Source organism: Eschrichtius robustus, chromosome 7 (genome assembly GCF_028021215.1).
Source record: "Eschrichtius robustus isolate mEscRob2 chromosome 7, mEscRob2.pri, whole genome shotgun sequence".
Lineage (NCBI taxonomy): Eukaryota > Metazoa > Chordata > Mammalia > Artiodactyla > Eschrichtiidae > Eschrichtius > Eschrichtius robustus.
Genome location: NC_090830.1, coordinates 24,336,688 through 24,480,866, shown reverse-complemented (window position 1 = coordinate 24,480,866; position 144,179 = coordinate 24,336,688).

Here is a 144,179-nt window from a genome sequence, read left to right as displayed (position 1 = left end):
GCTTTACTAGCAATCTCCCTCCTTGGAGAATCAGCACCTTTAACCTCCTGTTCCATACAGGTTGCAATTTGTCCTGAGGATGAACGGGAAGAGGGGGAACCAATGAGAGACTAGCTCTAGGTGTTGGGACAGGCACAGGTCACTCTATTTTCCCATCAGGAAGAAGAATTAACCACAAGATCAGTCTGCCGCCCGGAAGCAGAATAGGGCCTAAAGCAATCCAGCGCTTTTGCGGCCAGCTCCCAAGAGAGCGAGTTGAAATATGGAGCTCAGGGGCACTGCAATTCACAAACCTGCAGACTTATAAATGATAACTCTCGTCTACAAATATATTGAGGGAAGGCAACAAAGAGGATTTGAAAGCAAGGCAGAATTGCAGGAAACAGATTTCAGGAGGCAGATTCGAATCGCCTTTAAAGCACAGGAAAAGCGGCAAAACCTCGACAATGATGCCCTTGGCCAAAAAGGGCGTATGCGTTTTTTCCTGAATATATTCAGGAAAAAACGCATCCGCCCTTTTTGGCCAACCAAGCAACCTGGAAAGGCAAATCAGCGCTACAAAGAAGTCTCGCTTCCCATCGGTCAAAAGGGCCATGCTGAATAAAGTGTCAAAACCAGAAATGCAGGACAGGCCACGGAGAAACGGGAGCCTTGCTACGCTGATGGGCGGGATGTAAATTGCCAACAGCCACTCTGGAGAAGTGTACGGTGTGTCCTGAAACATTTACAAAACTCAGCTTAGAGAGCATAGGGCACTTCCACTCATGGGCGTATAAATTGGGAAAACTAAAAATCAGCAAGACACAAGCACCCCAAAGTTTAGGGCTGCTCTGTTGACAAGAACCTCCACTTCGTTACACCTTAAATATCCCAGGAAAGAGAAAAATGGATAAAGAAGTTGTGGTCCTTATGTACAATGGAACATCACTCAGCCATGAAATCAACGTCATAAGGCTAGTAGCAGCATGATGAGTGGATTTAGGTACGACGATTCTAAGTGAAATAAGTCACACAGAAAAAGACACTTATCATAAGATATCACTTATAGAAGGAATGTAAAAACCGCTACCCTTGAACTGAATTACAAAACAGAACAGAGTCACACGGTTAGAAAACACACTATGGCTGCCTAACTGGAAAGGTGAGGTGGTGTGATGCATAAAACAAGGATTTCAAATTAGCTCAGATACCGTTCCATAAACCCAATATGTAATAGACAAGACCTACTCCTTGCTCAGGGAACTGGACTCAACACCCCCTATTCACCGCCCAAGAATATATCTGACTAGTAAGAATCTTAAAACCTATGTATTGATATCTCTCTGTAAGTGAGTCAAGTGGGTGTAAAGCTCCATAAACACAGCAGTGAAAAGCAGCTAAACCCCATTATAAAACTCAATTAATTTTAAAAACCCGTGAAGCAAAGACAGTGAAAGAGAGAGAAATTCTTACAAAATTCGTTCAGGGGCTGTGATGCCACCTGGGTTGACCATATCTAGACCTGCAGCTGATTGAGACATAAGGGTGGACACTCTTGGGGCTGAGAGGTTTGGTGAGGTTGGGTGAGCAAACGCAGACGCTTTAAAGTAATACTGCGTGGTACCCATCCCATGGGTGCCAAATCTCCAGGTTCAAGGGCATCTTCCTACATCGAAAACATGCATGAGAAACCCAGAAGATGGTCCACCGAGTGATCGGGAAAGGTTTCTAAAACGCACCTCATTTCTCATCTCCTTGTGCTCGGGTTCGCCATTCCAGCCGCTTTACTAGCAATCTCCCTCCTTGGAGAATCAGCACCTTTAACCTCCTGTTCCATACAGGTTGCAATTTGTCCTGAGGATGAACGGGAAGAGGGGGAACCAATGAGAGACTAGCTCTAGGTGTTGGGACAGGCACAGGTCACTCTATTTTCCCATCAGGAAGAAGAATTAACCACAAGCTCAGTCTGCCGCCCGGAAGCAGAATAGGGCCTAAAGCAATCCTGCGCTTTTGCGGCCAGCTCCCAAGAGAGCGAGTTGAAATATGGAGCTCAGGGTCACTGCAATTCACAAACCTGCAGACTTATAAATGATAACTCTCGTCTACAAATATATTGAGGGAAGGCAACAAAGAGGATTTGAAAGCAAGGCAGATTTGCAGGAAACAGATTTCAGGCGGCAGATTCGAATCGCCTTTAAAGCACAGGAAAAGCGGCAAAACCTCGACAATGATGCCCTTGGCCAAAAAGGGCGTATGCGTTTTTTCCTGAATATATTCAGGAAAAAACGCATACGCCCTTTTTGGCCAACCAAGCAACCTGGAAAGGCAAATCAGCGCTACAAAGAAGTCTCGCTTCCCATCGGTCAAAAGGGCCATGCTGAATAAAGTGTCAAAACCAGAAATGCAGGACAGGCCACGGAGAAACGGGAGCCTTGCTACGCTGATGGGCGGGATGTAAATTGCCAACAGCCACTCTGGAGAAGTGTACGGTGTGTCCTGAAACATTTACAAAACTCAGCTTAGAGAGCATAGGGCACTTCCACTCATGGGCGTATAAATTGGGAAAACTAAAAATCAGCAAGACACAAGCACCCCAAAGTTTAGGGCTGCTCTGTTGACAAGAACCTCCACTTCGTTACACCTTAAATATCCCAGGAAAGAGAAAAATGGATAAAGAAGTTGTGGTCCTTATGTACAATGGAACATCACTCAGCCATGAAATCAACGTCATAAGGCTAGTAGCAGCATGATGAGTGGATTTAGGTACGACGATTCTAAGTGAAATAAGTCACACAGAAAAAGACACTTATCATAAGATATCACTTACAGAGGGAATGTAAAAACCGCTACCCTTGAACGGAATTACAAAACAGAACAGAGTCACACGGTTAGAAAACACACTATGGCTGCCTAACGGGAAAGGTGAGGTGGGGTGATGCATAAAACAAGGGTTTCAAATTAGCTCAGATACCGTTCCATAAACCCAATATGTAATAGACAAGACCTACTCCTTGCTCAGGGAACTGGACTCAACACCCCCTATTCACCGCCCAAGAATATATCTGACTAGTAAGAATCTTAAAACCTATGTATTGATATCTCTCTGTAAGTGAGTCAAGTGGGTGTAAAGCTGCATAAACACAGCAGTGAAAAGCAGCTAAACCCCATTATAAAACTCAATTAATTTTAAAAACCCGTGAAACAAAGACAGTGAAAGAGAGAGAAATTCTTACAAAATTCGTTCAGGGGCTGTGATGCCACCTGGATTGACCATATCTAGACCTGCAGCTGATTGAGACATAAGGGTGGACACTCTTGGGGCTGAGAGGTTTGGTGAGGTTGGGTGAGCAAACGCAGACGCTTTAAAGTAATACTGCGTGGTACCCATCCCATGGGTCCCAAATCTCCAGGTTCAAGGGCATCTTCCTACATCGAAAACATGCATGAGAAACCCAGAAGATGGTCCACCGAGTGATCGGGAAAGATTTCTAAAACGCACCTCATTTCTCATCTCCTTGTGCTCGGGTTCGCCATTCCAGCCGCTTTACTAGCAATCTCCCTCCTTGGAGAATCAGCACCTTTAACCTCCTGTTCCATACAGGTTGCAATTTGTCCTGAGGATGAACGGGAAGAGGGGGAACCAATGAGAGACTAGCTCTAGGTGTTGGGACAGGCACAGGTCACTCTATTTTCCCATCAGGAAGAAGAATTAACCACAAGCTCAGTCTGCCGCCCGGAAGCAGAATAGGGCCTAAAGCAATCCTGCGCTTTTGCGGCCAGCTCCCAAGAGAGCGAGTTGAAATATGGAGCTCAGGGTCACTGCAATTCACAAACCTGCAGACTTATAAATGATAACTCTCGTCTACAAATATATTGAGGGAAGGCAACAAAGAGGATTTGAAAGCAAGGCAGATTTGCAGGAAACAGATTTCAGGAGGCAGATTCGAATCGCCTTTAAAGCACAGGAAAAGCGGCAAAACCTCGACAATGATGCCCTTGGCCAAAAAGGGCGTATGCGTTTTTTCCTGAATATATTCAGGAAAAAACGCATACGCCCTTTTTGGCCAACCAAGCAACCTGGAAAGGCAAATCAGCGCTACAAAGAAGTCTCGCTTCCCATCGGTCAAAAGGGCCATGCTGAATAAAGTGTCAAAACCAGAAATGCAGGACAGGCCACGGAGAAACGGGAGCCTTGCTACGCTGATGGGCGGGATGTAAATTGCCAACAGCCACTCTGGAGAAGTGTACGGTGTGTCCTGAAACATTTACAAAACTCAGCTTAGAGAGCATAGGGCACTTCCACTCATGGGCGTATAAATTGGGAAAACTAAAAATCAGCAAGATACAAGCACCCCAAAGTTTAGGGCTGCTCTCTTGACAAGAACCTCCACTTCGTTACACCTTAAATATCCCAGGAAAGAGAAAAATGGATAAAGAAGTTGTGGTCCTTATGTACAATGGAACATCACTCAGCCAAGAAATCAACGTCATAAGGCTAGTAGCAGCATGATGAGTGGATTTAGGTACGACGATTCTAAGTGAAATAAGTCACACAGAAAAAGACACTTATCATAATATATCACTTACAGAGAGAATGTAAAAACCGCTACCCTTGAACTGAATTACAAAACAGAACAGAGTCACACGGTTAGAAAACACACTATGGCTGCCTAACGGGAAAGGTGAGGTGGGGTGATGCATAAAACAAGGATTTCAAATTAGCTCAGATACCGTTCCATAAACCCAATATTTAATAGACAAGACCTACTCCTTGCTCAGGGAACTGGACTCAACACCCCCTATTCACCTCCCAAGAATATATCTGACTAGTAAGAATCTTAAAACCTATGTATTGATATCTCTCTGTAAGTGAGTCAAGTGGGTGTAAAGCTGCATAAACACAGCAGTGAAAAGCAGCTAAACCCCATTATAAAACTCAATTAATTTTAAAAACCCTTGAAACAAAGACAGTGAAAGAGAGAGAAATTCTTACAAAACTCGTTCAGGGGCTGTGATGCCACCTGGATTGACCATATCTAGACCTGCAGCTGATTGAGACATAAGGGTGGACACTCTTGGGGCTGAGAGGTTTGGTGAGGTTGGGTGAGCAAACGCAGACGCTTTAAAGTAATACTGCGTGGTACCCATCCCATGGGTCCCAAATCTCCAGGTTCAAGGGCATCTTCCTACATCGAAAACATGCATGAGAAACCCAGAAGATGGTCCACCGAGTGATCGGGAAAGGTTTCTAAAACGCACCTCATTTCTCCTCTCCTTGTGCTCGGGTTCGCCATTCCAGCCGCTTTACTAGCAATCTCCCTCCTTGGAGAATCAGCACCTTTAACCTCCTGTTCCATACAGGTTGCAATTTGTCCTGAGGATGAACGGGAAGAGGGGGAACCAATGAGAGACTAGCTCTAGGTGTTGGGACAGGCACAGGTCACTCTATTTTCCCATCAGGAAGAAGAATTAACCACAAGCTCAGTCTGCCGCCCGGAAGCAGAATAGGGCCTAAAGCAATCCTGCTCTTTTGCGGCCAGCTCCCAAGAGAGCGAGTTGAAATATGGAGCTCAGGGTCACTGCAATTCACAAACCTGCAGACTTATAAATGATAACTCTCGTCTACAAATATATTGAGGGAAGGCAACAAAGAGGATTTGAAAGCAAGGCAGATTTGCAGGAAACAGATTTCAGGAGGCAGATTCGAATCGCCTTTAAAGCACAGGAAAAGCGGCAAAACCTCGACAATGATGCCCTTGGCCAAAAAGGGCGTATGCGTTTTTTCCTGAATATATTCAGGAAAAAACGCATACGTCCTTTTTGGCCAACCAAGCAACCTGGAAAGGCAAATCAGCGCTACAAAGAAGTCTCGCTTCCCATCGGTCAAAAGGGCCATGCTGAATAAAGTGTCAAAACCAGAAATGCAGGACAGGCCACGGAGAAACGGGAGCCTTGCTACGCTGATGGGCGGGATGTAAATTGCCAACAGCCACTCTGGAGAAGTGTACGGTGTGTCCTGAAACATTTACAAAACTCAGCTTAGAGAGCATAGGGCACTTCCACTCATGGGCGTATAAATTGGGAAAACTAAAAATCAGCAAGACACAAGCACCCCAAAGTTTAGGGCTGCTCTGTTGACAAGAACCTCCACTTCGTTACACCTTAAATATCCCAGGAAAGAGAAAAATGGATAAAGAAGTTGTGGTCCTTATGTACAATGGAACATCACTCAGCCATGAAATCAACGTCATAAGGCTAGTAGCAGCATGATGAGTGGATTTAGGTACGACGATTCTAAGTGAAATAAGTCACACAGAAAAAGACACTTATCATAAGATATCACTTACAGAGGGAATGTAAAAACCGCTACCCTTGAACGGAATTACAAAACAGAACAGAGTCACACGGTTAGAAAACACACTATGGCTGCCTAACGGGAAAGGTGAGGTGGGGTGATGCATAAAACAAGGGTTTCAAATTAGCTCAGATACCGTTCCATAAACCCAATATTTAATAGACAAGACCTACTCCTTGCTCAGGGAACTGGACTCAACACCCCCTATTCACCGCCCAAGAATATATCTGACTAGTAAGAATCTTAAAACCTATGTATTGATATCTCTCTGTAAGTGAGTCAAGTGGGTGTAAAGCTGCATAAACACAGCAGTGAAAAGCAGCTAAACCCCATTATAAAACTCAATTAATTTTAAAAACCCTTGAAACAAAGACAGTGAAAGAGAGAGAAATTCTTACAAAATTCGTTCAGGGGCTGTGATGCCACCTGGGTTGACCATATCTAGACCTGCAGCTGATTGAGACATAAGGGTGGACACTCTTGGGGCTGAGAGGTTTGGTGAGGTTGGGTGAGCAAACGCAGACGCTTTAAAGTAATACTGCGTGGTACCCATCCCATGGGTCCCAAATCTCCAGGTTCAAGGGCATCTTCCTACATCGAAAACATGCATGAGAAACCCAGAAGATGGTCCACCGAGTGATCGGGAAAGGTTTCTAAAACGCACCTCAATTCTCATCTCCTTGTGCTCGGGTTCGCCATTCCAGCCGCTTTACTAGCAATCTCCCTCCTTGGAGAATCAGCACCTTTAACCTCCTGTTCCATACAGGTTGCAATTTGTCCTGAGGATGAACGGGAAGAGGGGGAACCAATGAGAGACTAGCTCTAGGTTTTGGGACAGGCACAGGTCACTCTATTTTCCCATCAGGAAGAAGAATTAACCACAAGCTCAGTCTGCCGCCCGGAAGCAGAATAGGGCCTAAAGCAATCCTGCTCTTTTGCGGCCAGCTCCCAAGAGAGCGAGTTGAAATATGGAGCTCAGGGTCACTGCAATTCACAAACCTGCAGACTTATAAATGATAACTCTCGTCTACAAATATATTGAGGGAAGGCAACAAAGAGGATTTGAAAGCAAGGCAGATTTGCAGGAAACAGATTTCAGGCGGCAGATTCGAATCGCCTTTAAAGCACAGGAAAAGCGGCAAAACCTCGACAATGATGCCCTTGGCCAAAAAGGGCGTATGCGTTTTTTCCTGAATATATTCAGGAAAAAACGCATACGCCCTTTTTGGCCAACCAAGCAACCTGGAAAGGCAAATCAGCGCTACAAAGAAGTCTCGCTTCCCATCGGTCAAAAGGGCCATGCTGAATAAAGTGTCAAAACCAGAAATGCAGGACAGGCCACGGAGAAACGGGAGCCTTGCTACGCTGATGGGCGGGATGTAAATTGCCAACAGCCACTCTGGAGAAGTGTACGGTGTGTCCTGAAACATTTACAAAACTCAGCTTAGAGAGCATAGGGCACTTCCACTCATGGGCGTATAAATTGGGAAAACTAAAAATCAGCAAGACACAAGCACCCCAAAGTTTAGGGCTGCTCTGTTGACAAGAACCTCCACTTCGTTACACCTTAAATATCCCAGGAAAGAGAAAAATGGATAAAGAAGTTGTGGTCCTTATGTACAATGGAACATCACTCAGCCATGAAATCAACGTCATAAGGCTAGTAGCAGCATGATGAGTGGATTTAGGTACGACGATTCTAAGTGAAATAAGTCACACAGAAAAAGACACTTATCATAAGATATCACTTACAGAGGGAATGTAAAAACCGCTACCCTTGAACGGAATTACAAAACAGAACAGAGTCACACGGTTAGAAAACACACTATGGCTGCCTAACGGGAAAGGTGAGGTGGGGTGATGCATAAAACAAGGGTTTCAAATTAGCTCAGATACCGTTCCATGAACCCAATATTTAATAGACAAGACCTACTCCTTGCTCAGGGAACTGGACTCAACACCCCCTATTCACCGCCCAAGAATATATCTGACTAGTAAGAATCTTAAAACCTATGTATTGATATCTCTCTGTAAGTGAGTCAAGTGGGTGTAAAGCTGCATAAACACAGCAGTGAAAAGCAGCTAAACCCCATTATAAAACTCAATTAATTTTAAAAACCCGTGAAACAAAGACAGTGAAAGAGAGAGAAATTCTTACAAAATTCGTTCAGGGGCTGTGATGCCACCTGGATTGACCATATCTAGACCTGCAGCTGATTGAGACATAAGGGTGGACACTCTTGGGGCTGAGAGGTTTGGTGAGGTTGGGTGAGCAAACGCAGACGCTTTAAAGTAATACTGCGTGGTACCCATCCCATGGGTCCCAAATCTCCAGGTTCAAGGGCATCTTCCTACATCGAAAACATGCATGAGAAACCCAGAAGATGGTCCACCGAGTGATCGGGAAAGATTTCTAAAACGCACCTCATTTCTCATCTCCTTGTGCTCGGGTTCGCCATTCCAGCCGCTTTACTAGCAATCTCCCTCCTTGGAGAATCAGCACCTTTAACCTCCTGTTCCATACAGGTTGCAATTTGTCCTGAGGATGAACGGGAAGAGGGGGAACCAATGAGAGACTAGCTCTAGGTGTTGGGACAGGCACAGGTCACTCTATTTTCCCATCAGGAAGAAGAATTAACCACAAGCTCAGTCTGCCGCCCGGAAGCAGAATAGGGCCTAAAGCAATCCTGCGCTTTTGCGGCCAGCTCCCAAGAGAGCGAGTTGAAATATGGAGCTCAGGGTCACTGCAATTCACAAACCTGCAGACTTATAAATGATAACTCTCGTCTACAAATATATTGAGGGAAGGCAACAAAGAGGATTTGAAAGCAAGGCAGATTTGCAGGAAACAGATTTCAGGCGGCAGATTCGAATCGCCTTTAAAGCACAGGAAAAGCGGCAAAACCTCGACAATGATGCCCTTGGCCAAAAAGGGCGTATGCGTTTTTTCCTGAATATATTCAGGAAAAAACGCATACGCCCTTTTTGGCCAACCAAGCAACCTGGAAAGGCAAATCAGCGCTACAAAGAAGTCTCGCTTCCCATCGGTCAAAAGGGCCATGCTGAATAAAGTGTCAAAACCAGAAATGCAGGACAGGCCACGGAGAAACGGGAGCCTTGCTACGCTGATGGGCGGGATGTAAATTGCCAACAGCCACTCTGGAGAAGTGTACGGTGTGTCCTGAAACATTTACAAAACTCAGCTTAGAGAGCATAGGGCACTTCCACTCATGGGCGTATAAATTGGGAAAACTAAAAATCAGCAAGACACAAGCACCCCAAAGTTTAGGGCTGCTCTGTTGACAAGAACCTCCACTTCGTTACACCTTAAATATCCCAGGAAAGAGAAAAATGGATAAAGAAGTTGTGGTCCTTATGTACAATGGAACATCACTCAGCCATGAAATCAACGTCATAAGGCTAGTAGCAGCATGATGAGTGGATTTAGGTACGACGATTCTAAGTGAAATAAGTCACACAGAAAAAGACACTTATCATAAGATATCACTTACAGAGGGAATGTAAAAACCGCTACCCTTGAACGGAATTACAAAACAGAACAGAGTCACACGGTTAGAAAACACACTATGGCTGCCTAACGGGAAAGGTGAGGTGGGGTGATGCATAAAACAAGGGTTTCAAATTAGCTCAGATACCGTTCCATAAACACAATATTTAATAGACAAGACCTACTCCTTGCTCAGGGAACTGGACTCAACACCCCCTATTCACCGCCCAAGAATATATCTGACTAGTAAGAATCTTAAAACCTATGTATTGATATCTCTCTGTAAGTGAGTCAAGTGGGTGTAAAGCTGCATAAACACAGCAGTGAAAAGCAGCTAAACCCCATTATAAAACTCAATTAATTTTAAAAACCCGTGAAACAAAGACAGTGAAAGAGAGAGAAATTCTTACAAAATTCGTTCAGGGGCTGTGATGCCACCTGGATTGACCATATCTAGACCCGCAGCTGATTGAGACATAAGGGTGGACACTCTTGGGGCTGAGAGGTTTGGTGAGGTTGGGTGAGCAAACGCAGACGCTTTAAAGTAATACTGCGTGGTACCCATCCCATGGGTCCCAAATCTCCAGGTTCAAGGGCATCTTCCTACATCGAAAACATGCATGAGAAACCCAGAAGATGGTCCACCGAGTGATCGGGAAAGGTTTCTAAAACGCACCTCATTTCTCATCTCCTTGTGCTCGGGTTCGCCATTCCAGCCGCTTTACTAGCAATCTCCCTCCTTGGAGAATCAGCACCTTTAACCTCCTGTTCCATACAGGTTGCAATTTGTCCTGAGGATGAACGGGAAGAGGGGGAACCAATGAGAGACTAGCTCTAGGTGTTGGGACAGGCACAGGTCACTCTATTTTCCCATCAGGAAGAAGAATTAACCACAAGCTCAGTCTGCCGCCCGGAAGCAGAATAGGGCCTAAAGCAATCCTGCGCTTTTGCGGCCAGCTACCAAGAGAGCGAGTTGAAATATGGAGCTCAGGGGCACTGCAATTCACAAACATGCAGACTTATAAATGATAACTCTCGTCTACAAATATATTGAGGGAAGGCAACAAAGAGGATTTGAAAGCAAGGCAGATTTGCAGGAAACAGATTTCAGGAGGCAGATTCGAATCGCCTTTCAAGCACAGGAACAGCGGCAAAACCTCGACAATGATGCCCTTGGCCAAAAAGTGCGTATGCGTTTTTTCCTGAATATATTCAGGAAAAAACGCATACGCCCTTTTTGGCCAACCAAGCAACCTGGAAAGGCAAATCAGCGCTACAAAGAAGTCTCGCTTCGCATCGGTCAAAAGGGCCATGCTGAATAAAGTGTCAAAACCAGAAATGCAGGACAGGCCACGGAGAAACGGGAGCCTTGCTACGCTGATGGGCGGGATGTAAATTGCCAACAGCCACTCTGGAGAAGTGTACGGTGTGTCCTGAAACATTTACAAAACTCAGCTTAGAGAGCATAGGGCACTTCCACTCATGGGCGTATAAATTGGGAAAACTAAAAATCAGCAAGACACAAGCACCCCAAAGTTTAGGGCTGCTCTGTTGACAAGAACCTCCACTTCGTTACACCTTAAATATCCCAGGAAAGAGAAAAATGGATAAAGAAGTTGTGGTCCTTATGTACAATGGAATATCACTCAGCCATGAAATCAACGTCATAAGGCTAGTAGCAGCATGATGAGTGGATTTAGGTACGACGATTCTAAGTGAAATAAGTCACACAGAAAAAGACACTTATCATAAGATATCACTTACAGAGGGAATGTAAAAACCGCTACCCTTGAACTGAATTACAAAACAGAACAGAGTCACACGGTTAGAAAACACACTATGGCTGCCTAACGGGAAAGGTGAGGTGGGGTGATGCATAAAACAAGGGTTTCAAATTAGCTCAGATACCGTTCCATGAACCCAATATGTAATAGACAAGACCTACTCCTTGCTCAGGGAACTGGACTCAACACCCCCTATTCACCGCCCAAGAATATATCTGACTAGTAAGAATCTTAAAACCTATGTATTGATATCTCTCTGTAAGTGAGTCAAGTGGGTGTAAAGCTCCATAAACACAGCAGTGAAAAGCAGCTAAACCCCATTATAAAACTCAATTAATTTTAAAAACCCGTGAAGCAAAGACAGTGAAAGAGAGAGAAATTCTTACAAAATTCGTTCAGGTGCTGTGATGCCACCTGGGTTGACCATATCTAGACCTGAAGCTGATTGAGACATAAGGGTGGACACTCTTGGGGCTGAGATGTTTGGTGAGGTTGGGTGAGCAAACGCAGACGCTTTAAAGTAATACTGCGTGGTACCCATCCCATGGGTGCCAAATCTCCAGGTTCAAGGGCATCTTCCTACATCGAAAACATGCATGAGAAACCCAGAAGATGGTCCACCGAGTGATCGGGAAAGGTTTCTAAAACGCACCTCATTTCTCATCTCCTTGTGCTCGGGTTCGCCATTCCAGCCGCTTTACTAGCAATCTCCCTCCTTGGAGAATCAGCACCTTTAACCTCCTGTTCCATACAGGTGGCAATTTGTCCTGAGGATGAACGGGAAGAGGGGGAACCAATGAGAGACTAGCTCTAGGTGTTGGGACAGGCACAGGTCACTCTATTTTCCCATCAGGAAGAAGAATTAACCACAAGCTCAGTCTGCCGCCCGGAAGCAGAATAGGGCCTAAAGCAATCCTGCGCTTTTGCGGCCAGCTCCCAAGAGAGCGAGTTGAAAAATGGAGCTCAGGGTCACTGCAATTCACAAACCTGCAGACTTATAAATGATAACTCTCGTCTACAAATATATTGAGGGAAGGCAACAAAGCGGATTTGAAAGCAAGGCAGAATTGCAGGAAACAGATTTCAGGAGGCAGATTCGAATCGCCTTTAAAGCACAGGAAAAGCGGCAAAACCTCGACAATGATGCCCTTGGCCAAAAAGGGCGTATGCGTTTTTTCCTGAATATATTCAGGAAAAAACGCATACGCCCTTTTTGGCCAACCAAGCAACCTGGAAAGGCAAATCAGCGCTACAAAGAAGTCTCGCTTCCCATCGGTCAAAAGGGCCATGCTGAATAAAGTGTCAAAACCAGAAATGCAGGACAGGCCACGGAGAAACGGGAGCCTTGCTACGCTGATGGGCGGGATGTAAATTGCCAACAGCCACTCTGGAGAAGTGTACGGTGTGTCCTGAAACATTTACAAAACTCAGCTTAGAGAGCATAGGGCACTTCCACTCATGGGCGCATACATTGGGAAAACTAAAAATCAGCAAGACACAAGCACCCCAAAGTTTAGGGCTGCTCTGTTGACAAGAACCTCCACTTCGTTACACCTTAAATATCCCAGGAAAGAGAAAAATGGATAAAGAAGTTGTGGTCCTTATGTACAATGGAATATCACTCAGCCATGAAATCAACGTCATAAGGCTAGTAGCAGCATGATGAGTGTATTTAGGTACGACGATTCTAAGTCAAATGAGTCACACAGAAAAAGACACTTATCATAAGATATCACTTATAGAGGGAATGTAAAAACCGCTACCCTTGAACTGAATTACAAAACAGAACAGAGTCACACGGTTAGAAAACACACTATGGCTGCCTAACGGGAAAGGTGAGGTGGGGTGATGCATAAAACAAGGGTTTCAAATTAGCTCAGATACCGTTCCATAAACCCAATACGTAATAGACAAGACCTACTCCTTGCTCAGGGAACTGGACTCAACACCCCCTATTCACCGCCCAAGAATATATCTGACTAGTAAGAATCTTAAAACCTATGTATTGATATCTCTCTGTAAGTGAGTCAAGTGGGTGTAAAGCTGCATAAACACAGCAGTGAAAAGCAGCTAAACCCCATTATAAAACTCAATTAATTTTAAAAACCCGTGAAACAAAGACAGTGAAAGAGAGAGAAATTGTTACAAAATTCGTTCAGGGGCTGTGATGCCACCTGGATTGACCATATCTAGACCCGCAGCTGATTGAGACATAAGGGTGGACACTCTTGGGGCTGAGAGGTTTGGTGAGGTTGGGTGAGCAAACGCAGACGCTTTAAAGTAATACTGCGTGGTACCCATCCCATGGGTCCCAAATCTCCAGGTTCAAGGGCATCTTCCTACATCGAAAACATGCATGAGAAACCCAGAAGATGGTCCACCGAGTGATCGGGAAAGGTTTCTAAAACACACCTCATTTCTCATCTCCTTGTGCTCGGGTTCGCCATTCCAGCCGCTTTACTAGCAATCTCCCTCCTTGGAGAATCAGCACTTTTAACCTCCTGTTCCATACAGGTTGCAATTTGTCCTGAGGATGAACGGGAAGAGGGGGAACCAATGAGAGACTAGCTCTAGGTGTTGGGACAGGCACAGGTCACTCTTCTTTCCCATCAGGAAGAAGAATTAACCAAAAGCTCAGTCTGCCGCCCGGAAGCAGAATAGGGCCTAAAGCAATCCTGCGCTTTTGCGGCCAGCTCCCAAGAGAGCGAGTTGAAAAATGGAGCTCAGGGGCACTGCAATTCACAAACCTGCAGACTTATAAATGATAACTCTCGTCTACAAATTTATTGAGGGAAGGCAACAAAGAGGATTTGAAAGCAAGGCAGAATGGCAGGAAACAGATTTCAGGAGGCAGATTCGAATCGCCTTTAAAGCACAGGAAAAGCGGCAAAACCTCGACAATGATGCCCTTGGCCAAAAAGGGCGTATGCGTTTTTTCCTGAATATATTCAGGAAAAAACGCATACGCCCTTTTTGGCCAACCAAGCAACCTGGAAAGGCAAATCAGCGCTACAAAGAAGTCTCGCTTCCCATCGGTCAAAAGGGCCATGCTGAATAAAGGGTCAAAACCAGAAATGCAGGACAGGCCACGGAGAAACGGGAGCCTTGCTACGCTGATGGGCGGGATGTAAATTGCCAACAGCCACTCTGGAGAAGTGTACGGTGTGTCCTGAAACATTTACAAAACTCAGCTTAGAGAGCATAGGGCACTTCCACTCATGGGCGTATACATTGGGAAAACTAAAAATCAGCAAGACACAAGCACCCCAAAGTTTAGGGCTGCTCTGTTGACAAGAACCTCCACTTCATTACACCTTAAATATCCCAGGAAAGAGAAAAATGGATAAAGATGTTGTGCTCCTTATGTACAATGGAATATCACTCAGCCATGAAATCAACGTCATAAGGCTAGTAGCAGCATGATGAGTGGATTTAGGTACGACGATTCTAAGTGAAATAAGTCACACAGAAAAAGACACTTATCATGAGATATCACTTATAGAGGGAATGTAAAAACCGCTACCCTTGAACTGAATTACAAAACAGAACAGAGTCACACGGTTAGAAAACACACTATGGCTGCCTAACGGGAAAGGTGAGGTGGGGTGATGCATAAAACAAGGGTTTCAAATTAGCTCAGATACCGTTCCATAAACCCAATATGTAATAGACAAGACCTACTCCTTGCTCAGGGAACTGGACTCAACACCCCCTATTCACCGCCCAAGAATATATCTGACTAGTAAGAATCTTAAAACTTATGTATTGATATCTCTCTGTAAGTGAGTCAAGTGGGTGTAAAGCTGCATAAACACAGCAGTGAAAAGCAGCTAAACCCCATTATAAAACTCAATTAATTTTAAAAACCCGTGAAACAAAGACAGTGAAAGAGAGAGAAATTCTTACAAAATTCGTTCAGGGGCTGTGATGCCACCTGGATTGACCATATCTAGACCTGCAGCTGATTGAGACATAAGGGTGGACACTCTTGGGGCTGAGAGGTTTGGTGAGGTTGGGTGAGCAAACACAGACGCTTTAAAGTAATACTGCGTGGTACCCATCCCATGGGTCCCAAATCTCCAGGTTCAAGGGCATCTTCCTACATCGAAAACATGCATGAGAAACCCAGAAGATGGTCCACCGAGTGATCGGGAAAGGTTTCTAAAACGCACCTCATTTCTCATCTCCTTCTGCTCGGGTTCGCCATTCCAGCCGCTTTACTAGCAATCTCCCTCCTTGGAGAATCAGCACCTTTAACCTCCTGTTCCATACAGGTTGCAATTTGTCCTGAGGATGAACGGGAAGAGGGGGAACCAATGAGAGACTAGCTCTAGGTGTTGGGACAGGCACAGGTCACTCTATTTTCCCATCAGGAAGAAGAATTAACCACAGGCTCAGTCTGCCGCCCGGAAGCAGAATAGGGCCTAAAGGAATCCTGCGCTTTTGCGGCCAGCTCCCAAGAGAGTGAGTTGAAAAATGGAGCTCAGGGGCACTGCAATTCACAAACCTGCAGACTTATAAATGATAACTCTCGTCTACAAATATATTGAGGGAAGGAAACGAAGAGGATTTGAAAGCAAGGCAGAATTGCAGGAAACAGATTTCAGGAGGCAGATTCGAATCGCCTTTAAAGCACAGGAAAAGCGGCAAAACCTCGACAATGATGCCCTTGGCCAAAAAGGGCGTATGCGTTTTTTCCTGAATATATTCAGGAAAAAACGCATACGCCCTTTTTGGCCAACCAAGCAACCTGGAAAGGCAAATCAGCGCTACAAAGAAGTCTCGCTTCCCATCGGTCAAAAGGGCCATGCTGATTAAAGTGTCAAAACTAGAAATGCAGGACAGGCCACGGAGAAACGGGAGCCTTGCTACGCTGATGGGCGGGATTTAAATTGCCAACAGCCACTCTGGAGAAGTGTACGGTGTGTCCTGAAACATTTACAAAACTCAGCTTACAGAGCATAGGGCACTTCCACTCATGGGCGCATACATTGGGAAAACTAAAAATCAGCAAGACACAAGCACCCCAAAGTTTAGGGCTGCTCTGTTGACAAGAATCTCCACATCGTTACACCTTAAATATCCCAGGAAAGAGAAAAATGGATAAAGAAGTTGTGGTCCTTATGTACAATGGAACATCACTCAGCCATGAAATCAACGTCATAAGGCAAGTAGCAGCATGATGAGTGGATTTAGGTACGACGATTCTAAGTGAAATAAGTCACACAGAAAAAGACACTTATCATAAGATATCACTTATAGAGGGAATGTAAAAACCGCTACCCTTGAACTGAATTACAAAACAGAACAGAGTCACACGGTTAGAAAACACACTATGGCTGCCTAACGGGAAAGGTGAGGTGGCGTGATGCATAAAACAAGGGTTTCAAATTAGCTCAGATACCGTTCCATAAACCCAATACGTAATAGACAAGACCTACTCCTTGCTCAGGGAACTGGACTCAACACCCCCTATTCACCGGCCAAGAATATATCTGACTAGTAAGAATCTTAAAACCTATGTATTGATATCTCTCTGTAAGTGAGTCAAGTGGGTGTAAAGCTGCATAAACACAGCAGTGAAAAGCAGCTAAACCCCATTATAAAACTCAATTAATTTTTAAAACCCGTGAAACAAAGACAGTGAAAGAGAGAGAAATTCTTACAAAATTCGTTCAGGGGCTGTGATGCCACCTGGATTGACCATATCTAGACCTGCAGCTGATTGAGACATAAGGGTGGACACTCTTGGGGCTGAGAGGTTTGGTGAGGTTGGGTGAGCAAACGCCGACGCTTTAAAGTAATACTGCGTGGTACCCATCCCATGGGTCCCAAATCTCCAGGTTCAAGGGCATCTTCCTACATCGAAAACATGCATGAGAAACCCAGAAGATGGTCCACCGAGTGATCGGGAAAGGTTTCTAAAACACACCTCATTTCTCATCTCCTTGTGCTCGGGTTCGCTATTCCAGCCGCTTTACTAGCAATCTCCCTCCTTGGAGAATCAGCACCTTTAACCTCCTGTTCCATACAGGTTGCAATTTGTCCTGAGGATGAACGGGAAGAGGGGGAACCAATGAGAGACTAGCTCTAGGTGTTGGGACAGGCACAGGTCAGTCTTTTTTCCCATCAGGAATAAGATTTAACCACAAGCTCAGTCTGCCGCCCGGAAGCAGAATAGGGCCTAAAGCAATCCGGCGCTTTTGCGGCCAGCTCCCAAGAGAGCGAGTTGAAAAATGGAGGTCAGGGGCACTGCAATTCACAAACCTGCAGACTTATAAATGATAACTCTCGTCTACAAATATATTGAGGGAAGGCAACGAAGAGGATTTGAAAGCAAGGCAGAATTGCAGGAAACAGATTTCAGGAGGCAGATTCGAATCGCCTTTAAAGCACAGGAAAAGCGGCAAAACCTCGACAATGATGCCCTTAGCCAAAAAGGGCGTATGCGTTTTTTCCTGAATATATTCAGGAAAAAACGCATACGCCCTTTTTGGCCAACCAAGCAACCTGGAAAGGCAAATCAGCGGTACAAAGAAGTTTCGCTTCCCATCGGTCAATAGGGACATGCTGAATAAAGTGTCAAAACCAAAAACGCAGGACAGGCCATGGAGAAACGGAAGCCTTGCTACGCTGATGGGCGGGATGTAAATTGCCAACAGCCACTCTGGAGAATTGTACGGTGTGTCCTGAAACATCTACAAAACTCAGCCTAGAGAGCATAGGGCACTACCACTCATGGGCGTATAAATTGGGAAAACCAAAAATCAGCAAGACACAAGCACCCCAAAGTTTAGGGCTGCTCTGTTAACAAGAACCTCCACTTCGTTGCACCTTAAATATCCCAGGAAAGAGAAAAATGGATAAAGAAGTTGTGGTCCTTATGTACAATGGAATATCACTCAGCCATGAAATCAACGTCATAAGGCTAGTAGCAGCATGATGAGTGGATTTAGGTACGACGATTCTAAGTGAAATAAGTCACACAGAAAAAGACACTTATCATAAGATATCACTTATAGAGGGAATGTAAAAACCGCTACGCTTGAACTGAATTACAAAACAGAACAGAGTCACACGGTTAGAAAACACACTATGGCTGCTTAACGGGAAAGGTGAGGTGGGGTGATGCATAAAACAAGGGTTTCAAATTAGCTCAGATACCGTTCCATAAACCCAATACGTAATAGACAAGACCTACTCCTTGCTCAGTGAACTGGACTCAACACCCCCTATTCACCGCCCAAGAATGTATCTGACTAGTAAGAATCTTAAATCCCATGTATTGATATCTCTCTGTAAGTCAGTCAAGTGGGTGTAAAGCGGCATAAACACAACAGTGAAAAGCAGCTAAACCCCATTATAAAAAATAATTACTTTTAAAAACCCGTGAAGCAAAGACAATGAAAGAGAGAGAAATTCTTATAAAATTCGTTCAGGGGCTGTGATGCCACCTGGATTCACCATATGTAGACCCACACCTGATTGAGACATAAGGGTGGACACTCTTGGGGCTGAGAGGTTTGGAGAGATTGGGTGACCAAACACAGACACTTTAAAGTAATACTGCGTGGTACCCATCCCATGGGTCCCAAATCTCCAGGTTCAAGGGCATCTTCCTACATCGAAACCATGCATGAGAAACCCAGAAGAAGTTACACCGTGTGAACGGGAAAGGTTTCTAAAACGCACCTCATTTCTCATCTCCTTGTGCTCGGGTACGCCATTCCAGCCACTTTACTAGCAATCTCCCACCTTGGAGAATCAGCACCTTTAACCTCCTGTTCCATACAGGTTTCAATTTGTCCTGACTATGTACGGGAAGAGGGAGAACCAATGAGAGACTAGCTCTAGGTGTTGGGACAGGCACAGGTCACTCTATTTTCCCATCAGGAAGAAGAATTAACCGCAAGCTCAGTCTGCTGACTGGAACCAGAATAGGGCCTGAAGGAATCTAGCGCTTTTGCGGCTAGCTCCCAAAAAAGCGAGCTGAAAAATGGAGCTCAGGGTCACTGCAACTCACAAACCTGCAGAGTTATAAATGTTAACTCTCGTCCACAAATAGATTGAGGGAAAGCAACGAAGAGGATTTGAACGCAAGGCAGAATTGCAGGAAACAAATTTCAGGAGGCAGATTCGAATCGCCTTTAAAGCACAGGAAAAGTGAGAAAACCTCGACAATGATGCCCTTGGCCAAAAAGGGCGTATGCGTTTTTTCCTGAATATATTCAGGAAAAAACGCATACGCCCTTTTTGGCCAACCAAGCAACCTGGAAAGACAAATCAGGGCTACAAAGAAGTCTCGCTTCCCATCGGTCAAAAGGGCCATGCTGAATAAAGTGTCAAAACCAGAAATGCAGGAAAGGCCACGGAGAAACGGGAGCCTTGCTACGCTGATGGGCGGGATGTAAATTGCCAACAGCCACTCTGGAGAAGTGTACGGTGTGTCCTGAAACATTTACAAAACTCAGCTTAGAGAGCATAGGGCACTTCCACTCATGGGCGTATAAATTGGGAAAACTAAAAATCAGCAAGACACAAGCACCCCAAAGTTTAGGGCTGCTCTGTTGACAAGAACCCCCACTTTGTTACACCTTAAATATCCCACGAAAGAGAAAAATGGATAAAGAAGTTCTGGTCCTTATGTACAATGGAATATCACTCAGCCATGAAATCAACGTCATAAGGCTAGTAGCAGCATGATGAGTGGATTTAGGTACGACGATTCTAAGTGAAATAAGTCACACAGAAAAAGACACTTATCATAAGATATCACTTATAGAGGGAATGTAAAAACCAATACCCTTGAACTGAATTACAAAACAGAACAGAGTCACACGTTTAGAAAACACACTATGGCTGCCTAACGGGAAAGGTGAGGTGGGGTGATGCATAAAACAAGGGTTTCAAATTAGCTCAGATACCGTTCCATAAACCCAATATGTAATAGAGAAGACCTACTCCTTGCTCAGTGAACTGGACTCAACACCCCCTATTCACCGCCCAAGAATATATCTGACTAGTAAGAATCTTAAAACCTATGTATTGATATCTCTCTGTAAGTCAGTCAAGTGGGTGTAAAGCGGCATAAACACAACAGTGAAAAGCAGCTAAACCCCATTATAAAAAATAATTACTTTTAAAAACCCGTGAAGCAAAGACAATGAAAGAGAGAGAAATTCTTATAAAATTCGTTCAGGGGCTGTGATGCCACCTGGATTCACCATATCTAGACCCACACCTGATTGAGACATAAGGGTGGACACTCTTGGGGCTGAGAGGTTTGGAGAGATTGGGTGACCAAACACAGACACTTTAAAGTAATACTGCGTGGTACCCATCCCATGGGTCCCAAATCTCCAGGTTCAAGGGCATCTTCCTACATCGAAACCATGCATGAGAAACCCAGAAGAAGTTACACCGTGTGAACGGGAAAGGTTTCTAAAACGCACCTCATTTCTCATCTCCTTGTGCTCGGGTACGCCATTCCAGCCACTTTACTAGCAATCTCCCACCTTGGAGAATCAGCACCTTTAACCTCCTGTTCCATACAGGTTTCAATTTGTCCTGACTATGTACGGGAAGAGGGAGAACCAATGAGAGACTAGCTCTAGGTGTTGGGACAGGCACAGGTCACTCTATTTTCCCATCAGGAAGAAGAATTAACCGCAAGCTCAGTCTGCTGACTGGAACCAGAATAGGGCCTGAAGGAATCTAGCGCTTTTGCGGCTAGCTCCCAAAAAAGCGAGCTGAAAAATGGAGCTCAGGGTCACTGCAACTCACAAACCTGCAGAGTTATAAATGTTAACTCTCGTCCACAAATAGATTGAGGGAAAGCAACGAAGAGGATTTGAACGCAAGGCAGAATTGCAGGAAACAAATTTCAGGAGGCAGATTCGAATCGCCTTTAAAGCACAGGAAAAGTGAGAAAACCTCGACAATGATGCCCTTGGCCAAAAAGGGCGTATGCGTTTTTTCCTGAATATATTCAGGAAAAAACGCATACGCCCTTTTTGGCCAACCAAGCAACCTGGAAAGACAAATCAGGGCTACAAAGAAGTCTCGCTTCCCATCGGTCAAAAGGGCCATGCTGAATAAAGTGTCAAAACCAGAAATGCAGGAAAGGCCACGGAGAAACGGGAGCCTTGCTACGCTGATGGGCGGGATGTAAATTGCCAACAGCCACTCTGGAGAAGTGTACGGTGTGTCCTGAAACATTTACAAAACTCAGCTTAGAGAGCATAGGGCACTTCCACTCATGGGCGTATAAATTGGGAAAACTAAAAATCAGCAAGACACAAGCACCCCAAAGTTTAGGGCTGCTCTGTTGACAAGAACCCCCACTTTGTTACACCTTAAATATCCCACGAAAGAGAAAAATGGATAAAGAAGTTCTGGTCCTTATGTACAATGGAATATCACTCAGCCATGAAATCAACGTCATAAGGCTAGTAGCAGCATGATGAGTGGATTTAGGTACGACGATTCTAAGTGAAATAAGTCACACAGAAAAAGACACTTATCATAAGATATCACTTATAGAGGGAATGTAAAAACCAATACCCTTGAACTGAATTACAAAACAGAACAGAGTCACACGTTTAGAAAACACACTATGGCTGCCTAACGGGAAAGGTGAGGTGGGGTGATGCATAAAACAAGGGTTTCAAATTAGCTCAGATACCGTTCCATAAACCCAATATGTAATAGAGAAGACCTACTCCTTGCTCAGTGAACTGGACTCAACACCCCCTATTCACCGCCCAAGAATATATCTGACTAGTAAGAATCTTAAAACCTATGTATTGATATCTCTCTGTAAGTGAGTCAAGTGGGTGTAAAGCTGCATAAACACAGCAGTGAAAAGCAGCTAAACCCCATTATAAAACTCAATTAATTTTAAAAACCCGTGAAACAAAGACAGTGAAAGAGAGAGAAATTCTTACAAAATTCGTTCAGGGGCTGTGATGCCACCTGGATTGACCATATCCAGACCTGCATCTGATTGAGACATAAGGGTGGACACTCTTGGGGCTGAGAGGTTTGGTGAGGTTGGGTGAGTAAACGCAGACGCTTCAAAGTAATACTGCGTGGTACCCATCCCATGGGTCCCAAATCTCCAGGTTCAAGGGCATCTTCCTACATCGAAAACATGCATGAGAAACCCAGAAGATGGTCCACCGAGTGATCGGGAAAGGTTTCTAAAACGCACCTCATTTCTCATCTCCTTGTGCTCGGGTTCGCCATTCCAGCCGCTTTACTAGCAATCTCCCTCCTTGGAGAATCAGCACCTTTAACCTCCTGTTCCATACAGGTTGCAATTTGTCCTGAGGATGAACGGGAAGAGGGGGAACCAATGAGAGACTAGCTCTAGGTGTTGGGACAGGCACAGGTCACTATATTTTCCCATCAGGAAGAAGAATTAACCACAGGCTCAGTCTGCTGACCGGAACCAGAATAGGGCCTGAAGCAATCCTGCGCTTTTGCGGCTAGCTCCCAAAACAGCGAGTTGAAAAATGGAGCTCAGGGGCACTGCAATTCACAAACCTGCAGAGTTATAAATGTTAACTCTCGTCCACAAATAGATTGAGGAAAGGCAACGAAGAGGATTTGAAAGCAAGGCAGAATTGCAGGAAACAGATTTCAGGAGGCAGATTCGAATCGCCTTTAAAGCACAGGAAAAGTGGCAAAACCTCGACAATGATGCCCTTGGCCAAAAAGGACGTATGCGTTTTTTCCTGAATATATTCAGGAAAAAACGCATACGTCCTTTTTGGCCAACCAAGCAACCTGGAAAGGCAAATCAGCGCTACAAGGAAGTCTCGCTTCCCATCGCTCAAAAGGGCCATGCTGAATAAAGTGTCAAAACCGGAAATGCAGGACAGGCCATGGAGAAACGGGAGCCTTGCTATGCTGATGGGTGGGATGTAAATTGCCAACAGCCATTCTGGAGAAGTGTACGGTGTGTCCTGAAACATCTACAAAACTCAGCTTAGAGAGCATAGGGCACTTCCACTCATGGGCGTATAAATTGTGAAAACTAAAAATCAGCAAGACACAGGCACCCCAAAGTTTAGGGCTGCTCTGTTGACAAGAACCTCCACTTCGCTACACCTTAAATATCCCAGGAAAGAGAAAAATGGATAAAGAAGTTGTGGTCCTTATGTACAATGGAATATCACTCAGCCATGAAATCAACGTCATAAGGCTAGTAGCAGCATGATGAGTGGATTTAGGTACGACGATTCTAAGTGAAATAAGTCACAAAGAAAAAGACACTTATCATAAGATATCACTTATAGAGGGAATGTAAAAACCGCTACCCTTGAACTGAATTACAAAACAGAACAGAGTCACACGGTTAGAAAACACACTATGGCTGCCTAACGGGAAAGGTGAGGAGGGGTGATGCATATAACAAGGGTTTCAAATTAGCTCAGATACCGTTCCATAAACCCAATATGTAATAGACAAGACCTACTCCTTGCTCAGTGAACTGGACTCAACACCCCCTATTCACCGCCCAAGAATATATCTGACTAGTAAGAATCTTAAAACCTATGCATTGATATCTCTCTGTAAGTGAGTCAAGTGGGTGTAAAGCGGCATAAACACAGCAGTGAAAATCAGCTAAACCCCAATATAAAAATCAATTACTTTTAAAAACCCGTGAAGCAAAGACAGTGAAAGAGAGAGAAATTCTTACAAAATTCGTTCAGGGGCTGTGATGCTACCTGGATTGACCATATCTAGACCCGCAGCTGATTGAGACATAAGGGTGGACACTCTTGGGGCTGAGAGGTTTGGTGAGGTTGGGTGAGCAAACACAGACGCTTTAAAGTAATACTGCGTGGTACCCATCCCATGGGTCCCAAATATCCAGGATCAAGGGCATCTTCCTACATCGAAAACATGCATGAGGAACCCAGAAGACGTTACACCGAGTGATCGTGAAAGGTTTCTAAAACGCACCTCATTTCTCATCTCCTTGTGCTCGGGTTCGCCATTCCAGCCGCTTTACTAGAAATCTCCCTCCTTAGAGAATCAGCACCTTTAACCTCCTGTTCCGTACAGGTTTCAATGTGTTCTGAGGATGAACGGGAAGAGGGGGAACCAATGAGAGACTAGCTCTAGGTGTTGCGACAGGCACAGATCACTCTATTTTCCCATCAGGAAGAAGAATTAACCACAGGCTCAGTCTGCCGCCCGGAAGCAGAATCGGGCCTAAAGCAATCCTGCGCTTTTGCGGCCAGCTACCAAGAGAGCGAGTTGAAAAATGGAGTTCAGGGGCACTGCAATTCACAAACCTGCAGAATTATAAATGATAACTCTCGTCTACAAATATATTGAGGGAAGGCAACAAAGAGGATTTGAAAGCAAGGCAGAATTGCAGGAAACAGATTTCAGGAGGCAGATTCGAATCGCCTTTAAAGCACAGGAAAAGCGGCAAAACCTCGACAATGATGCCCTTGTCCAAGAAGGGCGTATGCGTTTTTTCCTGAATATATTCAGGAAAGAACGCATACGCCCTTCTTGGCCAACCAAGCAACCTGGAAAGGCAAATCAGCGCTACAAAGAAGTCTCGCTTCCCATCGGTCAAAAGGGCCATGCTGAATAAAGTGTCAAAACCAGAAACGCAGGACAGGCCATGGAGAAACGCGATACTTGCTACGCTGATGGGCGGGATGTAAATTGCCAAGAGGCACTCTGGGGAAGTGTACGGTGTGTCCTGAAACATCTGAAAAACTCAGCTTAGAGAGCATAGGGCACTTCCAGTCATGGGCGTATAAATTGGGAAAACTAAAAATCAGCAAGGCACAAGCACCCCAAAGTTTAGGGCTGCTCTGTTGACAAGAACCTCCACTTCGTTACACCTTAAATATCCCAGGAAAGAGAAAAATGGATAAAAAAGTTGTGATCCTTATGTACAATGGAATATCACTCAGCCATGAAATCAACGTCATAAGGCTAGTAGCAGCATGATGAGTGGATTTAGGTACGACTATTCTAAGTGAAATAAGTCACACAGAAAAAGACACTTATCATAAGATATCACTTATAGAGGGAATGTAAAAACCGCTACCCTTGAACTGAATTACAAAACAGAACAGAGTCACACGTTTAGAAAACACACTATGGCTGCCTAACGGGAAAGGTGAGGTGGGGTGACGCATAAAACAAGGGTTTCAAATTAGCTCAGATACCGTTCCATAAACCCAATACGTAATAGACAAGACCTACTCCTTGCTCAGTGAACTGGACTCAACACCCTCTATTCACCGCCCAAGAATATATCTGAGTAGTAAGAATCTTAAAACCTATGTATTGATATCTCTCTGTAAGTGAGTCAAGTGGGTGTAAAGCTGCATAAACACAGCAGTAAAAAAGCAGCTAAACCCCATTATAAAACTCAATTAATTTTAAAAACCCGTGAAGCAAAGACAGTGAAAGAGAGAGAAATTCTTACAAAATTCGTTAAGGGGCTGTGATGCCACCTGGATTCACCATATCTAGACCCGCAGCTGATTGAGACACAAGGGTGGACACTCTTGGGGCTGAGAGGTTTGGTGAGGTTGCGTGAGCAAACGCAGACCCATTAAAGTAATACTGCGTGGTACCCATCCCATGGGTGCCAAATCTCCAGGTTCAAGGGCATCTTCCTACATCGAAAACATGCATGAGAAACCCAGAAGATGGTACACCGAGTGATCGGGAAAGGTTTCTAAAACGCACCTCATTTCTCATCTCCTTGTGCTCGGGTTCGCCATTCCAGCCGCTTTACTAGCAATCTCCTTCCTTGGAGAATCAGCACCTTTAACCTCCTGTTCCATACAGGTGGAAGTTTGTCTTGAGGATGAACGGGAAGAGGGGGAACCAATGAGAGACTAGCTCTAGGTGTTGGGACAGGCACAGGTCACTCTATTTTCCCATCAGGAAGAAGAATTAACCACAGGCTCAGAGTGCCGCCCGGAAGCAGAATAGGGCCTAAAGAAATCCTGCGCTTCTGCGGCCAGCTCCCAAGAAACCGAGTTGAAAAATGGAGCTCTGGGTCACTGCAATTCACAAACCTGCAGACTTATAAATGTTAACTCTCGTCCACAAATAGATTGAGGGAAGGCAACGAAGAGGATTTGAAAGCAAGGCAGAATTGCAGGAAACAGTTTTTCACAGGTAGATTGGACTCGCCTTTAAAGCACATGAAATTCTGCAGATCTTCGACAATGATGCAGTTGGCCAAAAAGGGCGTCTGCGTTCTTTCCTGAATAAATTTTGGAAAAAACGCAGATGCTCTTTTTGGCCAACTAAACAAGCGGGCAATGCAAATCAGCATTACAAAAATGTCTCACTTCGCATTGGTCAAAAGGCCCATGCTGAAAAAGTGTAAAACCCAGAAATGCAGGACAGGCCATGGAGAAAAGGGAGCCTTGTTATGCTGATCGGCGGTATGTAAATGGCCACCGGCCACTCTTGAGAAGTGTATGCTGTATCTTAAAACTTCTAAAACACAGAGGTACAGAGCATACAGCACGTCCCCTCATGGACGTATATCTTGGGAAAACCAAAAAATCGACAAGACACAGGCACCCCAAAGTTTAGGGCTGCTCTGTTTAGAAATGCCTCGATTTGGGTACAACTTACATGTCCTTGGAAGGAAAAAATGGATAAAGAAGATGTGGTACTTATGTACAATGGAATATTACTCAGCAATTAAATCAATGAAATAAGGCCAGTGGCAGCAACTCGTGGAGACTGAGGTACGATCATCCTAAGTGACATAAGTCAGACATAAAAAGAGACTTATCATAAGGTATCACTTATAGATAGTATCTAAAAATGCCTACACATGAACGCAATTACAAAACAGAAACGGAGTCACACATTTAGAAAACACACTTATTGCTGCTAAAGGAGAAAGGTGGGGCAGGGTGATGCATAAACCAGGAGGTTGAAATTAGCACAGATACGGTTCCATAAACAAAATAGGTATTCAACAGCACCTACTCTATAGCTCAAAGTGATGGACTCAGCACACTGTTATCACCAGAAAAGGATATATAAGACTGGTAAGAATCTGTAAAAGAATGTATTGATGTCTCTCTTTAAGTGAATCAAGTGGATAGATGTAGAGCAGGAAGAAACACAGTATTGAAAATCAGCTATACCCCATTATAAAATTAAATAACAAGAACAAAATAAAGACAGTGAGAGAGAGAGAGAAATTCTTACAAAATTTGTTCAAGGGCTGTGATGCAACCTGGACTGACCATATCTAGACACAGAGCTGGATGGGACCTAAGGCTCTACACTCGTTGGTCTGAGAGGCTTCGTGAGGATGGGACAGCAAATGCAGCACTTTTAGAGTAATACTGCCTGGCCCCCATTCCATGGGTCCCATACCTCCAGGTGCAGGGGACCCTTCCTACAGCTAAAACATGCATGGCACATCCAGAGGATGGTACACCGTCTGATCGGGAAGACTTTGGAAAAGTCACCTCATCTCCACGTCTCCTGGTATTCGGGTTCCCCAGCTCCTTTCCTTAGAGTCTCCCCACTTTGGGAAGGCAGCACACTCAACAGCCGGTTCTGCACGGCTTGGAATTTTCCGGTGAAGAAGGGGAATGGCGGGATGGAATGAGACACAAGCCTTAGATGTTTGGACAGGCATATGCTACTCTAGTTTCCTACATGGAAGAAGAATTTCCCTATCCTTCAGGTGCCCCAGTAACTGGAATGGGTCTGTAGAAATCCTGCCCCTTTGTGTCTGCTTCCCTAAACAAGTTGAAAACCGGTGCTCAGGGGCACTGCAATTCACAAACATGCAGGGTTGTAATGGACACCTCTAATGGAGTCATTTCTTGAGCCAAGTATTCGTAAAGGCCTTGTAAGCAAGGCAGAATTGCAGGAAAGGGATTTCAAGGGGTAGTTTGCACTCGTCATTAAAGCACATGCAAAGCTGCTGAACATCCCCAGTGATGCAGTTTGCCAAAAAGGCCGTATGCGTTATTCCTTAATATATTCAGGAAAAACCCTTACTCCATTTTTGACCAACAAAACAGGCGGGCAATGTAAATTAATACTACAAAGAGATATCACTTCACACCAGTCAGAATGGCCAACCTCACAAACTGTAAAACCTGAAATGCAGGGCAGGGCGTGGAGAAAAGGGAACCCTGACAAGCTGATGGTGGGAATGTAAATTGCTAACAGCCACTCTGGAGAAGTGGGTGGTGATTCCTTAAAAATCTAAAAACCAGAGCTTCAGAGCATATGGCGCTTCCACTCCTGGGCCTGTATCTTGGAAAAAACGTAAATTGACAGGACCCAGGCACTCTAAAATTTATGCAGCCCTGTTTACAAGAGCCTCTACTCGGAAGCGACCTAAAAGTCCTTGGAAGGAAGAATGGATAAAGAAATTATGGTAGATATGTACAATGGAATATTACTCAGCCATGAAGTGAATGAAATAAGGCCATTTAGGGCCACTCAGAAGGACCTACATACATTCATACTAAGTGTCATAAATCAGGCAATGAAAAATATCATATGATATTACTTATCGGTGGAATCTAAAAATTGATAGAAAGGTACTATCTTACAACACAGAAACAGAGTCCCAGACTTAGAACACAAACTTCTGGTTACCAAACTGGAAAGGTGTGTTGGAGGTATAAATCATGAGGTTGGAGTTAGTATATACATATTTACAGAGAGAAAACTTGTAATCAACATGGACCTGCTGTAGAGCACTTGGAACTCTTCTCAACACCCTTTAGTAACCTCAATGGGAAAATAATTCTAAAAAGAATACATAGTTATCTCTGTATAAATGAATCATGTTGGTGTATGTCAAAAATGAACACAACATGATAAATCAACTATATACTCCATTATAAATTTAAAATTAAATTAAAGAAAAGAAAAATGATCACTAAATTTGTTTAGTCGCAGTGAATGTACTAGTGTCACATCCCTGGACACAGACACAATTTGGTCCCAAGGCTGGACTGTTGTGGGCCTGAGGACCTCGGGAGGATATGCCAGCTAATTCGCCCCCCTTGAACATGTAGTACCTGGTCCCCTCTGCATGGGATCACTATCTCCAGGTCTAAGTGTGCCCTCATACTACTAAACCAACCCTCTGACACCCAAAGAATGGTGGACTCTCTGGGCTGGATGACATTTGGAAAATCACCTGCTCTCAACATATCCTGGTGTTTGGGTTCCGACCTCCCGACTCCTTCGTAAGGGTCATCCCACTCTACAAGACAGCACCCTCAACAGGTGATTTTGCAGGGGTTTATACTTGTTCGGGGGATGAAGGGTAAGGGGGAAGAAGGAATGGGACAGAAGCCCTTACATGTTTGGTCAGGCACATTCCACTCTAATTTAATACCCAAGAACAGGACTTGCCCTACATCTAAGGTTGTGTCAGTAACCAGAGAGGGACAGTAGAAATCCTGCCGCCTTCTGTTTCCCATAACAACAATTCTAAAACTGGACCTTATACGCACTTCATATTCACAACGCCTGGGGAGCTGTAAATGACAACAGCCCTCAAAAAATGTCTTGGGGTAGGTAATCGAAGTAGACTTCAAAACAAGGCAACCTTTCAATAACCCTTTTTCAAGGGATCAATCTTACTGACACTGTTCAAAAAAAAAAAAAGCACATATGAAGATACTCACCATTGCTTTATGTTAGACAAATGCAAATCAGATGTACAAAGAAGTATCACCTGGAACCACTCAGAATAGCCATCATCACAATGTCTACAAACAAGAAATGCTTCAGAGGGTGTGGAAAAAAGAGAAATCTACTACTTATTATTATTTTTTTTAATCTGCGTTGGGTCTTCGTTGCTGCGCGTGGCATTTCTATAGTTGCAGCAAGCGGGGGCTACTCATCGTTGTGGTACGAAGCCTTCTCTTTGTGGTGGCTTCTCTTGTTGTGGAGCACAAGCTGTAGGCACACAGGCTTCAGTAGTTGTGGCTCGTGGGCTCTAGAGCGCAGACTGAGTAGTTGTGGTGCACGGGCTTACTTGTTCTGTGGCATGTGAGATCTTCCCGGGCCAGGGCTCGAACCTGTGTCCCCTGAACTGGCAGGCAGATTCTTAACCACTGCGCCACCAATTCTATGCTATCGGTGGCAATGCCAATTGGTAACAGCCACTATGGAGCACAGAATGGAGGTTACCAGAGTAAGAGGAGGTGGGAGGGATAAATTGGAAATTGGGATTGACATATACACACCACTATATATAAAAGAGATAACAAATAAGGGCTTACTGTATAGCACAGGGAACTCTACTCAATACTCTGTAATGACCTGTATGGGAAAGGAATCCAAAAAGGATTGGACATATGTATAACTGCTTCACTGTGCTGTGCAGCAGAAAGTAACACAACATTGTAAATCAACTCTATTCTAACAAAATTGAAACTTAAATGAAATGAAGTAAAATAAAATAGAGCTACCAGATGATCCAGCAAGTTCACTCCTGTGTGCATATCTGGAGGAAAGCATAAATCGAAAAGACACATCTTCCCCAATGTTCACTGCAACACTCTTTACAATAGCGAAGACATGGAAGCAACCAAAATGTCCATCAACATATGAATATAGGTAAAGAATATGTGATACATATATAATAGGAATATGACTCAGCCATAAAATAGAAGAAAATAATGCCAGTTGCAGTAACATGGATGGACCTAGAGATGATTGTACTAAGTGAAGTAAGTCAGACAGAGTAAGACAAATATTGGGTGATATCACTTCTAGGTGGAAGCTAAAAATTGATACAAATGAACTAACTTACAAAACAGAGGCAGACTCACAGACTTGGAAAACAAACTTATGGTTACCAAAGGGGAGAGGTGGGGGGTAGGGATAAATCAGGAGCTTGGGGTAAACATACGAATATGACTATATATAACAGATAAGCAACAAGGACCTACTGTATAGCACAGGGAGCTCTACTCAGTATTCTGGGAATACCGTTATCAGAAAAGAATCTGAAAAAGAATGAATATATGCATATGTGTAACTGAATCACTTGCTGTGCAGCTGAAATGAACACAACACTGTAAATCAACTATACTCCAATAAAATTTAAATTTCAAAATAAAGAAAATCACCTATATTTCAAAAGAAAAAAAAAAAAAAAGAATTCCCATCTCTTTATATGGCTTGATAGCTTACTTTTTTAGTGCTCAATATTATCCCATTCCCAGAATATATTAATACTATATCATTTCATTCACCTATTGGAGGACACCTTAGTTTCATTCACATTTTGGCAATATTGAATTAGGTGCTATAAATATCCATATGCAGGTTTTCCTCTGGAAGTATGTTTTTTAAACTACTTTCAGTAAATATCCATGAGAACACTTGACGGATTGTACAGTAAGGGAATGCTCAATATTCTAGCAAGTGTCAATCAGACTACCAAAGTAGCTGTATTATTTTTCATTTCCACCAATGACAAATGACATTTCCTATTGTTCCACATCTCCTACAGAATTTGTTCTTGTCATTGTTCACATTTTAGCCATTCTAAGTGTTACATAGTGGTATGTAATTGTATTTTTAATTTGCTTTTTCATGGCAGCATGTAATCTGGATTATTCTTCTGTATACTTATATGCTTAGTGTCTATTTTCTTTGGTGAGGTGTCCATAAAGTATATTGGTCCACATTTTATTTAGGTTGCTTTCATTTTTTTCTACCCAATCTGTATTTGTTTTATTTATTTTCGTGCCTTATTGCATTAGCAAGGACTTGGAGTAAAATATGGAAAAGGAGTCATGAAAGGGGACATCCTTGCTTTTACCTGAACTTAGTGGAAAAGCTTCATGGTTTTGACCATTAATCATGATGTAAGATAAAAGTTTCCTGTAAATCTTTGTTATCAACTTGAGAAAGCTCCAGTCTATTTCTTTAACTGAGAGTTTTTTATGAAGAATGGGTGTTAGATTTTTTCAAAGTTCTTCTGAATCTATTGATATGCTAATGATTGTCTTTAAGGTGTTGATGTGATGGATATAATTATTTGATTCTAGAATGTTGAGCAAGCCTTTCATACCTGGGATTATTTCCTCTCATTCATGATATAAAATTCTCTCAAAATATTGTTGGATTCGATTTGGTAATATTTTGTTGAGGATTTTTGCATTGATGTTCCTGAGAGATATTGGTCAGTTTTCTTTACTATTCATATGTTCTTCTAAGTTTGGATGTTGTGGATTTAGTGTCAGACATTCATTTGGGGAGATTCTCAGTCATTTTTAAAAAAAATATTTTCTGTTCTTTATTATCTTTATTCTCCTCCTGCTATACCCATTATGTATAGGTCACAGCATTTTTCATTGTTCCACAATTATTGATTACTCTGTTCTGTTGATTTCTTTCCTGCCCATTTTCTCTTTTCTTTTGAGATTTAAAGGTTTCTCCTGATATGTCTTCAAGCTCACAGATATTTCTCCTCAGCCAGCTCTTTGACTGCTAAAACAAAATACGAGAGACTTGGTATTTTATAAACAACAGAATATTTTTGTTTTCTCATAATTGCTGAGGCTGAAAAGTTCAAGAACAAGTAACCAGGGGCTTCCCTGGAGGTGCAGTGGTTAAGTATCTGCCTACCAATAAAGGGGACAAGGGTTCGAGCCCTGGTCCAGGAAGATCCCACATGCCATGGAACAACTAAGCCCGTGCACCACAAATACTGAGCCTGTGCTCTAGAGTCCACAGGCCACAACTACTGAGCCCGTGAGCCACAACTACTGAAACCCACACGCCTAGAGCCCGTGCTCCACAACAAGAGAAGCCACTCAATGAGAAGCCCACGCACCGCACCAAAGACCCAACACAGCCAAAAAATTAATTAATTAATTATCTAATTAATTTTTTTAAAAAAAGAACAAGTTGCCAGCTGACTTAGTGTCTGGCGAGGGACCAATTTCTGGTTCATAATGTGGGTCTTCTCGCTCGGCAATGAAATCATGGAATGGGCATAAGGTCTTCTGTGTGCTACATTTATTAGGTCACTAATCCCATGTTTGAGGTCTCTGGCCTCATAACCTAATCACCTCCCAAAAGCCCCACCTCCTAATACCATCAACATGGGAGCTGGGTTTCAAAAGTTTAAAATTAGAGGTACAAAATATTTACACCATAACAGGGACCACAGAGTTAACTGATTTTTCCTTTCATGTTAAAGGTTTGCACATTTATATTTATTATATAATCCCAAAACCCTTGTTTTTTTTTTTTTTTATAAGATTCTTTTTCCGTATACGCCAGTACAGACCACTGAGTAGAGTTCCCTGTGCTATAAAGCAGGTCTTTATCTATTTTATATATAGTAGTGTGTATAAGTCAGTCCCAATCTCCCAATTTATCCCTTCCCCACTTATCCCCTGGTAACCATAAGTTTGTTTTCTATATCCATGATTCTATTTCTGTTGTGTAAATAAGTTCATTTGTACCTTTTTTTTTTCTTTTTTAGATTCCTCATATAAGCTATATCATATGATATCTGTCTTTCTGTGTCTGACTTGCTTCACTCAGTATAACAATCTCTAGGTCCATCCATGTTGCTACAAAACCCTTAATTGTTAAGGATAACTCTCAATTTTTCCCAGTATCATCAGCAATTCTTTCTGGCAGACACGTGATAACACTTTTTAAACAGGGATATTGAGACCAAGGCTCCTGACCTGCAAACAAACAAAACATCATTCATATAGTGAAAACTTTGCAAATCAAAGGATGAAAGCACTTGGTCTAAATCCCTTTGCACCCACTGCTGACAGAGGGCAGAGGAGTTTGACTCACTAATCTTCCTTACGTGCACTTCTTCCTAATGGGGTATTCCATCTAAAACTTATAAGAAGCGGGGATGTATCATGGAACACACCAATCGCTACTACAGATTCTGAAGCAGCAAAAAACAAACAAACAAACAAACAAAAAAAAACATGATGAATCCATCCAAAGGGTTCTGTCCACACTGTTACAATAGTTTCCCTCACACTGTGAACACTTTTCAAACCCTATCACTTGAACCTATTTTTATTTTTTTCAACAAAAATAATGTTAATCTGCAGTCAGACACTCCAGTAATATTACACTATCCCTTGTGCAAGTATGTAGGGATTTGAGGAGTTATGGGAGGCCACCATGAGAGGTTGCCTAGAGTAATTAGGACATTTCATTTAATGTTGGTTCTTCTCCCTAAGATGTCTGCTATCCTCTTCTTTTTGTAGCTACTAGCATTGAGAAAGTGACCAAGATAAGGCCCTTCTCTTTTACTGCCCATGAATGCAACTGTGATTAACCCCACAGAACTTGGTGCTTCCAGAATCCCCTGAACCTACTGACCCTCCATGCATGGCATGGCATAGATAAGGATGGTGACATGTATCCTTGTATAGAGCATGTTATAAAATGTTTGACTCTTCCCTTCCTCATAATTCCAAAGAATAGATTTCTTTGGATTTCTGCTTAATGCTGCTGGAGTTGGTACATAAGTTGAGGGAGGTATCAGGGCACACCAAAAGAGAGGGTAACTGCACAGAAAATACAAGCAGGTACATTTCTGTGTAGTTTCAAGCAGCTTATTTGCTATATCAACCATGGTGACATGTTGACCCTTCCTCTTTCTACTAGTAGTACAACAAACATAAAGGATATTTAGGCTGCTTGTTTTATCCCCACCTCTCACAATTGATCTGCATTAACATATAGGACAATGAAGGGCCCTTTCTACCATCTTAACCAATATTTGAGAACTAGAAAATGTCCAGATTTTTCTGGGGTTTATTTTCATATTCCCCAATCAGGCCTATGAAGGAATCTTACCTATTGTGTTTAATGAAGTCATATCTCTGACGGCATCCCATCATCAACAAAACTGGAAAGAAATTTGAAGGGTCTTCGATTTTACCATATTTGAAATAACAATATTTTAGCCTGAGAGGTTTTTTGGATTTTAGAAAAAAATATTTTAAATGAGACAAAAAATCATTTTTATGACACAAAAAGACAGCAATAGTTTTATATTTGTATCTGTTCCACTTGCACACAAGTGTCTCATGGTGTTATGTAAAGCTCTCCTGTTGGGTGCTGTGCATGGTGCAAGTATGGATTAAAGCTTAGGAATCTTAAGCTTCAGTCACCTGAAATATTTAAATTAGGATGCAAGCAATCCTGTCCAACATTTGAAAAGAGCAAGACACTCTCTTTATTTTATTTGTTAGGTAATTAATCTGTCTTTTCCCCAAGGAGAGAAACAAGTGGCATCTTCCATCAATGTGTTGCACAAATATCTTTGAACAGAGAGTGCAAGCAGAGGCTGATACAGGATGTGAAAAAAAAAAAATGAGAGACCCTTGTGGCATTTTCTCCTAACTTATTGCAATCCTCCATTTAAAATGTGGGAATAATCAATCTTCTGAGGAAAAAGGCCCAAGGAAGGTTTTTCCTTCTGTGGAATAATGGGATTGCTAAAGATTTCAGGAGGCAAGACGAATTAGTGAGAATGACCATGAGAAATCAGAGAAAAGTCAGATCCATGGATGAAGTGATGTTTACCACTGTGAATCAATGAGAAGTAGGAGCAAATGAAAAGAAAGCTGATACAACATTTTCTGAATAAATGTAACCTTTCAGCTGTCATAGAAAAATTAATGCTCACTATGATACAACATATTTAGTTTAGAAAGTTAACTTAAATTTAAAGCTTAATAATTACATTTATTGAAGAAATGAAAACATATTTGTGGTTTAGAATAAATAATGTGTTCTGCTACAGGTAAGAAGACTACATAAATAAATAGAAATAAGACTAAATAAATAAAGAGGAAAATAACAAATTAGATGTTATTAACATTAAAAACTGACACTCATCTAAAGAAAGAGAAGGAGAGACAGAAAGAGAGAAGAACTCATCTCAAGCATGTATTAAAAACTCCTAAATAAGAAGTCTTCAGATGTTAAAAAAAAGGAAGTCTTCAATAAGAAGATAATGGAATAGCAAAATGGGGGAAATATACCAAAAGATATTTCAAAAAAGAGAGTACAGAATGTTAAGTAATCATATCAAAAGATGCTTGGCTTCTTAGTAGTCAATTAAATGCAAAAGCGTGATACCTGGAATTATCACTCACCAACCAGAAAGTTCAAATGAAAATGACAGGTATTATCAAGTTTGACAAGAATGTGTATAATCCTTGAATCTCATTCACTGCTGCTGAAGATGAAAAATCATACAAATGTTTTGAAAATATTTAGAAATATCTAAAAAGATAAACACAAGAAAGCTATGACTCGAAAATTTTACTACTACGTGTATACTGAACAATAATTTATACACACACCACCAAAGCTCAAGTTCTAGAATTTATATACCAGTGCTGTTCTCAATAGACACAAACTGAAAATCACTCATATTGTAATACACATTGGAATAAATTAATTAATAGTTAAATATTTACATTATGGAATCCTATGCAACAGTGGCAATGCATGATCACAACAACAGGCAACCATATAGGCATATTCACAAACAACATAAAATAAAAAAAGCCCAATCCAAAAGTGATTTTACTGTGCCATAACATTTATATAAAATACAAAATACAGGTAAAGTTATCTTTTTGTTAGATACCAGAACAATATTAAACCTTAAGGGGAGTCACTAGAATGGGACCAGGGGGCCTCTGAGTATCTGGCAATTTTCTGTGTCTTTATCTAGAAGCTATGTTTAGAGTGTATTCAGATGCTGAATTTTCTGAAATTTGTCATTTCCTTACAAACCATGCATGTTTTTCGTTGTTTTTTATACATAACAAAAACTAAAAAAGATAGACGAGGGAAGGTAATTGTATTAGCACCTTAATAGCCATGCTTTTCAAGGTGGAAGTGAAAAGTATTAAATACTTGACATTGTGATTACTTCTTAAAAGTAAGGTGAAAATTTGAGGTTAATAAATAAGACATACTTCTTCATATTTAATCCTCAAAGAGGAGGGGTAGAAAGGAGTATTATTTTTTTTTTCTTTAATACAGAATCGTTAAGATAGAAAATAATGAAAACAGACTAGGTTTAAAAAAGAGCACACTGGACTTCCCTGGTGGCACAGTGGGTAAGAATTTGCCTGCCAATGCAGGGAACAGGGGTTCCATCCCTGGTCTGGGAAGATCCCACATGCCGCAGTGCAACTAAGCCCGTGTGCCACAAGTACTGAGCCTGTGCTCTAGAGCCTGCAAGCAACAACTATTGAGCCTGCATGACACAACTACTGAAGCCCATGCACCTAGAGCCCATACTCCACAACAAGAGAAACCACTGCAAGGAGAAGCCCGTGCACCACAACGAAGAGTAACCCCTGCTTCTCTAGTAACAACTGGAGAAACCCTGTGCAGCAACGAAGACCCAACACAACCAAAAATTTAAAAAATTAAATCTTTTGACTTCTGAGATGACTCACTCACGTGGCTGTAGGTAAGAGGCCTCAGTTCCTTGCCACATGGATCTCTCCTTAGGGCTGCTTGAGTGTCCTCATGACATGGCAGCTGGCTTATCCCAGGATGAGTGATCTAGCAGAAACCAAAGCAGAAGCTGCAATGTCTTTTATAACTTTGGAAGCTGCACTTTGTCATTTCTGCAATTTCTTATTAGTTAAACAGTCAACCCTTTTCAAGTGCGAGGAGCCACACTGGTACATGGAGACTGGGAGATAATTAGGGGATAATTAGGTCCATCTTGGAGGCTGGCTACCAAAGTGGCTGACTAGCCAAAGTCTGAATTTTGTTTTCTTCACTTCTGGAGAGAAAGTGGTCAGTGCACCTCATGGGTGGTCTTTGAGATGTACCAAAGCTACCTCTTGCTCTCACCCCCAGCTGTGTGGCTGACAGGGTCTTGGTGCTCCAGCCGGGTGTCAAGCCTGTGCCTCTGAGGTGGGAGAGCCGAGTTCAGGACATTGGTCTACCAGAGACCTCTGGCACCTTGTAATATCAAATGGCGAAAGCTCTCCCAGAGATATCTGTCTCAACGCTAAGAACCAGCTCCACTCAGAGACCAGCAAGATCCAGTGCTGGACATCCCATGCCAAACAACTAGCAAGACAGGAATGCAGGCCCACCCATTAGCAGAGAGGCTGCCAAAAATCACAATAAGGTCACAGACACCCCAAAACACACCACCAGATGCGGATCTGTCCACCAGAAAGACAAGATCCAGACACACCCACCAGAACACAGGCACCAGTCCCCTCCATCAGAAAGCCTACACAACCCACTGAACCAACCTTAGCCACTGGGGGCAGACACCAAATACAACGCGAACTACGAATCTGCAGCCTCTGAAAAGGAGACCCCAAACACAGTCCCCAAAGCCAAATGAGAAGACACAGAAACACACAGCAGATGAAGGAGCAAGGTAAAAACCCACCAGACCAAACAAATGTGGAGGAAATAGGCAGTCTACCTGAAGAAGAATTCAGAGTAATGATAGTAAAGATGATCCCAAATCTTGGAACTGGAATGGAGAATAGACAAGAAACGTTTAACAAGGACCTACAAGAACTAAAGAGCAAACAAACAATGATGAACAACACAATAAATGGAATTAAAAATTCTCTAGAAGGAAACAATAGCAGAATAACTGAGGCAGAAGAATGGATAAATGACCTGGAAGATAAAATAGTGGAAGTAACTACTGCAAAGCAAAATAAAGAAAAAAGAATGAAAAGAATTGAGGACAATCTGAGACATCTCTGGGAAAACATTAAACGCACCAATATTCGAATATAGGGGTCCCAGAAGCAGAAGAGAAGAAGAAAGACACTGAGAAAATATTTAAAGAGATTATAGTTGAAAACTTCCCTAATATGGGAAAGGATATTGTTAATCAAGTCCAGGAAGCGCAGGGAGTCCCATACAAGATAAACCCAAGGAGAAACATGCCAAAACATATATTAATCAAACTATCAAAAATTAAATACAAAGAAAAAATATTAAAAGCAGCAAGGGAAAAACAACAAATAACATACAAGGCAATCCCCATAAGGTTAACAGCTGAACTTTCAGCAGAAACTCTGCAAGCCAGAAGGGACTGGCAGGACATATTTAAAGTAATGAAAGGGGAAAAGCTACAACCAAGATTACTCGACCCACCAAGGATCTCGTTCAGATTCGACAGAGAAATTAAAACCTTTACAGACAAGCAAAAGCTAAGAGAATTCAGCACCACCAAACCCGCTTTACAACAAATGCTAAAGGAACTTCTCTAGGCAGGAAACACAAGAGAAGGAAAAGACCTACAATAAGAAACCCAAAACAATTAAGAAAATGGTAATAAGAACATACATATCAATAATTACCTTAAATGTAAATGGATTAAATGCTCCAACCAAAAGACATAGACTGGCTGAATGGATCCGAAAACACGACCGGTATGTATGTGGTCTACAAGAGACCCACTTCAGACATAGGGACACATACAGATGGAAAGTGAGGGGATGGAATAAGATATTCCATGCAAATGGAAATCAAAAGAAAGCTAGAGTAGCAATTCTCATATCAGACAAAAAAGACTTTAAAATAAAGACTATTACAGGAGACAAAGAAGGACACTACATAATGATCAAGGGATCAATCCAAGAAGAAGATATAACAATTGTATATATTTATGCACCCAACATAGGAGCACCTCAATACATAAGGCAAATGCTAACAGCCATAAAAGGGGAAATCGACAGTAACAGAATCCTAGTAGGGGACTTTAGCACCCCTCTTTCACCAATGAACAGATCATCCACAATGAAAATAAATAAGGAAACACAAGCTTTAAATGTTACATTAAACAAGATGAACTTAATTGATATTTAGAGGACATTCCATCCAAAAACAACAGAATACACTTTTTCTCAAGTGCTCCTGGAACATTCTCCAGGATAGATCATACCTTGGGTCACAAATCAAGCCTTGGTAAATATAAGAAAATTGAAATCGTATCAAGTATCTTTTCCGACAACAATGCTATCAGACTAGATATCAATTACAGGAAAAAAATCTGTAAAAAATAGAAACACATGGACGCTCAACAATACACTACTTAATAACCAAGACATCACTGAAGAAATCAAAGAGGAAATAAAAAAATACCTAGAAACAAATGACAATGAAAACATGAAGACCCAAAACCTATGGGATGCAGCAAGAGCAGTTCTAAGAGAGAAGTTTATAGCAATACAATCCTACCTCAAGAAACAAGAAATATCTCAAATAAACAAGTTAACCTTACACCTAAAGCAATTAGAGAAAAAAAAAAAAAAAAAAAAAAACAAAGTCAGCAGAGGAAAGACATCATAAAGATCAGACCAGAAATAAATGAAACAGAAATGAAGGAAACAACAGCAAAGATCAAAAAAACTAAAAGCTGGTTCTTTGAGAAGATAAACAAAATTGATAAACCATTAGCCAGACTCATCAAGAAAAAAAGGGAGACGACTCAAATCAATAGAATTACAAATGAAAAAGGAGAAGTAACAACTGACACTGCAGACATACAAAGGATCATGAGAGATTACTGCAAGCAACTATATGCCAATAAAATGGACAACCTGGAAGAAATGGACAAATTCTTAGAAAAGCACAACCTTCCAAGACTGAACCAGGAAGAAATAGAAACTACAAACAAACCAATCCCAAGTACTGAACTTGAGACTGTGATTAAAAATCTTCCAACAAACAAAAGCCCAGGACCAGATGGCTTCACAGGCAAATTCTATCAAACATTTAGAGAAGAGTTAACACCTATCCTTCTCAAACTCTTCCAAAATATAGCAGAGGGAGGAACTCTCCCAAACTTATTCTATGAGACCACCATCTCCCTGACACCAAAACCAGACAAAGATGTCACAAAGAAAGAAAACTACAGGTCAATATCACTGATGAACATAGCTGCAAAAATCCACTGCACAATACTAGCAAACAGAATCCAACAGCGCCTTAAAAGGATCATACACCATGATCAAGTGGGGTTTATCCCAGGGATGCAAGGATTCTTCAATACATGCAAATCAATGTGATACACCATATTAAAAAACTGAAGGATATAAACCATATGGTCATCTCAATAGATGCAGAAAATGCTTTCGACAATATTAAACACCCATTTATCATAAAAACCCTCCAGAAAGTAGGCATAGAGGGAACTTTCCTCAACATAATAAAGGCCATATATGACAAACCCACAGCCAGCATCGTTCTCAATGGTGAAAAAGTGAAATCATTTCCACCAAGATCAGGAACAAGACAAGGTTGCCCATTCTCACCACTATTATTCCACACACTTTTGGAATTTTTAGCTACAGCAATCAGAGAAGAAAAAGAAATAAAAGGAATCCAAATCGGAAAAGAAGAAGTTAAGCTCTCACTGTTTGCAGATGACATAATACTATACATAGAGAATCCTAAAGATGCTACCAGAAACCTACTAGAGTTAATCAACGAACTGGTAAGGTTGCAGGATACAAAATTAACGTACAGATATCTCTTTCATTCCTATACACTAAAGATGAAAATTCTGAAAGAAAAATTAGGGAAACACTCCCATTTACCACTGCAACACAAAGAATAAAATACCTAGGAATAAACCTACCTAAGGAGACAAAAGACGTTTACTCAACAAACTATAAGACACTGATGAAAGAAATCAAAGATGACACAAACAGATAGAGAGATATACCATGTTCTTGGATTGGAAGAATCAACATTGTGAAAATGACTCTACTACCCAACGCAATCTACAGATTCAATGCAATCCCTATCAAACTACCAATGGAATTTTCCAGAGAACTAGAACAAAAATATTTCACAATTTGTATGGAAACACAAAAGACCCCGAACAGCCAAAGCAATCTTGAGAAGAAAAACAGAGCTGGAGGAATCAGGCTCCCTGACTTCAGACAATACTACAAAGCTACAGTAGTCAAGACAGTATGGTACTGGCACAAAAACAGAAATATAGAGCAATGGAACAGGAGAGAAAGCCCAGACGTAAACCCATACACATATGGTCCCCTTATTTTTGATAAAGGAGGCAAGAATATACAATGGAGAAATCACAGCCTCTTCAATAAGTGGTGCTGGGAAAACTGGACAGCTACCGGTAAAAGAATGAAATTAGAATACTCCCTAACACCATACACAAAAATAAACTCAAAATGGATTAGAGACCTAAATATAAGACTGGACACTATAAAACTCTTAGAGGAAAACATAGGAAGAACATTCTTTGACATAAATCACAGCAAGATCTTTTTTGATCCACCTCCTAGAATAATGGAAATAAAAACAAAAATAAACAAGTGGGACCTAATGAAACTTCAAAGCTTTTGCACAGCAAAGGAAACCATAAACAAGACGAAAAGACAACCCTCAGAATGGGAGAAAATATTTGCAAATGAATCAACGGACAAAGGATTAATCTCCAAAATATATAAACAGCTCATTCAGCTCAATATTAAAGAAACAAACACCCCAATCCAAAAATGGGCAGAAGACCTAAATAGACATTTCTCCAAAGAAGACATACAGACGGCCATGAAGCACATGAAAAGATGCTCAACATCACTAATTATTAGAGAAATGCAAATCAAAACTACAATGAGGTATCACCTCACTCCTGTTAGAATGGGCATCATCAGAAAATCTACAAACCACAAATGCTGGAGAGGGTGTGGAGAAAAGGGAAACCTCTTGCACTGTTGGTGGGAATGTAAATTGATACAGCCACTATGGAGAACAATATGGAGGTTCCTTAAAAAACTAAAAATAGAATTACCATATGACCCAGCAATCCCACTACTGGGCATATACCCAGAGAAAACTGTAATTCAAAAAGACACATGCACCCGAATGTTCATTGCAGCACTATTTACAATAGCCAGATCATGGAAGCAACCTAAATGCCCATCAACAGACGAATGGATAAAGAAGATGTGGTACGTATATACAATGGAATATTACTCAGCCATAAAAAGGAACGAAATTGAGTCATTTGTTGAGACGTGGATGGATCTAGAGACTGTCATACAGAGTGAAGTAAGTCAGAAAGAGAAAAACAAATATCGTATATTAATGCATGCATGTGGAACCTAGAAAAATGGTACAGATGAGCCAGTTTGCAGGGCAGAAGTTGAGACACAGATGTAGAGAATGAACATATGGACACCAAGGGGGGAAAAGTGCGGTGGGGTGGGGATGGTGGTGTGCTGAATTGGGCGATTGGGATTGGCATGTATACACTGATGTGTATAAAAGTGATGCCTAATAAGAACCTGCAGTATAAAAAAACAAACAAAACAACTAAAACTAAACTTTCATTGGGTTATTTGTATGGAAATATGTTAATATAAATGTTTCAGACATTACACGAAATTTCTAAAAATCTTATATTTGTATTTGTATGGAAATATGTATGGAAATATGTTAATATAAATGTTTCAGACATTACATGAAATTTCTAAAAATCTTATATGTTCTGGTATAATGTTATAAGTAATAATCCTAGTTATTACTTTAAAATGTATATCTCAGAAATAACTAATTTTCTTGTCAACTGCATTATTATGAACTTTCATCAAATCTTTAACCGTGGTCATTTTTAAGTCTTTTGTCATTTACAGACAGTTCTGGGTGTACTCTGATGATTTTGCAAATATGTTCCTGTAAAAGGTTTACATCTTCAAGAAATTCATGGAAAAGACTCTGACAAGTACAGGTTTCTGGTAACTGACTGTACTGCTGAACTGAATGAATAAGCATTTTCAGAACTCTAATGAAAAACTGATGAACTCATAAAAGTGCTAACAAAAGATGAAGATGAAAAAAAAAATTAATTACATGGGACTGAGTGAACTGATGAGGATGAGTATAATTTTTGTGACTTTCTGTCTGAATTAAAAAAAAAAAAATCCCACAAGGACTCAGAGGCAAAGAATATACAAATCAATTTTCACTGCAAAGTAAAGGAGCTGTTACAGTGTAGGATTACTGGACTGAATGTCAATATTATGACATAGTATGAGTGTGTTTCATGTTTGGTAATTGCAATCACAATTTCACAATTTGTATGGAAACACAAAAGACCCCGAACAGCCAAAGCAATCTTGAGAAGAAAAACAGAGCTGGAGGAATCAGGCTCCCTGACTTCAGACAATACTACAAAGCTACAGTAGTCAAGACAGTACGGTACTGGCACAAAAACAGAAATATAGAGCAATGGAACAGGAGAGAAAGCCCAGACGTAAACCCATACACATATGGTCACCTTATTTTTGATAAAGGAGGCAAGAATATACAATGGAGAAATCACAGCCTCTTCAATAAGTGGTGCTGGGAAAACTGGACAGCTACCGGTAAAAGAATGAAATTAGAAGACTCCCTAACACCATACACAAAAATAAACTCAAAGTGGATTAAAGACCTAAATGTAAGGCCAGACACTATCAAACTCTTAGAGGAAAACATAGGCAGAACACTCTATGACATCAATCACAGCAAGATCCTTTTTGACCCACCTCCTAGAAAACGGAAATTAAAAAGAAACATAAACAAATGAGACCTAAGGAGACTTAAAAGCTTTTGCACAGCAAAGGAAAACGTAAACAAGACGAAAAGGCCACCCTCAGAAGGGGAGAAAATATTTGCCAATGAAGCAGCTGACAAAGGATTAATCTCCAAACTTTACAAGCAGCCCATGCAGCTCAATATCAAAAAAAAAAAAAAACAAACAAACAAACAACCCAATCCATAAATGGGCAGAAGACCTAAATAGACATTTCTTCAAAGAAGGTATACAGATTGCCAACAAACACATGAAAGAATGCTCAACACCACTGATCATTAGAGAAATGCAACTCGAAATTACAATGAGGTATCACCACACACAGGTAAGAATGGCCATCATCAAAAAAATCTACAACCAATAAATGCTGCAGAGGTGTGGAAAAAAGGGAACCCTCTTGCACCGTTGGTGGGAGTGTAAATTGATACAGCCACTATCGAGAACGGTATTGAGGTTCCTTAAAAAACTAAAAATAGAACTACCATATGACACAGCAATCCCACTACTGGGCATATACCTGGAGAAAACCATAATTCAAAAAGAGTCATGTTCCACAATGTTCATTGCAGCTCTATTTGCAATAGCCAGGACATGGAAGCAACCTAAGTGTCCATCAACTGATGAATGGGTAAAAAAGATGTTGCACGTCTTCAATATAAAATGGAATATTCCTCAGCCATAAGAAGAAATGAAATTGAGTTATTTGTAGTGAGATGGATGGACCTAGAGTCTGTCATACACAGTGAAGTAAGTCAGAAAGAGAAAAACAAATACTGTATGCTAACACATATATGTGGAATCTAAAAAGAAAAGGAAAAGAAACCGTTGGGAAGAACCTAGGGACAGGACAGGAATAAAGACGCAGACATAGAGAATGGACTTGAGGACATGGGGAGGGGGAAGGGTAAGCTGGGACGAAGTGAGAGAGTGGCATGGACTTATATATACTACCAAATGTAAAATAGCTAGCTAGTAGGAAACAGCTGCATAGAAGAGGGAGATCAGCTCAGTGCTTTATGACCACTTAGAGGGGTGGGATAGGGAGGGCGGGAGGAAGACGCAACAGGGAGGAGATATGGGGATATATGGATATGTATAGCTGATTCACTTTGTTCTAAAGCAGAGACTAACACACCATTGTAAAGCAATTATAGTCCAATAAAGATGTTAAAATTAAATAAATAAATAAATGAATAATTTATGCCCCCCCCAAATTAAATCTTTTTTAAAAATAAATAAATAAAAAAGAGCACTCAATGACATGGAACGCTAAACCTAAGTATTTTCAGTACTATAGTAAATGTAAATGGATTAATATCTCCTATTAAAGTGTAATTTTTTATATTATGTGCAACTCAATTTTTTTCACAGTATACAGGTAAAATAAAAGAATTACATTAGAAAGGAGAAAACACTCCATGTATTTAAAAACAATAAAACAATAAGCATATAATAAGCATCTTAGATATATGTAGTCTTTAAGTTCAGAACAATTTGTCATTATTGTAATTAGTATTATTATACCAATTTCTTTAAAACATTTCAATACTTGTTGTATTTGAAAAAGTATTTTAATATTTTTTCTTCTCTCTTTTGTGGTCTAATACATGGTAAGTATTTAGCTGCTAACATAACTTAAAAATATATATATTTTTTACAGCCGAACAAAACTGAATCAAGAAGAAATAGATAACTTGAACATACTGATCACTAAAAGCAAAATAGAGGGCTTCCCTGGTGGCACGGTGGTTGAGAATCTGCCTGCCAATGCAGGGGACACGGGTTCGAGCCCTGGTCTAGGAAGATCCCACATGCCGCGGAGCAACTGGGCCCGTGAGCCACAACTACTGAGCCTGAGCGTCTGGAGCCCGTGCTCCACAACAAGAGAGGCCACGATAGTGAGAGGCCCATGCACCGTGATGAAGAGTGGCCCCCGCTCGCTGCAACTAGAGAAAGCCCTCGCACAGAAATGAAGACCCAACACAGCCAAAATAAATAAATAAATAAATAGAATTTTTTAAAAAATAGAATCTGTAATTTAAAAAAACTCCCTACCAACAGAAGTCCAGGATCAGATGGTTTCACAGGCAAATTCTACCAAATATAAAAAGCAGAACTTACACAGATTTTTCTCAAACTCTTCGAAAAGATTGAAGAGTAAGGAATACTTCCAAAGACATTCTATGAAGCCACTATCACGCTGATATCAAAAACAGATGGGGAGGGGGGACTTCCCTGGTGGCACAGTGGTTAAGAATCTGTCTGCCACTGCAGGGGACATAGGTTCGAGACCTGATCTGGAAAGATCCCACATGCCATGGAGCAACTAAGCCTGTGTGCCACAACTACTGAGCCTGCGCTCTACAGCCCACGAGCCACAACTACTGAGCCTGATAGCCACAACTGCTGAAGCCCACGCACCTAGAGCCCATGATGTGCAACAAAAGAAGCCACCACAATGAACAGCCTGCACACCACAACGAAGAGTAGCCCCCACTCACCGCAACTAGAGAGAGCCCGAGCACAGCAACGAATGCCCAATGCATCCAAAAATAAATAAAGAAAGAAATTTACTTAAAAAAAAAAAAAAAAACAAATAAAACAGATGGGGACTTTTCTGGTGGTCCAGCAGTTAAGATTTCGCTTTCCAGTGCAGGGGGTGCGGGTTCAAGCCCTGGTTTTGGAGCTAAGATCCCACATGCCTCACAAACAAGAAACCAAAACATAAAACAGAAGCAATATTGGAACAAATTCAATAAAGACTTTAAAAAAAAAACACAGAAAAAGACACTACCAAAAAAGAAAACTGCAGGCCAATATCGTTGATAAATATAGATGCAAAAATTCTCAACTGAATATTAGAAAACCGAATCCGACAACACATAAGAGGATCATACACCATGACCAAATTTGATTCACCCCAGTTTCACAAAGCTGTTTCAAACATATGCAAATCAATCAACATGATACACCCCATCGACAAAGGAAAAACAAGAAACAAACGATCATCTCAATAGATGGCGAAAAAGCATTTGAAAAGCTGCAACATCCATTCATGGTAAAAACACTTACCAACGTGGGTACAGAGGAAATATATCTCAACATACTAAAAGCTATTTATGACAAACCCACAGCCAATATAATACTCAACGTTCATAAGCTGAAAGCCTTCCCGCTAAAATCTGGAACAAGACAAGGATGCCCACTCTCACGTCTTCTCTTCAACATAGTATTGGAAGTCCTAGCCACAACAATCAGACAAGAAAAAGAAATAAAATCTAACCAAGTTGGAAGGGAAGAGGTAAAGTTGTCATTATATGCAGATGACATGATAATATATATAAAGGAAACCCTAAAAATTCCACACAAACACTACTAGAACTGATAAACAAATTCAGCAAAGTAGCAGGATACAAGATTAACATATATAAATTGGTTGCATTTCCTGGTTTTTCTTTCTTTTTTTTTTAAATTTATTTTGGCTGCATTGGGTCTTCATTGCTGTGCACGGGCTTTCTCTAGTTGTGGCCAGTGGGGACTAGACTTTCTTGTGGTGTGCAGGCTTCTCATTGCAGTGGCTTCTCTTGTTGTGGAGCACGGGCTCTAGGCATGCAGGCTTAAGTAGTTGTGGCACATGGGCTCAGTATTTGTGGCTCACTGGCTCTAGAGTGCAGGCCAAGTAGTTGTGGCACACAGGTTTAGTTGCTCCACGGCATGTGAGATCTTCCTGCATCAGGGCTCAAACCCGTGTGCCCTGTATTGGCAGGCGGATTCTGAACCACGGAGCTACCAGGGAAGTCCCTGGTTGCATTTCTTTACACTAACAATGAAATATCAGAAAGGAAATGTAAACAAGCAATCCTTTTTTTAATGGCATCAAAAAAATTAAATGCTTAGGAATAAACCTCACCAAGGAGGTGAAAGACTTATATACTGAGAACTACAAAACATTAGTAAAGGAAGCTGAAGATGATTCAAAGAAATGGAAAGACATCCCACGCTCTTAGATGGGAGGAATTAATACTGTTAAAATGGCTACACTACCCAAAGCAATCTACAGATTTAATGTGATCCCTATCAAATTACCCATGACATTTTCCCCAGAACTAGAACAAATAATCCTAAAATGTATCTGGAACCATAAAAAGTCAGAAATGTGAACACAATCCCCAGGAAAAAGAACAAAGCAGGAGGCATAACCCTCCTAAACTTCAGAAAATACTACAAAGTTACAGTAATCAAAGCCGCATTGTATTGGCACAGAAAGAGATACATGGATCAATGGAATAGAATAGAGAGCTAAGAAATAAACCCACACACCTATGGGCAATTAACCTTTGACAAAGGAGGCAAGAATATACAATGGGGAAAAGACAGTCTCTTCAGCAAGTGGTGTTTTGAAAGTTGGAGAGCCGTATGCAAATCAGTGAAGTCAGAACATACCCTCACACCATACACAAAAATAAACTCAAAACGGCATATATGCTTAAATATAAGATAGGACACCTTATAACTCCTAGAAGAGAGCATAAGCAAAACATTCTCTGACATAAGTCATACCAAAATTTTCCTAGGTAGTTCTCCCTAGGCAGTACAAATACAGTAAGTCACCTACATACGAACCTTCAAGTTGCATACTTTCAAAGATGCAAACGTCCATTCGCGTGTCCAATCATGTAAGTTAGTTCACGTGTCTGGCATACATTGTCACGTGCGTGCTTCCTCTCTATGTGGTTGTGCTTTTGTGTACTTTACAGTACTGTATGGAGTACAGTAGTACAGTACATTTATTTCAAGCCCAAGATGTCTGGAAGCAAGCGTAAAAGCAGAGGTGATGTAGCTGGTACTGTTAAGAAGCGCCGAGCGATAATGACGGAAACAAAAGTGAAAGTAATTGAGAGAGTGGAGCGAGGCAAAAAGATGTTAGACATCGCTCATTCTTACAACATGAATCATTCAATCATTGGCACGAATCTAAAGAACAAGGACAAGATCATGGAACATGTGAAGTCTGCTGTGCCGACAATGTTGACACAATATCCAAGAAGCATGGAAAAGTGATGGAGGAGATGGAGAAACTTCTCAGTGTGCGGATGCAGGACCAACATCAGCGCTGAGTCCTGCTCAACTTAACGCTGATTCAAGAGAAAGCTAAAAGCCTTTATGAAGACTTGAAGAAGAAACACGGCAAAGAATCAGAGGGCACATCTTTTAATGCCAGCCATGGCTGGTTTCATCGGTTCAAGGCTAGAGCCAGCCTTCACAATGTAAAAGTAAGTGGAGAGACAGCAAGTGCAGATAGGGTAGCTGTCCAGGAACTTCCAGAAACACTTTGAGAAATTATTGATGATGGTGTGTATTTACCCAACCAGGTTTTTAATGTGGATGAGACACAACTGTACTGGAAGAGGATGCCAGACCGAAGTTACGTCAGTGAGGAGGAAAAGTTGACGCCGGGCTGTAAAGCAGCAAAGGATAGGCTAACTGTTGTTTGGTGGCAATGCTTCCGGTGAATTGAAGCTGAAACCTCTCTTAGTTTATCATTCACAGAACCCAAGAACCCTTAAAACCATAGCCAAGGGCTCTCTTCCTGTTGTGTGGAAGCGTAACCCCAAATCCCGGATTACACAGGCCACGTTCCAGGACTGGTTTTGCCACCACTTTATCCCAGATGTAGAGAAATATTGCTTGGAGAAAGACGTTCCAGCAAAACATTCTTTTGCTGCTCGACTATGCTCTGGGCCACCCCCCATTCATGGATGACTTTCATCCCAACGTCAAAGTACTGCATCTGTCACCAAATACTATGTTGCTCATCCAACCTATGGACCAGGGCGTTATAGCGACTTTCAAGAAATATTATTTATGTCACACTATTTGTCAGGCAGTAAAGGTAAGTGACAAATCAGGAACAACCTAGGGACAACTTTGGGAGGACTATAACATCTACAAGACCATAAAAAACATTGACTTTGCATGGTGTGAGGGTATGGCGGTCACGCTGAATGGGGTTTGGAAGAACCTTTGCCCACAGTTTGTTCATGATTTTTGTGGATTTGAGAAGGTAGATCAGAAGTCCGAAGAGGTCTTCAGCAACGTAGTGACCCTCAGCGAGAAGCTGGAGCTAGATCTGCAAGAGGACGATTTCGCTGAACTCCTTGCTGTGCAACATGAGGAGCTTACTGATGGAATTGGAGGCCCAGAGAAAGGATGAAGAGGGACAGGAGGAAGAAAAAGTAACTGAAGAACTGAAGAGATTCACGACACAGAAAATGGCAAGGGAATCTTCGTTACTTGAGGAAGCACTGTTAGTTTTTGAGGCACAGGACCCGAACCTAGAATGGGACCCAAAGGTGGCAGCAGCCATTCAGATTGCAATCCAGTGTTACCTTGTCATCTAAGATGAGAAAAACAGAGCTACTACCCAGACATCAATGGATCATTCTTTCAAGAGGGTAGATAGAATTAAATCCAGCAAGGAACCAGAACCTTTGCCATCAACGTCAGGTAGGAGTGAAATTGCAGCTTGCCCTCTGTCTCCTACTGCTGATAATCCTTCACCCCTACCATCTCCCACCTCCCCTCCCTCCTCCAATCAGTAACTCTGCTCGCCTGTTCCCTCGATGCCAGCCCGAGTATCCCAGCTGTTGTACTGTATTACTGTACTTTTCAAGTTACTGTACTGTAAGATTAAACATGCTTTCTTTGTTTTTGTGCTTGTTTTTTATGTATTGTTTGCGTGAAAAGTATTATAAACCTATTACGGTACAATACCATATAGCCGACTGTGTAAGTTGGGTACCTAGGCGAACTTTGTTGGACTTACAAACAAATTGAACTTACAAACGCACTCTTGGAACAGAACTTGTTCATATGTAGGGGACTTACTGTAAAAGCAAAAAAGAAACAGGAACTAATCAAACTTATAAGCTTTTGCACAGCAAAGGAAACCATAATTAAAATGAAAATACAACCTATGGACTGGGAGAAAATATTAGCAAATGATGAGACTGACAAGGGTTTAATTTCCAAACTATACAAACAGCTCATACAACTCAATAACAAAATAACAAATAACTCAATGGAAAAATGGGTAGAAGACCTAAATAAACATTTCTCCAAAGAAGACATACTGAGAGCCAATAGGCACATGAAAAGATGCTCATCATCACTAATTATTAGATAAATGCAAATCCAAATTACAATGAGGTATCACTTCACACTGATCAGAATGGCCATCATTAAAAAAAATCTACAATTAACAAATGCTGGAGGGGATATGGAGAAAAGGGAACCCTTCTACACTGTCGGTGGCCATGTAAGTTGGTGCAGCCACTATGGAAAACAGTATGGAGGTTCCTCAAAAAAACTATAAAGAGAGTTGCCATATGATCTAGCAATCCCACTTGTGGACATATATCTAGACAAAACTATAATTCAAAAAGATACATGAAACCCTATGTTCATAGCAGCACTATTTATAACAGCCAAGACATGGAAACAACCTAAATGTTCATTGAAAAATGAGTGTATAAAGAAGGTGTGGTATACGTATACAAAAGATATTACTCAGACATAAAAAAGAATGAAATAATGCCATTTGCAGCAACATGGATGGACCTAGAGATAATGATACTAAGTGAAGTAAGTCAGAGAGAGAAAGACAAATACCATATAATATCACTTATATGTGGAATCGAAAACAGGACACAAATGAGCATGTCAGCGAAACAGAAACAAACACACAGATATAGAAAAGAGAGTTGTGGTTGCCAAGGAGAGAGTGAAGGCAAGATTGGGAGTTTTGGAATAGCAGAAGCAAACTATTCTACATAGGATGGACAACCCACCAAGACCTACTGTATAGCACAGGAAACTATATTCAATATCCTGTGATAAACCATAATGGAAAAGAATAGATATATAGATATATAGATATAGATATATAGATATAGATAGATAGATATATAGATAGATATATATAAAACTGAGTCACGTTGCTGCACAGCAGAAATTAATACAACAATGTATAAAGGCTGCAGAGGGTGTGGAGAAAAGTGAACCCTCCTGAACTGTCGGTGGGAATGTAAACTGATACAGCCACTATGGAGAACAGTAGGGAGATTCCTTAAAAGCTAAAAAATAGAAATACCATATGACCCAGCAATCCCACTACTGGGCATATACCCGGAGAAAACCATAATTCAAAAAGATACATGTACCACAATGTTCACTGTAGCACTATTTACAATAGCCAGGACATAGAAGCAACCTAAGTGTCCATCGACAGATTAATATATAAAGAAGATGTGGCACATCTATACAATGGAGTATTACTCAGCCATAAAAAGGAACAAAATTGAGTTATTTGCAGTGAGGTGTTTGGACCTAGAGTCTGTCATACAGAGTGAAGTAAGTCAGAAAGAGAAAAACAAATACCGTACGCTAACACATATATATGGAATCTAGAAAAATGGTACTGACGAACCTAGTGACAGGGCAGGAATAAAGACACAGATGTAGAGAACGGACTTAAGGACACAGGGGGCAAGGGGAGACAGGGACGTAGTGAGAGAGTAGCACTGACATATATAGAGTACGAAATGTAAAACAGCTAGTGGTAAGCTGCCGCATAGCACAGGGAGATCAGCTCGGTGCTTTATGTCCCCCAGAGGGGTGGGATAGGGAGTGTGGGAGGGAGCCTCAAGGGGGGGGGGTATGGGGAATATATGTATACATATAGCTGATTCACTTTGTTGTAAAGCAGAAACTAATACGGTGTTATAAAGTAAGTATACTCCAAAAAACATGTATTTAAAAAACCCACAACATTGTAAATCACCTACACTTGAAAATATTTCTTAAGTGCAAACAATTTTCTGAATGTAAGTTTTACTGTGTGTGTGTGTACCACAGGTTCAATATATATGAATTATGTCAAATTGATTACATTGCTTTTCAAAATAAAGAATTTTTGATATTTTACATCAGCCTCATGTTATAAATGCAGAAAAACTATATTATTTTTTTCTAAAGTTCAGAAATAGCCATTTTGCTCATTCGGTATGCTATAAACCATTAACTATTAAAAAGGGATTCGTGACCTCTTCCTTCCAAAGAAATATTTCTCCACTCACACAAGTTTAATAGAATGTTCCACCATGAACTGACTTCCCACCTTAGAGACACGAGATTTGCATCCTGAAATCTCTTTCTTGCAAAAATGTCCAATTATCATCCTAGCATTACAGAAAAGAAATGCTTTTTTCCAGATCTCAAATTCCATACAACTTTAGTCAAGACATCATGTATGTTTTTTTTTTCACACACACACAGACTGTATTTTATTTTTACAAGAGATAAATCAACTGACACCAAGCACTGCAAATGGATGACCACAACAAAAGCAACAATGATTGCAATTACCAAACACGAAACACACTCATACTATGTCATAGTATTGACATTCAGTCCAGTAATCCTCCACTGTAACGGCTCCTTTACTTTGCAGTGAAAGACATCATGCATTTTTAAATAATCAGCACTCACCTGAGGTCTTTAAAAATCAACATAAACATAATTTTGTGTTCTCTTTCATTTACTCTGGTTCTAAGTGGTCATTTCTAAACGAAAGTATTTAAGTATGTTAACGTCATCTTATAACATCATATTTCAAATGACTACCGTGTCTCCAAAGATGAAATATGAGGAACTCACAACTAGGCTCTCCAAAGTTTTGCTCTCTGAATGCGTATGACCCTTCTGCTGAACTCCACACTGTTCATTATTCTCTGAGAATATTCTTTTTCTTGTATGGCCATCTCACATGCTCTTTCATTTCATGAAGTTTTTTCCTACAATGTTATGCCTAGTTTATTTCTGAGAATATGCATTATTTCAGAATGATATTTATAGACACAAAGACTTCTCTATAATTCCCTGAGAGTTTCAAGAACTCCTTCTTTTTTTTTTTTTTTTTTTTTTTTAATACCTAGATTCTGAAGCTCTCCACAAAGCATTACTAAACTTGCATTTACATAAGTATCTACATATTAATCACATTAATGCATTCACAATTGCATTATGATTTATTGCTAATGTGGAGCTGTCTTATTTACCACCCTCTTGGAAATCACTTTAATATTTGCACTTAGGACTTGAAAGAGAATGGATAAATAAAAACCTGAAAAATATGCAAATACAATTTATATATTTCTCATAAAATTAGGTGATTATCTAACCTTTATCCAGAAAAAAAGAAGAGCCCAGATACTCTGCAGGCATGATCCTCGAGAATGTGTGGTCTTCCAGCAGGAAAACATGCAGTAATCCATGTGGCAGAGTTTACCTGTGACCAGCTGGGTTTAGTGACCTATGCATTCCTTACATGCAACATATCAGGAGTGGAAAAAGGGAATTTGCCCGTTGTGGCAATAAGTATAATGAAGATTTGTAGCAGGTCATGCTCATATGTTCAACACAGGTACAATCAAAAGTTTGCTCAATTCTGGTAGATCTAAGTCTGTATCTGTTACCTTGTCTTTAACGAGGAAATGTCAGAACTGACTTACCAAAAAAAAAAGTGTTTTGTTTGTTTGTTTGTTTTAATTAGAGTCACGGTGAGTAAGGCAAAGTTCAGAACAGCTAATGTGACTTAGTGATTCTCTCATCAGGAAATACAGTTTCTACTTCCCTGTTTATTCTCCACATCCTGTAGTAAGTAAAGTTTCAATGAAAGATAAATCTACAGCGTGAAAAGAAAAGAAAACTTACATGTGTTGATAAGGTCATTTTGACAGGTTTTACCACGTATGTCAGTGTTTCTGGGGATGGACACAAGCCAGAGCTCCCTACTCTGACATTTTCACTGATGTAATTCCCCTTGATCCTCAATTTGAAAGTGGATAAAAATGTTTTCTATGCTTTCTTCTTTAAGAAATTAAATAAAGAATGCTTTCTAGACATGATCCTCTAATGATTTGCAGTCAGTGGTCATCAACAGAGGAAAAGCACAGAATCTCATCCCCACAGAAGGGTGACATTCAGTCAGGTAAGAAAATTCTCCCCGAAATCAGAGCTTCATCTTTAACATGCAATCAAAGGCTTTCACAGGTTCTTCATCACTCTGCACTCAGCCCTACCATATGGGATTGGCTCTGAGAATCTCACATCAGATGACTGACAAACATGTCATAGTACACTGATCTGGTACCAGATCCTGCCTCTCTTAATGATCTCCCACAGGGACACTGGAATATTCTAGGATATTTCCTGGAGCCCTCTATTCTACACAGGTACACTTCCAAGTAGAAACAGAAGCTTGGATTCTCGCTGGGACCCCTGCTCTGTCCAAGCAACCTCTCTAGAAGTATGATGTTCTAATCTCTCCTGATTAGAACATTTCAAGGTCTCTCCCTGTGCTAATTTAGTAAAGGTAAAAGAGAAACAAGAAAGAGCAAACTATGCAGGGAGCAATATATAAGATTCCTTTACTTAACGTATTTATCTGATATACCCAAATACTGAGAAATATAGATTCATTTCATAATGTTCAAGAAAAGAGGAGGAGGAACCTCCATGCCAACAGTATATATAAAATGGAATCAATATTGCATAAGCTCCAGCTTAAGCTTAGCTACGAGGTACTAACCCTTCTCATAAAGAAGCAATAGTTCTCCATCATTTGAAGCACACTGAGGACTCAGACAGCTGGACACTGAAGGTGTAGCCTCCTCACTCGAATTCTGTACCTGCATCACAGAGCAGTGAAATATTCCCAAAGAATTATTAAGGATGAAGGGGGGAGGCAAAATAAAAAAAGATGAATCCATAGTCTGTCCTACCGTCTGTTCTGTTGGATATTACCACCATCTTGGCCCAATATGACCTTCCCACTTTTCTCTGGGTCTCCCTACTTTCCACCTCCATCCTCTCATTATATCTTACCTACACTTGGGAACGACTCTAGTTTTTCCACTTATCTTTATCAACAAGTAATCCAAATAGCAACTGTGTATATAACTCCTTAGAAACCTCAGGTCTGACTCAGTAATAATACATGACCTTTGAAGTCCAAAGTTTTCCTAATTCCCTTTATTATTATTTTTTTCTAATTTCCATGTACTTACACTCTTAAGACCTCCACTGTTCTCAGGTTCGTCTTCCCTGCAAAATCTGTCAACCTAGACATAGACTTAAGTACCACCCTCTAATTATCTCCTAGGGAATCCAGTTTTTAAAAAAGCCTCAGCAAGCCTTATGGACTTTATTAAAGACTCTTTAAGATAACCCATGGGAGATAGCAGCACACCCACAGATATCTATCTAATACACCCTCAGAGTAATTTTTTTTTTTTTCTCTTTTATAAAGTCTCTTCTGGCCAATGAAGACTCTCAGCTCTTCTTCTTCAACATATGCAGTGTCTCACCCTTCTGATTACTCTCTGCTCTATCCCAGGTCCACTCCCTTTCCTGATATTACATTCTTTCCCAATTTTGTATGTTGGTAAAATCAAATAACATAAAATATAACATGTTAGTTATTATAAAGTGCACCGTTCAGTGATACTAAATGCATTCATATTATTGGGCGATCAACATCACCATTTATCTTTCTAATTCTTTTCTACGTTTTAAAACTGTAACTCTATATCCTTTAAATATAACTTTCCTTTTTGTTCCATAACCACCTGAAAAGCGTCATTACCCTCCCAATTTATATGGTTTTGACTACACTAAGTACCCCCATATAATTGAAATAAGTAGTTGTATTGTTATGACTCACTAAAAGTCACAAAAATGGCATTTTTGGTAGCTAAATTTCCTCAAGATTCATCCATGTTGTAACATATTCCTAGATCTTTTCCTTTTTAACACTGAATACTATTGTATTATATGGGTATACCACACTTTGTTTATCCAGGAACTAGTGGATGAACACTGAGGTTGCTTTCATATTTTAGCTACTGTGATTATTACTGCTCTAAACACTGGAGTACAAATATTTCTTTAAGACCCTGATTTCAATACCTTTGGGTATACATCATAGTAAAATTCCTGGATCATGTAGTAATTCTATTTTTCAATATCTGAAAAATTGCCATACTCTTTTGCAAAGCAGCTGTATCATTCTGCATTCCCTCTGACATAGCACAATGGTTCCAACTCCCTCACATCCTCACCAATAGTTGTTTTCTGCTTGTGTATGTGTGTGTGTGCTTGTGTGTATATGCATGCACACAAACATATAAACATGCATTTAGTGATATGGAGCATCTATTCAAGTGCTTAGTCATTTGTACATCTTTTTGAAGAACCATCTATTCAAGTCTTTTATCCATTTTTGAATCAGGGTGTTTGTTTTTGTTCAGTTGCAGGAGTTCTCTGTATGTTCTGAATAGAAATCTCTTGTCAGATAGATGGCTCTGAAATATTTTCTCCCATCTTGTGGGTTGCCATTTTATTCTGTTTACATTTCTTTGATACACATTTTTTTTTTAACTTATGTACTGCAAATTGTTTATTTTTTTGTTAGCTGTACCTTTGTTGTTCCTTCACTTCATATGGAGGAAAACACTGCCAAATCCAATATCATGAAGCTCTTGTCCTGTATCTTCTTCTAAGACGTTTTATATTATTAGGTCTTATATTTAGTTTCTTGATACGTTTTCATTAATTTTTACATATGATGTTAGGTAAGGGTCCATCTTCCTTCTTTTGCATGTTGCCCACAAGATTTCTCAGCACCATGTGTTGAAAATACTATCCTTTCTACTTTGAAAAGTCTTGGCAACTTGTCAAAAATCATTTGGCCATATATCAGGGTTTATTTCTGGGTGTTGTATTCTATTCTATTCTATTGGTCTTGAATAAGGGAGAAAATAGTATAACCTATCCAGGTTGATGAAGAACATAAAGAAAGACCAGGACTGAGAATGAAGAGGGCAATATAAAACAGCAGGGAGTAAAAGACAGTGTGAGAGAAGATCTTGTATTTGCGAGTTCATGGAAATAGGATCATGCTAAAACCACTAAACGCCTGACTTTGAACAATACGTTAAATGTGCCAGCAAGAAACATAACACTTACCCATCTCTGGGAAATATAGTATGGGCATAAAGATAAACTACACACAGATATATTAAAAAGGGAAGGGTTTTCATGGTGTGAGAATATTGTGGCATTTGAAATACAATTTACTTCTGTTCTACCATTGTCTCTAAAATTTATCAAAGTGTATATACAAGCAATTCCAATTCTGGTAATGTGCTTGGCAGGTTTATATATGAACTTCAGTAGAGCAGTAAATGTACATTCATAGTAGGACTGTTCCCTAAACCAAAAAACAAAACACAAAAACTGCAAAGACTAGAGTTCACTTTGTCAACACACATACAGATGCAATGATGGTTAAAGGTCCGAAAACAGAAGGTGAGCATGGGTGCAAGAGGTTAATCCCCAGGCTGGGGTGGGGTGCAGAGTTTGAGGGTAACACAAGTAGAAAAGGCTTTTGTCCTATCCTTGATTTTTGAGGTATGGAAATTCACAGGTCACTACCTTCATTTCAAACTGAATGAATGCACTATTCAATTTTTTTAAACAGGCGAAGTAAACATGAGTGATAATAAATTTCAAACTGTCGCTAATCAAATAAGATACTAAGAAAACTTAAATAATATGATTTCAGAATGAAGTAGAGAGATTGTCCAACATGGTAGCATTCAAAGACCCAGAGCTTGATGCCTCTCATGGGCACACCAAAGTCACAACTGTTTACAGAACAGCAATTGATGAAAAAGGCCGGGACCTACCATAAAAGATGTTTTACAGCTAAAGATATAAGGAAGGCACCTCGACAAGACAGAAAGGAAGGGCAAAATCTCAATAGAGTCAAGACCCATACCACCAAGTGGGTGGCCCACAAATGGGAGAATAATTACAATTTCAGAGGTGCTCCCAGGTAGCAAGGGGTATGAAGCCAACATCAGGCTCCCAAGCCCAGGGATCCTGTTGTGGAAAGAAGAGTTCCTAGAAAGTTGGGCTTTGAAGACCAGTAGTGCTTATTTTCCAGAGAGCCAGAGGGTTGTGGGAAATAGAGATTCCACTCTTAAAAGATGCTCACAAAATCCCACATGATCTGAGAATCAGAACAGAAGCAGTCATTTGAAAGGATCCCGGGTCACACCTACCTCCTGATCTTGGAGAGTCTCCCAGAGAGGCAAGAGGCAACTACAGCACAGCCTCAGGGACAGAGACACTGGCAGCAGCCATTCGTGGGAGCTCCTTCTACCTCGTGGACGCTGGTACCAGCAAGCATAATTTCAGAATCCTCCCTGTAGCTTATCGGCCTCAGGACCGAGCCCCACCCATTTCCACCAGACTACAGACACAAGTACTAGGATGCTGCAGGCCAAGCAACTAACTGAGCAGGGGCATAGCCCCATCCACCAGCAAACAGGCTGCCTTCAGGTCCTGTCAGTGCACAGCTGCCCCTGGACATGGGTCCAGCCACCAAAAGCCCCAGGACCAGCCTCCACACCTCAGTGGACAGGCACCAGCCCCAGAGTCCCTGGCCCCTCTGACAAGTGAGCCTGCTCTGTCCTTGGAGTCAGCCTCACCATCGGCAGGTGGTAACTGCACAGGGACTGGATGGAGCTTGGACCTACCCAACAGCAAACCTGCTTTAGCAGTGGGATCAGCCTCATACACCAACAGGCACACACCAGCTCCAGGAATACCACAGCCCAGCAGCCTGTGTAACCAGGCCACTTAATTGCAGGCCAGAAGCAGCCATGGACTCAGCTGGGTCCTGACCCTGCCCATCAGAATGCCAACACAAGATTAGGGATACCCCCGGCCCTGCAGAGAGCTGTGTCAGGAACAGTGATCCAACACCAACTCTGTGGCTCCTGGGCCCTGCAGCCAGAACGCAGAACCTGTCTCTTCCTCCCAGTAGCCAGCATAGCCCCAAAACCAGTGACTGGGCACTAGCCCTGATATCACCTGGACTGCAATCCTACCCATAAGTGAACCAGCACCAGATTTGGTGTCCCCCAGAGTTGTGCAGCCAGCTGCCTTATGATTTAGTCTCACCAAGCAGCACAGACAGCCTCCATACAAGGCAGAGCCTGGCAAACAAGCAGTCTGGGGGCAGCCAAGCCTACCAGGCTACCCACAGTAGTCAGCCCACCACAGCAGAAGAGCCCAAGCAGCCCACATAGGGGGTACACCTAGAATATATAGCTCTAGTGACCAGGGGAGAGGGGGCTGCTGGGACCCATAGGACAGCTCCTACAAAAGGCCACTTCCCCAAGGTCAGGAAATGTAACGAACCTACTGCACACATAGCAATAAAAACAGGATGTTAAGAAAAATGAGGTGACACAGAAACACAATCCAAATGAAGGACCAAGATAAGAATTCAGAAGAAGATCTAAGTGAAGTGGAGATAGCCAATCTCCTCAACAAAGGGTTCAAGGTAATGACTGTAAAGATGATCAAAGAACTCAGGAGAAGAATGGACGACCAGAGCAAGAAGTTAGAAATTTTTTTAAAAAGAGTTAGACCATTAAAGAACAACAAAACAGAGATGAGGAATACAATAACTGAAATGAAAAATACATTAAAGGAAACTACTGTAGACTAAACGATACAGAGGAATGAATCAGAAAACTGAAGGACAGAGTACTGGCAATCACTGAAGATAAACGGTAAAACAATAGATTAAAATGAAATGAGGAAAGTTGAACAGACTTGTGAAACAACATCAAGTCTACTAATATTTGCATTATACTGGTCCCAGAAGCAAAAAGGAAAGACAAAGCAGTGTAGAACATACCTGAAGACATAAGAGTTGAAAACTTCCCTAACCTGGGAAAGAAAACAGACATCCAAGTCCAGTAAACACAGTAAGGCCAAAACAGGATCAACCCAAAGAGGACCACACCAAGACTCATTGTACTTAAAATGGAAAAAAAAAAATAAAGATAAAAAGACACTATTAAAAGGAGCAAAGGAAAAGCAACAAGTTACAAACATGGGAAATTGCATAAAGTTATCTGCTGACTTTTCAGGATAACCTCTGCATGCCAGAAGGGAGTGGCATGGTATATTTAAAGTCATGAAAGGGAAAAGCCTATAAGCAAAAATACTCTACCCAGCAAGGCTCTCCTTCAGATTTGATGGTGAGATCTAAAGTTTTACAGAGAAGCAAAACTAAAAGAGCTCAGCATCGCCAAACCAGCTTTATGAGAAATCTTAAAGGGGCTTTTCTAAGTGAAAAAGAAAAGGTCACGATTGAAATATAAAAATTAGGAAAGGAAACTTACTAAAGGAAAAACCTCATTGGTTAAGGCAAATATTCAACAAAGGTAGTAAATCAACCATGGACACAGCTAATAGGAAGGATGGGAAAAAAAAAACAGTAATAAAATCATCTATATTCACAATAAGAAGTTACCGGACACACAAAACAAGTAGATGTAAAATATAAGGTCAAATTCAGTAACTGTGGGGGAGCAGAGTAACAATGCAGGGTTTTCAGTGTCCATGTGAAATTAAGAGCTCAGCAACTTAAATAATCACACACACACACACACACTCACACACACACACACACACACATAAACAAAACTGAAAGAAATCCAAACATAATATTAAAGATAGTCCTCACATCACAGATGAAGGGAATAAAAGGGGAAGAAAGGAACACTGAAGAAATTAAAGAGGGATTCTAAAAATACCCAAGACAAATGAAAATGAACACACAATGATCCAAAATCTATGGGACACAGCCAACGCAGTTCACAGGGGGAAGTTATAGTGATACAAGCTTATTCTTAGGAATCAAGAAAAATATCAAATAAACAACCTAACATTACACCTGAAGGAATTAGAAAAAGAAGAAAAAACAAAACTCAAAGCTGTCAGAAAGAAAAATTAAGAAAACTATACCATATGCAATGACATCAAAAAGAATAAGATACCTAGGAATAAACACACCTAAGCAGGTAAAAGACATGTGCTCAGAAATCTATCAGCCATTGGTGAAAGAAGTTGAAGACAACACAAAAAGATGGAAAAATATAGCATGCGCATCGACTGGAAGAATTAATACTGTTAAAATAACCATACTACCAAAGACAATCTACAGATTTAATGCAATCCCTATCAGAATACCAAAGCATTTTCACAGAACTTGAAAAAGTAATTTTAAAATTTGTATAGAAACACAAAGACCCCAAATAGCCAAACAATCTTGAGAAAGAACACAGCTGGAGGCATCACGCACCTTGACTTCAGACTATACTGCAAAGCGACAGTAATCAAAGAGAAAGGTACCAGAGCAAAAACAGACACAAAGATCACTGGAATAGAATAGAGATCCCAGAAATAAGCCCACACACTTATATTTAATTGATTTATGACAAAGCAGGCAATATGGAGAAAAAACTGTCTCTTCAATAAGTGGTACTGGGAAAACTGGTCAGCTACATGGAAAAGAATAAAATTAGATTATTTTAGCACACCATATATAAAATAAATGCAAAACTGAATAAAGACCTAAATGTAGGACCAGAAACCATAAAACCCCTAGAGGAAAATATAGAACATTCTTCAACATAAATGATAGCAACAGTTTTAGGTTCAGTCTACTAAGGCAAATGAAACAAAAGCAAAAATAAACAAATGGGACTTCACTAAACTTAAAAGATTTTGCACAGCAAAGGAAACCAAAGACAAAATGAAAAGACAACCTGCTGAGGGAGAGACAATATTTGCACATGATAAGAGGTTAACATCAAAAAAGATGACCAAGCAAGGGTTCATACCTAAACTACAGAAACAGCACATACAACTCAATATCAAAAAAACACCCAAAATCTTTTTTTAAAAAAATGAGAAGCCCCAAATAGACATTTTTTTCCAAGGAAAAACTACATATAGACAGCCAGAACTCACAAAGATGCTAAACATAACTAATCGGCAGTAAAATGCAAATCAAAACTATGAGATATATCACCTCAGTCTTGTCAGAATGGCTGTCATCCAAAAGATCACAAATAACAAAGGTTAGTGAGGATGTGGAGAAAGGGAAACTCTTGTACACTCTTGATGTGAATGTGAAGTAGTGCAGCTACTGTGGAGAGCAGAATGGAGGTTCCACAAAAAACTAAAAATAGAACTACCATAATATCCAGCAATTTCACTGTTGGGTATATCAGAAGAAAACAAAAACACTATTTCAAAAAAAAAAAATAACTGCACACCAATGTTCATAACAGTGTTATTTGCCATAGCCAAGATATAGAGTCAAACTAAGTGTTCCTCAATAGCTTAGTGGATAAAAAAGATTTTTTATGATGACTTCAGCAAAAAATGAAATTTTGCCATTTGCAAGGACATGGATGGATTTGGAGGGTATTATGCTTAGTAAAATAAGCCGCAGAGAAAACAAGCATGGCATGTTATGAGAAAAAAAGCACGGTATGGTATGAGAAAACAAGCATGGCTATGTTATCACTTACACGTGGCATCTAAAAAATTGAATACAATAACAACAAAAAAACAGACTCACAGATTAAAGAACAGACTAGTGGTTACCAGCAGGGAGAGATAGGGTGGAGGAGCAAAATCGTGGTAGGAGATTTTGAGGTACAATCCACTATGTATAAAATCAATAATCTACAGTGATGTACTGTGTAGCATGGGGAATATAGCCAGTCTTTTATAATAACTATAAATGGAGAAGAACCTAAACATTTATGAATCACTATGCTGTACCTCTGAAACTAATATAATAATGTAAATTAACTATAGATCAATAAAATATAAAGTAAGAAACAATAAAGGCGAGACACAGATTATTAGATAGAAATCAATTAAATAAACACAAGTTTTGGAAATCAAGGAATTAAAAAACAACACGTAAGACACAACATTGGCATTTAAAGTGTACAATCTATTTATTTAAAAGAAATCATTTAAGTGGTAAAAAATGGTACCCATTCTCACAATTTTGTGTATCTAGGATAAATTATTATCTACAAAAATATGTTACAAATATTCACTCAAAAAGAAAGAGAAAATTGGGATAAACCCATTTTAGTATCCAAATTTAATATCAAAGTCTCTATGCAAAATTGATTTGAATAAGTTCTGTTAGCCACTTCTAGTTTCTTTGTGATGTAAAATCTTTTAAAGCATAAAAATCAGCCTTTCTACATTATTCCATTAGACACACATAGAAGTTAAAAGAAATGAGAAGACAGAACAATCAACCAGGAAGGTGAATTTACTGAGAAACAGTCATTCGTTCTCCCTCCTCCTTTTCTTTTCCTCCTTTTCCAGGTCTCTTTCGGTTCCGATCAAGAGAAATCTTGAGAGTTCTGAGAATATTTCTTTGAGGGCTTCAAATCACCATACCTACATCCTCTGCCACAACTACACACACGGGGACAAAAATAAACCTCTGCTATCTACTCACGTAGGAGGGCTTCATGCAAAATAAACTCCTACATGGAGACCAACAGGTGAGTTTTCTACCTGTTCTTTCTAATGTCCTTCCATTATAGTAAATCCCACACATTATGAGGAAGAAATGGTTATGTGAGCTTTTCCTTGAAGTCAAAAAACTTGCCTTCATTTCAAGTACCTGGTGATCATAGGGTACAGCCAGGGAAGGTGCCATCCCCCTTGGGGGGAGGGGCGGTGGATGGGCTCCCGCACCCATGCACCTCCTGATGCACAGATTCTGGAGAAACAAAGGGCGGTCACACCGCAGTTCAGCCTGTCAGGCTGTCGGGCCACTGGGCAACCCGACCAGCCTGGAAGTGCCCCATCAGTTTGCTGAAAGCAAAACCCTGTCCCCCCTGTGAAGCCAGGCAATTTGGGTCAGAGAGTCAGAGGAGACCGGTAATCAACTCCTCCTCTCTGCTCACCTCCTTGGGGTTGCAGCAACCCTATCTCCAAACCCAAATCTGACCCTGGAGTGCCAAACTGGGAGTGGCAGGTGGGCTCTGCCGGTGCTTCAGCGCCCTCTGGAGGTTGTCTGCTCTAATGGCAACTCTCAGCCCTTCCTCCTCCTCCTTCCCTAGTCCTGGGGGCTGCCTTGGCCTCCTGCAGCTGCTGGCCTGAATTCATTCTTCTTTTTTCTCCAATTACAATGAAGTGTCTTACAGAGGTTTGGAATCTCTTGAAGAAGGAAGATCTTTTAGCCAATACACCTTAACCGTGAGAAGTTGGTTTCAAGAATGAACCTGAAATACTGTATTTTTCTCCTGATGATTCCAAGGAGAGACAGCTCAAGTTTTCTAAATCATAAGAAAAACCAAGGTAAATATGATATTCTGAGCCAGAGATGAAAAAGCAGTTTTTAGCACCCCCTCCTCATGTCATATGACCGGGATTTAAATCAATCAACTGCCACTGGTTTTTAAATCAAGTGACCCAACTTTAAATCCATCAGCTGCTTCCCTGTAACTCACGTGACTTGGCTTTGAATAGTAAGAAATGCAGAGGTATAAAAATGATGTTCTGAACAATAAATGGAAAGACAACATTTTAGAAAGTTTTTTCCTTTTCGAATGGACCATTCATTGCCTACAGAATAAAGGATTCCCTTGTGGATTTCTTGAACTGTAAACACATACATTGTCTCCGTTGGCTTGATTGACTTAGATTTTGGGTTTTGTTGTTGTTGTTGTTGTTGTTGTTGTTAACATCTTTATTGGAGTATAATTGCTTTACCTTGTTGTGTTAGCTTCTGCTGTATAACAAAGTGAATCAACTATTCGTATACATATATCCCCATATCCTCTCCCTCTTGTGTCTCCCTCCCACCTTCCCTATCCCACCCCTCTAGGTGGTCACAAAGCACTGAGCTGATCTCCCTGTGCTATATGCAGCTGCTTCCCAATAGCTATCTATTTCACCTTTGGTAGTGTATATATGTCCATGCCACTCTCTCACTTCATCCCAGCTTACCCTTCCCCCTCCCTGTGTCCTCAGGTCCGTTCTCTACATCTACGTCTTTATTCCTCTGCAGCGACTCCTGCTAGGGACGGATACTTCCTTTTATGCTCAGGGAAATCCCCTAGTTTGAATATGATTTGAGTTTGATCCTGTGAAACCATCAGAACTTCCCACCAGAGATAAATGAGGAGATTCTGGCCTTTATTAGTATGCATGATGAACACGGGTGTCCTGGCTGTACTTGCCAACCCTCCTATTTTATCCACCTATTTTTATCCACCTTCCTCCCTGTGAGTACCTTTGACCAACCCTGAGTTCAGACTCCTGACCTATTACAGTGACTTTGTCAGCCTTTCTTTAAAAATGGACAGGTAGGGCTTCCCTGCTTGTGCAGTGGTTAACAATCCGCCTGCCAATTCAGGGGACACGGGTTCAATCCCTGGTCTGGGAGGATCCCACATGCCACGGAGCGGCTGGGCCCGTGAGCCACAGTTGCTGAGCCTGCCTGCGCATCTGGAGTCTGTGCTCCGCAACAAGAGAGGCCGTGATAGTGAGAGGCCCGCACACCGCGATGAAGAGTGGCCCCCGCTTGCCACAACTAGAGAAAGCCCTCGCACAGAAACGAAGACACAACACAGCCATACATAAATAAATAAATAAATAAAAATATTAAAAAAAAAAAAAAAAAGGACAGGTAATAAAACGAATTTAACCTAGAAGCAGCAGCTCAGTAAGGGAAATAAAATCATCAGAAGTTATCTAATCACAGCCACAACCATCCAGGGCTCTGTCTTACCTGCTGGGTCATAAGAATGGGACCTTCCTAAACTTGAAGGGCATCCAATCAAATAAGTAAAGGTCTGCTCACCTCTGGCTCTTGGAGGGATTGCTAGGCACTCTACCCAGTGTATACTAACTGCAAAACACTGTCATGGTTGTGAAACACCTATGTTCCAGGAAAGCTTTTTGGGGTGCATGGGGAAGGTTTCTTTTTGACATCAAGCAAAAAATAAATCACCAAGCTCTTTGAGCACAGGGGTTCTTAAGAGGGCAGTAGAAGGAAGGAATGGGCAGAAAAGACGATCTCCGGTGAAGTGAAGGCCGTTTTTCCAAAAGAGTAGGATTTAGTCTCAGTTTAAGGAGAACACTTTTAAATAGCTGGGACAGCTCCAAACTGCAGTTTAGGGAACGAGTGCTTCAAAAGAACAGTGCTTTAAAAGTCCTGGCATGGCAGCAAGAGGATGAAGAGTTGGTTTTGCATAGTTTTGAACACAGGAGTAAAGAAGCAGAGGCATCTCTGACTAAAAGGCCCTGAGATCCTATGGCATCAATGGGTCAGTTGCAGGGGCAGGGGGTGTGGGGGGGCGATATTTCTCTCTCAACGTCTCCCAGGGCAGCCACCCCTCCCGACCCCACCCCCCCACTCCCTTCACCCTTCCTCCCTCCACTGTTGGGTCCCCAGGGACAGCACTTTTCAAGCTGGAGCCCTCAGGCACCATCTCTGCTGTCTGGATTCTTCCTGGAGCCTGGCAAGTTCTGGGACAGGAAGGCGGGTCTGCAAGGCCGCTGCGGTGCAGTCGGACCTGGAGGCCTGGAGGGGAACTGGAGCCCTGAAGCCCACCCACGTCCTTGAAGCCGAGGGAGGAACACATCCTCCTAACAGTACTTCTCAGGGGTCAGCGTGCTCCCCACCCGACGGTGATCCATACTCACTTGAGGCAGCAAGGACTGCCTCTAACTGGCCCCCTCGATTCCGCCTTAAGGGTCCTCGCACATGTGTGATAGCGCAGGCCCCGGATCTCTTTAGTCAGCTGAGGCCAGTGCTGCCGGCATCCCTCCAGTCCCATCCCCCAGCCCCTCCCTCTGGGACTGTATCTAATAGAAGAAAGAGCACAGAGGAATTGGCTGAATCAAGGGACCTGGGAGCCTGGGGATGAGTTTGAAGACCGAGAACCTAAGGCGCAATTACATATTATTGGAAACTCTTGTGGAGTGTGTGGGGGGGGGAGGTTAGGAGGCTGAGAGGCTGAGTCGACCTGGTGAGTCCAGCCCCAGGACACCACACAGCCCTGTCCCCCTTTCCCTGCCATCAGACAAGCGGTGCCGCAACTCCAGCCGGGACTCTGCACTTCCCCCTCCCTGATTCTCCAGAAGAGCAGGTGGCCCCCCTCTGAGGGCAGGGGCAAGACAACGGACCAAGTCCCCCTGCACTAAGGCGCTACTGGAATCTCTTCCTGAACAGCAGTGCTGGCTTGGAGCAAACCCGTGCACCGCCAAAGTTGGTCTCGTCCTGCAGCTGAGGGACGCAGGCTTTAAGTCAGCTGCCTTGGCTTTAAATCAATCAGTCCCCCCTTTAAGTCAGGTGACCCGACTTTAAATCACTGTGTGCCCCTCAAGCCTGCCACTTCAAAAGTTGGGAACTTCACTTTGATCCCAGCACCTCACACAGCTGAATGCTGTAGTCAGCACTGTAGTCACCCCCAAGCCTGGCTTAGAGGCAGGATATAAGGTAAGGGGATGGGCTGCACACCTGGTGAGGAGGGTGCACTTCATGTACCAGGAGGGTCCAGGTACTCTGGGTACAACAAGCAGTGCACGATACAGCATCTCCCTGGCAAAGCTGGTGATGCACAGGGTGAGCAGGCACACCCAGGCACGCAGAGGTTCCAGGCCGGGAGCTGGGGCACAGCCAGCTGGGAGGGTGTGAAAGCCGAGGATCTGAGCCTTCTTGAGAAAGGCAGACACAGAGGACGGATGAGAAACAAAGACCAGATGAAACGTGGATTTGAAAAGCACACCCTGCTCTTGAAATTGGAGTGGGGTCACCCCAGATTTGAGTCTTCTTACGCCCCAGTACCTAGTGTTCTGGCATTTGCCCAATTACTTATAAAATGTGACTGATAATATCTAAACCATAGAATACTGCATTTGGAGTGGTTTTGCGTGTTTATGTTTCTAGAGTGGAATAATCTTTTCTACAAGAAAAATGTACACAATCTGAAATAAATTCAAACCCCTCTTTATAAAGTACTATATCGGACTTCCCTGGTGGCGCAGTGGTTAAGAATCTGCCTGCCAAGGCAGGGGACATGAGTTCGAGCCCTGGTCAGTGAAGATCCCACATGCCGCGGAGCAGCTAAGCCCATGGGCCACAACTACTGAGCCTGCAGACCACAACTACTGAAGCCCGCGCGCCTAGAACCGGTGCTCCACAACAAGCGCAGTAAGAGAAGCCACCGCAATGAGAAGCCCGCGCACCGCAACAAAGAGTAGCCCCCGCTTGCGGCAACTAGAGAAAGCCTGTGCATAGCAACGAAGACCCAACGCAGCCAAAAACAAATTAATTAATTAATTAGTTAACTATTTTAAAAAGGTACTGTATCCTTCTGTACAGCTTCTCTGGGAAGAACTGAGAGATGGTGTAGGAGAGTGAGAAAGACCAATATTTAGTGCGAATCTCTCATGCAGGTGCTCTGCTGGCTCAGATAGATTTATCCCCACTTTACAAAGGAGGAAATAGTCTCAGAGAGGTTTAGTAATTTTCCCAAAGCCAAACAGCTATGGAGTGGCAGAACCAAGATCTGAACCAAGTCTGTTACCTTCAAACCTTAAGTCCTCATCACAACAAAACTCAATTAATATTTACATTTATCGAATTACATTGCAACCTGGGGAGTTCTTGGCGCAATCCTGAAAAAGAGTGAGAAAGAAAGAAATAGCATTGTTCCTATAGTCAACCCAAATTTTGGAGCAGCTGCTAGATGCCTGGCCCTTTTTGGGGTTCAGCAGTGATCAAGACAGGAAGACTCCTGCTTTCATGAACCACGTAGTGGGGAGGAGAGATGGGTGCAACTTGGGTGAGGGATTTCACCTTGCTGGACCTCTGTTTTCTCATCTGGAAAACGGGATGGGTGTTCCTCATTTTCTGGGACTGTCCAGCCCTCACATTCTCTGATTCCATAAGAAGCATTTGTTTTCCTGTTTCTTTAAAATTCATTCAGGCCGTGAGCTGTGATGAATGTTGTTAGCTGCTCCCCAAAGCACTCTATTCCCACCCTTTTCCTGTGATCAGGTCTTTCCCGAAACATGACTCACAGTCAGTCAAGTCACAGAACCTAAGGGGCACCCAGCAGAAAAATTCCAACACTTGCATCCCAGGAGCTCTGCGGTCTACCTGCCAGGTAAACTTAACTCACCTGGCACAAGGTGGCCATCCCTGGTTTCACATCAACATGATCTCAGGCACAAACCTCCTTGTTTTTCCATTTTGTCTTTAAGTTACTTGTTGAAACAACTGCACAAATATGACACAGATATAAAATCAGGCATCTTCTACCCCCAGTGCCTACTAATAAATGATTTTCTGCCACTTTAATAATAAAGATAGAACATTTCAACATTCTGCTACCCTTATTATTTGTCATTTTTCTTGATATTTCTATTGACTACATCTTTCAATATTTTAACAAAGGAACATTTATTTAGGTTGTTCGACACCCAGCCTTTAGTGGTAAAGGTTTTGTTGTTATATTTCTATTATGTTTCCTTTAAAAATCATTATCCTATTTAAATGGATTAAGTCAATTCTATAGGCATTTATCTTATGATATTGATGAAATTGATACATAGAGGGCAGTAGTACAAGTTGATTGGACTTGAGAACATCTATTAGCACAGTTAAGTATAAATATTATCTATATGTAAACCAAAGTACAAGCCGAGTGAGATTCTCTGACTTTTTTTCACTGTCTGCCCCTCAAGCCTGTGAGAAATGGAATATTTCTTGCCCTATCAGTAAACAAAGGATGTCACAGTCTTCAGCACTTGCAGCCCTCCAATGTGAGCCGGCGGGCCCTGAGGCACTCAGGATATGCAAATACAGAATGCAGGCCCCAGAGAGCGGAGGTGCATATCAAAGGAAGGATTTCAGTGAGCCCAGGCCAAGAAAAGCGCCACATTCCTCACCTTGGGAGAGCTGGTTTTCCTTAGTTAACAATCACCTTTTGATGTTCCCCATTACCTGCGCCAGTCCCCCGCCCTGTCCCCTCCCCCCGGTACTTTAGCTCAGGGAGGAAGGAGCGCAGAGGGACGCGGCTGAATAAGGGGCCTGCGCGCCTCGGGAGGAGTTTTCAGCCGCTTTCCCCGCAGTCGGGAGGAGGGGCGCTGACGCTGCAGCCGGACCCTGCGCCTCCCTTGCCCCGTTTCCCCTCAGGACGCTCAGGCCGACCCCCTCCCCACGCCCACCAGGCCTCGCGAGCCAGGCCGAGGGCAGGGGCGAGAGGAGGGACCGAAGTTCCCGGGGACCAGACGCTGGAGGCCGCTCTTTCTGCACAGCAGCGGCGGGTGGCAGCGAACCCCTGCCCCTCAGAAGCTGGTCTTGTGCTGCCGCCCGGGCACCGGACCAGGCGGAGGGCCGGCGCCCACTTACCCGGCCCGCCGTCCCCGCGACTGTCACGGCTTCGGCCGCCGGGGCACCTCCAGAGCCGGCAGCCTCAGTGAGGTCGCCCTCCCCTCGGGCTCCGGGGCAGTTCCGTGAAGGCGGAGGGAAGAGACCCCGCCCGAGCCGGGAGTTCCAGCTCTGAGGAAACGCGGGCTCTGTTCAGCGCGCAGGGGGTGGGACCGCTCTGCCCCGAGGCCTTCCGGGAGGGAGCGCGGCGGCGGGGGAGGGAGCCGCCAGGAGCTCAGGGCCCCGTCGGGGGCCCTTGAGGGGCGGCCCGGCGTGGGGGCCACGCCCTCTGTGGCCGCAGCCCAGGTCTTTTTCCTGGAATCCTACACGAAAAAGTTAGAAAGATACACAGTCTATAGTAAATATTCACAAATGATTGTTGCTGCTGTGCTCACTATTCTATTAAAGGTGTAAAATCCATACAACACTTTAAGTTCAAAATTAAATATGAATTTTTACCTTTCTAATGATGTCTCTGATATTCACAGTTGTGGTTAATGAATCAGAGACTGTGGCATCACTAGTTAAAAATGAGCTTGTTAAAAAAATAGAACTCAGGCCCACCGGACCTACTGAATCACAATCTGCACTTTTACAATCTCCCCAGTGTACTTGTGTACCCATGAATAGTTGAAAGGTACATTTCTACCTCGACATGTCTTTTCTGTATGAGAAATACACACATTTTATCCAGTTTGATATAAATAAAACACTCAAAAATGCATATGCCTGTGTTGAAACCATCATTTTATCATTTCTTTTCCAGACAAGTATAGTCTCTATACTGGTTTTGTGGATCACATGCCATACTCTTTTCTTGTACTTAGAAATAAGGTAGAGAAAGTTACTTTGTAAATATATATATATATATATATATATATATATATATATATATATATATATATATATATATATGTATATATATTAGTGGATAATTGAAGACACTCTTCTAAATTAAAAGCAGTTCTCTTAACTTGCTCTTTTCTTCTTGGGTCACATTATGAACTCTTCCCGTGGCCACATGGCATGTGTACTTTTAATTTCAGGGACTGCTGACATTCCAGGATGTGGCCATAGATTTCTCTCAAGAGGAGTGAGAATGCCTGGACCAAGATCAATGGGAATTGTACAGGGATGTGATGTTAGAGAAGTATAGGAATCTGCTCTCCTTGGGTGAGGATACCTTCCTTCCAGAATTCCTTATCCAACCACAGGGTTTGGAGTCCTTCATTTGTAGAATGTCTCCTGAAATCTTCTGCTTCCTACAATAGGGTTTCAGATTGCAACGTTTCAGGAAAGATTGGGAGTTTGTGGGTATAAATTTTCTTATTCTTTTAAAATTGCAGCCTCCCTTTTAATATACTTTGTAACTTCTTGGGATGTGTCTATATGAACTGTGTACTATATGCTTCTGTTATAGTCCTTACAATATTTTATTGTCTTATTTTCTGTAACCATTTTCCATGGATTCTTTGGGCTTAAGGTATATTAAAAGGGAGACTGCGATTCTCCCTTTAAAAGGGGACTTATTAAAAGGGGACTTCCCTGGTGATGCAGTGATTAAGAATTCGCCTGCCCATGCAGGGCACCCGGTTCGATCCCCGGCCCGGGAAGATCTCACGTGCCACGGAACAACTAAGCCAGTGGGCCACAACTACTGAGTCTGCACGCCACAACGACTGAAGCCGGTGTGTCTTGAGCCCGTGCGCCATTTATTTTTTGGAGAATAAAACCACTTCTGAGTGATTAAAATTTAGGCCAGCTAGTCAAAATGCTTTATCACCTGTTCTTCTAAAACACTGATCAATGGAACAAGTTTTACCAGGGATAACAGTGTAATTGTATTCTGGAGTTCATATGGGCAATATGGTTTATGACCTTGATGCTGGATCACGACATTTCAATGGTATAACTGCTCTTAATTGTCTGTTTGTTCAACGATTAAAGTCTCACGTGATCTGAGTTCAGACTGGAGTCATCCTGGTTGGTTTCTGTCTATTGCAGATTTATTCCAGTATGAAAGAAAGGACAAGAGCAATACGGCTTACTTTACAAAATGTCTTCAAACTAAATGATGATATAATCTACATTCAATTAATTTATACATACCCTACTGTAGAACAGGGTTCGTTACGCGGGCAGAGCCCGGTAATTATGTAACACAAACTTTTTCTGCACTGGTTCAAGTCCTCTTCCTAAGAATATGTTTATAATCAACATTCTTTCACAAATTACCCAATTTAATTCACCATAACATTCCTCATATTAACTAAATGGAAAATCGTAGGCTATATACAAATCCAGAAAGGGCCAAAAATCATCAGCCCCCATGGATGATTACAATCCATTGCTGAGGCATTCAAATTACTTATTAAAGAACCACTATGTCCATCAATATCATCAATTTATATATTATTGCCCCAATGCTAGCCTTAACCCTGGCTCTCACAACATGAATTCCTCTTCCCATATCTTATCCACTAATTAATATAAATGTCAGCATATTATTTCTATTAGCCATATCACACCTAGCCATTTATTCCATCCTCAGATCTGGATGAACTTCACATTCAGAATACTCACTCACTGGAGCTGTAGGAACAATAGCACAGACAATCATCTCATATGAAGTAATGTAGCAGTTATTCTATTCTCAGTCTTATGGATAAATGGATCATTTACACTTTCAACAGTAATTATTACACAAGAACACCTATGACTAATTTTCTCCTGACCCTTACCCAGAATTTGATTATCTCCGCAGTAGCAGAAATCCAATGAAGCCCCACTTGATTTAACAGAAGTAGCATCAAAACCTGTATATGTCTTCAATGTAGAAAATGTATCAGGCCCATTCACCCCGTCCCTCCTAGAGAATATGTCAATTTCCCTATGATAAACATTTCCACAGCAATCTATTTTTAGTAGCTTCCGACAATCTCTAGATGCCAGAATTATTTACAGCCCAAGTCATCATTAAAACACATCTAACAATCTCCTTTCTATGAATTTGAGCCTCCTACCTATAATTTTGATATGATCAACGCATACATCTCTTATAAAAAGTTTTTTTTTCGACTAAAATTAACCCTATATATATGAGAGTTTTCACTACTTGTCATCATACCAGGCAACCCACCACAAACTTAAGAAATATGTCTGACAAAAGAGTTACTTTGATAGAGTAAATCATAGAGTTTTCAATGCTCTTATTCCTGGAATTGAATTCTTCCTAATAATTTTACATTCTCCATGCTACCTACCACATTACACCACATGCTATATAGTAAAGTTCTCTAAGTAAGCTTCAGGCCCATACCCCCAAAATATTTTTGTATATCCTTCCTGTGCTGATAAACTCTCATTGTTTTTACCATCATTCTACTGACCGTTTTCTCAGGAAATATAATTGTATAACAAGCTCACACTGGTTAATGGTATCCCCATTCTAATAAAAAACATGAACCCATAAGCTACAGAAGCATCCAACAAATATTTCCTAAAACAGTCCACCACATCAATACTACTTATAATGGCTATTATCATTAATCTAATATAATCTGGTCAAAGAGCACCATGAATAACAAAAATCTTTAATCCAGCAGCATCCACCCTCATGACAATCGCCCTTGTCACAAAAGTAGGACTTTCCCCATTTCACTTCTGAGTGCCTGAAGTCACACAAGGCATCCCATGAACAGCAGACCTGATGCTATCAGCATGACAAAATTGCACCCCTATCAGTTTTATACCACATGTCACCATCCATCAACCTAAATATACTATTAATCATAGTGATATTATAAATCATAGCTGGAGGCTGAGGCAGACTTCGCCATACTCACCTGGAAAATATTACACCCTCCTCATCAATTGCCCATATAGGATGGATAACAGCTATTATAATGTATATTCAGATTATAACAATCCTAAACATACTAATTTATATCATAACAACACTATCTTCTTCTTATTTATGCCCAGATCATGTACTACAAGAGTATCATTATCACACACATGAGATAAAACACCTCCCATCACAATCATTTTCCTCACCATTATAGTATCATTAGGACATCGACCATCACTATCAGGGTTTCTACCCAAATGAATAATTATCCAAGAGATAACAAAAACGACAACATCATTCTACCAACACTAATAGCCATCATAGCAGGCCTCAGCATATATTTCTACTTGCAGCTAACATACTCCACATCACTAACTATATTCCTTTCATTAAACAACACAAACACAAACCAATTTGAACATACAAAGAAATAACCTTCCTATCATAACCAATCATAATACCCACACGATTACAACACACAACACCCATTCTATCGGTGCTGGACTAGGAATTTAGGTTAGTTCAGACCAAGAGCTTTCAAAACCCTAAACAAGTGAAATTTACTTAATTCCTAAAAATAAGGATTGCAAGACTTTATCCTACATCAATTGAATGTAAAGCAAACACTGTATTTAATCCAAATCTTTACGAGATTGATGAGTTTTAACCCCAGGAAACTTTAGTTAACAGGCGAATCCTCTAGTCAACTGGCTTCAGTCTACTTCTCCTTCATTTGAGAAAGAAAAAAAGAAAAAAAAAAAAGGCAGGAAAATCACTGGCAGAATTGAAGCTGCTTCTCTGAAGTTACAATTCAATTTGTTGATTCACCACAGGGTTTGCCAGAAAGAGGGCTCAATCTCTGTCTTTAGATTTACAGTCTAATGCTAACTCAGTCATTTTACCTCTGTTCATACACTGCTGATTATTTTCAACAAATCACAAAGATATCGGCATTTTATATTTACTATTTGGTGCTTGAGCTGGAGTAGCAGGCAGCACCTTAATTGTATTAATCCAGGCTGAGCTATGCTGACCTGGACCGCTACTTGGAGATGCCCAAATCTGTAAGGTAGTCATAGCAGTCCCTGCACTTGTAATAATTGTCTTTATAGCTGTACCCGTTATGATTGCAGGCTTTGAAAACTGACTTGGGCCACTAATAACTCAGACACCTGAAGTAGCATTTCCCCCAATAAATCATATAAACTTTTGACTACTTCCCCCATCATTCTTACTCCTACTCATATCACCAATAGTAGAAGCTGGTTCTGGTACCAGTGGAACCGTGTATTCAGCTCTAGCCTGCAATCTGGCCCATGCAGGAGCCTCTGTCGACCTAACTGTTTTCTCCTTACATTTAGCAGGTGTCTCCTCAATTCTTGGTATTATTACTTTTATTACTATAGTCTTTAATACAAAAGCAGCAGTCATATCCCAATACCAAACACCATTATTTGTTTAATCTTCCCCAACTATAGCCATATTACTATAATTACCAATCTCAGTCCAAGCAGCCAGAATTGCCATGCTGTTAAGAGATAGAAATCTAAACACTACTTTCTTTGACCCTGCAGGAGGAGACCGAATCCTATACCAACACCTATTTTGATACTTTGCTCACCCTGAAGTCTGTATTCATGGCCTAACAGGGTTTGTTATAAACTCACATATCACTGCATACTATTTAGGACAAAAATTGCCTTTCAGCTATCTGGGAATAGTATGAGTCATGTCCACTGGTTTTTTAGGAGTTCTCTTGTGGGCCCATCATATGTTTACCATAGGGATAGCTGTGGACTCAGGAGCATACTTTGCATCAGCTACCGTAATTACTTCTATCCCTACAGGAGTAAAAGTATCTAGCTGATTAGCAACTCTTTATTTAATTTTTCTTTTTCTTTTCTTTTTTTTTTTTTTTTTTTTTGGCTGAGTTGGGTCTTGGTTGCTGCGCATGGGCTTTCTCTGGTTGCGCTGAGCGGCAGCTACTCTTCGTTGCAGTGTGCGGCCCTATCATTGCAGTGGCTTCTCTTGTTGCAGAGCACGGCCTCTAGGCGCGTGGGCTTCAGTGGTTGTGGCTTGCGGGCTCTAGAGGACAGGCTCAGTAGTTGTGGCACACGGGCTTTTTGCTCCGCGGCATGCGGAATCTTCCCAGACAAGGGCTCGAACCCGTGTCCCCTGCATTGGCAGGCGAATTCTTAACCACTGTGTCACCAGGGAAGTCCCTGGTTAGCAACTGTTCACGGAGGTAATACTATATGACCTCCCACTATATTATGAGTTTTAGGCTTTAGTTTTTCTTTTTACAGTAGGTGGTTTGACAGGAATCATCTTAGCCAACTCATCCCCAGACATTGTCCTCCAGGATACATACTATGTAGTAGCACACTTCCATGACCTAATGTCCATGGGAGCAGTCTTCACTATTATAGGAGGCTTCCTACACTGATTCCCACTATTCTCAGGTTATACAGTTAACTCAGCATGAGCAAAAATTCACTTCACAAGTATATTTGTAGTAGTAAATATGACTTCCTGCAGCACTTTCGTGGCCTCTCAGGGATGTCACTACGTTAGTCTGAGTACCCTGAGGCACACACAACATGAAATATTTTGTCTTTAGGCTCATTCATCTCAGTAGCAGCAGTAATGCTAATAATCCTCATACTTTGAAAAGCACTTGTGTCTAAACAAGAAGTCTTAGCAGTGGAAATTGCTACTCCTAACCTAGAATGGTTACACGGATGTCCTCCACCATATCCTATGTTTCAAGATCCTACCTATGTAAATGTAAAATAAGGAAGGACTCAAGTCCTTTTCAACCAGTTTCAAGCCAACACCATAACAATTATGTCTTCCTCAATAAATGAGATAAAAGTAAAAGGTGATGTAGCTTTGTCAAAGTTAAATGATAGGCTAAAATCCTGTATATCACTAAGGCATATCAATTTCATCTAGGCTCTCAAGATACAACATCACCGATTATGGAAGAACTTTTACATTTTCTTCATCACACATTAATAGTGATTTTTAAAATAAGTTCTCTAGTCCTCTATATCATTTCACTAATATTGACATCTAAACTCATATGCATACAATAGATGCACAGGTAGAGAAAATGTGAACAATTTACTAGCTATTATTGTAATCTTAATTGCCCTATCATCATTGTGAATCCTTTACATGATACATGAAATCAATAACTCTTCCCAAACCATAAAATACTATGGGTCAGTAATGATACTGAAGCTACAAATACACAGATTATGAAGATTTAAATGTTGACTCCTCTGTAATCCCCACATCAGAGCTAAAACCAGGAGAATAATGACTAATAGAAGTCAACAACCGAGTAGTTAGGGATAGTCATTGAATATTAGTTTCATCTGAAATTGTTGTACACTCCGGAGTTGTTCCTTCTCAGGCCTAAAAAGAGCTGCTATCCCAGGACGCCTAACTTAAAGAATCCTAATATCAACAGGACCAGGCCTATGTTGTGGACAAGAGAGCTCGTTTTCCTGAGTTCAAAGACAGGACAGAGGGATATGGCTGAAGATATGGGGTGAATCTGGAGCCCATGGGGATGCACTCTCCAAGCTCCAGTATAGGAATGGGGCCTCTAGGGTCCCAGGCCACCCACCACGCCCTCTCGAGCAGGATCTGGGCAACATTCCCTGTCAGTGATGAGGCAGCCCTAGCACTTGTCACGCCCCGATGTCGTGTCCTATGTGGGCCCCATGCTCTTGGCACCACACCCCAAACTCTGCAGGTCCATGCTACAGGGTCCTTCATGCCTCAGGAGTAGAGACCACACAGCAAGCAGTTCCCTCCCCAACCAGCAGGAGGAGGGGAGGAGAGCAGGGGCACCAGCGGACTCTCACTCAGACAACACCCCAGCGGTGCCAGCGGGGACAGTGATGATGCAGATGAGGCACAGACCAAGAGATGGGACCAGAGGACCCAAAAGGCAGCTGGTCAGGTCCTGGCTCACCTGCACCCCGGACACCTTTGTCCCGCATACACCCCCTTCCTCATACACCCTCTCGTTAAATGCAGATTCTTCAGATGCAGACAGGCAGAGCTTCAGACTGAAAGTCAGCTCTTCCAAAATGACCCGTCAGCAAACACTGCAGGATTCCACTCCAGTGGGTGCCCTGGAGTCGACAACTCAGGGCCTGAAGTGGATATCGGTGCCAGGGGCAGTGGGAGGGAATGGGGAATGAGACTTTCATGGTTGTGGAATTTTGGTTTTGCAAGATGAAAAGTTCTAGGGATGGTGGTGATGGCTCCACGAGAAAGTGAATATATCTGATGCCTCAGAAACGTGCACTTAAAATGGTGATGATGGTAAAGGGTATGTGACGTGTGTTTTATTTCACTTAAAATAAATTCTTAAAATAATGTCTTGTTAATTGGGCTTCCATTTCGACTCCCCTTCATCACAAATGTCGGAGGCCCAGACACAGTCCCCTACCTTAGGGGCCATCACGGTACCCTCACAGAGCACGTGGGAGACCATTCTTAGGGGGGGCTAGTCTGTGCTCACCTGACCTCTGTCCAGGGGGACCCAGGCAGTGGTGACCCCCATAGATTAGACATATGATATGCTATAGTATTAATATGATACCACCAAGTGTTGTCACTCACCGGAACACAGAGCAGCAACCCACTCAAACATGCCTGACCTCATATGATTGTGACAAGATTAAGAGAAGAAAAGGAGCCACAGGTTCATCAGGACAACACCCTTAATGCAGAGGTTGGAAATCTCAAAGGGGACAGGACACACTGCAGGCAAAGAGCGCATATGCGGTCTCCCCATACATGTGATCCTGACGCATGCAGGTATGGTGAGACCCACACAGTCCCCGCACCCTATACCTGGGGCCACACATCCACACTCACCAGGGTGACCCACCTCCCCAGACCCCTCCACCTGGGTCACATGTCCACAGTCCCAGGGTGACCTCACCTCCCCAGACCCTGCACCTGGGGTCAAACGTCCCCTTGGTCAGGACACCATGGCTCTGCAGGGGGCTCCCCCAATGTGGAAACAAGCTGGGTCCCTGGGACCTCCTGGGATGGGAAAAAGTGTCAGGTGGGTCTCCTTTCCCCACACTTGTCCCAGAGGAGTCCTCCTCTTCTCACTTTGGTTCTGTGTGATTTTAACTGTTTTTAAAGCTTTCATACTAGAGTTGAACACACGACCCTGGTGCTGGCATGCTCAGTCCTTTCTCGTCTCACTTACACGTTGAGAAAACTCACAGGACAGCAGGGCTGAAAGCCGAGGGGCAGCTCTGGACTCTGCTGAGTAGGGACGGTAGACTGGAGGGAGAGCTCCGCAGCAGCCTCAGCTCTCACCCATCGGCCTTTTGCCCGATCTGCGTGCCTGCAATCAATTCACCAGCTAAACCTGCTTCCCTATGCACCATGCACGTGCTGGTAAATTGGAATTATTGCCAGGTAGTCCTCCTGAGGATTCTCCATGAGCCCCAGGGAAGGTGAACCTTGCAGGGATTAAGACTAAGGCCCCGACCATAGCACTGACCCTTGGGAGGACCAGGTCACCACACTCAGAAGAGAGGCTGTTACGTAGACAAGCCCACCTCAGCTCCAGACCCCAGACATCTAAGCACTGACATTCAGATGCAGGCACGGAGCTTCCCAGTACTGAGGCCAGGCCGGGTCTCTACCCAGGTCCCCATAGTCCTAGCGTACACAGAACATGGTCAGGTCTAAATCTTCTTATTATAGACAACGCATGGTCAGCTCTAAACATAATCAGGAGACAGGACATGCAGAGGTCGAAGTCTGCCATGTAGACACAACTTGATCATGTTTAAACTAGCTTAGGGCTGATCTCATAGGAGGTACAGATCACACACATGGGTCTCTCATCTTTGGACACCCACATCAGGAAACTGAACAAAATCTTTGTCATTAAACATTTCAACAGGCAAAACAGAAATGTCCCCAGTTTCTCTGGCCACCTGATGGTCAGGATCCACGGGCGAGCCACGAACTTCTTAGCGTGCAGCCCAGTCTGCTGCCAGGACAGACAAGAAGTGGCCTGACTCCAGCCTCCCAGGCTTCCAGAAGGAGGCGGCCACACTGGAAGCCCAGGCAGGAGAGTCCTGCATGGTCCGGGCCAGGAGATCCGGTCTGTCCATTCGGCTGTCCGATTCCGGGCGGGGCGCTCAGGGCCGCTGAGAGCCCTGCACTCAGGTCCTGCTTCCCTGCAGCGTGTGCGTGTGCGTGTGCGTGTGCGTGTGTGTGTGTGTGTAGAGGGGGCCGTGGCTGACGGCTCCCATGGCTCCCGTCCCGGGCACCGCGCTGTCTTCGAGGGGAGGCACGGGGAGAGGTAGGGGCACAGAAGCCGTTGGAGAGGAGAACCCACCGCGGAACTCCTTGCACACTGGCTCGCCCCACCCGGAGACCCGCCTGCCCATCGTGGGCCGCATGTCGCCCCCCAGCCCCCCACCCCCGAGGGCTGGGTGCCTGCTCTTTCAACAGCACAGGGTCTCACATGAAGGAGACCCAGTGGGGACTGTCACCCCCCCCCCCACTCCTGATGCTGTGTTTGGGGAGAATGAACCCCCTTGACTGGGCGATGGGACCCTGTGTGGAAAGAGGTGGCGGCCCCATCCAAGTCGGGGCCAGGCTGAGAGATGGGAACACAGGAGCCAAGTGCAGGGCCTGGAGGCCAGGCCAACAGGAGGGGCACCCCCAGCCTTGGCCGGGCTCTCCAACGGTGACATTGTTGCTTTAGGGGACCTGGGGCAGGCGACTGAATGTAATGGGAGTCTAAACTGGACCCTGAATGGGGCTTAAAGAAGGTGTGAAGGATGTTACTGAGACAGTGACAGTCACTGGAAGACAAACTCTGTGTCAGGATATCCTGCTCCATCCATTTAAATCCCTGAGATCTGTGACCATTACGTGGCTACGCAGGATTGTTAGAGCAGCTGCGTGCGGATATATCTTGGGCACAATTCAGTCTGCAGCCAACTTGCAAGTGGTTCCAGCAAACACACAGGTGTGCGCACAGGCAGGCACAGCACACACACAAACATATGCACGTGCACAGCACAAATATATTCACACACTAGCATGAGAACACACATGCACGCATATGCCCATGCACACACTAATGTGTGCAAGTGCACATACCTATGCACATGCACAGCATATGTATGCAAACAGGCACATGCACACGCATAGCACACACACAGGGAATAAAGTGAATCCGTAAAGCTTTAATTCCTGAACACAAGTGAAGCTGACATGTATTTTTCCCTTTTCTTAGCCTTGATGTTTTCCACAACAAAAAGTTTAAGAAAAAAGTTAATGGCAAATGACTTTTGATTCATAGGACTTTCTGATGTTATTCCACAAATATTATGACAGGAGAAATGAATGTAGATATTACATGTGTCCACTAATGGATGAATGGAGAAGAAAAACACGGCCCGTCAATACAAGGGGATGCTATTCAGCCTAAAAAGGAAGGCAATTCTGACACAGGCTGCAGCAGGGATGAACCTTGAGGGCATTATGCTCAGTGATGTAAGCTAGACACAAAAAAACAAACAGTGCTTGATCCACTCATACAAGGCCCCTAGAGCAGTCGGAAACATAGAGACATAAAGTAGGATGTTGAGTGCCAGGGGCTGAGGGAGGGACAATGGGGAGTGAGTGTTTAATGGGGACTGTTTCAATTTTGCAAGATGAAAAAGTTCTGGAGGATGATGGTGGTCAGGTTTGCACAACAGTGTGAATTACTTCTCGACCCTGAAATGTGCACTTAAAAATGGTTAAGATAGTAAATTTTGTGTTATGTATATCTGACCACAATTTTTAAAACTTTTTAAAAAAACAACAGGAAATAGTCCATGAATACCACAAGATGCACAACTTCACTAACAACAGAGGGATTAAAGCCATAAGAAAAATACTGTGCATACACCTACCAGAATGGCAGACATGAAAGACATAGTATCAAATATCAGCAGGATGTGGAGCAATGGAAAGCCTGGTACGCAACGGGGGGATGCAACCACTTCTGAAACAATCGGGCCTCAGATAGCGAAGTCCCTGCACAGAGACCCACAGTGCTCCTCCCAGTTGAACACAAACCCACCAGCCCTGCACCAGGACACACGGACATGGACTCGCAGCCACAGGAGCCAAACCTGAAAGAACCTGAAGGCCATCACAGGCGGATGCAGAAATGAACCATGCACGCCCCTATGAAGGAATATTCCACAGCAATGGAGTACATTTTGTTTAAAGGTAGTAAAACTAGGGCTTCCCTGGTGGCGCAGTCGTTGGGAATCTGCCTGCTAATGCAGGGGACACGGGTTCGCGCCCTGGTCTGGGAAGATCCCACATGCCACGGAGCAAGTAGGCCCGTGAGCCACAACTACTGAGCCTGCGCGTCTGGAGCCTGTGCTCCGCAACAAAAGAGGCCACAATAGTGAGAGGTCCGCGCACCGCGATGAAGAGTAGCCCCCGCTTGCCACAACTACAGGAAGCCCTAGCACAGAAAGGAAGACCCAACATAGTAATCAATCAATCAATAAATAAATCTTTAAAAAAAAATAAAGAGGACTATTAAAAAAAAAAAAAAAGGTACTAAAACTATAAAAATTATTTTTTGAAAAAAACTATATTTACAAGATGAAAGAATCTATAATTCTGGCACCTAGGGATTGTCGAATGCTCCTAAAAATAGATTGCTGTGGAAATGTTTATGATAGGGAAATTGACATATTCTCTAGGAGGGACGGGGTGAATGGGCCTGCTACGTTTTCTACACTGAAGACATATACAGGTTTTGATGCTACTTCTGTTAAATCAAGTGGGGCTTCATTGGATTTCTGCTACTGCGGAGATAATCAAATTCTGGGTAGGGGTCAGGAGAAAATTAGTCATAGGTGTTCTTGTGTAATAATTACTGTTGAAAGTGTAAATGATCCATTTATCCATAAGACTGAGAATAGAATAACTGCTACATTACTTCATATGAGATGATTGTCTGTGCTATTGTTCCTAGAGCTCCAGTGAGTGAGTATTTTGAATGTGAAGTTCATCCAGATCTGAGGATGGAATAAATGGCTAGGTGTGATATGGCTAATAGAAATAATATGCCTACATTTATACTAATTAGTGGATAAGATATGGGAAGAGGAATTCATGTTGTGAGAGCCAGGGTTAAGGCTAGCATTGGGGCAATAATATATAAATTGATGATGTTGATGGACATAGTGGTTCTTTAATAAGTAATTTGAATGCCTCAGCAATGGGTTGTAATCATCCATGGGGGCTGATGATTTTTGGCCCTTTCTGGATTTGTATATAGCCTACGATTTTCCATTTAGTTAATATGAGGAATGCTATGGTGAATTAAATTGGGTAATTTGTGAAAGAATGTTGATTATAAACATATTCTTAGGAAGAAGACTTGAACCAGTGCAGAAAAAGTTTCAGTGTTACATAATTACCGGGCTCTGCCCGCGTAACGAACCCTGTTCTACAGTAGGGTATGTATAAATTAATTGAATGTAGATTATATCATCATTTAGTTTGAAGACATTTTGTAAAGTAAGCCGTATTGCTCTTGTCCTTTCTTTCATACTGGAAGAAATCTGCAATAGACAGAAACCAACCAGGATGACTCCAGTCTGAACTCAGATCACGTGAGACTTTAATCGTTGAACAAACAGACAATTAAGAGCAGTTATACCATTGAAATGTCGTGATCCAGCATCAAGGTCATAAACCATATTGCCCATATGAACTCCAGAATACAATTACACTGTTATCCCTAGTAAAACTTGTTCCATTGATCAGTGTTTTAGAAGAACAGGTGATAAAGCATTTTGACTAGCTGGCCTAAATTTTAATCACTCAGAAGTGGTTTTATTCTCCAAAAAATAAATGGCGCACGGGCTCAAGACACACCGGCTTCAGTCGTTGTGGCGTGCAGACTCAGTAGTTGTGGCCCACTGGCTTAGTTGTTCCGTGGCACGTGAGATCTTCCCGGGCCGGGGATCGAACCGGGTGCCCTGCATTGGCAGGCGAATTCTTAATCACTGCATCACCAGGGAAGTCCCCTTTTAATAAGTCCCCTTTTAAAGGGAGAATCGCAGTCTCCCTTTTAATATACCTTAAGCCCAAAGAATCCATGGAAAACGGTTACAGAAAATAAGACAATAAAATATTGTAAGGACTATAACAGAAGCATATAGTACACAGTTCATATAGACACATCCCAAGAAGTTACAAAGTATATTAAAAGGGAGGCTGCAATTTTAAAAGAATAAGAAAAATTATACCCCCAAACTCCCAATCTTTCCTGAAACGTTGCAATCTGAAACCCTATTGTAGGAAGCAGAAGATTTCAGGAGACATTCTACAAATGAAGGACTCCAAACCCTGTGGTTGGATAAGGAATTCTGGAAGGAAGGTATCCTCACCCAAGGAGAGCAGATTCCTATACTTCTCTAACATCACATCCCTGTACAATTCCCATTGATCTTGGTCCAGGCATTCTCACTCCTCTTGAGAGAAATCTATGGCCACATCCTGGAATGTCAGCAGTTCCCTGAAATTATAAGTACACATGCCATGTGGCCACGGGAAGAGTTCATAATGTGACCCAAGAAGAAAAGAGCAAGTTAAGAGAACTGCTTTTAATTTAGAAGAGTGTCTTCAATTATCCACTAATATATATACATGCATACATATATATATATATATATATATATATATATATATATATATATATATATATATATATATATATATTTACAAAGTAACTTTCTCTACCTTATTTCTAAGTACAAGAAAAGAGTATGGCATGTGATCCACAAAACCAGTATAGAGACTATACTTGTCTGGAAAAGAAATGATAAAATGATGGTTTCAACACAGGCATATGCATTTTTGAGTGTTTTATTTATATCAAACTGGATAAAATGTGTGTATTTCTCATACAGAAAAGACATGTCGAGGTAGAAATGTACCTTTCAACTATTCATGGGTACACAAGTACACTGGGGAGATTGTAAAAGTGCAGATTGTGATTCAGTAGGTCCGGTGGGCCTGAGTTCTATTTTTTTAACAAGCTCATTTTTAACTAGTGATGCCACAGTCTCTGATTCATTAACCACAACTGTGAATATCAGAGACATCATTAGAAAGGTAAAAATTCATATTTAATTTTGAACTTAAAGTGTTGTATGGATTTTACACCTTTAATAGAATAGTGAGCACAGCAGCAACAATCATTTGTGAATATTTACTATAGACTGTGTATCTTTCTAACTTTTTCGTGTAGGATTCCAGGAAAAAGACCTGGGCTGCGGCCACAGAGGGCGTGGCCCCCAGGCCGGGCCGCCCCTCAAGGGCCCCCGACGGGGCCCTGCGCTCCTGGCGGCTCCCTCCCCCGCCGCCGCGCTCCCTCCCAGAAGGCCTCGGGGCAGAGCGGTCCCACCCACTGCGCGCTGAACAGAGCCCGCGTTTCCTCAGAGCTGGAACTCCCGGCTCGGGCGGGGTCTCTTCCCTCCGCCTTCACGGAACTGCCCCGGAGCCCGAGGGGAGGGCGACCTCACTGAGGCTGCCGGCTCTGGAGGTGCCCCGGCGGCCGAAGCCGTGACAGTCGCGGGGACGGCGGGCCGGGTAAGTGGGCGCCGGCCCTCCGCCTGGTCCGGTGCCCGGGCGGCAGCACAAGACCAGCTTCTGAGGGGCAGGGGTTCGCTGCCACCCGCCGCTGCTGTGCAGAAAGAGCGGCCTCCAGCGTCTGGTCCCCGGGAACTTCGGTCCCTCCTCTCGCCCCTGCCCTCGGCCTGGCTCGCGAGGCCTGGTGGGCGTGGGGAGGGGGTCGGCCTGAGCGTCCTGAGGGGAAACGGGGCAAGGGAGGCGCAGGGTCCGGCTGCAGCGTCAGCGCCCCTCCTCCCGACTGCGGGGAAAGCGGCTGAAAACTCCTCCCGAGGCGCGCAGGCCCCTTATTCAGCCGCGTCCCTCTGCGCTCCTTCCTCCCTGAGCTAAAGTACCGGGGGGAGGGGACAGGGCGGGGGACTGGCGCAGGTAATGGGGAACATCAAAAGGTGATTGTTAACTAAGGAAAACCAGCTCTCCCAAGGTGAGGAATGTGGCGCTTTTCTTGGCCTGGGCTCACTGAAATCCTTCCTTTGATATGCACCTCCGCTCTCTGGGGCCTGCATTCTGTATTTGCATATCCTGAGTGCCTCAGGGCCCGCCGGCTCACATTGGAGGGCTGCAAGTGCTGAAGACTGTGACATCCTTTGTTTACTGATAGGGCAAGAAATATTCCATTTCTCACAGGCTTGAGGGGCAGACAGTGAAAAAAAGTCAGAGAATCTCACTCGGCTTGTACTTTGGTTTACATATAGATAATATTTATACTTAACTGTGCTAATAGATGTTCTCAAGTCCAATCAACTTGTACTACTGCCCTCTATGTATCAATTTCATCAATATCATAAGATAAATGCCTATAGAATTGACTTAATCCATTTAAATAGGATAATGATTTTTAAAGGAAACATAATAGAAATATAACAACAAAACCTTTACCACTAAAGGCTGGGTCTCGAACAACCTAAATAAATGTTCCATTGTTAAAATATTGAAAGATGTAGTCAATAGAAATATCAACAAAAACGACAAATAATAAGGGTAGCAGAATGTTGAAATGTTCTATCTTTATCATTAAAGTGGCAGAGAATCATTTATTAGTAGGCACTGGGGGCAGAAGATGCCTGATTTTATATCTGTGTCATACTTGTGCAGTTGTTTCAACAAGTAACTTAAAGACAAAATGGAAAAACAAGGAGGTTTGTGCCTGAGATCATGTTGATGTGAAACCAGGGATGGCCACCTTGTGCCAGGTGAGTTAAGTTTACCTGGAAGGTAGACCGCAGAGCTCCTGGGAAGCAAGGGTTGGAATTTTTCTGCTGGGTGCCCCTTAGGTTCTGTGACTTGACTGAGTGACTGACTGTGAGTCATGTTTCGGGAAAGACCTGATCACAGGAAAAGGGTGGGAATAGAGTGCTTTGGGGAGCAGCTAACAACATTCATCACAGCTCACGGCCTGAATGAATTTTAAAGAAACAGGAAAACAAATGCTTCTTATGGAATCAGAGAATGTGAGGGCTGGACAGTCCCAGAAAATGAGGAACACCCATCCCATTTTCCAGATGAGAAAACAGAGGTCCAGCAAGGTGAAATCCCTCACCCAAGTTGCACCCGTCTCTCCTCCCCACTACGTGGTTCATGAAAGCAGGACTCTTCCTGTCTTGATCACTGCTGAACCCCAAAAAGGGCCAGGCATCTAGCAGCTGCTCCAAAAATTTGGGTTGACTGTAGGAACAATGCTATTTCTTTCTTTCTCACTCTTATTCAGGATTGTGCCAAGAACTCCCCAGGTTGCAATGTAATTCGATAAATGTAAATATTAATTGAGTTTTGTTGTGATGAGGACTTAGGCTTTGAAGGTAACAGACTTGGTTCAGATCTTGGTTCTGCCACTCCATAGCTGTTTGGCTTTGGGAAAATTACTAAACCTCTCTGAGATTATTTCCTCCTTTGTAAAGTGGGGATAAATCTATCTGAGCCAGCAGATCACCTGCATGAGAGATGTGCACTAAATATTGGTCTTTCTCACTCTCCTACGCCATCTCTCTGTTCTTCCCAGAGAAGCTGCACAGAAGGATATAGTACTTTTTAAAAATAGTTAACTAATTTATTAATTAATTTGTTTTTGGCTGCGTTGGGTCTTCGTTGCTATGCACAGGCTTTCTCTAGTTGCCGCAAGCGGGGGCTACTCTTTGTTGCGGTGCGCGGGCTTCTCATTGCGGTGGCTTCTCTTACTGCGCTTGTTGTGGAGCACCGGTTCTAGGCGCGCGGGCTTCAGTAGTTGTGGTCTGCAGGCTCAGTAGTTGTGGCCCATGGGCTTAGCTGCTCCGCGGCATGTGGGATCTTCCCTGACCAGGGCTCGAACCCATGTCCCCTGCCTTGGCAGGCAGATTCTTAACCACTGCGCCACCAGGGAAGTCCGATATAGTACTTTATAAAGAGGGGTTTGAATTTATTTCAGATTGTGTACATTTTTCTTGTAGAAAAGATTATTCCACTCTAGAAACATAAACACGCAAAACCACTCCAAATGCAGTATTCTATGGTTTAGATATTATCAGTCACATTTTATAAGTAATTGGGCAAATGCCAAAACACTAGGTACTGGGGCGTAAGAAGACTCAAATCTGGGGTGACCCCACTCCAATTTCAAGAGCAGGGTGTGCTTTTCAAATCCACGTTTCATCTGGTCTTTGTTTCTCATCGGTCCTCTGTGTCTGCCTTTCTCAAGAAGGCTCAGATCCTCGGCTTTCACACCCTCCCAGCTGGCTGTGCCCCAGCTCCCGGCCTGGAACCTCTGCGTGCCTGGGTGTGCCTGCTCACCCTGTGCATCACCAGCTTTGCCAGGGAGATGCTGTATCGTGCACTGCTTGTTGTACCCAGAGTACCTGGACCCTCCTGGTACATGAAGTGCACCCTCCTCACCAGGTGTGCAGCCCATCCCCTTACCTTATATCCTGCCTCTAAGCCAGGCTTGGGGGTGACTACAGTGCTGACTACAGCATTCAGCTGTGTGAGGTGCTGGGATCAAAGTGAAGTTCCCAACTTTTGAAGTGGCAGGCTTGAGGGGCACACAGTGATTTAAAGTCGGGTCACCTGACTTAAAGGGGGGACTGATTGATTTAAAGCCAAGGCAGCTGACTTAAAGCCTGCGTCCCTCAGCTGCAGGACGAGACCAACTTTGGCGGTGCACGGGTTTGCTCCAAGCCAGCACTGCTGTTCAGGAAGAGATTCCAGTAGCGCCTTAGTGCAGGGGGACTTGGTCCGTTGTCTTGCCCCTGCCCTCAGAGGGGGGCCACCTGCTCTTCTGGAGAATCAGGGAGGGGGAAGTGCAGAGTCCCGGCTGGAGTTGCGGCACCGCTTGTCTGATGGCAGGGAAAGGGGGACAGGGCTGTGTGGTGTCCTGGGGCTGGACTCACCAGGTCGACTCAGCCTCTCAGCCTCCTAACCTCCCCCCCCCCACACACTCCACAAGAGTTTCCAATAATATGTAATTGCGCCTTAGGTTCTCGGTCTTCAAACTCATCCCCAGGCTCCCAGGTCCCTTGATTCAGCCAATTCCTCTGTGCTCTTTCTTCTATTAGATACAGTCCCAGAGGGAGGGGCTGGGGGATGGGACTGGAGGGATGCCGGCAGCACTGGCCTCAGCTGACTAAAGAGATCCGGGGCCTGCGCTATCACACATGTGCGAGGACCCTTAAGGCGGAATCGAGGGGGCCAGTTAGAGGCAGTCCTTGCTGCCTCAAGTGAGTATGGATCACCGTCGGGTGGGGAGCACGCTGACCCCTGAGAAGTACTGTTAGGAGGATGTGTTCCTCCCTCGGCTTCAAGGACGTGGGTGGGCTTCAGGGCTCCAGTTCCCCTCCAGGCCTCCAGGTCCGACTGCACCGCAGCGGCCTTGCAGACCCGCCTTCCTGTCCCAGAACTTGCCAGGCTCCAGGAAGAATCCAGACAGCAGAGATGGTGCCTGAGGGCTCCAGCTTGAAAAGTGCTGTCCCTGGGGACCCAACAGTGGAGGGAGGAAGGGTGAAGGGAGTGGGGGGGTGGGGTCGGGAGGGGTGGCTGCCCTGGGAGACGTTGAGAGAGAAATATCGCCCCCCCACACCCCCTGCCCCTGCAACTGACCCATTGATGCCATAGGATCTCAGGGCCTTTTAGTCAGAGATGCCTCTGCTTCTTTACTCCTGTGTTCAAAACTATGCAAAACCAACTCTTCATCCTCTTGCTTCCATGCCAGGACTTTTAAAGCACTGTTCTTTTGAAGCACTCGTTCCCTAAACTGCAGTTTGGAGCTGTCCCAGCTATTTAAAAGTTTTCTCCTTAAACTGAGACTAAATCCTACTCTTTTGGAAAAACGGCCTTCACTTCACCGGAGATCGTCTTTTCTGCCCATTCCTTCCTTCTACTGCCCTCTTAAGAACCCCTGTGCTCAAAGAGCTTGGTGATTTATTTTTTGCTTGATGTCAAAAAGAAACCTTCCCCATGCACCCCAAAAAGCTTTCCTGGAACATAGGTGTTTCACAACCATGACAGTGTTTTGCAGTTAGTATACACTGGGTAGAGTGCCTAGCAATCCCTCCAAGAGCCAGAGGTGAGCAGACCTTTACTTATTTGATTGGATGCCCTTCAAGTTTAGGAAGGTCCCATTCTTATGACCCAGCAGGTAAGACAGAGCCCTGGATGGTTGTGGCTGTGATTAGATAACTTCTGATGATTTTATTTCCCTTACTGAGCTGCTGCTTCTAGGTTAAATTCGTTTTATTACCTGTCCTTTTTTTTTTTTTTTAATATTTTTATTTATTTATTTATTTATGTATGGCTGTGTTGTGTCTTCGTTTCTGTGCGAGGGCTTTCTCTAGTTGTGGCAAGCGGGGGCCACTCTTCATCGCGGTGTGCGGGCCTCTCACTATCACGGCCTCTCTTGTTGCGGAGCACAGACTCCAGATGCGCAGGCAGGCTCAGCAACTGTGGCTCACGGGCCCAGCCGCTCCGCGGCATGTGGGATCCTCCCAGACCAGGGATTGAACCCGTGTCCCCTGAATTGGCAGGCGGATTCTTAACCACTGCACCACCAGGGAAGCCCTACCTGTCCATTTTTAAAGAAAGGCTGACAAAGTCACTGTAATAGGTCAGGAGTCTGAACTCAGGGTTGGTCAAAGGTACTCACAGGGAGGAAGGTGGATAAAAATAGGTGGATAAAATAGGAGGGTTGGCAAGTACAGCCAGGACACCCGTGTTCATCATGCATACTAATAAAGGCCAGAATCTCCTCATTTATCTCTGGTGGGAAGTTCTGATGGTTTCACAGGATCAAACTCAAATCATATTCAAACTAGGGGATTTCCCTGAGCATAAAAGGAAGTATCCGTCCCTAGCAGGAGTCGCTGCAGAGGAATAAAGACGTAGATGTAGAGAACGGACCTGAGGACACAGGGAGGGGGAAGGGTAAGCTGGGATGAAGTGAGAGAGTGGCATGGACATATATACACTACCAAAGGTGAAATAGATAGCTATTGGGAAGCAGCTGCATATAGCACAGGGAGATCAGCTCAGTGCTTTGTGACCACCTAGAGGGGTGGGATAGGGAAGGTGGGAGGGAGACACAAGAGGGAGAGGATATGGGGATATATGTATACGAATAGTTGATTCACTTTGTTATACAGCAGAAGCTAACACAACAAGGTAAAGCAATTATACTCCAATAAAGATGTTAACAACAACAACAACAACAACAACAACAAAACCCAAAATCTAAGTCAATCAAGCCAACGGAGACAATGCATGTGTTTACAGTTCAAGAAATCCACAAGGGAATCCTTTATTCTGTAGGCAATGAATGGTCCATTCGAAAAGGAAAAAACTTTCTAAAATGTTGTCTTTCCATTTATTGTTCAGAACATCATTTTTATACCTCTGCATTTCTTACTATTCAAAGCCAAGTCACGTGAGTTACAGGGAAGCAGCTGATGGATTTAAAGTTGGGTCACTTGATTTAAAAACCAGTGGCAGTTGATTGATTTAAATCCCGGTCATATGACATGAGGAGGGGGTGCTAAAAACTGCTTTTTCATCTCTGGCTCAGAATATCATATTTACCTTGGTTTTTCTTATGATTTAGAAAACTTGAGCTGTCTCTCCTTGGAATCATCAGGAGAAAAATACAGTATTTCAGGTTCATTCTTGAAACCAACTTCTCACGGTTAAGGTGTATTGGCTAAAAGATCTTCCTTCTTTAAGAGATTCCAAACCTCTGTAAGACACTTCATTGTAATTGGAGAAAAAAGAAGAATGAATTCAGGCCAGCAGCTGCAGGAGGCCAAGGCAGCCCCCAGGACTAGGGAAGGAGGAGGAGGAAGGGCTGAGAGTTGCCATTAGAGCAGACAACCTCCAGAGGGCGCTGAAGCACCGGCAGAGCCCACCTGCCACTCCCAGTTTGGCACTCCAGGGTCAGATTTGGGTTTGGAGATAGGGTTGCTGCAACCCCAAGGAGGTGAGCAGAGAGGAGGAGTTGATTACCGGTCTCCTCTGACTCTCTGACCCAAATTGCCTGGCTTCACAGGGGGGACAGGGTTTTGCTTTCAGCAAACTGATGGGGCACTTCCAGGCTGGTCGGGTTGCCCAGTGGCCCGACAGCCTGACAGGCTGAACTGCGGTGTGACCGCCCTTTGTTTCTCCAGAATCTGTGCATCAGGAGGTGCATGGGTGCGGGAGCCCATCCACCGCCCCTCCCCCCAAGGGGGATGGCACCTTCCCTGGCTGTACCCTATGATCACCAGGTACTTGAAATGAAGGCAAGTTTTTTGACTTCAAGGAAAAGCTCACATAACCATTTCTTCCTCATAATGTGTGGGATTTACTATAATGGAAGGACATTAGAAAGAACAGGTAGAAAACTCACCTGTTGGTCTCCATGTAGGAGTTTATTTTGCATGAAGCCCTCCTACGTGAGTAGATAGCAGAGGTTTATTTTTGTCCCCGTGTGTGTAGTTGTGGCAGAGGATGTAGGTATGGTGATTTGAAGCCCTCAAAGAAATATTCTCAGAACTCTCAAGATTTCTCTTGATCGGAACCGAAAGAGACCTGGAAAAGGAGGAAAAGAAAAGGAGGAGGGAGAACGAATGACTGTTTCTCAGTAAATTCACCTTCCTGGTTGATTGTTCTGTCTTCTCATTTCTTTTAACTTCTATGTGTGTCTAATGGAATAATGTAGAAAGGCTGATTTTTATGCTTTAAAAGATTTTACATCACAAAGAAACTAGAAGTGGCTAACAGAACTTATTCAAATCAATTTTGCATAGAGACTTTGATATTAAATTTGGATACTAAAATGGGTTTATCCCAATTTTCTCTTTCTTTTTGAGTGAATATTTGTAACATATTTTTGTAGATAATAATTTATCCTAGATACACAAAATTGTGAGAATGGGTACCATTTTTTACCACTTAAATGATTTCTTTTAAATAAATAGATTGTACACTTTAAATGCCAATGTTGTGTCTTACGTGTTGTTTTTTAATTCCTTGATTTCCAAAACTTGTGTTTATTTAATTGATTTCTATCTAATAATCTGTGTCTCGCCTTTATTGTTTCTTACTTTATATTTTATTGATCTATAGTTAATTTACATTATTATATTAGTTTCAGAGGTACAGCATAGTGATTCATAAATGTTTAGGTTCTTCTCCATTTATAGTTATTATAAAAGACTGGCTATATTCCCCATGCTACACAGTACATCACTGTAGATTATTGATTTTATACATAGTGGATTGTACCTCAAAATCTCCTACCACGATTTTGCTCCTCCACCCTATCTCTCCCTGCTGGTAACCACTAGTCTGTTCTTTAATCTGTGAGTCTGTTTTTTTGTTGTTATTGTATTCAATTTTTTAGATGCCACGTGTAAGTGATAACATAGCCATGCTTGTTTTCTCATACCATACCGTGCTTTTTTTCTCATAACATGCCATGCTTGTTTTCTCTGCGGCTTATTTTACTAAGCATAATACCCTCCAAATCCATCCATGTCCTTGCAAATGGCAAAATTTCATTTTTTGCTGAAGTCATCATAAAAAATCTTTTTTATCCACTAAGCTATTGAGGAACACTTAGTTTGACTCTATATCTTGGCTATGGCAAATAACACTGTTATGAACATTGGTGTGCAGTTATTTTTTTTTTGAAATAGTGTTTTTGTTTTCTTCTGATATACCCAACAGTGAAATTGCTGGATATTATGGTAGTTCTATTTTTAGTTTTTTGTGGAACCTCCATTCTGCTTTCCACAGTAGCTGCACTACTTCACATTCACATCAAGAGTGTACAAGAGTTTCCCTTTCTCCACATCCTCACTAACCTTTGTTATTTGTGATCTTTTGGATGACAGCCATTCTGACAAGACTGAGGTGATATATCTCATAGTTTTGATTTGCATTTTACTGCCGATTAGTTATGTTTAGCATCTTTGTGAGTTCTGGCTGTCTATATGTAGTTTTTCCTTGGAAAAAAAATGTCTATTTAGGGCTTCTCATTTTTTTAAAAAAAGATTTTGGGTGTTTTTTTTGATATTGAGTTGTATGTGCTGTTTCTGTAGTTTAGGTATGAACCCTTGCTTGGTCATCTTTTTTGATGTTAACCTCTTATCATGTGCAAATATTGTCTCTCCCTCAGCAGGTTGTCTTTTCATTTTGTCTTTGGTTTCCTTTGCTGTGCAAAATCTTTTAAGTTTAGTGAAGTCCCATTTGTTTATTTTTGCTTTTGTTTCATTTGCCTTAGTAGACTGAACCTAAAACTGTTGCTATCATTTATGTTGAAGAATGTTCTATATTTTCCTCTAGGGGTTTTATGGTTTCTGGTCCTACATTTAGGTCTTTATTCAGTTTTGCATTTATTTTATATATGGTGTGCTAAAATAATCTAATTTTATTCTTTTCCATGTAGCTGACCAGTTTTCCCAGTACCACTTATTGAAGAGACAGTTTTTTCTCCATATTGCCTGCTTTGTCATAAATCAATTAAATATAAGTGTGTGGGCTTATTTCTGGGATCTCTATTCTATTCCAGTGATCTTTGTGTCTGTTTTTGCTCTGGTACCTTTCTCTTTGATTACTGTCGCTTTGCAGTATAGTCTGAAGTCAAGGTGCGTGATGCCTCCAGCTGTGTTCTTTCTCAAGATTGTTTGGCTATTTGGGGTCTTTGTGTTTCTATACAAATTTTAAAATTACTTTTTCAAGTTCTGTGAAAATGCTTTGGTATTCTGATAGGGATTGCATTAAATCTGTAGATTGTCTTTGGTAGTATGGTTATTTTAACAGTATTAATTCTTCCAGTCGATGCGCATGCTATATTTTTCCATCTTTTTGTGTTGTCTTCAACTTCTTTCACCAATGGCTGATAGATTTCTGAGCACATGTCTTTTACCTGCTTAGGTGTGTTTATTCCTAGGTATCTTATTCTTTTTGATGTCATTGCATATGGTATAGTTTTCTTAATTTTTCTTTCTGACAGCTTTGAGTTTTGTTTTTTCTTCTTTTTCTAATTCCTTCAGGTGTAATGTTAGGTTGTTTATTTGATATTTTTCTTGATTCCTAAGAATAAGCTTGTATCACTATAACTTCCCCCTGTGAACTGCGTTGGCTGTGTCCCATAGATTTTGGATCATTGTGTGTTCATTTTCATTTGTCTTGGGTATTTTTAGAATCCCTCTTTAATTTCTTCAGTGTTCCTTTCTTCCCCTTTTATTCCCTTCATCTGTGATGTGAGGACTATCTTTAATATTATGTTTGGATTTCTTTCAGTTTTGTTTATGTGTGTGTGTGTGTGTGTGAGTGTGTGTGTGTGTGTGATTATTTAAGTTGCTGAGCTCTTAATTTCACATGGACACTGAAAACCCTGCATTGTTACTCTGCTCCCCCACAGTTACTGAATTTGACCTTATATTTTACATCTACTTGTTTTGTGTGTCCCTTAACTTCTTATTGTGAATATAGATGATTTTATTACTGTTTTTTTTTTCCCATCCTTCCTATTAGCTGTGTCCATGGTTGATTTACTACCTTTGTTGAATATTTGCCTTAACCAATGAGGTTTTTCCTTTAGTAAGTTTCCTTTCCTAATTTTTATATTTCAATCGTGACCTTTTCTTTTTCACTTAGAAAAGCCCCTTTAAGATTTCTCATAAAGCTGGTTTGGTGATGCTGAGCTCTTTTAGTTTTGCTTCTCTGTAAAACTTTAGATCTCACCATCAAATCTGAAGGAGAGCCTTGCTGGGTAGAGTATTTTTGCTTATAGGCTTTTCCCTTTCATGACTTTAAATATACCATGCCACTCCCTTCTGGCATGCAGAGGTTATCCTGAAAAGTCAGCAGATAACTTTATGCAATTTCCCATGTTTGTATCTTGTTGCTTTTCCTTTGCTCCTTTTAATAGTGTCTTTTTATCTTTATTTTTTTTTTTTCCATTTTAATTACAATGAGTCTTGGTGTGGTCCTCTTTGGGTTGATCCTGTTTTGGCCTTACTGTGTTTACTGGACTTGGATGTCTGTTTTCTTTCCCAGGTTAGGGAAGTTTTCAACTCTTATGTCTTCAGGTATGTTCTACACTGCTTTGTCTTTCCTTTTTGCTTCTGGGACCAGTATAATGCAAATATTAGTAGACTTGATGTTGTTTCACAAGTCTGTTCAACTTTCCTCATTTCATTTTAATCTATTGTTTTACCGTTCATCTTCAGTGATTGCCAGTACTCTGTCCTTCAGTTTTCTGATTCATTCCTCTGTATCGTTTAGTCTACAGTAGTTTCCTTTAATGTATTTTTCATTTCAGTTATTGTATTCCTCATCTCTGTTTTGTTGTTCTTTAATGGTCTAACTCTTTTTAAAAAAATTTCTAACTTCTTGCTCTGGTCGTCCAGTCTTCTCCTGAGTTCTTTGATCATCTTTACAGTCATTACCTTGAACCCTTTGTTGAGGAGATTGGCTATCTCCACTTCACTTAGATCTTCTTCTGAATTCTTATCTTGGTCCTTCATTTGGATTGTGTTTCTGTGTCACCTCATTTTTCTTAACATCCTGTTTTTATTGCTATGTGTGCAGTAGGTTCGTTACATTTCCTGACCTTGGGGAAGTGGCCTTTTGTAGGAGCTGTCCTATGGGTCCCAGCAGCCCCCTCTCCCCTGGTCACTAGAGCTATATATTCTAGGTGTACCCCCTATGTGGGCTGCTTGGGCTCTTCTGCTGTGGTGGGCTGACTACTGTGGGTAGCCTGGTAGGCTTGGCTGCCCCCAGACTGCTTGTTTGCCAGGCTCTGCCTTGTATGGAGGCTGTCTGTGCTGCTTGGTGAGAGTAAATCATAAGGCAGCTGGCTGCACAACTCTGGGGGACACCAAATCTGGTGCTGGTTCACTTATGGGTAGGATTGCAGTCCAGGTGATATCAGGGCTAGTGCCCAGTCACTGGTTTTGGGGCTATGCTGGCTACTGGGAGGAAGAGACAGGTTCTGCGTTCTGGCTGCAGGGCCCAGGAGCCACAGAGTTGGTGTTGGATCACTGTTCCTGACACAGCTCTCTGCAGGACCGGGGGTATCCCTAATCTTGTGTTGGCATTCTGATGGGCAGGGTCAGGACCCAGCTGAGTCCATGGCTGCTTCTGGCCTGCAATTAAGTGGCCTGGTTACACAGGCTGCTGGGCTGTGGTATTCCTGGAGCTGGTGTGTGCCTGTTGGTGTATGAGGCTGATCCCACTGCTAAAGCAGGTTTGCTGTTGGGTAGGTCCAAGCTCCATCCAGTCCCTGTGCAGTTACCACCTGCCGATGGTGAGGCTGACTCCAAGGACAGAGCAGGCTCACTTGTCAGAGGGGCCAGGGACTCTGGGGCTGGTGCCTGTCCACTGAGGTGTGGAGGCTGGTCCTGGGGCTTTTGGTGGCTGGACCCATGTCCAGGGGCAGCTGTGCACTGACAGGACCTGAAGGCAGCCTGTTTGCTGGTGGATGGGGCTATGCCCCTGCTCAGTTAGTTGCTTGGCCTGCAGCATCCTAGTACTTGTGTCTGTAGTCTGGTGGAAATGGGTGGGGCTCGGTCCTGAGGCCGATAAGCTACAGGGAGGATTCTGAAATTATGCTTGCTGGTACCAGCGTCCACGAGGTAGAAGGATCTCCCACGAATGGCTGCTGCCAGTGTCTCTGTCCCTGAGGCTGTGCTGTAGTTGCCTCTTGCCTCTCTGGGAGACTCTCCAAGATCAGGAGGTAGGTGTGACCCGGGATCCTTTCAAATGACTGCTTCTGTTCTGATTCTCAGATCATGTGGGATTTTGTGAGCATCTTTTAAGAGTGGAATCTCTATTTCCCACAACCCTCTGGCTCTCTGGAAAATAAGCACTACTGGTCTTCAAAGCCCAACTTTCTAGGAACTCTTCTTTCCACAACAGGATCCCTGGGCTTGGGAGCCTGATGTTGGCTTCATACCCCTTGCTACCTGGGAGCACCTCTGAAATTGTAATTATTCTCCCATTTGTGGGCCACCCACTTGGTGGTATGGGTCTTGACTCTATTGAGATTTTGCCCTTCCTTTCTGTCTTGTCGAGGTGCCTTCCTTATATCTTTAGCTGTAAAACATCTTTTATGGTAGGTCCCGGCCTTTTTCATCAATTGCTGTTCTGTAAACAGTTGTGACTTTGGTGTGCCCATGAGAGGCATCAAGCTCTGGGTCTTTGAATGCTACCATGTTGGACAATCTCTCTACTTCATTCTGAAATCATATTATTTAAGTTTTCTTAGTATCTTATTTGATTAGCGACAGTTTGAAATTTATTATCACTCATGTTTACTTCGCCTGTTTAAAAAAATTGAATAGTGCATTCATTCAGTTTGAAATGAAGGTAGTGACCTGTGAATTTCCATACCTCAAAAATCAAGGATAGGACAAAAGCCTTTTCTACTTGTGTTACCCTCAAACTCTGCACCCCACCCCAGCCTGGGGATTAACCTCTTGCACCCATGCTCACCTTCTGTTTTCGGACCTTTAACCATCATTGCATCTGTATGTGTGTTGACAAAGTGAACTCTAGTCTTTGCAGTTTTTGTGTTTTGTTTTTTGGTTTAGGGAACAGTCCTACTATGAATGTACATTTACTGCTCTACTGAAGTTCATATATAAACCTGCCAAGCACATTACCAGAATTGGAATTGCTTGTATATACACTTTGATAAATTTTAGAGACAATGGTAGAACAGAAGTAAATTGTATTTCAAATGCCACAATATTCTCACACCATGAAAACCCTTCCCTTTTTAATATATCTGTGTGTAGTTTATCTTTATGCCCATACTATATTTCCCAGAGATGGGTAAGTGTTATGTTTCTTGCTGGCACATTTAACGTATTGTTCAAAGTCAGGCGTTTAGTGGTTTTAGCATGATCCTATTTCCATGAACTCGCAAATACAAGATCTTCTCTCACACTGTCTTTTACTCCCTGCTGTTTTATATTGCCCTCTTCATTCTCAGTCCTGGTCTTTCTTTATGTTCTTCATCAACCTGGATAGGTTATACTATTTTCTCCCTTATTCAAGACCAATAGAATAGAATAGAATACAACACCCAGAAATAAACCCTGATATATGGCCAAATGATTTTTGACGAGTTGCCAAGACTTTTCAAAGTAGAAAGGATAGTATTTTCAACACATGGTGCTGAGAAGTCTTGTGGGCAACATGCAAAAGAAGGAAGATGGACCCTTACCTAACATCATATGTAAAAATTAATGAAAACGTATCAAGAAACTAAATATAAGACCTAATAATATAAAACGTCTTAGAAGAAGATACAGGACAAGAGCTTCATGATATTGGATTTGGCAGTGTTTTCCTCCATATGAAGTGAAGGAACAACAAAGGTACAGCTAACAAAAAAATAAGCAATTTGCAGTACATAAGTTAAAAAAAAATGTGTATCAAAGAAATGTAAACAGAATAAAATGGCAACCCACAAGATGGGAGAAAATATTTCAGAGCCATCTATCTGACAAGAGATTTCTATTCAGAACATACAGAGAACTCCTGCAACTGAACAAAAACAAACACCCTGATTCAAAAATGGATAAAAGACTTGAATAGATGGTTCTTCAAAAAGATGTACAAATGACTAAGCACTTGAATAGATGCTCCATATCACTAAATGCATGTTTATATGTTTGTGTGCATGCATATACACACAAGCACACACACACATACACAAGCAGAAAACAACTATTGGTGAGGATGTGAGGGAGTTGGAACCATTGTGCTATGTCAGAGGGAATGCAGAATGATACAGCTGCTTTGCAAAAGAGTATGGCCATTTTTCAGATATTGAAAAATAGAATTACTACATGATCCAGGAATTTTACTATGATGTATACCCAAAGGTATTGAAATCAGGGTCTTAAAGAAATATTTGTACTCCAGTGTTTAGAGCAGTAATAATCACAGTAGCTAAAATATGAAAACAACCTCATTGTTCATCCACTAGTTCCTGGATAAACAAAGTGTGGTATACACATATAATACAATAGTATTCAGTGTTAAAAAGGAAAAGATCTAGGAATATGTTACAACATGGATGAATCTTGAGGAAATTTAGCTACCAAAAATGCCATTTTTGTGACTTTTAGTGAGTCATAACAATACAACTACTTATTTCAATTATATGGGGGTACTTAGTGTAGTCAAAACCATAGAAATTGGGAGGGTAATGACGCTTTTCAGGTGGTTATGGAACAAAAAGGAAAGTTATATTTAAAGGATATAGAGTTACAGTTTTAAAACGTAGAAAAGAATTAGAAAGATAAATGGTGATGTTGATCGCCCAATAATATGAATGCATTTAGTATCACTGAACGGTGCACTTTATAATAACTAACATGTTATATTTTATGTTATTTGATTTTACCAACATACAAAATTGGGAAAGAATGTAATATCAGGAAAGGGAGTGGACCTGGGATAGAGCAGAGAGTAATCAGAAGGGTGAGACACTGCATATGTTGAAGAAGAAGAGCTGAGAGTCTTCATTGGCCAGAAGAGACTTTATAAAAGAGAAAAAAAAAAAAATTACTCTGAGGGTGTATTAGATAGATATCTGTGGGTGTGCTGCTATCTCCCATGGGTTATCTTAAAGAGTCTTTAATAAAGTCCATAAGGCTTGCTGAGGCTTTTTTAAAAACTGGATTCCCTAGGAGATAATTAGAGGGTGGTACTTAAGTCTATGTCTAGGTTGACAGATTTTGCAGGGAAGACGAACCTGAGAACAGTGGAGGTCTTAAGAGTGTAAGTACATGGAAATTAGAAAAAAATAATAATAAAGGGAATTAGGAAAACTTTGGACTTCAAAGGTCATGTATTATTACTGAGTCAGACCTGAGGTTTCTAAGGAGTTATATACACAGTTGCTATTTGGATTACTTGTTGATAAAGATAAGTGGAAAAACTAGAGTCGTTCCCAAGTGTAGGTAAGATATAATGAGAGGATGGAGGTGGAAAGTAGGGAGACCCAGAGAAAAGTGGGAAGGTCATATTGGGCCAAGATGGTGGTAATATCCAACAGAACAGACGGTAGGACAGACTATGGATTCATCTTTTTTTATTTTGCCTCCCCCCTTCATCCTTAATAATTCTTTGGGAATATTTCACTGCTCTGTGATGCAGGTACAGAATTCGAGTGAGGAGGCTACACCTTCAGTGTCCAGCTGTCTGAGTCCTCAGTGTGCTTCAAATGATGGAGAACTATTGCTTCTTTATGAGAAGGGTTAGTACCTCGTAGCTAAGCTTAAGCTGGAGCTTATGCAATATTGATTCCATTTTATATATACTGTTGGCATGGAGGTTCCTCCTCCTCTTTTCTTGAACATTATGAAATGAATCTATATTTCTCAGTATTTGGGTATATCAGATAAATACGTTAAGTAAAGGAATCTTATATATTGCTCCCTGCATAGTTTGCTCTTTCTTGTTTCTCTTTTACCTTTACTAAATTAGCACAGGGAGAGACCTTGAAATGTTCTAATCAGGAGAGATTAGAACATCATACTTCTAGAGAGGTTGCTTGGACAGAGCAGGGGTCCCAGCGAGAATCCAAGCTTCTGTTTCTACTTGGAAGTGTACCTGTGTAGAATAGAGGGCTCCAGGAAATATCCTAGAATATTCCAGTGTCCCTGTGGGAGATCATTAAGAGAGGCAGGATCTGGTACCAGATCAGTGTACTATGACATGTTTGTCAGTCATCTGATGTGAGATTCTCAGAGCCAATCCCATATGGTAGGGCTGAGTGCAGAGTGATGAAGAACCTGTGAAAGCCTTTGATTGCATGTTAAAGATGAAGCTCTGATTTCGGGGAGAATTTTCTTACCTGACTGAATGTCACCCTTCTGTGGGGATGAGATTCTGTGCTTTTCCTCTGTTGATGACCACTGACTGCAAATCATTAGAGGATCATGTCTAGAAAGCATTCTTTATTTAATTTCTTAAAGAAGAAAGCATAGAAAACATTTTTATCCACTTTCAAATTGAGGATCAAGGGGAATTACATCAGTGAAAATGTCAGAGTAGGGAGCTCTGGCTTGTGTCCATCCCCAGAAACACTGACATACGTGGTAAAACCTGTCAAAATGACCTTATCAACACATGTAAGTTTTCTTTTCTTTTCACGCTGTAGATTTATCTTTCATTGAAACTTTACTTACTACAGGATGTGGAGAATAAACAGGGAAGTAGAAACTGTATTTCCTGATGAGAGAATCACTAAGTCACATTAGCTGTTCTGAACTCTGCCTTACTCACCGTGACTCTAATTAAAACAAACAAAACACTTTTTTTTTTTGGTAAGTCAGTTCTGACATTTCCTCGTTAAAGACAAGGTAACAGATACAGACTTAGATCTACCAGAATTGAGCAAACTTTTGATTGTACCTGTGTTGAACATATGAGCATGACCTGCTACAAATCTTCATTATACTTATTGCCACAACGGGCAAATTCCCTTTTTCCACTCCTGATATGTTGCATGTAAGGAATGCATAGGTCACTAAACCCAGCTGGTCACAGGTAAACTCTGCCACATGGATTACTGCATGTTTTCCTGCTGGAAGACCACACATTCTCGAGGATCATGCCTGCAGAGTATCTGGGCTCTTCTTTTTTTCTGGATAAAGGTTAGATAATCACCTAATTTTATGAGAAATATATAAATTGTATTTGCATATTTTTCAGGTTTTTATTTATCCATTCTCTTTCAAGTCCTAAGTGCAAATATTAAAGTGATTTCCAAGAGGGTGGTAAATAAGACAGCTCCAAAATTAGCAATAAATCATAATGCAATTGTGAATGCATTAATGTGATTAATATGTAGATACTTATGTAAATGCAAGTTTAGTAATGCTTTGTGGAGAGCTTCAGAATCTAGGTATTAAAAAAAAAAAAAAAAAAAAAAGAAGGAGTTCTTGAAACTCTCAGGGAATTATAGAGAAGTCTTTGTGTCTATAAATATCATTCTGAAATAATGCATATTCTCAGAAATAAACTAGGCATAACATTGTAGGAAAAACTTCATGAAATGAAAGAGCATGTGAGATGGCCATACAAGAAAAAGAATATTCTCAGAGAATAATGAACAGTGTGGAGTTCAGCAGAAGGGTCATACACATTCAGAGAGCAAAACTTTGGAGAGCCTAGTTGTGAGTTCCTCATATTTCATCTTTGGAGACACGGTAGTCATTTGAAATATGATGTTATAAGATGACGTTAACATACTTAAATACTTTCGTTTAGAAATGACCACTTAGAACCAGAGTAAATGAAAGAGAACACAAAATTATGTTTATGTTGATTTTTAAAGACCTCAGGTGAGTGCTGATTATTTAAAAATGCATGATGTCTTTCACTGCAAAGTAAAGGAGCCGTTACAGTGGAGGATTACTGGACTGAATGTCAATATTATGACATAGTATGAGTGTGTTTCGTGTTTGGTAATTGCAATCATTGTTGCTTTTGTTGTGGTCATCCATTTGCAGTGCTTGGTGTCAGTTGATTTATCTCTTGTAAAAATAAAATACAGTCTGTGTGTGTGTGAAAAAAAAAAAACATACATGATGTCTTGACTAAAGTTGTATGGAATTTGAGATCTGGAAAAAAGCATTTCTTTTCTGTAATGCTAGGATGATAATTGGACATTTTTGCAAGAAAGAGATTTCAGGATGCAAATCTCGTGTCTCTAAGGTGGGAAGTCAGTTCATGGTGGAACATTCTATTAAACTTGTGTGAGTGGAGAAATATTTCTTTGGAAGGAAGAGGTCACGAATCCCTTTTTAATAGTTAATGGTTTATAGCATACCGAATGAGCAAAATGGCTATTTCTGAACTTTAGAAAAAAATAATATAGTTTTTCTGCATTTATAACATGAGGCTGATGTAAAATATCAAAAATTCTTTATTTTGAAAAGCAATGTAATCAATTTGACATAATTCATATATATTGAACCTGTGGTACACACACACACAGTAAAACTTACATTCAGAAAATTGTTTGCACTTAAGAAATATTTTCAAGTGTAGGTGATTTACAATGTTGTGGGTTTTTTAAATACATGTTTATTGGAGTATACTTACTTTATAACACCGTATTAGTTTCTGTTTTACAACAAAGTGAATCAGCTATATGTATACATATATTCCCCATACCCCCCCCCCTTGAGGCTCCCTCCCACACTCCCTATCCCACCCCTCTGGGGGACATAAAGCACCGAGCTGATCTCCCTGTGCTATGCGGCAGCTTACCACTAGCTGTTTTACATTTCGTACTGTATATATGTCAGTGCTACTCTCTCACTACGTCCCTGTCTCCCCTTGCCCCCTGTGTCCTTAAGTCCGTTCTCTACATCTGTATCTTTATTCCTGCCCTGTCACTAGGTTCGTCAGTACCATTTTTCTAGATTCCATATATATGTGTTAGCGTACGGTATTTGTTTTTCTCTTTCTGACTTACTTCACTCTGTATGACAGACTCTAGGTCCAACCACCTCACTGCAAATAACTCAATTTTGTTCCTTTTTATGGCTGAGTAATACTCCATTGTATAGATGTGCCACATCTTCTTTATATATTAATCTGTCGATGGACACTTAGGTTGCTTCTATGTCCTGGCTATTGTAAATAGTGCTACAGTGAACATTGTGGTACATGTATCTTTTTGAATTATGGTTTTCTCCGGGTATATGCCCAGTAGTGGGATTGCTGGGTCATATGGTATTTCTATTTTTTAGCTTTTAAGGAATCTCCCTACTGTTCTCCATAGTGGCTGTATCAGTTTACATTCCCACCGACAGTTCAGGAGGGTTCACTTTTCTCCACACCCTCTGCAGCCTTTATACATTGTTGTATTAATTTCTGCTGTGCAGCAACGTGACTCAGTTTTATATATATCTATCTATATATCTATCTATCTATATCTATATATCTATATCTATATATCTATATATCTATTCTTTTCCATTATGGTTTATCACAGGATATTGAATATAGTTTCCTGTGCTATACAGTAGGTCTTGGTGGGTTGTCCATCCTATGTAGAATAGTTTGCTTCTGCTATTCCAAAACTCCCAATCTTGCCTTCACTCTCTCCTTGGCAACCACAACTCTCTTTTCTATATCTGTGTGTTTGTTTCTGTTTCGCTGACATGCTCATTTGTGTCCTGTTTTCGATTCCACATATAAGTGATATTATATGGTATTTGTCTTTCTCTCTCTGACTTACTTCACTTAGTATCATTATCTCTAGGTCCATCCATGTTGCTGCAAATGGCATTATTTCATTCTTTTTTATGTCTGAGTAATATCTTTTGTATACGTATACCACACCTTCTTTATACACTCATTTTTCAATGAACATTTAGGTTGTTTCCATGTCTTGGCTGTTATAAATAGTGCTGCTATGAACATAGGGTTTCATGTATCTTTTTGAATTATAGTTTTGTCTAGATATATGTCCACAAGTGGGATTGCTAGATCATATGGCAACTCTCTTTATAGTTTTTTTGAGGAACCTCCATACTGTTTTCCATAGTGGCTGCACCAACTTACATGGCCACCGACAGTGTAGAAGGGTTCCCTTTTCTCCATACCCCCTCCAGCATTTGTTAATTGTAGATTTTTTTTTAATGATGGCCATTCTGATCAGTGTGAAGTGATACCTCATTGTAATTTGGATTTGCATTTATCTAATAATTAGTGATGATGAGCATCTTTTCATGTGCCTATTGGCTCTCAGTATGTCTTCTTTGGAGAAATGTTTATTTAGGCCTTCTACCCATTTTTCCACTGAGTTATTTGTTATTTTGTTATTGAGTTGTATGAGCTGTTTGTATAGTTTGGAAATTAAACCCTTGTCAGTCTCATCATTTGCTAATATTTTCTCCCAGTCCATAGGTTGTATTTTCATTTTGATTATGGTTTCCTTTGCTGTGCAAAAGCTTATAAGTTTGATTAGTTCCTGTTTCTTTTTTGCTTTTACAGTAAGTCCCCTACATATGAACAAGTTCTGTTCCAAGAGTGCGTTTGTAAGTTCAATTTGTTTGTAAGTCCAACAAAGTTCGCCTAGGTACCCAACTTACACAGTCGGCTATATGGTATTGTACCGTAATAGGTTTATAATACTTTTCACGCAAACAATACATAAAAAACAAGCACAAAAACAAAGAAAGCATGTTTAATCTTACAGTACAGTAACTTGAAAAGTACAGTAATACAGTACAACAGCTGGGATACTCGGGCTGGCATCGAGGGAACAGGCGAGCAGAGTTACTGATTGGAGGAGGGAGGGGAGGTGGGAGATGGTAGGGGTGAAGGATTATCAGCAGTAGGAGACAGAGGGCAAGCTGCAATTTCACTCCTACCTGACGTTGATGGCAAAGGTTCTGGTTCCTTGCTGGATTTAATTCTATCTACCCTCTTGAAAGAATGATCCATTGATGTCTGGGTAGTAGCTCTGTTTTTCTCATCTTAGATGACAAGGTAACACTGGATTGCAATCTGAATGGCTGCTGCCACCTTTGGGTCCCATTCTAGGTTCGGGTCCTGTGCCTCAAAAACTAACAGTGCTTCCTCAAGTAACGAAGATTCCCTTGCCATTTTCTGTGTCGTGAATCTCTTCAGTTCTTCAGTTACTTTTTCTTCCTCCTGTCCCTCTTCATCCTTTCTCTGGGCCTCCAATTCCATCAGTAAGCTCCTCATGTTGCACAGCAAGGAGTTCAGCGAAATCGTCCTCTTGCAGATCTAGCTCCAGCTTCTCGCTGAGGGTCACTACGTTGCTGAAGACCTCTTCGGACTTCTGATCTACCTTCTCAAATCCACAAAAATCATGAACAAACTGTGGGCAAAGGTTCTTCCAAACCCCATTCAGCGTGACCGCCATACCCTCACACCATGCAAAGTCAATGTTTTTTATGGTCTTGTAGATGTTATAGTCCTCCCAAAGTTGTCCCTAGGTTGTTCCTGATTTGTCACTTACCTTTACTGCCTGACAAATAGTGTGACATAAATAATATTTCTTGAAAGTCGCTATAACGCCCTGGTCCATAGGTTGGATGAGCAACATAGTATTTGGTGACAGATGCAGTACTTTGACGTTGGGATGAAAGTCATCCATGAATGGGGGGTGGCCCAGAGCATAGTCGAGCAGCAAAAGAATGTTTTGCTGGAACGTCTTTCTCCAAGCAATATTTCTCTACATCTGGGATAAAGTGGTGGCAAAACCAGTCCTGGAACGTGGCCTGTGTAATCCGGGATTTGGGGTTACGCTTCCACACAACAGGAAGAGAGCCCTTGGCTATGGTTTTAAGGGTTCTTGGGTTCTGTGAATGATAAACTAAGAGAGGTTTCAGCTTCAATTCACCGGAAGCATTGCCACCAAACAACAGTTAGCCTATCCTTTGCTGCTTTACAGCCCGGCGTCAACTTTTCCTCCTCACTGACGTAACTTCGGTCTGGCATCCTCTTCCAGTACAGTTGTGTCTCATCCACATTAAAAACCTGGTTGGGTAAATACACACCATCATCAATAATTTCTCAAAGTGTTTCTGGAAGTTCCTGGACAGCTACCCTATCTGCACTTGCTGTCTCTCCACTTACTTTTACATTGTGAAGGCTGGCTCTAGCCTTGAACCGATGAAACCAGCCATGGCTGGCATTAAAAGATGTGCCCTCTGATTCTTTGCCGTGTTTCTTCTTCAAGTCTTCATAAAGGCTTTTAGCTTTCTCTTGAATCAGCGTTAAGTTGAGCAGGACTCAGCGCTGATGTTGATCCTGCATCCGCACACTGAGAAGTTTCTCCATCTCCTCCATCACTTTTCCATGCTTCTTGGATATTGTGTCAACATTGTCGGCACAGCAGACTTCACATGTTCCATGATCTTGTCCTTGTTCTTTAGATTCGTGCCAATGATTGAATGATTCATGTTGTAAGAATGAGCGATGTCTAACATCTTTTTGCCTCGCTCCACTCTCTCAATTACTTTCACTTTTGTTTCCGTCATTATCGCTCGGCGCTTCTTAACAGTACCAGCTACATCACCTCTGCTTTTACGCTTGCTTCCAGACATCTTGGGCTTGAAATAAATGTACTGTACTACTGTACTCCATACAGTACGGTAAAGTACACAAAAGCACAACCACATAGAGAGGAAGCACGCACGTGACAATGTATGCCAGACACGTGAACTAACTTACATGATTGGACACGCGAATGGACGTTTGCATCTTTGAAAGTTTGCAACTTGAAGGTTCGTATGTAGGTGACTTACTGTATTTGTACTGCCTAGGGAGAACTACCTAGGAAAATTTTGGTATGACTTATGTCAGAGAATGTTTTGCTTATGCTCTCTTCTAGGAGTTATAAGGTGTCCTATCTTATATTTAAGCATATACGCCGTTTTGAGTTTATTTTTGTGTATGGTGTGAGGGTATGTTCTGACTTCACTGATTTGCATACGGCTCTCCAACTTTCAAAACACCACTTGCTGAAGAGACTGTCTTTTCCCCATTGTATATTCTTGCCTCCTTTGTCAAAGGTTAATTGCCCATAGGTGTGTGGGTTTATTTCTTAGCTCTCTATTCTATTCCATTGATCCATGTATCTCTTTCTGTGCCAATACAATGCGGCTTTGATTACTGTAACTTTGTAGTATTTTCTGAAGTTTAGGAGGGTTATGCCTCCTGCTTTGTTCTTTTTCCTGGGGATTGTGTTCACATTTCTGACTTTTTATGGTTCCAGATACATTTTAGGATTATTTGTTCTAGTTCTGGGGAAAATGTCATGGGTAGTTTGATAGGGATCACATTAAATCTGTAGATTGCTTTGGGTAGTGTAGCCATTTTAACAGTATTAATTCCTCCCATCTAAGAGCGTGGGATGTCTTTCCATTTCTTTGAATCATCTTCAGCTTCCTTTACTAATGTTTTGTAGTTCTCAGTATATAAGTCTTTCACCTCCTTGGTGAGGTTTATTCCTAAGCATTTAATTTTTTTGATGCCATTAAAAAAAGGATTGCTTGTTTACATTTCCTTTCTGATATTTCATTGTTAGTGTAAAGAAATGCAACCAGGGACTTCCCTGGTGGCTCCGTGGTTCAGAATCCGCCTGCGAATACAGGGGACACGGGTTTGAGCCCTGATGCAGGAAGATCTCACATGCCGTGGAGCAACTAAACCTGTGTGCCACAACTACTTGGCCTGCACTCTAGAGCCAGTGAGCCACAAATACTGAGCCCATGTGCCACAACTACTTAAGCCTGCATGCCTAGAGCCCGTGCTCCACAACAAGAGAAGCCACTGCAATGAGAAGCCTGCACACCACAAGAAAGTCTAGTCCCCACTGGCCACAACTAGAGAAAGCCCGTGCACAGCAATGAAGACCCAATGCAGCCAAAATAAATTTAAAAAAAAAAGAAAGAAAAACCAGGAAATGCAACCAATTTATATATGTTAATCTTGTATCCTGCTACTTTGCTGAATTTGTTTATCAGTTCTAGTAGTGTTTGTGTGGAATTTTTAGGGTTTCCTTTATATATATTATCATGTCATCTGCATAAAATGACAACTTTACCTCTTCCCTTCCAACTTGGTTAGATTTTATTTCTTTTTCTTGTCTGATTGTTGTGGCTAGGACTTCCAATACTATGTTGAAGAGAAGACGTGAGAGTGGGCATCCTTGTCTTGTTCCAGATTTTAGCGGGAAGGCTTTCAGCTTATGAACGTTGAGTATTATATTGGCTGTGGGTTTGTCATAAATAGCTTTTAGTATGTTGAGATATATTTCCTCTGTACCCACGTTGGTAAGTGTTTTTACCATGAATGGATGTTGAAGCTTTTCAAATGCTTTTTCTCCATCTATTGAGATGATCGTTTGTTTCTTGTTTTTCCTTTGTCGATGGGGTGTATCATGTTGATTGATTTGCATATGTTTGAAACAGCTTTGTGAAACTGGGGTGAATCAAATTTGGTCATGGTGTATGATCCTCTTATGTGTTGTCGGATTCGGTTTTCTAATATTCAGTTGAGAACTTTTGCATCTATATTTATCAACGATATTGGCCTGCAGTTTTCTTTTTTGGTAGTGTCTTTTTCTGTGTTTTTTTTTTAAAGTCTTTATTGAATTTGTTCCAATATTGCTTCTGTTTTATGTTTTGGTTTCTTGTTTGTGAGGCATGTTGGATCTTAGCTCCAAAACCAGGGCTTGAACCCGCACCCCCTGCACTGGAAAGCGAAATCTTAACTGCTGGACCACCAGAAAAGTCCCCATCTGTTTTATTTGTTTTTTTTTTTTTTAAGTAAATTTCTTTATTTATTTTTGGAAGCATTGGGCATTCGTTGCTGTGCTCGGGCTCTCTCTAGTTGCGGTGAGCGGGGGCTACTCTTCGTTGTGGTGTGCAGGCTGTTCATTGTGGTGGCTTCTTTTGTTGCACATCATGGGCTCTAGGTGCGTGGGCTTCAGCAGTTGTGGCTATCAGGCTCAGTAGTTGTGGCTCGTGTGCTGTAGAGCGCAGGCTCAGTAGTTGTGGCACACAGGCTTAGTTGCTCCATGGCATGTGGGATCTTTCCAGATCAGGTCTCCAACCTATGTCCCCTGCAGTGGCAGACAGATTCTTAACCACTGTGCCACCAGGGAAGTCCCCCCTCCCCATCTGTTTTTGATATCAGCGTGATAGTGGCTTCATAGAATGTCTTTGGAAGTATTCCTTACTCTTCAATCTTTTCGAAGAGTTTGAGAAGAATCTGTGTAAGTTCTGCTTTTTATATTTGGAAGAATTTGCCTGTGAAACAATCTGATCCTGGACTTCTGTTGGTAGGGAGTTTTTTTAAATTACAGATTCTATTTTTTAAAAAATTCTATTTATTTATTTATTTATTTTGGCTGTGTTGGGTCTTCATTTCTGTGCGAGGGCTTTCTCTAGTTGCAGCGAGCGTGGGCCACTCTTCATCACGGTGCATGGGCCTCTCACTATCGTGGCCTCTCTTGTTGTGGAGCACGGGCTCCAGACGCTCAGGCTCAGTAGTTGTGGCTCACGGGCCCAGTTGCTCCGCGGCATGTGGGATCTTCCTAGACCAGGGCTCGAACCCGTGTCCCCTGCATTGGCAGGCCGATTCTCAACCACCGTGCCACCAGGGAAGCCCTCTATTTTGCTTTTAGTGATCAGTATGTTCAAGTTATCTATTTCTTCTTGATTCAGTTTTGTTCGGCTGTAAAAAATATATATATTTTTAAGTTATGTTAGCAGCTAAATACTTACCATGTATTAGACCACAAAAGAGAGAAGAAAAAATATTAAAATACTTTTTCAAATACAACAAGTATTGAAATGTTTTAAAGAAATTGGTATAATAATACTAATTACAATAATGACAAATTGTTCTGAACTTAAAGACTACATATATCTAAGATGCTTATTATATGCTTATTGTTTTATTGTTTTTAAATACATGGAATGTTTTCTCCTTTCTAATGTAATTCTTTTATTTTACCTGTATACTGTGAAAAAAATTGAGTTGCACATAATATAAAAAATTACACTTTAATAGGAGATATTAATCCATTTACATTTACTATAGTACTGAAAATACTTAGGTTTAGCGTTCCATGTCATTGAGTGCTCTTTTTTATTTATTTATTTTTAAAAAAGATTTAATTTGGGGGGGGCATAAATTATTCATTTATTTATTTATTTAATTTTAACATCTTTATTGGACTATAATTGCTTTACAATGGTGTGTTAGTCTCTGCTTTAGAACAAAGTGAATCAGCTATACATATCCATATATCCCCATATCTCCTCCCTGTTGCGTCTTCCTCCCGCCCTCCCTATCCCACCCCTCTAAGTGGTCATAAAGCACTGAGCTGATCTCCCTCTTCTATGCAGCTGTTTCCTACTAGCTAGCTATTTTACATTTGGTAGTATATATAAGTCCATGCCACTCTCTCACTTCGTCCCAGCTTACCCTTCCCCCTCCCCATGTCCTCAAGTCCATTCTCTATGTCTGCGTCTTTATTCCTGTCCTGTCCCTAGGTTCTTCCCAACGGTTTCTTTTCCTTTTCTTTTTAGATTCCACATATATGTGTTAGCATACAGTATTTGTTTTTCTCTTTCTGACTTACTTCACTGTGTATGACAGACTCTAGGTCCATCCATCTCACTACAAATAACTCAATTTCATTTCTTTTTATGGCTGAGGAATATTCCATTTTATATTGAAGACGTGCAACATCTTTTTTACCCATTCATCAGTTGATGGACACTTAGGTTGATTCCATGTCCTGGCTATTGCAAATAGAGCTGCAATGAACATTGTGGAACATGACTCTTTTTGAATTATGGTTTTCTCCAGGTATATGCCCAGTAGTGGGATTGCTGTGTCATATGGTAGTTCTATTTTTAGTTTTTTAAGGAACCTCGATACCGTTCTCGATAGTGGCTGTATCAATTTACACTCCCACCAACGGTGCAAGAGGGTTCCCTTTTTTCCACACCTCTGCAGCATTTATTGGTTGTAGATTTTTTTGATGATGGCCATTCTTACCTGTGTGTGGTGATACCTCATTGTAATTTCGAGTTGCATTTCTCTAATGATCAGTGGTGTTGAGCATTCTTTCATGTGTTTGTTGGCAATCTGTATATCTTCTTTGAAGAAATGTTTATTTAGGTCTTCTGCCCATTTATGGATTGGGTTGTTTGTTTTTTGTTTTTTTTTTTTTTTTTTGATATTGAGCTGCATGGGCTGCTTGTAAAGTTTGGAGATTAATCCTTTGTCAGCTGCTTCATTGGCAAATATTTTCTCCCCTTCTGAGGGTGGCCTTCTCGTCTTGTTTACGTTTTCCTTTGCTGTGCAAAAGCTTTTAAGTCTCCTTAGGTCTCATTTGTTTATGTTTCTTTTTAATTTCCGTTTTCTAGGAGGTGGGTCAAAAAGGATCTTGCTGTGATTGATGTCATAGAGTGTTCTGCCTATGTTTTCCTCTAAGAGTTTGATAGTGTCTGGCCTTACATTTAGGTCTTTAATCCACTTTGAGTTTATTTTTGTGTATGGTGTTAGGGAGTCTTCTAATTTCATTCTTTTACCGGTAGCTGTCCAGTTTTCCCAGCACCACTTATTGAAGAGGCTGTGATTTCTCCATTGTATATTCTTGCCTCCTTTATCAAAAATAAGGTGACCATATGTGTATGGGTTTACGTCTGGGCTTTCTCTCCTGTTCCATTGCTCTATATTTCTGTTTTTGTGCCAGTACCGTACTGTCTTGACTACTGTAGCTTTGTAGTATTGTCTGAAGTCAGGGAGCCTGATTCCTCCAGCTCTGTTTTTCTTCTCAAGATTGCTTTGGCTGTTCGGGGTCTTTTGTGTTTCCATACAAATTGTGAAATTGTGATTGCAATTACCAAACATGAAACACACTCATACTATGTCATAATATTGACATTCAGTCCAGTAATCCTCCACTGTAACAGCTCCTTTACTTTGCAGTGAAAATTGATTTGTATATTCTTTGCCTCTGAGTCCTTGTGGGATTTTTTTTTTTTTAATTCAGACAGAAAGTCACAAAAATTATACTCATCCTCATCAGTTCACTCAGTCCCATGTAATTAATTTTTTTTTCATCTTCATCTTTTGTTAGCACTTTTATGAGTTCATCAGTTTTTCATTAGAGTTCTGAAAATGCTTATTCATTCAGTTCAGCAGTACAGTCAGTTACCAGAAACCTGTACTTGTCAGAGTCTTTTCCATGAATTTCTTGAATGTAAACCTTTTACAGGAACATATTTGCAAAATCATCAGAGTACACCCAGAACTGTCTGTAAATGACAAAAGACTTAAAAATGACCACGGTTAAAGATTTGATGAAAGTTCATAATAATGCAGTTGACAAGAAAATTAGTTATTTCTGAGATATACATTTTAAAGTAATAACTAGGATTATTACTTATAACATTATACCAGAACATATAAGATTTTTAGAAATTTCATGTAATGTCTGAAACATTTATATTAACATATTTCCATACATATTTCCATACAAATACAAATATAAGATTTTTAGAAATTTCGTGTAATGTCTGAAACATTTATATTAACATATTTCCATACAAATAACCCAATGAAAGTTTAGTTTTAGTTGTTTTGTTTGTTTTTTTATACTGCAGGTTCTTATTAGGCATCACTTTTATACACATCAGTGTATACATGCCAGTCCCAATCGCCCAATTCAGCACACCACCATCCCCACCCCACCGCACTTTTCCCCCCTTGGTGTCCATATGTTCATTCTCTACATCTGTGTCTCAACTTCTGCCCTGCACACTGGCTCATCTGTAACATTTTTCTAGGTTCCACATGCATGCATTAATATACGATATTTGTTTTTCTCTTTCTGACTTACTTCACTCTGTATGACAGTCTCTAGATCCATCCACGTCTCAACAAATGACTCAATTTCGTTCCTTTTTATGGCTGAGTAATATTCCATTGTATATACGTACCACATCTTCTTTATCCATTCGTCTGTTGATGGGCATTTAGGTTGCTTCCATGACCTGGCTATTGTAAATAGTGCTGCAATGAACATTCGGGTGCATGTGTCTTTTTGAATTACAGTTTTCTCTGGGTATATGCCCAGTAGTGGGATTGCTGGGTCATATGGTAATTCTATTTTTAGTTTTTTAAGGAACCTGCATATTGTTCTCCATAGTGGCTGTATCAATTTACATTCCCACCAACAGTGCAAGAGTTTTCCCTTTTCTCCACACCCTCTCCAGCATTTGTGGTTTGTAGATTTTCTGATGATGCCCATTCTAACAGGAGTGAGGTGATACCTCATTGTAGTTTTGATTTGCATTTCTCTAATAATTAGTGATGTTGAGCATCTTTTCATGTGCTTCATGGCCGTCTGTATGTCTTCTTTGGAGAAATGTCTATTTAGGTCTTCTGCCCATTTTTGGATTGGGGTGTTTGTTTCTTTAATATTGAGCTGAATGAGCTGTTTATATATTTTGGAGATTAATCCTTTGTCCGTTGATTCATTTGCAAATATTTTCTCCCATTCTGAGGGTTGTCTTTTCGTCTTGTTTATGGTTTCCTTTGCTGTGCAAAAGCTTTGAAGTTTCATTAGGTCCCACTTGTTTATTTTTGTTTTTATTTCCATTATTCTAGGAGGTGGATCAAAAAAGATCTTGCTGTGATTTATGTCAAAGAGTGTTCTTCCTATGTTTTCCTCTAAGAGTTTTATAGTGTCCAGTCTTATATTTAGGTCTCTAATCCATTTTGAGTTTATTTTTGTGTATGGTGTTAGGGAGTATTCTAATTTCATTCTTTTACCGGTAGCTGTCCAGTTTTCCCAGCACCACTTATTGAAGAGGCTGTGATTTCTCCATTGTATATTCTTGCCTCCTTTATCAAAAATAAGGGGACCATATGTGTATGGGTTTACGTCTGGGCTTTCTCTCCTGTTCCATTGCTCTATATTTCTGTTTTTGTGCCAGTACCATACTGTCTTGACTACTGTAGCTTTGTAGTATTGTCTGAAGTCAGGGAGCCTGATTCCTCCAGCTCTGTTTTTCTTCTCAAGATTGCTTTGGCTGTTCGGGGTCTTTTGTGTTTCCATACAAATTGTGAAATATTTTTGTTCTAGTTCTCTGGAAAATTCCATTGGTAGTTTGATAGGGATTGCATTGAATCTGTAGATTGCGTTGGGTAGTAGAGTCATTTTCACAATGTTGATTCTTCCAATCCAAGAACATGGTATATCTCTCTATCTGTTTGTGTCATCTTTGATTTCTTTCATCAGTGTCTTATAGTTTGTTGAGTAAACGTCTTTTGTCTCCTTAGGTAGGTTTATTCCTAGGTATTTTATTCTTTGTGTTGCAGTGGTAAATGGGAGTGTTTCCCTAATTTTTCTTTCAGAATTTTCATCTTTAGTGTATAGGAATGAAAGAGATATCTGTACGTTAATTTTGTATCCTGCAACCTTACCAGTTCTTTGATTAACTCTAGTAGGTTTCTGGTAGCATCTTTAGGATTCTCTATGTATAGTATCATGTCATCTGCAAACAGTGAGAGCTTAACTTCTTCTTTTCCGATTTGGATTCCTTTTATTTCTTTTTCTTCTCTGATTGCTGTAGCTAAAAATTCCAAAAGTGTGTGGAATAATAGTGGTGAGAGTGGGCAACCTTGTCTTGTTCCTGATCTTGGTGGAAATGATTTCACTTTTTCACCATTGAGAACGATGCTGGCTGTGGGTTTGTCATATATGGCCTTTATTATGTTGAGGAAAGTTCCCTCTATGCCTACTTTCTGGAGGGTTTTTATGATAAATGGGTGTTTAATATTGTCGAAAGCATTTTCTGCATCTATTGAGATGACCATATGGTTTATATCCTTCAGTTTTTTAATATGGTGTATCACATTGATTTGCATGTATTGAAGAATCCTTGCATCCCTGGGATAAACCCCACTTGATCATGGTGTATGATCCTTTTAAGGCGCTGTTGGATTCTGTTTGCTAGTATTGTGCAGTGGATTTTTGCAGCTATGTTCATCAGTGATATTGACCTGTAGTTTTCTTTCTTTGTGACATCTTTGTCTGGTTTTGGTGTCAGGGAGATGGTGGTCTCATAGAATAAGTTTGGGAGAGTTCCTCCCTCTGCTATATTTTGGAAGAGTTTGAGAAGGATAGGTGTTAACTCTTCTCTAAATGTTTGATAGAATTTGCCTGTGAAGCCATCTGGTCCTGGGCTTTTGTTTGTTGGAAGATTTTTAATCACAGTCTCAAGTTCAGTACTTGGGATTGGTTTGTTTGTAGTTTCTATTTCTTCCTGGTTCAGTCTTGGAAGGTTGTGCTTTTCTAAGAATTTGTCCATTTCTTCCAGGTTGTCCATTTTATTGGCATATAGTTGCTTGCAGTAATCTCTCATGATCCTTTGTATGTCTGCAGTGTCAGTTGTTACTTCTCCTTTTTCATTTGTAATTCTATTGATTTGAGTCGTCTCCCTTTTTTTCTTGATGAGTCTGGCTAATGGTTTATCAATTTTGTTTATCTTCTCAAAGAACCAGCTTTTAGTTTTTTTTGATCTTTGCTGTTGTTTCCTTCATTTCTGTTTCATTTATTTCTGGTCTGATCTTTATGATGTCTTTCCTCTGCTGACTTTGTTTTTTTTTTTTTTTTTTTTCTTTCTTTCTCTAATTGCTTTAGGTGTAAGTTTAACTTGTTTATTTGAGATATTTCTTGTTTCTTGAGGTAGGATTGTATTGCTATAAACTTCTCTCTTAGAACTGCTCTTGCTGCATCCCATAGGTTTTGGGTCTTCATGTTTTCATTGTCATTTGTTTCTAGGTATTTTTTTTATTTCCTCTTTGATTTCTTCAGTGATGTCTTGGTTATTAAGTAGTGTATTGTTGAGCGTCCATGTGTTTCTATTTTTTACAGATTTTTTTCCTGTAATTGATATCTAGTCTGATAGCATTGTTGTCGGAAAAGATACTTGATACGATTTCAATTTTCTTATATTTACCAAGGCTTGATTTGTGACCCAAGGTATGATCTATCCTGGAGAATGTTCCAGGAGCACTTGAGAAAAAGTGTATTCTGTTGTTTTTGGATGGAATGTCCTCTAAATATCAATTAAGTTCATCTTGTTTAATGTAACATTTAAAGCTTGTGTTTCCTTATTTATTTTCATTGTGGATGATCTGTTCATTGGTGAAAGAGGGGTGCTAAAGTCCCCTACTAGGATTCTGTTACTGTCGATTTCCCCTTTTATGGCTGTTAGCATTTGCCTTATGTATTGAGGTGCTCCTATGTTGGGTGCATAAATATATACAATTGTTATATCTTCTTCTTGGATTGATCCCTTGATCATTATGTAGTGTCCTTCTTTGTCTCCTGTAATAGTCTTTATTTTAAAGTCTTTTTTGTCTGATATGAGAATTGCTACTCTAGCTTTCTTTTGATTTCCATTTGCATGGAATATCTTATTCCATCCCCTCACTTTCCATCTGTATGTGTCCCTATGTCTGAAGTGGGTCTCTTGTAGACCACATACATACCGGTCGTGTTTTCGGATCCATTCAGCCAGTCTATGTCTTTTGGTTGGAGCATTTAATCCATTTACATTTAAGGTAATTATTGATATGTATGTTCTTATTACCATTTTCTTAATTGTTTTGGGTTTCTTATTGTAGGTCTTTTCCTTCTCTTGTGTTTCCTGCCTAGAGAAGTTCCTTTAGCATTTGTTGTAAAGCGGGTTTGGTGGTGCTGAATTCTCTTAGCTTTTGCTTGTCTGTAAAGGTTTTAATTTCTCTGTCGAATCTGAACGAGATCCTTGGTGGGTCGAGTAATCTTGGTTGTAGCTTTTCCCCTTTCATTACTTTAAATATGTCCTGCCAGTCCCTTCTGGCTTGCAGAGTTTCTGCTGAAAGTTCAGCTGTTAACCTTATGGGGATTGCCTTGTATGTTATTTGTTGTTTTTCCCTTGCTGCTTTTAATATTTTTTCTTTGTATTTAATATTTGATACTTTGATTAATATATGTTTTGCCATGTTTCTCCTTGGGTTTATCTTGTATGGGACTCCCTGCGCTTCCCGGACTTGATTAACAATATCCTTTCCCATATTAGGGAAGTTTTCAACTAAAATGTCTTTAAATATTTTCTCAGTGTCTTTCTTCTTCTCTTCTGCTTCTGGGACCCCTATATTCGAATGTTGGTGCGTTTAATGTTTTCCCAGAGATGTCTCAGATTGTCCTCAATTCTTTTCATTCTTTTCTCTTTATTTTGCTTTGCAGTAGTTATTTCCACTATTTTATCTTCCAGGTCATTTATCCATTCTTCTGCCTCAGTTATTCTGCTATTGTTTCCTTCTAGAGAATTTTTAATTCCATTTATTGTGTTGTTCATCATTGTTTGTTTGCTCTTTAGTTCTTGTAGGTCCTTGTTAAACGTTTCTTGTCTATTCTCCATTCCAGTTCCAAGATTTGGGATCATCTTTACTATCATTACTCTGAATTCTTCTTCAGGTAGACTGCCTATTTCCTCCACATTTGTTTGGTCTGGTGGGTTTTTACCTTGCTCCTTCATCTGCTGTGTGTTTCTGTGTCTTCTCATTTGGCTTTGGGGACTGTGTTTGGGGTCTCCTTTTCAGAGGCTGCAGATTCGTAGTTCGCGTTGTATTTGGTGTCTGCCCCCAGTGGCTAAGGTTGGTTCAGTGGGTTGTGTAGGCTTTCTGATGGAGGGGACTGGTGCCTGTGTTCTGGTGGGTGTGTCTGGATCTTGTCTTTCTGGTGGACAGATCCGCATCTGGTGGTGTGTTTTGGGGTGTCTGTGACCTTATTGTGATTTTTGGCAGCCTCTCTGCTAATGGGTGGGCCTGCATTCCTGTCTTGCTAGTTGTTTGGCATGGGATGTCCAGCACTGGATCTTGCTGGTCTCTGAGTGGAGCTGGTTCTTAGCGTTGAGACGGATATCTCTGGGAGAGCTTTCGCCATTTGATATTACAAGGTGCCAGAGGTCTCTGGTAGACCAATGTCCTGAACTCGGCTCTCCCACCTCAGAGGCACAGGCTTGACACCCGGCTGGAGCACCAAGACCCTGTCAGCCACACAGCTGGGGGTGAGAGCAAGAGGTAGCTTTGGTACATCTCAAAGACCACCAATGAGGTGCACTGACCATTTTCTCTCCAGAAGTGAAGAAAACAAAATTCAGACTTTGGCTAGTCAGCCACTTTGGTAGCCAGCCTCCAAGATGGACCTAATTATCCCCTAATTATCTCCCAGTCTCCATGTACCAGTGTGGCTCCTCGCACTTGAAAAGGGTTGACTGTTTAACTAATAAGAAATTGCAGAAATGACAAAGTGCAGCTTCCAAAGTTATAAAAGACATTGCAGCTTCTGCTTTGGTTTCTGCTAGATCACTCATCCTGGGGTAAGCCAGCTGCCATGTCATGAGGACACTCAAGCAGCCCTAAGGAGAGATCCATGTGGCAAGGAACTGAGGCCTCTTACCTACAGCCACGTGAGTGAGTCATCTCAGAAGTCAAAAGATTTAATTTTTTAAATTTTTGGTTGTGTTGGGTCTTCGTTGCTGCACAGGGTTTCTCCAGTTGTTACTAGAGAAGCAGGGGTTACTCTTCGTTGTGGTGCACGGGCTTCTCCTTGCAGTGGTTTCTCTTGTTGTGGAGTATGGGCTCTAGGTGCATTGGCTTCAGTAGTAGTGTCATGCAGGCTCAATAGTTGTTGCTTGCAGGCTCTAGAGCACAGGCTCAGTACTTGTGGCACACGGGCTTAGTTGCACTGCGGCATGTGGGATCTTCCCAGACCAGGGATGGAACCCCTGTTCCCTGCATTGGCAGGCAAATTCTTACCCACTGTGCCACCAGGGAAGTCCAGTGTGCTCTTTTTTAAACCTAGTCTGTTTTCATTATTTTCTATCTTAACGATTCTATATTAAAGAAAAAAATAATAATAATACTCCTTTCTACCCCTCCTCTTTGAGGATTATATATGAAGAAGTATGTCTTATTTATTAACCTCAAATTTTCACCTTACTTTTAAGAAGTAATCACAATGTCAAGTATTTAATACTTTTCACTTCCACCTTGAAAAGCATGGCTATTAAAGTGCTAATACAATTACCTTCCCTGGTCTATCTTTTTTAGTTTTTGTTATGTATAAAAAACAACGAAAAGCATGCATGGTTTGTAAGGAAATGACAAATTTCAGAAAATTCAGCATCTGAATACACTCTAAACATAGCTTCTAGATAAAGACACAGAAAATTGCCAGATACTCAGAGGCCCCCTGGTCCCATTCTAGTGACTCCCCTTAAGGTTTAATATTGTTCTGGTATCTAACAAAAAGATAACTTTACCTGTATTTTGTATTTTATATAAATGTTATGGCACAGTAAAATCACTTTTGGATTGGGCTTTTTTTATTTTATGTTGTTTGTGAATATGCCTATATGGTTGCCTGTTGTTGTGATCATGCATTGCCACTGTTGCATAGGATTCCATAATGTAAATATTTAACTATTAATTAATTTATTCCAATGTGTATTACAATATGAGTGATTTTCAGTTTGTGTCTATTGAGAACAGCACTGGTATATAAATTCTAGAACTTGAGCTTTGGTGGTGTGTGTATACATTATTGTTCAGTATACACGTAGTAGTAAAATTTTCGAGTCATAGCTTTCTTGTGTTTATCTTTTTAGATATTTCTAAATATTTTCAAAACATTTGTATGATATTTCATCTTCAGCAGCAGTGAATGAGATTCAAGGATTATACACATTCTTGTCAAACTTGATAATACCTGTCATTTTCATTTGAACTTTCTGGTTGGTGAGTGATAATTCCAGGTATCACGCTTTTGCATTTAATTGACTACTAAGAAGCCAAGCATCTTTTGATATGATTACTTAACATTCTGTACTCTCTTTTTTGAAATATCTTTTGGTATATTTCCCCCATTTTGCTATTCCATTATCTTCTTATTGAAGACTTCCTTTTTTTTAACATCTGAAGACTTCTTATTTAGGAGTTTTTAATACATGCTTGAGATGAGTTCTTCTCTCTTTCTGTCTCTCCTTCTCTTTCTTTAGATGAGTGTCAGTTTTTAATGTTAATAACATCTAATTTGTTATTTTCCTCTTTATTTATTTAGTCTTATTTCTATTTATTTATGTAGTCTTCTTACCTGTAGCAGAACACATTATTTATTCTAAACCACAAATATGTTTTCATTTCTTCAATAAATGTAATTATTAAGCTTTAAATTTAAGTTAACTTTCTAAACTAAATATGTTGTATCATAGTGAGCATTAATTTTTCTATGACAGCTGAAAGGTTACATTTATTCAGAAAATGTTGTATCAGCTTTCTTTTCATTTGCTCCTACTTCTCATTGATTCACAGTGGTAAACATCACTTCATCCATGGATCTGACTTTTCTCTGATTTCTCATGGTCATTCTCACTAATTCGTCTTGCCTCCTGAAATCTTTAGCAATCCCATTATTCCACAGAAGGAAAAACCTTCCTTGGGCCTTTTTCCTCAGAAGATTGATTATTCCCACATTTTAAATGGAGGATTGCAATAAGTTAGGAGAAAATGCCACAAGGGTCTCTCATTTTTTTTTTTTTCACATCCTGTATCAGCCTCTGCTTGCACTCTCTGTTCAAAGATATTTGTGCAACACATTGATGGAAGATGCCACTTGTTTCTCTCCTTGGGGAAAAGACAGATTAATTACCTAACTAATAAAATAAAGAAAGTGTCTTGCTCTTTTCAAATGTTGGACAGGATTGCTTGCATCCTAATTTAAATGTTTCAGGTGACTGAAGCTTAAGATTCCTAAGCTTTAATCCATACTTGCACCATGCACAGCACCCAACAGGAGAGCTTTACATAACACCATGAGACACTTGTGTGCAAGTGGAACAGATACAAATATAAAACTATTGCAGTCTTTTTGTGTCATGAAAATGATTTTTTGTCTCATTTAAAATATTTTTTTCTAAAATCCAAAAAAGTCTCAGGCTAAAATATTGTTATTTCAAATATGGTAAAATCGAAGACCCTTCAAATTTCTTTCCAGTTTTGTTGATGATGGGATGCCGTCAGAGATATGACTTCATTAAACACAATAGGTAAGATTCCTTCATAGGCCTGATTGGGGAATATGAAAATAAACCCCAGAAAAATCTGGACATTTTCTAGTTCTCAAATATTGGTTAAGATGGTAGAAAGGGCCCTTCATTGTCCTATACGTTAATGCAGATCAATTGTGAGAGGTGGGGATAAAACAAGCAGCCTAAATATCCTTTATGTTTGTTGTACTACTAGTAGAAAGAGGAAGGGTCAACATGTCACCATGGTTGATATAGCAAATAAGCTGCTTGAAACTACACAGAAATGTACCTGCTTGTATTTTCTGTGCAGTTACCCTCTCTTTTGGTGTGCCCTGATACCTCCCTCAACTTATGTACCAACTCCAGCAGCATTAAGCAGAAATCCAAAGAAATCTATTCTTTGGAATTATGAGGAAGGGAAGAGTCAAACATTTTATAACATGCTCTATACAAGGATACACGTCACCATCCTTATCTATGCCATGCCATGCATGGAGGGTCAGTAGGTTCAGGGGATTCTGGAAGCACCAAGTTCTGTGGGGTTAATCACAGTTGCATTCATGGGCAGTAAAAGAGAAGGGCCTTATCTTGGTCACTTTCTCAATGCTAGTAGCTACAAAAAGAAGAGGATAGCAGACATCTTAGGGAGAAGAACCAACATTAAATGAAATGTCCTAATTACTCTAGGCAACCTCTCATGGTGGCCTCCCATAACTCCTCAAATCCCTACATACTTGCACAAGGGATAGTGTAATATTACTGGAGTGTCTGACTGCAGATTAACATTATTTTTGTTGAAAAAAATAAAAATAGGTTCAAGTGATAGGGTTTGAAAAGTGTTCACAGTGTGAGGGAAACTATTGTAACAGTGTGGACAGAACCCTTTGGATGGATTCATCATGTTTTTTTTTTGTTTGTTTGTTTGTTTGTTTTTTGCTGCTTCAGAATCTGTAGTAGCGATTGGTGTGTTCCATGATACATCCCCGCTTCTTATAAGTTTTAGATGGAATACCCCATTAGGAAGAAGTGCACGTAAGGAAGATTAGTGAGTCAAACTCCTCTGCCCTCTGTCAGCAGTGGGTGCAAAGGGATTTAGACCAAGTGCTTTCATCCTTTGATTTGCAAAGTTTTCACTATATGAATGATGTTTTGTTTGTTTGCAGGTCAGGAGCCTTGGTCTCAATATCCCTGTTTAAAAAGTGTTATCACGTGTCTGCCAGAAAGAATTGCTGATGATACTGGGAAAAATTGAGAGTTATCCTTAACAATTAAGGGTTTTGTAGCAACATGGATGGACCTAGAGATTGTTATACTGAGTGAAGCAAGTCAGACACAGAAAGACAGATATCATATGATATTGCTTATATGAGGAATCTAAAAAAGAAAAAAAAAAGGTACAAATGAACTTATTTACACAACAGAAATAGAATCATGGATATAGAAAACAAACTTATGGTTACCAGGGGATAAGTGGGGAAGGGATAAATTGGGAGATTGGGACTGACTTATACACACTACTATATATAAAATAGATAAAGACCTGCTTTATAGCACAGGGAACTCTACTCAGTGGTCTGTACTGGCGTATACGGAAAAAGAATCTTATAAAAAAAAAAAAAAACAAGGGTCTTGGGATTATATAATAAATATAAATGTGCAAACCTTTAACATGAAAGGAAAAATCAGTTAACTCTGTGGTCCCTGTTATGGTGTAAATATTTTGTACCTCTAATTTTAAACTTTTGAAACCCAGCTCCCATGTTGATGGTATTAGGAGGTGGGGCTTTTGGGAGGTGATTAGGTTATGAGGCCAGAGACCTCAAACATGGGATTAGTGACCTAATAAATGTAGCACACAGAAGACCTTATGCCCATTCCATGATTTCATTGCCGAGCGAGAAGACCCACATTATGAACCAGAAATTGGTCCCTCGCCAGACACTAAGTCAGCTGGCAACTTGTTCTTTTTTTAAAAAAATTAATTAGATAATTAATTAATTAATTTTTTGGCTGTGTTGGGTCTTTGGTGCGGTGCGTGGGCTTCTCATTGAGTGGCTTCTCTTGTTGTGGAGCACGGGCTCTAGGCGTGTGGGTTTCAGTAGTTGTGGCTCACGGGCTCAGTAGTTGTGGCCTGTGGACTCTAGAGCACAGGCTCAGTATTTGTGGTGCACGGGCTTAGTTGTTCCATGGCATGTGGGATCTTCCTGGACCAGGGCTCGAACCCTTGTCCCCTTTATTGGTAGGCAGATTCTTAACCACTGCACCTCCAGGGAAGCCCCTGGTTACTTGTTCTTGAACTTTTCAGCCTCAGCAATTATGAGAAAACAAAAATATTCTGTTGTTTATAAAATACCAAGTCTCTCGTATTTTGTTTTAGCAGTCAAAGAGCTGGCTGAGGAGAAATATCTGTGAGCTTGAAGACATATCAGGAGAAACCTTTAAATCTCAAAAGAAAAGAGAAAATGGGCAGGAAAGAAATCAACAGAACAGAGTAATCAATAATTGTGGAACAATGAAAAATGCTGTGACCTATACATAATGGGTATAGCAGGAGGAGAATAAAGATAATAAAGAACAGAAAATATTTTTTTTAAAAATGACTGAGAATCTCCCCAAATGAATGTCTGACACTAAATCCACAACATCCAAACTTAGAAGAACATATGAATAGTAAAGAAAACTGACCAATATCTCTCAGGAACATCAATGCAAAAATCCTCAACAAAATATTACCAAATCGAATCCAACAATATTTTGAGAGAATTTTATATCATGAATGAGAGGAAATAATCCCAGGTATGAAAGGCTTGCTCAACATTCTAGAATCAAATAATTATATCCATCACATCAACACCTTAAAGACAATCATTAGCATATCAATAGATTCAGAAGAACTTTGAAAAAATCTAACACCCATTCTTCATAAAAAACTCTCAGTTAAAGAAATAGACTGGAGCTTTCTCAAGTTGATAACAAAGATTTACAGGAAACTTTTATCTTACATCATGATTAATGGTCAAAACCATGAAGCTTTTCCACTAAGTTCAGGTAAAAGCAAGGATGTCCCCTTTCATGACTCCTTTTCCATATTTTACTCCAAGTCCTTGCTAATGCAATAAGGCACGAAAATAAATAAAACAAATACAGATTGGGTAGAAAAAAATGAAAGCAACCTAAATAAAATGTGGACCAATATACTTTATGGACACCTCACCAAAGAAAATAGACACTAAGCATATAAGTATACAGAAGAATAATCCAGATTACATGCTGCCATGAAAAAGCAAATTAAAAATACAATTACATACCACTATGTAACACTTAGAATGGCTAAAATGTGAACAATGACAAGAACAAATTCTGTAGGAGATGTGGAACAATAGGAAATGTCATTTGTCATTGGTGGAAATGAAAAATAATACAGCTACTTTGGTAGTCTGATTGACACTTGCTAGAATATTGAGCATTCCCTTACTGTACAATCCGTCAAGTGTTCTCATGGATATTTACTGAAAGTAGTTTAAAAAACATACTTCCAGAGGAAAACCTGCATATGGATATTTATAGCACCTAATTCAATATTGCCAAAATGTGAATGAAACTAAGGTGTCCTCCAATAGGTGAATGAAATGATATAGTATTAATATATTCTGGGAATGGGATAATATTGAGCACTAAAAAAGTAAGCTATCAAGCCATATAAAGAGATGGGAATTCTTTTTTTTTTTTTTTTCTTTTGAAATATAGGTGATTTTCTTTATTTTGAAATTTAAATTTTATTGGAGTATAGTTGATTTACAGTGTTGTGTTCATTTCAGCTGCACAGCAAGTGATTCAGTTACACATATGCATATATTCATTCTTTTTCAGATTCTTTTCTGATAACGGTATTCCCCGAATACTGAGTAGAGCTCCCTGTGCTATACAGTAGGTCCTTGTTGCTTATCTGTTATATATAGTCATATTCGTATGTTTACCCCAAGCTCCTGATTTATCCCTACCCCCCACCTCTCCCCTTTGGTAACCATAAGTTTGTTTTCCAAGTCTGTGAGTCTGCCTCTGTTTTGTAAGTTAGTTCATTTGTATCAATTTTTAGCTTCCACCTAGAAGTGATATCACCCAATATTTGTCTTACTCTGTCTGACTTACTTCACTTAGTACAATCATCTCTAGGTCCATCCATGTTACTGCAACTGGCATTATTTTCTTCTATTTTATGGCTGAGTCATATTCCTATTATATATGTATCACATATTCTTTACCTATATTCATATGTTGATGGACATTTTGGTTGCTTCCATGTCTTCGCTATTGTAAAGAGTGTTGCAGTGAACATTGGGGAAGATGTGTCTTTTCGATTTATGCTTTCCTCCAGATATGCACACAGGAGTGAACTTGCTGGATCATCTGGTAGCTCTATTTTATTTTACTTCATTTCATTTAAGTTTCAATTTTGTTAGAATAGAGTTGATTTACAATGTTGTGTTACTTTCTGCTGCACAGCACAGTGAAGCAGTTATACATATGTCCAATCCTTTTTGGATTCCTTTCCCATACAGGTCATTACAGAGTATTGAGTAGAGTTCCCTGTGCTATACAGTAAGCCCTTATTTGTTATCTCTTTTATATATAGTGGTGTGTATATGTCAATCCCAATTTCCAATTTATCCCTCCCACCTCCTCTTACTCTGGTAACCTCCATTCTGTGCTCCATAGTGGCTGTTACCAATTGGCATTGCCACCGATAGCATAGAATTGGTGGCGCAGTGGTTAAGAATCTGCCTGCCAGTTCAGGGGACACAGGTTCGAGCCCTGGCCCGGGAAGATCTCACATGCCACAGAACAAGTAAGCCCGTGCACCACAACTACTCAGTCTGCGCTCTAGAGCCCACGAGCCACAACTACTGAAGCCTGTGTGCCTACAGCTTGTGCTCCACAACAAGAGAAGCCACCACAAAGAGAAGGCTTCGTACCACAACGATGAGTAGCCCCCGCTTGCTGCAACTATAGAAATGCCACGCGCAGCAACGAAGACCCAACGCAGATTAAAAAAAAAAATAATAAGTAGTAGATTTCTCTTTTTTCCACACCCTCTGAAGCATTTCTTGTTTGTAGACATTGTGATGATGGCTATTCTGAGTGGTTCCATGTGATACTTCTTTGTACATCTGATTTGCATTTGTCTAACATAAAGCAATGTTGAGTATCTTCATATGTGCTTTTTTTTTTTTTTGAACAGTGTCAGTAAGATTGATCCCTTGAAAAAGGGTTATTGAAAGGTTGCCTTGTTTTGAAGTCTACTTCGATTACCTACCCCAAGACATTTTTTGAGGGCTGTTGTCATTTACAGCTCCCCAGGCGTTGTGAATATGAAGTGCGTATAAGGTCCAGTTTTAGAATTGTTGTTATGGGAAACAGAAGGCGGCAGGATTTCTACTGTCCCTCTCTGGTTACTGACACAACCTTAGATGTAGGGCAAGTCCTGTTCTTGGGTATTAAATTAGAGTGGAATGTGCCTGACCAAACATGTAAGGGCTTCTGTCCCATTCCTTCTTCCCCCTTACCCTTCATCCCCCGAACAAGTATAAACCCCTGCAAAATCACCTGTTGAGGGTGCTGTCTTGTAGAGTGGGATGACCCTTACGAAGGAGTCGGGAGGTCGGAACCCAAACACCAGGATATGTTGAGAGCAGGTGATTTTCCAAATGTCATCCAGCCCAGAGAGTCCACCATTTTTTGGGTGTCAGAGGGTTGGTTTAGTAGTATGAGGGCACACTTAGACCTGGAGATAGTGATCCCATGCAGAGGGGACCAGGTACTACATGTTCAAGGGGGGCGAATTAGCTGGCATATCCTCCCGAGGTCCTCAGGCCCACAACAGTCCAGCCTTGGGACCAAATTGTGTCTGTGTCCAGGGATGTGACACTAGTACATTCACTGCGACTAAACAAATTTAGTGATCATTTTTCTTTTCTTTAATTTAATTTTAAATTTATAATGGAGTATATAGTTGATTTATCATGTTGTGTTCATTTTTGACATACACCAACATGATTCATTTATACAGAGATAACTATGTATTCTTTTTAGAATTATTTTCCCATTGAGGTTACTAAAGGGTGTTGAGAAGAGTTCCAAGTGCTCTACAGCAGGTCCATGTTGATTACAAGTTTTCTCTCTGTAAATATGTATATACTAACTCCAACCTCATGATTTATACCTCCAACACACCTTTCCAGTTTGGTAACCAGAAGTTTGTGTTCTAAGTCTGGGACTCTGTTTCTGTGTTGTAAGATAGTACCTTTCTATCAATTTTTAGATTCCACCGATAAGTAATATCATATGATATTTTTCATTGCCTGATTTATGACACTTAGTATGAATGTATGTAGGTCCTTCTGAGTGGCCCTAAATGGCCTTATTTCATTCACTTCATGGCTGAGTAATATTCCATTGTACATATCTACCATAATTTCTTTATCCATTCTTCCTTCCAAGGACTTTTAGGTCGCTTCCGAGTAGAGGCTCTTGTAAACAGGGCTGCATAAATTTTAGAGTGCCTGGGTCCTGTCAATTTACGTTTTTTCCAAGATACAGGCCCAGGAGTGGAAGCGCCATATGCTCTGAAGCTCTGGTTTTTAGATTTTTAAGGAATCACCACCCACTTCTCCAGAGTGGCTGTTAGCAATTTACATTCCCACCATCAGCTTGTCAGGGTTCCCTTTTCTCCACGCCCTGTCCTGCATTTCAGGTTTTACAGTTTGTGAGGTTGGCCATTCTGACTGGTGTGAAGTGATATCTCTTTGTAGTATTAATTTACATTGCCCGCCTGTTTTGTTGGTCAAAAATGGAGTAAGGGTTTTTCCTGAATATATTAAGGAATAACGCATACGGCCTTTTTGGCAAACTGCATCACTGGGGATGTTCAGCAGCTTTGCATGTGCTTTAATGACGAGTGCAAACTACCCCTTGAAATCCCTTTCCTGCAATTCTGCCTTGCTTACAAGGCCTTTACGAATACTTGGCTCAAGAAATGACTCCATTAGAGGTGTCCATTACAACCCTGCATGTTTGTGAATTGCAGTGCCCCTGAGCACCGGTTTTCAACTTGTTTAGGGAAGCAGACACAAAGGGGCAGGATTTCTACAGACCCATTGCAGTTACTGGGGCACCTGAAGGATAGGGAAATTCTTCTTCCATGTAGGAAACTAGAGTAGCATATGCCTGTCCAAACATCTAAGGCTTGTGTCTCATTCCATCCCGCCATTCCCCTTCTTCACCGGAAAATTCCAAGCCGTGCAGAACCGGCTGTTGAGTGTGCTGCCTTCCCAAAGTGGGGAGACTCTAAGGAAAGGAGCTGGGGAACCCGAATACCAGGAGACGTGGAGATGAGGTGACTTTTCCAAAGTCTTCCCGATCAGACGGTGTACCATCCTCTGGATGTGCCATGCATGTTTTAGCTGTAGGAAGGGTCCCCTGCACCTGGAGGTATGGGACCCATGGAATGGGGGCCAGGCAGTATTACTCTAAAAGTGCTGCATTTGCTGTCCCATCCTCACGAAGCCTCTCAGACCAACGAGTGTAGAGCCTTAGGTCCCATCCAGCTCTGTGTCTAGATATGGTCAGTCCAGGTTGCATCACAGCCCTTGAACAAATTTTGTAAGAATTTCTCTCTCTCTCTCACTGTCTTTATTTTGTTCTTGTTATTTAATTTTATAATGGGGTATAGCTGATTTTCAATACTGTGTTTCTTCCTGCTCTACATCTATCCACTTGATTCACTTAAAGAGAGACATCAATACATTCTTTTACAGATTCTTACCAGTCTTATATATCCTTTTCTGGTGATAACAGTGTGCTGAGTCCATCACTTTGAGCTATAGAGTAGGTGCTGTTGAATACCTATTTTGTTTATGGAACCGTATCTGTGCTAATTTCAACCTCCTGGTTTATGCATCACCCTGCCCCACCTTTCTCCTTTAGCAGCAATAAGTGTGTTTTCTAAATGTGTGACTCCGTTTCTGTTTTGTAATTGCGTTCATGTGTAGGCATTTTTAGATACTATCTATAAGTGATACCTTATGATAAGTCTCTTTTTATGTCTGACTTATGTCACTTAGGATGATCGTACCTCAGTCTCCACGAGTTGCTGCCACTGGCCTTATTTCATTGATTTAATTGCTGAGTAATATTCCATTGTACATAAGTACCACATCTTCTTTATCCATTTTTTCCTTCCAAGGACATGTAAGTTGTACCCAAATCGAGGCATTTCTAAACAGAGCAGCCCTAAACTTTGGGGTGCCTGTGTCTTGTCGATTTTTTGGTTTTCCCAAGATATACGTCCATGAGGGGACGTGCTGTATGCTCTGTACCTCTGTGTTTTAGAAGTTTTAAGATACAGCATACACTTCTCAAGAGTGGCCGGTGGCCATTTACATACCGCCGATCAGCATAACAAGGCTCCCTTTTCTCCATGGCCTGTCCTGCATTTCTGGGTTTTACACTTTTTCAGCATGGGCCTTTTGACCAATGCGAAGTGAGACATTTTTGTAATGCTGATTTGCATTGCCCGCTTGTTTAGTTGGCCAAAAAGAGCATCTGCGTTTTTTCCAAAATTTATTCAGGAAAGAACGCAGACGCCCTTTTTGGCCAACTGCATCATTGTCGAAGATCTGCAGAATTTCATGTGCTTTAAAGGCGAGTCCAATCTACCTGTGAAAAACTGTTTCCTGCAATTCTGCCTTGCTTTCAAATCCTCTTCGTTGCCTTCCCTCAATCTATTTGTGGACGAGAGTTAACATTTATAAGTCTGCAGGTTTGTGAATTGCAGTGACCCAGAGCTCCATTTTTCAACTCGGTTTCTTGGGAGCTGGCCGCAGAAGCGCAGGATTTCTTTAGGCCCTATTCTGCTTCCGGGCGGCACTCTGAGCCTGTGGTTAATTCTTCTTCCTGATGGGAAAATAGAGTGACCTGTGCCTGTCCCAACACCTAGAGCTAGTCTCTCATTGGTTCCCCCTCTTCCCGTTCATCCTCAAGACAAACTTCCACCTGTATGGAACAGGAGGTTAAAGGTGCTGATTCTCCAAGGAAGGAGATTGCTAGTAAAGCGGCTGGAATGGCGAACCCGAGCACAAGGAGATGAGAAATGAGGTGCGTTTTAGAAACCTTTCCCGATCACTCGGTGTACCATCTTCTGGGTTTCTCATGCATGTTTTCGATGTAGGAAGATGCCCTTGAACCTGGAGATTTGGCACCCATGGGATGGGTACCACGCAGTATTACTTTAATGGGTCTGCGTTTGCTCACGCAACCTCACCAAACCTCTCAGCCCCAAGAGTGTCCACCCTTGTGTCTCAATCAGCTGCGGGTCTAGATATGGTGAATCCAGGTGGCATCACAGCCCCTTAACGAATTTTGTAAGAATTTCTCTCTCTTTCACTGTCTTTGCTTCACGGGTTTTTAAAATTAATTGAGTTTTATAATGGGGTTTAGCTGCTTTTTTACTGCTGTGTTTATGCAGCTTTACACCCACTTGACTCACTTACAGAGAGATATCAATACATAGGTTTTAAGATTCTTACTACTCAGATATATTCTTGGGCGGTGAATAGAGGGTGTTGAGTCCAGTTCACTGAGCAAGGAGTAGGTCTTGTCTATTACGTATTGGGTTTATGGAACGGTATCTGAGCTAATTTGAAACCCTTGTTTTATGCGTCACCCCACCTCACCTTTCCCGTTAGGCAGCCATAGTGTGTTTTCTAAACGTGTGACTCTGTTCTGTTTTGTAATTCAGTTCAAGGGTAGCGGTTTTTACATTCCCTCTATAAGTGATATCTTATGATAAGTGTCTTTTTCTGTGTGACTTATTTCACTTAGAATAGTCGTACCTAAATCCACTCATCATGCTGCTACTAGCCTTATGACGTTGATTTCATGGCTGAGTGATATTCCATTGTACATAAGGATCACAACTTTTTTATCCATTTTTCTCTTTCCTGGGATATTTAAGGTGTAACGAAGTGGAGGTTCTTGTCAACAGAGCAGCCCTAAACTTTGGGGTGCTTGTGCCTTGCTGATTTTTAGTTTTCCCAATTTATACGCCCATGACTGGAAGTGCCCTATGCTCTCTAAGCTGAGTTTTTCAGATGTTTCAGGACACACTGTACACTTCCCCAGAGTGCCTCTTGGCAATTTACATCCCGCCCATCAGCGTAGCAAGTATCGCGTTTCTCCATGGCCTGTCCTGCGTTTCTGGTTTTGACACTTTATTCAGCATGGCCCTTTTGACCGATGGGAAGCGAGACTTCTTTGTAGCGCTGATTTGCCTTTCCAGGTTGCTTGGTTGGCCAAGAAGGGCGTATGCGTTCTTTCCTGAATATATTCAGGAAAAAACGCATACGCCCTTCTTGGACAAGGGCATCATTGTCGAGGTTTTGCCGCTTTTCCTGTGCTTTAAAGGCGATTCGAATCTGCCTCCTGAAATCTGTTTCCTGCAATTCTGCCTTGCTTTCAAATCCTCTTTGTTGCCTTCCCTCAATATATTTGTAGACGAGAGTTATCATTTATAATTCTGCAGGTTTGTGAATTGCAGTGCCCCTGAACTCCATTTTTCAACTCGCTCTCTTGGTAGCTGGCCGCAAAAGCGCAGGATTGCTTTAGGCCCGATTCTGCTTCCGGGCGGCAGACTGAGCCTGTGGTTAATTCTTCTTCCTGATGGGAAAATAGAGTGATCTGTGCCTGTCGCAACACCTAGAGCTAGTCTCTCATTGGTTCCCCCTCTTCCCGTTCATCCTCAGAACACATTGAAACCTGTACGGAACAGGAGGTTAAAGGTGCTGATTCTCTAAGGAGGGAGATTTCTAGTAAAGCGGCTGGAATGGCGAACCCGAGCACAAGGAGATGAGAAATGAGGTGCGTTTTAGAAACCTTTCACGATCACTCGGTGTAACGTCTTCTGGGTTCCTCTTGCATGTTTTCGATGTAGGAAGATGCCCTTGATCCTGGATATTTGGGACCCATGGGATGGGTACCACGCAGTATTACTTTAAAGCGTCTGCGTTTGCTCACCCAACCTCACCAAACCTCTCAGCCCCAAGAGTGTCCACCCTTATGTCTCAATCAGCTGCGGGTCTAGATATGGTCAATCCAGGTAGCATCACAGCCCCTGAACGAATTTTGTAAGAATTTCTCTCTCTTTCACTGTCTTTGCTTCACGGGTTTTTAAAAGTAATTGATTTTTATATTGGGGTTTAGCTGATTTTCACTGCTGTGTTTATGCCGCTTTACACCCACTTGACTCACTTACAGAGAGATATCAATGCATAGGTTTTAAGATTCTTACTAGTCAGATATATTCTTGGGCGGTGAATAGGGGGTGTTGAGTCCAGTTCACTGAGCAAGGAGTAGGTCTTGTCTATTACATATTGGGTTTATGGAACGGTATCTGAGCTAATTTGAAACCCTTGTTATATGCATCACCCCTCCTCACCTTTCCCGTTAGGCAGCCATAGTGTGTTTTCTAACCGTGTGACTCTGTTCTGTTTTGTAATTCAGTTCAAGGGTAGCGGTTTTTACATTCCCTCTATAAGTGATATCTTATGATAAGTGTCTTTTTCTTTGTGACTTATTTCACTTAGAATCGTCGTACCTAAATCCACTCATCATGCTGCTACTAGCCTTATGACGTTGATTTCATGGCTGAGTGATATTCCATTGTACATAAGGACCACAACTTCTTTATCCATTTTTCTCTTTCCTGGGATATTTAAGGTGTAGCGAAGTGGAGGTTCTTGTCAACAGAGCAGCCCTAAACTTTGGGGTGCCTGTGTCTTGCTGATTTTTAGTTTTCACAATTTATACGCCCATGAGTGGAAGTGCCCTATGCTCTCTAAGCTGAGTTTTGTAGATGTTTCAGGACACACCGTACACTTCTCCAGAATGGCTGTTGGCAATTTACATCCCACCCATCAGCATAGCAAGGCTCCCGTTTCTCCATGGCCTGTCCTGCATTTCCGGTTTTGACACTTTATTCAGCATGGCCCTTTTGAGCGATGGGAAGCGAGACTTCCTTGTAGCGCTGATTTGCCTTTCCAGGTTGCTTGGTTGGCCAAAAAGGACGTATGCGTTTTTTCCTGAATATATTCAGGAAAAAACGCATACGTCCTTTTTGGCCAAGGGCATCATTGTCGAGGTTTTGCCGCTTTTCTTGTGCTTTAAGGCGATTCGAATCTGCCTCCTGTAATCTGTTTCCTGCAATTCTGCCTTGCTTTCAAATCCTCTTTGTTGCCTTCCCTCAATATATTTGTAGACGAGAGTTATCATTTATAATTCTGCAGGTTTGTGAATTGCAGTGCCCCTGAGCTCCATTTTTCAACTAGCTCTCTTGGTAGCTGGCCGCAAAAGCGCAGGATTGCTTTAGGCCCTATTCTGCTTCCGGGCGGCAGACTGAGCCTGTGGTTAATTCTTCTTCCTGATGGGAAAATAGAGTGACCTGTGCCTGTCCCAACACCTAGAGCTAGTCTCTCATTGGTTCCCCCTCTTCCCGTTCATCCTCAGGACAAATTGCAACCTGTATGGAACAGGAGGTTAAAGGTGCTGATTCTCCAAGGAGGGAGATTGCTAATAAAGCGGCTGGAATGGCGAACCCGAGCACAAGGAGATGAGAAATGAGGTGCGTTTTAGAAACCTTTCCCGATCACTCGGTGTACCATCTTCTGGGTTTCTCATGCATGTTTTCGATGTAGGAAGATGCCCTTGAACCTGGAGATTTGGGACCCATGGGATGGGTACCACGCAGTATTACTTTAAAGCGTCTGCGTTTGCTCACCCAACCTCACCAAACCTCTCAGCCCCAAGAGTGTCCACCCTTATGTCTCAATCAGCTGCGGGTCTAGATATGGTCAATCCAGGTGGCATCACAGCCCCTGAACGAATTTTGTAAGAATTTCTCTCTCTTTCACTGTCTTTGTTTCACTGGTTTTTAAAATTAATTGAGTTTTATAATGGGGTTTAGCTGCTTTTCACTGCTGTGTTTATGCAGCTTTACACCCACTTGACTCACTTACAGAGAGATATCAATACATAGGTTTTAAGATTCTTACTAGTCAGATATATTCTTGGGCGGTGAATAGGGGGTGTTGAGTCCAGTTCACTGAGCAAGGAGTAGGTCTTGTCTATTACGTATTGGGTTTATGGAACGGTATCTGAGCTAATTTGAAACCCTTGTTTTATGCATCACCCCACCTCACTTTTCCCGTTAGGCAGCCATAGTGTGTTTTCTAAACGTGTGACTCTGTTCTGTTTTGTAATTCAGTTCAAGGGTAGTGGTTTTTACATTCCCTCTATAAGTGATATCTTATGATAAGTGTCTTTTTCTGTGTGACTTATTTCACTTAGAATCGTCGTACCTAAATCCACTCATCATGCTGCTACTAGCCTTATGACGTTGATTTCATGGCTGAGTGATATTCCATTGTACATAAGGACCATAACTTCTTTATTCATTTTTCTCTTTCCTGGGATATTTAAGGTGTAACAAAGTGGAGGTTCTTGTCAACAGAGCAGCCCTAAACTTTGGGGTGCCTGTGTCTTGCTGATTTTTAGTTTTCCCAATTTATACGCCCATGAGTGGAAGTGCCCTATGCTCTCTAAGCTGAGTTTTGTAAATATTTCAGGACACACCGTACACTTCTCTAGAGTGGCTGTTGGCAATTTACATCCCGCCCATCAGCGTAGCAAGGCTCCCGTTTCTCCATGGCCTGTCCTGCATTTCTGGTTTTGACACTTTATTCAGCATGGCCCTTTTGACCGATGGGAAGCAAGACTTCTTTGTAGCGCTGTTTTGCCTTTCCAGGTTGCTTGGTTGGCCAAAAAGGGCGTATGCGTTTTTTCCTGAATATATTCAGGAAAAAACGCATACGCCCTTTTTGGCCAAGGGCATCATTGTCGAGGTTTGGCCGCTTTTCCTGTGCTTTAAAGGCGATTCGAATCTGCCTCCTGAAATCTCTTCCCTGCAATTCTGCCTTGCTTTCAAATCCTCTTTGTTGCCATCCCTCAATATATTTGTAGACGAGAGTTATCATTTATAATTCTGCAGGTTTGTGAATTGCAGTGCCCCTGAGCTCCATTTTTCAACTCGCTCTCTTGGGAGCTGGCCGCAAAAGCGCAGGATTGCTTTAGGCCCTATTCTGCTTCCGGGCGGCAGACTGAGCCTGTGGTTAATTATTCTTCCTGATGGGAAATTAGAGTGAACTGTGCCTGTCCCAACACCTAGAGCTAGTCTCTCATTGGTTCCCCCTCTTCCCGTTCATCCTCAGGACAAATTGCAACCTGTATGGAACAGGAGGTTAAAGGTGCTGATTCTCCAAGGTGGGAGATTGCTAGTAAAGCGCCTGGAATGGCGTACCCGAGCACAAGGAGATGAGAAATGAGGTGCGTTTTAGAAACCTTTCCCGATCACTCGGTGTACCATCTTCTGGGTTTCTCATGCATGTTTTCGATGTAGGAAGATGCCCTTGAACCTGGAGATTTGGGACCCATGCGATGGGTACCACGCAGTATTACTTTAAAGCGTCTGCGTTTGCTCACCCAACCTCACCAAAACTCTCAGCCCCAAGAGTGTCCACCCTTATGTCTCAATCAGCTGCAGGTCTAGATATGGTCAATCCAGGTGGCATCACAGCCCCTTAACGAATTTTGTAAGAATTTCTCTCTCTTTCACTGTCTTTGTTTCACGGGTTTTTAAAATTAATTGAGTTTTATAATGGGGTTTAGCTGCTTTTCACTGCTGTGTTTATGCAGCTTTACACTCACTTGACTCACTTACAGAGAGATATCTATACATAGGTTTTAAGATTCTTACTAGTCAGATATATTCTTCGGCGGTGAATAGGGGATGTTGAGTCCAGTTCACTGAGCAAGGAGTAGGTCTTGTCTATTACATATTGGGTTTATGGAACGGTATCTGAGCTAATTTGAAACCGTTGTTTTATGCATCACCCCAACTCACCTTTCCCGTTAGGCAGCCATAGTGTGTTTTCTAAACGTGTGACCCTGTTCTGTTTTGTAATTCAGTTCAAGGGTAGTGGTTTTTACATTCCCTCCATAAGTGATATATTATGATAAGTGTCTTTTTCTGTGTGACTTATTTCACTTAGAATCGTCGTACCTAAATCCACTCATCATGCTGCTACTAGCCTTATGACGTTGATTTCATGGCTGAGTGATATTCCATTGTACATAAGGACCACAACTTCTTTATCCATTTTTCTCTTTCGTGGGATATTTAAGGTGTAACAAAGTGGCGGATCTTGTCAACAGAGCAGCCCTAAATTTTGGGGTGCTTGTGTCTTGCTGATTTTTAGTTTAACCAATTTATACGCCCATGAGTGGAAGTGCCCTATGCTCTCTAAGCTGAGTTTTGTAAATGTTTCAGGACACACCGTACACTTCTCCAGAGTGGCTGTTGGCAATTTACATCCCGCCCATCAGCGTAGCAAGGCTCCCGTTTCTCCGTGGCCTTTCCTGCATTTCTGGATTTGACACTTTATTCAGCATGGCCCTTTTGACCGATGGGAAGCGAGACTTCTTTGTAGCCCTGATTTGCCTTTCCAGGTTGCTTGTTTGGCCAAAAAGGGCGTATGCGTTTTTTCCTGAATATATTCAGGAAAAAACGCATACGCCCTTTTTGGCCAAGGGCATCATTGTCGAGGTTTTGCCGCTTTTCCTGTGCTTTAAAGGCGATTCGAATCTGCCTCCTGAAATCTGTTTCCTGCAATTCTGCCTTGCTTTCAAATCCTCTTTGTTGCCTTCCCTCAATATATTTGTAGACGAGAGTTATCATTTATAATTCTGCAGGTTTGTGAATTGCAGTGCCCCTGAGCTCCATTTTTCAACTCGCTCTCTTGGGAGCTGGCCGCAAAAGCGCAGGATTGCTTTAGGCCCTATTCTGCTTCCGGGCGGCAGACTGAGCCTGTGGTTAATTCTTCTTCCTGATGGGAAAATAGAGTGACCTGTGCCTGTCCCAACACCTAGAGCTAGTCTCTCATTGGTTCCCCCTCTTCCCGTTCATCCTCAGGACAAATTGCAACCTGTATGGAACAGGAGATTAAAGGTGCTGATTCTCCAAGGAGGGAGATTGCTAGTAAAGCGGCTGGAATGGCGAACCCGAGCACAAGGAGATGAGAAATGAGGTGCGTTTTAGAAACCTTTCCCATTCACACGGTGTAACTTCTTCTGGGTTTCTCATGCATGGTTTCGATGTAGGAAGGTACCCTTGAACCTAGAGATTTGGGACCCATGGGATGGGTACCACGCAGCATTACTTTAAAGGGTCTGCGTTTGCTCACCCAACCTCACCAAACTTCTCAGCCCCAAGAGTGTCCACCCTTATGTCTCAATCAGCTGCGGGTCTAGATATGGTCAATCCAGGTGGCATAACAGCCCCTTAACGAATTTTGTAAGAATTTCTCTCTCTTTCACTGTCTTTGCTTCACGGATTTTTAAAATTAATTGAGTTTTATAATGGGGTTTAGCTGCTTTTCATTGCTGTGTTTATGCAGCTTTACACCCACTTGACTCACTTACAGAGAGATATCAATACATAGGTTTTAAGATTCTTACTAGTCAGATATATTCTTGGGCGGTGAATAGGGGGTGTTGAGTCCAGTTCACTGAGCAAGGAGTAGGTCTTGTCTATTACGTATTGGGTTTATGCAACGGTATCTGAGCTATTTTGAAACCCTTGTTTTATGCATCACCCCACCTCACCTATCCCGTTAGGCAGCCATAGTGTGTTTTCAACCGTGTGACTCTGTTCTGTTTTGTAATTCAGTTCAAGGGTAGCGGTTTTTACATTCCCTCTATAAGTGATATCTTATGATAAGTGTCTTTTTCTGTGTGACTTATTTCACTTAGAATTGTCGTACCTAAATCCACTCATCATGCTGCTACTAGCCTTATGACGTTGATTTCATGGCTGAGTGATATTCCATTGTACATAAGGATCACAACTTCTTTATCCATTTTTCTCTTTCCTGGGATATTTAAGGTGTAACGAAGTGGAGGTTCTTGTCAACAGAGCAGCCCTAAACTTTGGGGTGCTTGTGCCTTGCTGATTTTTAGTTTTCCCAATTTATACGCCCATGAGTGGAAGTGCCCTATGCTCTCTAAGCTGAGTTTTTTAGGTGTTTCAGGACACACCGTACACTTCTCCAGAGTGCCTCTTGGCAATTTACATCCCGCCCATCAGCGTAGCAAGTCTCGCGTTTCTCCATGGCCTGTCCTGCGTTTCTGGTTTTGACACTTTATTCAGCATGGCCCTTTTGACCGATGGGAAGCGAGACTTCTTTGTAGCGCTGATTTGCCTTTCCAGGTTGCTTGGTTGGCCAAGAAGGGCGTATGCGTTTTTTCCTGAATATATTTAGGAAAAAACGCATACGCCCTTCTTGGACAAGGGCATCATTGTCGAGGTTTTGCCGCTTTTCTTGTGCTTTAAGGCGATTCGAATCTGCCTCCTGTAATCTGTTTCCTGCAATTCTGCCTTGCTTTCAAATCCTCTTTGTTGCCTTCCCTCAATATATTTGTAGACGAGAGTTATCATTTATAATTCTGCAGGTTTGTGAATTGCAGTGCCCCTGAGCTCCATTTTTCAACTAGCTCTCTTGGTAGCTGGCCGCAAAAGCGCAGGATTGCTTTAGGCCCTATTCTGCTTCCGGGCGGCAGACTGAGCCTGTGGTTAATTCTTCTTCCTGATGGGAAAATAGAGTGACCTGTGCCTGTCCCAACACCTAGAGCTAGTCTCTCATTGGTTCCCCCTCTTCCCGTTCATCCTCAGGACAAATTGCAACCTGTATGGAACAGGAGGTTAAAGGTGCTGATTCTCCAAAAAGGGAGATTGCTAATAAAGCGGCTGGAATGGCGAACCCGAGCACAAGGAGATGAGAAATGAGGTGCGTTTTAGAAACCTTTCCCGATCACTCGGTGTACCATCTTCTGGGTTTCTCATGCATGTTTTCGATGTAGGAAGATGCCCTTGAACCTGGAGATTTGGGACCCAAGGGATGGGTACCACGCAGTATTACTTTAAAGCGTCTGCGTTTGCTCACCCAACCTCACCAAACCTCTCAGCCCCAAGAGTGTCCACCCTTATGTCTCAATCAGCTGCGGGTCTAGATATGGTCAATCCAGGTGGCATCACAGCCCCTGAACGAATTTTGTAAGAATTTCTCTCTCTTTCACTGTCTTTGTTTCACTGGTTTTTAAAATTAATTGAGTTTTATAATGGGGTTTAGCTGCTTTTCACTGCTGTGTTTATGCAGCTTTACACCCACTTGACTCACTTACAGAGAGATATCAATACATAGGTTTTAAGATTCTTACTAGTCAGATATATTCTTGGGCGGTGAATAGGGGGTGTTGAGTCCAGTTCACTGAGCAAGGAGTAGGTCTTGTCTATTACGTATTGGGTTTATGGAACGGTATCTGAGCTAATTTGAAACCCTTGTTTTATGCATCACCCCACCTCACTTTTCCCGTTAGGCAGCCATAGTGTGTTTTCTAAACGTGTGACTCTGTTCTGTTTTGTAATTCAGTTCAAGGGTAGTGGTTTTTACATTCCCTCTATAAGTGATATCTTATGATAAGTGTCTTTTTCTGTGTGACTTATTTCACTTAGAATCGTCGTACCTAAATCCACTCATCATGCTGCTACTAGCCTTATGACGTTGATTTCATGGCTGAGTGATATTCCATTGTACATAAGGACCACAACTTCTTTATCCATTTTTCTCTTTCCTGGGATATTTAAG